Source organism: Rhyacophila brunnea, unplaced genomic scaffold (assembly GCF_057557595.1).
Source record: "Rhyacophila brunnea isolate RB1 unplaced genomic scaffold, BYU_Rbru_1.0 scaffold_6, whole genome shotgun sequence".
Lineage (NCBI taxonomy): Eukaryota > Metazoa > Arthropoda > Insecta > Trichoptera > Rhyacophilidae > Rhyacophila > Rhyacophila brunnea.
Window position 1 is genome coordinate 32,300,860 of NW_028233276.1, and position 121,937 is coordinate 32,422,796.

A 121,937-nucleotide genomic window follows, 5' to 3' on the forward strand; every position below is an offset into this window, starting at 1 on the left:
AACTTCTATACCTAATAAAGGACGTAATACGATTTTTTTTAAATTATCCTTATTATTAATATTATTATATAACTCGAAATTGGTGGTATATATCTTAATAAGTAGACTGTTTCTATACAGATCTTTGCCAAGGAGAAGTGTTAGAACTGCAAAGCACCCGAGCGGTGGATTTTAGGGACGACAAAAAGACTAAAAATTATAACAATTTGTATGTAAGTATGTATGTATACATGTGTGTACCTTTGAATAAATATATATATACTTATATTAAAAAAATAATATTATAAAAAGTAGGTATCATATAAGAATATTATTGAATATAAATTGTTTAACTAATAACTTTTTAAAGACTGATATCATAGATATATCTCATTAGTTACTCCATTAAATTCCCAATGCGTTTCCATTGTTCCCATAATAGACAAGTTTACACCTCTTGAGTATAGTATTTTTATTGTTAGTTTATAATTACTAATGATCTATTATTAGGTTTTAACTATATATACGTTTATCGAATGTATTATTAGTAAGTACTTATAACACTTAAAATATTGATAATTTATTTGTTATAATTTTTGTAGTGATCCTATACAGGGCTCGAAATGGACGGGAACGCACCGGAGCGCCGTTCCGGTTCATAAAATCTCCAAAATTATCGCTCCGTCTCGTGGAAATATTAATTTGAACGCCTGAGCTAGATATGTCATATAAAAAAAAAATCTAACAGACTTATTTTTATAAAATACATATACAATTAGATAACAACGTTAATATTTTCATAATATTATCGAGCGCTCCGGTTCGTAAAATTTTCCATTTCGAGGGCTGATCCTATATAAAGTTTTTACTTACTGTTTTGTATTAATTTGTTATATAAGTGTTAGAGTTAACTGTATTCGTTATCAGTGTGTATTTGCCTTTTAGTCAGTGCACATAGTGCCAGAAGATGCCGGAAGGCGAAACTCATGTCGCAAAAATGACTCAAATGAAATAGTAAAAAACTTAAATCGACTTCGGTCGATAGTATTGATATAATAACAATTTCATTGAAAATAAAACTATATCATATTTAAATAAATAAACAGAATCGTATGTTAAATAATATATAAAGAATCTGCGTATATCGCTACCAAAATGAGGCGCCAAATGAATGATTTACTACAAAATGTACTTGCAATTAAAAATATTAGTATAATATATTCTTACTATGGACCAGTTGTATGCATACTCGTTTTAAGAGCACGCCGCCTGCATATTATATGGTTTTCCTAAATATCTTTGGTATACACGTATAATCTTTGTTGTGATTTTAATACTAAAGGCATAGCAAGTATGGCAAAAACAGCGTTCACCTAAAACGAGCTAAATATCAATGAAACATCTGGTGAGACGATCGACCCAATGGATGATGTAAATTATTGCAACGGTCGCTGATAAATGAGATGAGAATATTTGATGAATTAGGTATAATGTCTTCAAAGAGAATGACTGCGAAATTGATTTAGTCACGTGTAATTTGTACGAAGGAAAATTGACCGAAACCATCAAGTCGATTCACAAATGGCAGAAAAGCATTAAAGCTAAAGTACGTAAGGTACCGAAGTGATACTTTGTATGTTTTTTAACCAATAAGTAACCTGGACACACTTTGATTCAGTCGTTAAGATGATACATCAGTGAAACGGCAAATAATTTTCAACTATAGGCGCGACAAAATGTTGGACTCGCTGGTATTCGGAGAGAGAACGTCGAGCTGGGAACAAGTCAATTTGTTTCGTGATGGCGTCGGGGGTATTAATTCTTAAATCGTGTAAAGATGACTAAAAACGTTACCCATTTACTTGAAAAATAAAACATGTCAATGAATATATTATTATTTTTACTAATAGAACAGAATAGTGCACACCACCACCCGTCATATATGCGCAACCGTGGATATGCACGGCCGCTTTCTATGACGCTTTAAACGTGTCTGAAAGAAGTGATTTTAAGTGCTCATTCCGTCCCGAGACGGAGCCGCACGGTACTGATGCTGCAACCATGCACCGTAGTGCTTAAAGAAGAAAGTTAAGAAAGAAAATGTTTGTTTTTGGACTGGCTCTACTGTCCGCTGACGTTAAGCGCTTTGTGTACCCGCATACTGAGTGTCACGAATTGAAATTGATGAGTCTACAGAAGAGTCGGGACTATCCCGCTCCCCATATGACGCTGAAAATTTCTCAAATGCCGCAAAGTTGGCCTCGGTTGCTACCAGATCTCCATGACCAATTGGGCCCGTGTGAGGACGGACCCTGTCAAACAGCTCCGCTCGTTCGAATTCCATAAGCGGGCAATCCCAGAGGATGTGTTCAACATCTTGGTGGTCATGCCCGCAGGTACAACCCGGCCCATTTACTATCAAGCCAAACTCGTGGAGTCTGGTGGCGAAGTTGCCATGGTCGGCGAGGAACTGGCTAATCCAGTGCGAAGGTTGGAGTCTTCTAGTTTGGTACCTGCAGAATACGTCTGGAAAAAAACGGTAAGTGTGCCGCCCCTTGGGGGAGGCGGTCCACCTCGCCTGCCATGCCGCAAATGCGGTCTTGTACACAATGTCACTTACAGTCTTCCTGTAAGGAACGTCCTAGGATCTCTGCGGTGGTGTCAGATGGACACCGGCGAGTATTGTGCTGATCCCCCTCAAGAGGAGGGTGATCGATCCTCTGACTTGGACGTGCAGATCGAGGGGTAGCACCCCCGCGAGTACGGCAAGCACGTCAGTAGAAGTTGTGCGGTAGGCTTTGGTAAGCGAGATCAGCGCAAGTCGCTGCCCGCTTAGTAGTGCGCGTCTCACGAGAGTTAAGGAGTTTACTCGGGAATGCCAAATGCTGGAGGCGTAACCGGCAATTCCTATGAAAATTGCGCCGTATGCAACCTTAAGGGCTCTAGGTTTAAGTCCCCAATTGCTGCCCGCCATTCGGGCCATTCTCTGATAGGCCGAATTGGCCTTAGAGACGGCCGTCTTGGCGTGGTGAACGAAAAACAGCTTGTCATCAAGAATTACTCCCAGATACGTAACCCTTTCGGAGAAACGCACTGAGGTCTGGCCAAAACAAACCGTGGGCGGCCGTCGAGTTATGTTGACCCGAGAACTACCCCTGAGGAGGACAGCTTCCATCTTGCTCGGGGCAAAGGTCAGCTTGTTCAGCAATAAACTAATAGAACATGGTGTGTAAAATTCCCACCTCCGCTCCCGCTATGTATATGCAGCCACGTCATACGCGGCCGGCTAACATAACCCTTACGTGTGCCAGATCAATGAATTTAAGCCCTCATTTTGTCCCGAGCAGAGCCGCACGGGACTGGTGATGCAACCTTGCACCGAAGTGCGAATGCATGATGTTAATTTATATGGCAACTATCAGAGTGACTTTAGTTTGAAGAGTCGCAAGGGGAGTCGGGAGTGTCCCGCCCCCCATACGCTCTGGCGAATTTAGTAAAGGCCGCAAAATTGGCCTCGGTTGCCACCATGTCCGCGTGTCCTATTGGGCCCGAACGGGGTCGGACCCGGGCAAACAACTTTGCTCGTTCGGGGCACATAAGTGGACAGTCCCACAGGACGTGCTCTGCGTCCTGCTGGTCATGTCCACATGAGCAACCCGACCCATGTCCTGCCAAACCAAACCCCTGCAGTTTGGCCGCAAAGTTTCCATGGCCAGTCATGAATTGACTAGTCCAGTCGATCGGCACCAGTCTCCTCGTCATGTGTCTCACCGAGACATCTGGAAAGTATAGAAAAGTCTGGCGGCCCTTAGAGGAGGCCACCCATCTCGCCTGCCATGCCGCATATGCGGTCTTGTAGACCAGCTCAGATACAGTCTTTCTGTGGCTCACGCCCTCCACTCTCAATGGCGGTGTCAGAGGGACACCGGCGAGAGTTGTATTGATCCTCCTCATAAGGAGAGTGATTGATCCTCTAATTTGAACGTGCAAGTCGAGGGGAAAGACCCCCGCAAGGACCGCCAGGGCATCCGAAGATGTGGTCCTATAGGCCTTAGTAAAGCCAATCAGAGCAACCCTCTGTCCGCTAAGCAGAGCCTTCTTCACAATTGTCAGCGAGGCTTTGGTGTGCCACACGCTGGAGGCATAGCCAGCGATGCCCATGAATATAGCCTCGTAGGCGATTCTCAGGGCCCGAGGCTTTAGGCCCCAATTGTTGCCCGCCAGGCGAGCAACCTTCTGATAGGCTGAGTTGGCCTTAGTCACAATTACTTTAGCATGCTTCAAAAAGGTCTGCTTCTCGTCCAGAACGACCCCCAAGTAGGTCACCTCTCGAGAAAACCTTATAGCAGAGTCGCCGAAGCGCACTGCGGGTGATCGCTTATTTATGTTTATCCTTGAGCTGCCCTTTAGGAGGATAACTTCCGTTTTGCCAGGTGCAAATTCAAGCTTATTAAGCTTACCCCAGTTAAGGATTCTCGATAATGCGTCCTTAGCTACGCGCTCGAGTGTCGGACGGCTCGACGAGCCAACTAGAAAAAGAAGGTCATCAGCGTACGCGACGAGCGCGCAGCCCGGTGGCAGAGGTAACGTCAAAACATCGTCAAAAAGTATATTCCATAGCAAGGGGCCAAGCACGGAACCCTGCGACCACCCCATGGTGGTCTCCCTGTAAATCAATTCAGTGCTAGAGTCGTATATAACTTCCCTTTTATTAAAATAGCTTTGCACTAGGGCAAAGAGGTCCCCCGGGATCTATCGGAGCCGAAGCTTAGATAGAATTAATGGCCACCATGCGGTGTCGAAGGCACCGGCTATGTCCAAAAAGAAGCCTGCCACAATAACTCCTTCTGAGTCCTCAAAAAATTTCTGTGCAAATCTGATAGCGTCCTCAGTAGACTTGCCGGGTCTGAAACCAAATTGCCTCTCCGAGATAGGGTAGATTCTCTCAAGGTGGTCCTCCAGTCTTCTGCTGATTAACCGCTCCAATATCTTACCCAGCACTGGCAGAAGAGTGATTGGTCGGTACGCTTTTGGGTCATGCGGTGGTCGTGTGCTCATCTTAGGTATAATCCTAAGGAGACCCTTCTTCCAACAGTCCGGGAAGATGCCCCTGCTCATGCAGTCAGCATACAGCCCGACTATCTCATGAGGTGCTCGAAGCTACGCCCTTCTGGCAATCACATTGCTGATCCCATCAGGTCCGGGGGCTTTGCCCGCCCTGAGGCCATCAAAAATTAATCCCACCTCCGACAAAAACTAATAGAACAATAAACAGAACATTAAATAGACGCATGTTGGATTTATATGACAAAAGATATTTCGTTTGGCATGCGTCATTTGCACCCGTGACCCGCAATCCGCGCATCGCCTAGCCACGATCTTTTTAGACCGTGCCTCAACTGATGTATAGCCTTATAATATGTACCGTTATTGCTATACAGGCTATACAGACAGTGGCGGCTCTAGCAATTTTCAGATGGTGGGGTCAGATATTACTTACCAGTATTCCATAGGTACCACCAATAAATCCCTTTACTTAGCTTTCAGACTGGATGTACGTATATCATTGTACACAATAGATTCAAACATTTATGCCTCAGAATTGTATGAATAAGTGATGACTGGCAAAATCACCGCCGCTATCCGTCGATTGTATCATTAGGGCGCAAGTCGTATTTTATCAGTGTCAATAGAGATGAGACAATCCATGTAACATCCATAAATCAGTCATTCACGTAATTTAACTATGAATTGCTTTTCCCTCCATCACGTGCCATATCTCCACACCCGTTATTTGAGCGTATATCGTAGCACAACCAACGTTATGTCACAGACTTTCCAAGACAACATTCGTATGAAAAAAGACCCTTGCCCATAAACGTGTCAAAATGATAGTACCACACTTATTTGCCCCGAAACGAAGCTACACAGGACTGATGTATCAGTTACGCACATTTGTGCATAATAAATAAAGAGTTTATAAAATTTTTAAAAATCTCGGCTTGCTATGCCGTCATTTATCTTTAATGACATGAAGTATTCTATGCACTTGTGTACTGAAACTTTGTCAAAACAGAGTAGTCAGGAGTTGAAAGTGATTAATCTAAGGAGGGATCGAAATTATTCTGCCTTCCTCATTATGACGCAGTAAACTTTTCAAATGCCTTAAAGTTTAGTTGATATCAAGTTGGTGTGGTGGATGGACCCCGGCAAACAGATTCCCATCAGCGGGCATCTTGATGATCGTGCCTGAATGTGCATTCTCACCCATGTCCTATCAAATGACAACCGTGCAGCTTTACCCATGTTGATGTTGATACCACGTGTTACTGTTTTTTTCTCATTGCGCAAATAAAATGTCAATGTTTATTCCAGCTAACTGCTGCCCTAAATCGGATCGAGTGTAGTAAGTCCAAACACTGTTTGAAAACTTACATCCAAGCAACTACGGCCAACAAACCCAGAACTACACGAATAATACATTTTTAATACAGTATAAATAATATAGCAAACCATTAACATCGCGAGGCACCTTGGGCTCTCATGATGCGGATATAGAGGGCAGGAATGCGCGTCTTCCTGTCAGGTTTCACTTTCCACTCGCGGCCAGTTTCATGCCAGTGGAGGCTGATACGGGCCGACACTTTGTTATGTATGCCAATAATCGTTATTTATTAACAGTGCGACATGCAGGTATTACTACTTGATCGATGTTGTATCATTTTCTATATGAATTGCAGCATTTTATTGGAACGCAGAATGGATAAACTTCGAAATTGTAATACACCGGTGAGAAACATGTGACTAGGAAGCCAAATTTTGCGTCTCTTATTATTTTTATCAAAAAATAATAGTAAATGAATTAATAATCCTCCCTTATTTGACGGGAATCCGTATAGGTATAGCGGGATCTACATTCACCCAACTCGCGTGGAGGTCAAGGCTGTATTTTTTTAGGACAAAAGGACTTCCTAATAATGTTTAATTAACTATTTCTTTTTTCAAAAAGATTTTTTCTATTGGTTATAATATATTTTCTCAGAATTATTTTTCAAAATTATGTATGTTCAATAATTAGAATGGTACAATCTTAAATCTTGTGAATTATTCGCTGAATAAAAGAAATAGTTAATTAAAAATTATTAGCAAGTTCGAGTAAGTTACATCATAAAATATTGGAGAAATCCGTGTCGTCGGTTAGTAATTGAAGTAGTAGGTACCTACTTTGATTTAATAAACAAAAACCGATTGCCAATATTAGCTTGATTTGGAAGAGCGCTGATGAGCAGGTATTAAAAGGCCAATAGGTAAAATTTGTCGTAATTAGTATGTCACCTCGTAGCATAGTGGATAGTAAACCCAAGAGATGCAGGTTCGATTCCTGCCGGGTGTCTTACTTTTTTCAAAAAGATTTTTTCTATTGGTTATAATATATTTTATCAGAAGTGTTTTTCAAAATTATGTACACAAATATTAAATTAGTATTCGATGTATGACGTATTCTTGACACGTGTTTAAATTTATCTCGTATTCTTCCTTACTCCAAATCGGTTACCTGCTTCCAGTGGCGCACCCAGGGGGGGATCCAAGGGGCCCTGGCACCCCCCAAACATGAAAATTATCAGAATGATTTTAAACATTGACATTGAAAGCCAATAAACTATACCTTAGGCTTAGACAAATAACACGGCAAAAAAATTATTTGTAATTCTCCAGCACCTTTTTAGAAAAATTTCATAGATTTTAATTTCTAACACAAAAATTTCGAAACACTAATGTCAGGTTTTTTTAGAAACCAAATCCCTAATGGAACTGTCAAAAAATTCTCGGTGTCCACCCGAATTCCGGAGTGGTGTAGGTCATGGCTGGGGAGGGCTGACAGGGCTCTAGCCTGGGGGCCCGGGCTGTGGGGGGCCCGGCGTATCGGGTTGACCAGATAAGTGAGATAAACACACATCATAAACTAGCTTTAATAGTAAAAAAAACTAAGCGCTATTATGCTTCATGACCATGAACATTTTTAATTATATAATTGTGCAATATATTTTGTTAATTATTATGTGTCGATACTCGACAGCTCCATTATTAAAGTAGATGTAATAAAAATCGCCAATAATTCACTGTATAAGTACCTTAATTTGAACTAAAACACAATTTGAAAAAAGTTAATGTAGTGTTTCACACTTCCTTTAATCTTAGTGGTAGGTAGGGGGGCCGCCAAATATCCTAGCCTGAAGGCCCGTTTCAGGATGTGGGGACCATGGTGTAGGTACACCGAGCGCAATAGACAAAAGACCGATAAACGAGAAATTAGGCTCTGAAGAAGAAAAGGAGCCAACGGGACTAATTTACATTCTCCTCCTTGGGCCCCCCCCCAATATTAAATCCTGGGTGCGCCACTGCCTGCTTCTCCTTACCCGTTAGGTATTTCAGTTCCCTGGTTTGCTCTCTCAACGTTTGCTGAGCTTTGCAACGAACTCGGCATATTGAGGAATAACACACACAGTGACAATCCAAAAATCTATCTACGACTGTGAAAGTCTAAAATTATTTTTTTTGTTATTTTATTATTGCTTTTACTAATCTGCTTTTATTTAGTTAAGTAATAAAGTCAAACGTTTGAATATCGATTGAAGTGCGTAGGTTCATTATATTTAGAAGGTTTTTTTAACATTCTTTTATTTAGTGAATATGTCTTAGAATAAATACGAAGCACTTTCAATAAAATATGTTCATACGTACCCACTTACATTGTATCGAAAGTGATGATAGAAGAATTTTCACATGTCAGTGTTAAAAAAAATAATTAACAGCATGCGAAATACTATATTTGAACCGAGGCATTGTGTAATAACACTTCCTTACTTTTATAAATCTCTATCAGTTAAAATACAAGCAGGTATTTAACTGTGCCTCCACATTTTAATTGGATTTTTGTTTAGTACTTTCATTCTTAATAATGTATAGGTAGATAATATAAAATAAAATATTATCATTATTTATTGGTTTGAATAGTTTCATTAAATATTTTATCGACAAATTTAAATCAGCATGGAGTAAAATAAATGACTACACTCGTGTATCTTCTTTATTCAATCGTGTCACCTTGACCAAATTTTACACAACACTAACTTTCTTTTTAAATTATATTTTGTTGTCCTATATGCACTAGAAAATAATATAAATGCGTTAACAGATAGTGTTTTTTTTTATTAGCGACAAGCTTCTTTGACGCAAATAACGCAACAGATTCGTCAGAAAATTTAAAAGAGTTCAAAGTCATAAAATTATTAAACTGTATGAAAATCTAAATGACTTCTTTTTTTAAATAATATCGATTTAGATTTCAAAGAACACACCTTGAATATTATTAAACAATGTTTAAATCAGTGACGTCCCGGGAAAGTAAATAGGTCACACGTTTGTCTAGAAGAATATATATATTATAGTTTGAATTTATTTGAAAAGTTTAATTCCATTTTTATTTTATTTAACTTGTGGGGGTCAGTGCGTTGGGCTTTTACATTGCTAAATACCGCACTGGTGTGTATATTGGTGACTGAACAAGATAATTTTATAGATAGATATTTGCTTTCCTGTATCAATAACTTTCAGAATAACGAACATAGACGGAAGAATTAAACTGTTAATATCATCAGAAAAGTTCCTGTCATCTATCTGTGACTGTGACCCTATGACTCTCGTCAAGGAGAAAACACGACTGAAGGAAAACCTTAAAAACTTACTTCCTTACCAATGGTAGAAAGGATTCCGTAAATAAATTATAAAAGAATCTGTGAGTATATTATATACACTAGACGGCTATCGACGGTAGTTTATCATATCTATGTATCGAGGCGGTTAATTGTTATAATCAGTTAACCGTCTAAACTACCAAAAATACTATGCTTTAACAGCACCTCCATTGGCTGTGTTAACTTTTAGAGAGATATAGACAGTTTTGACAGTATAGAGAAGACTAACTTATTATAACAATCATGATACCCAATACATAAATATGATAAACTACCATCGATAGTCACCGATAGCCTTCCTGTATATAGAATAGACCCACCGATTACTATAATATGATAATAAACAATATTCATTCATTTATACAATGATTTTTAAAGAAATATTTATTTCATTTTCATGTCAGTGTATTAAACAAGTAGGTACCTTACGTGTCCGGAAACTTGTACGTTTGCAGTTCGCCGAATTACACTTCACCGTAAAATGTTGTATCGGAAATATATGGCCGAATATTAAAGACCGTCCAACCTCTTTGGGTCGTATAGTACTGACATACATGTCTAAATAAAACACGGTTCTTGTCGGCTTACACTTTACTTACAGGAAGCCAGCAGCAAAAAAATTTTGAAAATAGCCGATATATTGGATTATTTGTTAGGTTAGGTTAGCTTAGGTTTTCATTCATAAATTCATGAAATTTTTCCAAAATCAGCTATGAAAATTGAATTAATGTTCATATTGAATCTAATAAAATTGGAGACCGTCTAGTATGCGGTCATCTCTTTTTGATAGAAAGCTCATGGCGACTTGTGCCACAATGAAATGTTTTACGTACAATTTACATGTAACCGGTACCATATACGTAATTTAACGAACACTTTTGAATAATTTTACGTGAGATAGGTATTTTTATGTGAAATTTAAGTAAAATGTCATTGATAAATAAACAATATTAATTTTAATAGAATTTTTAGTACACGTAGCTTTATTCCACAAAGCGGCACTGCGTATATTATGTAAGATAGTTGAGAAAACGTGGTACATCTTGAAAGGGATACAAGCTATTGATTTTGGTTGGCAAGCAAACACGAGGTATTATTGGAATTGTGCATGCATGACATGTTCCTGTTCTCATATTACAGTTTCACAATAAACTTCAGATACTGGACCGACCGCAAATTTTGTGCGTATGAATAAACTCCGTTACTTACTAAATTACTCTATACAAAATGAATGTTATGTAAACAGATTGAACACGCATAATATGTACCTATGTTTATACTAAATAGGTTAGTCGGCAATTCACTGAACACTTAGTAATGTAATATATTTGGTAATTAGATATGCATGTGCATTCAATCAATCACGTAAGTAAGGGCTAAACGCAAAAATGTCGACGCTATGTAAAACAAAATATTATGAACCATATGCATCAGTGGCAAAGGGTGGATGTAGGCTGTGGAGATTCGGCATAAATAAAGTACACTACATTTTGTCTGTTTCATTGAATAGGATTAAACCCTGTCTAAAGGAAATCATAATAGATTATAGATAATATCTAAATAATGATGCCATCAAATCATACATAACTAAAGACATTTAATAAATAAAAGAATATTTTTTTATCTATTATGGTTTGGTTTAGGTAGGATTAACCAAATTTAAAAAACCATATGCAATTTGTAATCTTAGTTCAATGAAAACAATTAATATGTATGAATTTAAAAGTTTTTATTATTTTTGTCGAACTTCCACATCTTACCTCTACTATTATGGTTTGGTCTAGGCAGGGTTTAATTGAATTTTAAAAACTAACTAATTTTATCTGCAATTTGTATTTTTAGTCCAATGAAAAAAATATCTTTGATTGATAAAGTGTGGCGTGCTCTATTTATGTCGAATTTCCACAGCCTACCTCCACCCTTAATCACTGAGTGCATGGTGTACCATGTGAGAAATTCTTAGCTAATAAAAAATGTTAATGCCCGATTAAAGAAGGATCTGGTGCGGGGTGGATGTGATTTGATGATGGCATTAACTTTAATATCCAGACAAACTTACATCAATGACACAAACTCATATATTTATCCCAGAAAACACAGAATTGAAATACCGGTATAGAGTAACAGGCAACCGATTTCGAGTGTAGAAGAATATGGGATAAACTTAAACACGTGTCGAGAATACGTCATTCTAAGCTTATCATACGTTCTGACAACTGCTCTCAGTTTACGCACTGACAATTATTCAATATTGGTGTATTTGAAGGTTGCAAAAAACAGTATTGCACGTCTATAATGTGTCTTTAATTTTCATAGGACACTCACACATTCAAAACCCTGCTTCTAAATGTAATACATTGGGGTATAGCCTACCGGAATTATACGTATCAATCTGTAAAATAGGCATTAAGGGCGGACTTGCTCAGCGTGGGTCAAAATGGAGCTTTTTTTCTATTTTCAAAGCATGATCCTGGACATACCTTAAACGTTGTAGATAATCTATTTATATAATTTTGAAGCCTTATTATCCTTTATATTTATTTTAAATATTTGATGACTGCATAAAGTATTTTTATTACATAAAATAGTATTCTTTTAAACCTCTCGCTCTAATGTTTTAGAATATAGTCATATTTCAGTACATAAATGTGCAGTGGTGTTAAGATTTTTTACGTTTATTAATTTTTAAACGCATTTATAAAACCATCAGTAGTGAAATATTTACGATAAAAATTATATTGATAATCTCTGTGATCCCAAATTTGACAAGAATTGGGCATTTTATTATTCAAAAAATGGACAAGATTAACACATTTGAAGATAATTCTAAAGATACTCATTATAACTTATGTTTTTGACCATTCAACTGGGATAAACATCCTACGAATAATGATTGCTTTATAATAATTATTGACCTAAGAATAAGGTAGTGTTTTTTTGAAATACGCCATTTCTTTTGGCATTCCCCAGTGTTTAAGCTAAAACATACGGCCGTAGCCATAAATTGACAAACTATAATTAAAGTAGGGAGTAAAATGATGTTAACGCGCGTGTTTGAACATGTACCGATTAAAAAAAAATCGGTTAGGTACATGTCCCCCCTTAAGAACGAAAAATTTTGCCTGCGATGTAATATATCATTTAGAATATTTAAATCAATACCTACATAAAAGAATATATTATTTAAATATTACGACGTTCCAAATTCAAACATTGATGGGTCGTCTTAATTTATCAGTGTTATTCATATTTTTGTATCTAAATTTATCCCATCTACAACGGTATTAAAGATTTCGTTTTTCAAGCTAAGTTATTCTATAGACTTGCAACATAATTTAATTGAAATCATATTAATAAAAACCACGAGCACTATAGACCGGACATCCGCTTTATTATTATCTTCACTGTTCGATTCATGACTTTTGCTAGTTTAACAAACAAGCCAACAAATTACTTAAGCCGCGTTGACACGGTCCAAGTACGATCCAAGTACACTTGGACCGAGTGCCATCCAAGCGCATTCCTATGAGATATCTTTATACTAATTATTCCTATCCAAGCTAGCTTGGATGAGTAGGACGCGGTCCAAGTAGCTTGGATAGGAGTAATTTGTATGAAGATTTTCCGTACGAGTGCGCTTGGATGGCGCTCGGTCCAAGTGTACTTGGATCGTGGCAACGCGGCTTTAACAAAGTTAAATAGTGGTTTTACTTTGGTACTAATAATCTTACCTACGTAATTTATATATTTCATAATTTAATATAAATTTATTAAAAGTAATAAACACGTTACTGACGATTTTTTCTAATGATATTTCAAGGTTAACGGACACTGAAGTTGAATAAACCTTTATTGTTTTAGAATTTTCAATTTTTTAATACAATCAAAACTGAATGATTGAAAATGATTTTTTTTTACCATGTCCGATCCTAAAAAGATCATATGGGCTTATACAGTGTGGAAATTTGTATTAACAGATTTTTCTTTTTACGAGAAATGGATCATAGCCACTTTCTCAACATATTAAGTCCATACTCTGAGCCCAAACACAAATTGAAAAATAATATGTGTAAGTATTTGTCAGACCCAAGATTCGAACCTGGGAACTACGACATTATCAGCCGACGCGTAAGCCATTGTGGATGTGATTCTGTAGGTAAGTACACAATATTTACTTCAATCATTTTCGGTAAAATTTGACTGTAAATTAGGTAACAATATTGTGTTATCGGGTCTAGGACGATTCGGCGCCGGGACAACTGGGCGCCACGCAATCGAATGAAATTTGAAAATAAATAGACGTTCGTGAATTATAGGTACTTTTAAAATATACATTTAATATTATTATCAATATTTAAATTATTATATTATTATTAAATACTTGATGGGAATTTAAATATGCACACGTAAATAATGATTTAATTGTTCAAGTTCCAGCGGGAAGAGGGTTCTTTTATTTTTTATTATTTATTTTATTCTCAATCCGCAATAAAAAAACATTATGTTAAGAGCAAAATGAATTAAAACTACTAAGTAGTACATATAAACTGAATAAAATACCAATCGTAACGAACGTCTGTTTATTTCATTCGACAGTACGGCGCCCAATTATCCTGGCGCCCAGTTGTCAAAATTCCCGTGTTATCTTGCAAAACCGAGCATTTACTTGCGTGAATTATAATATTAACAGTACAAATTAAATTTTATTCTATTGCCAGTTTGAAGCAACGATAATTATTGTCCGTTTCCGACATATTGTGTACGTCTGTTTCATCAGCACTCTCCCCTACTTACATATTACCTATTTAGTTTCGTGTCCGGAAACTTGTACGTATGCAGTTCGCCGTATCACACTTCACCGTGAAATGAAAATGTAAAATATATGGCCGTATATTAAAGCCGTCTGACTGTAAAACTGACATAAAAATCATGTCTAAATAAAACACGGTTCTTGTCGGTTTACACTTTACAGGAAGCCAGCAGCAAAAAAGAATTTGAAAATAGCCGACATACTGGATTATTTTTTAGGTTAGATTAGGTTTGTATTTTTGATTTAATGAATTTTGCCAAAATCAGCTATGAAAATTAAATTAATGTTCATATTGAATCAAATAAAATTGGAGACCGTATAGAATACGGTCATCTCTTTCCGATAAGGAAGCTCATGGCGAACTGTGCCACGATAAAATGTTTTACGTACAATTTACATGTAACCATTCAGTTTCGCTATAGTTATTTAGTACGATTGTAAAATGATGCAACCTTGCTGTATGTAAAATCCAAATGTAACCATCAATCGAACTTCGCTGCCGTGTCCTAAATCCACCAAGGTGTACAACATTACATTCGTGTGGTCTTAGAAAAATGTTCATTCTCATTACACGATACACATAGACGATTCTGTATTTTTTATCACTTCCTACTTATCGTATTTAATGCTCTTGATAATTGGTTTCATAAAGTATTTCGTCAAACTACCTTGATATGTGTTGAATTGTGGATCTCAAGATACATATTATTTAAACGTGATTAAGTGTTATTTTTTATTCACGGATATTTATTACTTGGTGTTAAGACATGTTATTAGAAATAACGAATAGTTAACATAATTAATTATTTATTATTTTCTATTATATTATATTAGGTTGATATTAATAATATATTTTACAGTGTAGGATCATCATAGAAAAATTTGATTCTTGTGTAATGTCCTACGTCATATTATAAATAGTTGACCACTCCCAGAAATAAAATAATCATCAGTTATTAAATCGTTCCATAAAATAAACGTGTACTAAATAATTGAAATGTGTTTCCAAGAAACATTTTCTTATATATGTTGTGATGACTGTTTAACTGAAGTTAACGTTTAATTTTTATATTGCTATAATTATTGATTATACCTACTACAAACCAGCGTTTTCCAAGGAGGAGGAGATCGCCACCTTGATTATTTGGACTTGAATAGTCTATGAACGGGTTGGCCTCAATCCTCTCGGAATTCTACCTATGGCCATTGAAGAACCCGTGACACTCATAAGTGCAACCATCCGGGGCATCCAATGTTTGCTTTAATATTCTGATCCGGCATGTCTAAACTACAAGACAGTACGGAAGACATCATAATAATAATAACCGGTCATAATTATTATGACCGTTATACCACGCGCAGTCAAGAACCACTTGTGGATGCGACAGGTCCCAATAACTCGTATGTGAACATCCTCAGTTTTAGATATTATACTTCAGCATTATTATTTAGTTGAAAAATCCCGTAAAATTTGTGTAAACCATTTTTAACTGCACTCGAGTAAGTAATCACAATGGAAATAAAAAATGGCCGTCATTGCTTGAATAAGAAAATTATTAACTCGAAAACCTAACCAAGCATTATGCCCTTAATTCTTTAGACTGAACCAGTATTTCCTAAAGTGAAGGAGGGCGGTAGTAGCCTCAGAGGTAATTGGAAGATATTAGAAGATTTCCAACCAGGTTCCGTGGAACCCTAGGGCTCCGCAAGTAGTGTAAGTTATTCCGCGAAAGTTTGTGGAAACAAAGGTTTTACGTTTCCCATTTTTAAACAATTATTTTTTTTTTTAAATGTTGCTAGATTCGCATCAAATGTATTATTATTTAGGAGCAGCACATTATAAGGTAAATTGAGTAAGGAATGCGAACGATAACTTTTGAGAGTAGATTCATTTGGAGATTTTAATTTTTTTTCTACCATATCCGATCCTAATGGGATCATATGGGTATCCACAGAGTAGAGGTTTGTATTAACAGATTTGGTTTTTTACGAGAAATGGATGTCCATACCCTGACTCCTATCATATCCACACCCTGACTCACACACAAATTGAAAACAATATGTGAACTTGCCAGACCCAGGATTCGAACCTGGACCCACGGCATTATAGTCCAACACTTAAGCCCATCGGCCACCGTGGCTGATACCAGTGATGGGATACCACCGGCGCTAAATTTCCTTAACTATTTGTAGTATTATCACGGTGGCCGCGCGGCTTAAGCGTTGGACTATCACGCCGTGGGTCTCAGGTTCGAATCCTGGGTCTGGCAAGTACACATATTGTTTTTCAATTTGTGTGTGAGTCAGGGTATGGACCTAATAGGTTGAGCAAGTGGCTGACATCCATTTCTCGTAAAAAACAAAATCTGTTAATACAAACCTTTACTCTGTGGAGGCCCATATGATCCTATTAGGATCGGACATGGTCGAGATTTGTGTATATCAGATTTTTAAGATAACTATCTAGAAATAATAAAATTTACTGTAGAGGGTATTAAAATTACTTTAAAATTGAGGCTGCAGGTAGTAAGGTACGACAATTTGAATCTTTATGGTCGGCACTTTACTTAGGTATAATATATTATCACTTATTACTGATTCAATTACTAATTAATTTTTATTATGTTAATTTATTAGGTAAATAAACATACGTCAATTTTTCAATGCTTCTTTTTGTTTGTTTGATCGTTTAAAGAATGAAGATTTCCAGGGGGACGTTGACAAGTTTTTTTTTCTGAAAAGGGGGCGGTTGACAAAATAAGTTTGGGAGTAAACCTACAAAACCAACGCAGAATCACTCCAGATTTTTGGCAACGCCTGTAATTTCAGTAGGTAATCACTGTCATCGGTAATGAGACAAAGGATACGAATAGAATCGTATGTATAGATTGATCATTAGACCCCAAATGTAAAAAACGATATTGGTAGTTAGTTATATTTTTTTTTGTTTAATAAATTTAAACAGATTACAAGACCTTAATTCAATTTAATATGTGAAAGTTTTCTTATGGTTACATGAAATATATTTCACTGTATCTTGCCAATACACTTCGTAATAAACCGAAAGCCGTTTAAAAATGCTGAGTAGACAACCTTGAATTAGGAGTTTGTAGTATATCACATTTGCCACGGCAGACAATATCGTTGCTGCAACCATAGAAATCTGTTATTGCAGATTTGCTGAAAAATCTATAAACCAATCATTTTAATTGGATGCGATTAATTTTTAGTCGCGATTTGCGACACTGTAGTAAACGGAACCAAAGCTTTGAGAAATAACCAATAAATATAACTTTTCCCTATCTCGACTATTTTATCAAATGTATTGTAAGATTTGAATCTATACTAATGATAAAATTTAAGTACTTAGCTGTCTTTGAATTTAGAACTATTTACCTTTTGACGACGTTTCGAAACAGCGTAAAGTTGTTTTTAAATTATAAATGCTTAGCTTTAGTTTTAATAGTACTTATTATATAATTATTATTATATTATATTGCACAAAAACCGACTATCTTCAGGCACATATTTTGAAGCTGCGCTGCGGACCTGGCAGGAACAATGCACCGCACCCACACACAAATTTAATGTATTATTATTAGTTCATTCTTAACATCAAGTGTTGCATGAAAATACTGATTTAATTTAAACCTTTAAATTTCTCGGTTCTAAATTAGGCTGCACTGTGTGGAAGAGTAGAGGTAGGCTGTTAATATCCGACCTAGATAATGCACACTAACTTTGTTAGTAAAACGTATTTGTTTTCATTCAACTAAGACTACAAACGGAATACAGCGGCAAACACATTTTGAAAATACCCGATATATTGGATTATTTGTTAGTTTGGGTTGGGTTAGGTTAGGGTTGGTTAGGTTAACCTAACAAATAATCCAGTAGGTATATCGTGTATTTTCAAAATATGTTTGCCGCTGTATTCCGTATAACCGAACTGTACCAAATATGGTTTGGTCTAGGCAGGGCTTCATGAATTTTAAAAATACTCTATATATATAATTAATAATATTTAATATATAATTCATAATTCAACGAAAACAAACGTTTCACTGACAAAGTTTAGTGTGCACTATTTATGTCGAATCTTCACAACTTATATCCACCCCTCGCAAAGAATTCAGGAATAAGTATTATTAAATGATAATTTTCCAAGTCATTTCTAAAAACATGCCGTTCTATCAAGAATAACAGCGAATAAAAATATAATAGTTTTTCTTTACTGTTCAAGTTATTTAGTTCTAGCGCGGCTTAAACGTCAGCCTATAGCTTCGTGGGTCCCAGGTTCGAATCCTGGATCTGGCAAGTACACATGTTGTTTTTCAATTTGTGCATGAGTCAAAGTATGGACCTAATATGTTGAGCAAGTGGCTGACATCCATTTCTCGTAAAAACAAAATATGCTGACACAAACCTCAATGGATCTCCATATGATCTTATTAGGATCGGGATATGGTCGGAAAATATATCTGCCTTATTTTTATTTCCGTACTATTGAAGCAGACAAATTCGCAGGTTTTCGCTAGTTATCTAAAATAATCAGTCGTGGGCACACTCAATTATAATTTGCCAATAGTATAAGGTGAATAAAAAAATTCGATAAAGGTCAATCACAGGAAATCAAAAATTATAATTATTCTAAACTTTATTCATTTTACCGCTGGTTATCGAAAAGAGGTCGAATAAGACAGCTAATTTTGCACGCAAATTTCAGATAATCTTTGCACTTAGCTAACTTTCCATAGTGAATTACGATATCGGTTGTAAAATAAAGTGCAATACAGTGCATCGTTCTAATTAAACAGGTAGATAGGTAAATTAATTGTATTAGATTCACGCCACGCCCACGATGACTGAGCAGTCATGCATCAAGCTTATTATGTCGTGGGTCCCAAGTTCGAATGCAGGGTCTGGAAAATGTATATGTTATTTTTAAATGTGTGTTTCGACCCAGTATATCGGCCTAATAAATTGAGCAAGTGGATGACATCCATTTATAGTAAAATCAAAAATCTATCAATACAACCTCAATTCTGTGGAGTCACATGTGATCTTCTTAGGAAGGAACATGGTTTAAAAAATATATTCACGTGCATTCCATACTATCAAAAGCATTATATTTTGTAAAAGTAATACATATCTGAGAAATATATCGAAATTTTAAACACGTCACGTCATAACATATCATGATTTTATAATCTTAAAAAAGCATACTGTGCTAGGGTATACATACTTACTTTACACTATTATGCTCCAGAATCGGAGTACCTATAGAACAAGCAGAAAAATCTATGGCTAGTGCTATGCTTGGCGTACAATACGCAAATTAGTAGTATGGTATTGTTAATGAATAAGTAAGGGACGGTTGAATACAACGACGGAATCCGTACGTTTGTGCCACAGTGACGGAGTATAGCACCTTCGGATGGCATCCACTATATTCGTGAAACATCTCGTCGTCTGTACGAACTAAATTTTAAAAAAAAGTTATTTTAATAATATTTTTATAACTCGTCAACATCATAATCATTTATCGCACTACAACCCATGGTGGGTCTTGGCATCCTTCAAAAACTTACTCCATCTTGGACGATTCAGCGCCGACACTCTCCAATTGTTTTGATCGAGCATTTTTATAACTAAAAATTTTAAATTAAGTTAAGTTACTTTCAATTGTGGCACTCAGTGATATAATAATTACATATAGCGTCAATCCGATGTGAAAGATCTTGGCATTTTATTTGACTCAACATTATCATTCACTTGTACCTCATAACTTATATACCTCGAATAATTTTCTTGGGCTCACCACGTGACAATCTAATCCACTTAAGAATCCAAATGTTTTGTGCAGACTACGTTTCATTAATTCGTTTTAGATATAGCACATATTCCCTCGCTGTCTGCGCATTGAATACATTAAACATTAAACGTATCGTCAAGAACATGACACCGCAACTTAGTATTTTTCTAGTTATTGAATATGTGTCAATTACCTAGAGTCATTATGAAGTTTCCTACAAACTGATTTTAGAGCGCGTTTAGAAAAATATTCTTTCTTCTAATTTTAACTTCTAATTACATTTTATAGGTAGGTACATAACTATTAATTTTTCTTGCGATAATTCGTCAAACGAGCATTTTTAGACTATTTTTATTCAGAACATGCTCGCTTTTCACATCCTTAAAGCTAATCTATCGCTTCTGCTATTAGATCTTGTTTATTAGAAATTGTTTTGTGAATATCAAAAAAATCACATCGACATTTATTCAACGTATTGCGTCGATATTAGTGTAGATGTGCGACCCGGCTTACAGTCCATTTTGACAAAAAATGCGGCTTGTGTATTTCAACAGTTAATTATGGTTAAAATGCAAGATTATATTATTGCGCTTCTGATGCATTTATTAATATAATAATATGTGACACGCACATGTATGGCAAAACGGTTTTTAGCAGATTACATAAGTAGTTTTAACCTTCCTTAGTTAGGCCTGTATCTCAAAAATATTTATCTTTGAGGTCATATTAAGTACTATTATGCTTATTGACAAGTCACATGTCAATTTTTCTGATATTGGCAATACTTAATCATTGTTATTGCAAAATCTTAAGTTTTAATTGCACGTACATGTCAAGCAGTCATTTTAATGATGAAATATTCAAAGAATAACTTGTTAAAGGTACCTATTACAAGTCTAGACAAAAACAAAATCTTACAATATAACCTTACTTTCAAACTAACCATCGATGGATCATATGCAAGACAATGATAGCGCACTTTTTAATAACATATATAATTAAATGAAACCACTCATATCAACTTTAACATTAAAGTACCTAAACCACATCGTATATGTTGCAAACAATGTTGTATCGTATAATTAATATAAATATTGGTAAATCAATCTTTACGGGTATCGCTATTTCTATAATGTAAACGTCGAGAAACACTCTTATCCGGCTCTCACATCAAAACTTACCTTGTCTACCACACAGCCATAAATGAAACCTTCCAAGAACATGGATCTGGTGTTGCATATGGAGACCACGAAGATCTACCTAGCGAAAGTCGCACGTAACCTTCGAAATGTATAGATATTTGGATGCGGCGATCGTCGAGCCGGTAAAGGAATAACCGATTCGTATGTATCTATATTCATACTGGCGTCCTCGACTCGTAGCCTGAGAAGCTTGCAACTTGTCGATTGCAACAGCAGATGTTTTTTTTTCAAACTAAACAGTCACATTCGACCTATCTGCGGAGCTCCATTTGGAAACGTTTGTTTTGTGAATAACGATGACGTCACATCCACGTATTACACAAGACATAGTCGAAGCGATGTCAATCGGCTTGGTGTAAGTGCAGTCAAGAATAACAACCGTAACAATAATTACCTACGCCCTGCTTAATTTCTGCGTACTAAAAGATATCGCATCTGCGTATATCCAAGGTTAAATAATTGTTCCATTAGAGTAGTACTGGCATGTGCTAGTTAATAAATTTTGCTTCAGTTTAATGAAGGTGTTATTATTTCAATGCATTGAACTGACATTTGAAATGCATCTTATTTGAAACACTAATAACACCAGTTGCTATGTATGGCTAGAATACCTTTTGCATGACCAACACATGGAAAAGTGTAGACTTATTTGAGAGAAGCATCTTGCACGGTGTCTTCAGATTCATTACATACAACGAGCCCAGAGATTGAGAACCAATAATTAACTGTATGTATTTTACAGGCCCTCCAACATCTTATATGGCCGGCCCATGTAGAGAGGATGGATAAGTCACGCATGACAAAGAAATTTATACGCATTAAGCAGAATGGCAAAGGAAGACCTGTTACAAGATTTAGTGATAGTGTCGAGATAGATTTAAATACTTGATCGTCTAAAGCTAAATAGTAGCTGCTTTTGAGAAACCTGAGTGGAAACAGATACTATGGTAATAGTGCCAAAAAGAATAATAAATAGCATTACAGCAGTGGTGTAATCATAGCAATAAAACAGTCACAAATCACCAATTTTAAATGACTTTATATTCACCACAAGTCATATGTGGTGAATAAAAATATTTCTAATATTATGAGTATAAATGGTCATAAATGGCCACCATTTCAACGTCGACTTCGTTGAAAATACGAGTATTTTTGATTTGTACATGCATTGGTATGTACATTACGAGTATAATACAAAATAATTACAAGATAAAAAGAACTTTTTATATACTTACCACGTTTTTAAATATTCTGTTGAATCATATAAATTTGACAATTATATGTAAGTATTAATAAAAACTTTTTATTGTACTTGATAGAAATACTGAATACATATAGAATACTGAAATGTCATTTTGACATTTCATATTTATTTCCATAGTAACGCACGTATATATTAATAATTTAGTTACTAGGACCCTCCTAGCAAGCAATAAGAGTGTTTTACTTTTTCGAATTTTTTCCGAAATAACTTTCCATACAAAACAGAATTAACTGAAAATGCTTAAATATGGTTAAAAGTATTAAAAGAATGCACTGTCGTCGTGTTCTGATATATTCTAAAAGTTTCAAATGTCTTGTCGGGAAGTTAGTTAAAAATCTTCAATCGTCCAATACAAACCTTGGACAAACAAGAAAAAATTTGTACTGGATAAACAAGAATACGAGCTAATAAAAACGTGGTAAAATACAAAACGGGTATACAGATAACTAACCAAACTATGGAACAAAAATAAAATTTCTGGCGTGTAATTCAAAATCATGATCATGATCAACAGATGATACCGATTGTTGTTTTTATTTAAAAAAACGCAATTTTTTGTAGTACTTATTCCACTTTTATATAATAAGTACTACAAAAAAAATGCGTTTTATTAAATAAAAACAACAATACAATGCAGTTTCACCATGAATTGACAGTTAACAAAATAAAAGATGATACCGAAATCGGCAACCTATTTTGAATGAGAAAAACCTATATTATTCTTATTATAATGCCTTGGCGGAAGTTATAGGAAACATGCTACGTTTTTTTTTATAAAAAAAGTGTTTTTCTTTTCTACTTACGGTTCAAAGTAACCTTCTGCAATACGCACCTGAACTCAATATTGGTAAATTATTCGATGCCCATGATATATGGGTGGTTAATGTGTCAGCCTATAATGTCGTGGGTCCAAGTTTCGAATCCCGGGTCTGGCAACAAAAAAGTCAGATGTTGTTTTTAAATGTGTGTTTCGATCAGAGTATGAACCTGCTAGGTTGAGCAAGTGGCTGACATCCATTTCGGACATTGGACAAGGTTGGTTGTTTGAGCCCAAAAATGGACGTTATCTTTTCACGTTTTCATGTTGAATAATACATAATGAAATATAATGGGAGATATTTTCGCCAATGCATGAAAATATAATTCAGTAGTACAAGTTTGACTGCAAATCTAAAATTTGGGACATTTTATCGTTTTTATCAAGTTGACTATTACAATTTGTCATTACATATATTATTATCAATCCGATTCACCCTACCGAGATTTTGATGTACCACATCCAAAAAAGTTTTGTTTCAACAATACATAGGTACTATATTATATTGGTGTCAATAAACTTTGATCGTACTTTTTCTATACATTTTCTGTTTTTAATTTAATGACTATAATACATTCAATTCGTTGTGCAAGTATAAGGCTGAAAGATCAAGTTATTGATCATCTGAAGTTATTGCAAAAGCGTGGATCAAAAAATATTATTGTCAACTTGTTGGTTATTATGACATACCAAACATAATATTATTATAATATTGACTAACATAACTTTTCAAATAAATAAGTACAACTACCTACTAAAAGTATTTATCAATGACTATTTTAAAAGTTAATTAACTGTAATAGATAGGTACTCAATTATTGCATCTTTATTATATTAGAAAACTTTACTGGATTAACATGTCACTGCACATTAGTTTAATTTTTCCCAGTGGCGGCTCGTGGATAAGATATCTGGGGGTGCTGCGGTTGATTAAAAATCAAAAAATGTTTATTTGGATTATATTTTACTAGTAACATCAAAATTAAATATAAATTATTAATTATATTACTAATTAATTAAAATAAAGAACTTTACATAAATTGCTTGCAGAAATAAAGTTTAACAATGTTAATAAATCATTAAAGGTATATTTTTTTCTTCAGCTGTCGCGCGCGTGCTCACGTATCAATGCAGAAACGGCGATACACTGTCGGGCTTGCAGTACCGATCAAGCTCCCAGCTGCGTGCCCCACTCCCCGCACCCCTCCTGCGTCCATTCGAGCATATTCGTTTGAAAACGTTACTGCAGTGTATGATATATATTGGATATATTGGTGCGCGGGCGAGCTTAATTCACACTTAAATAATATTGATATTTTCATATAATATACATAAATTTATGTATATTATAATATTCCATTTTTCTCAATTTGCTTGGGAGTGCTGCAGTTCCGCAGTGCATATGGACGAGCCGCCACTAATTCGGTTAGGTACATGTTCAAACACGCGCGTCAATATCATTTTACTCCCTACTTCAATTATAGTTTGTCAATTTATGGCTACGGCCGTATGTTGTAGCTTAACCACTGGGGAATGCCAAAAAAAATGGCGTATTTCAAAAAAACACTACCTTATTCTTAGGTCAATAATTATTATAAAGCAATCATTATTCATAAGATGTTTATCACACTTGAATGGTCAAGGACATAGCTTATAATAAATATCTTTAAAATCATCTTCAAATGTGTTAATCTTGCCGATTTTTTGAATAATAAAATGCCTAATTCTTGTCAAATTTGGGATCACAGAGATTATCAATATAATTTTTTATCGTGAATATTTTACAAAAATTATCTCGTAATAAATTATACTAATGGTTTTATAAATGCGTTTAAAAATTAATAAATGTAAAAAATCTTAACACCACTGCACAGATATGTACCGAAATATGACTATATTCTAAAACATTAGAGCGAGAGGTTTAAAAGAATACTATTTTATGTAACAAAAATACTTTATGCAGTCATCAAATGTTTAAAATAACTATAAAGGATAATAAGGCTTCAAAATTATATAAATAGATTATCTACAACGTTTAAGGAGTGTCCAGGATAATGGTTTGAAAATACAATAAAAACTCAATTTTGACCTTCGACGAGCATGTCCCCCCTTAATAGTATCTACTGACAGTATTAATTTGTATCCAATACAATGACTCTATTTCAGGGATTAGGCCGGAACCGACTCTTGATTATTTATATTTATTAGGAGTTTGCTTATATTGTATATCTTCTTTGAAGACGATGGCTTAATAACATAATTATTATTGCGCATGCCGGGACTATTTTGTTATAAAATATTACTTCGCAAGACGTCTAACCAATCATGTGTCAGATAACGTTGTTTTATTTTGCAGAAATTTTCACTTGCCATATAATAATTTGAAACACAGCATTACTTAATTATGATTTAAAAACTGGTTGTACGGTGAAATGCGAAGTATTGAATACCTATTATTTTCATGCAAGACATTCCCACTAAAATGCGATTTCAATGGTATCCAACTAATTGAGGAAAATGGTGTTACTTTTTTTTACTTCTGGAGTAATACCTTATATCTATTGATTGCTCAACACAGCGAAGAAGACGATGGAGAAAAATTAAATATATGGTAGAGACGTGTAGCATAAAATTGTATTAACAATGGTATAATAATAACAATTACATTATTACTATTCTAGTGAAATAGACAATAACTTATATAACATTATTACTCGTATATGACATCGACAAGCAATCTAGGAACATTATGCATTGTAAAGAAATTAATACAATATAGTATGTACATAAATCTACTTGGAAATATGCGCGTATTTTTCACACCAAAATTGAGAGCTATAATACAATAATCAAATTTTTATTTTTATTGCACACACTTTTTGGTATCTTCTGACCAGATGACTCCAGTCATAATTTCAATAATCTTAATGGAATGAATCACACGATATACGACATAAATATGTAATTTCAATTCAATAGTTTAAAAACCGAAAGCAGGATCTACGATATTATATGACTGAACATTATGTATTGTTAATCACCCTGAATTGATAAACTTAGTAATAATTATAACGTATTATGTGTGTACAAGATTATGAGGATTAAAAAATATTTTAATAACATTGCAGTTATATAAAATGCGTATCATGTAAATAAGTATCTAAAATGTAAGTATGTAAGAAACTCAAAAGATCAATCATATTATGTAAATATGACTACAAAATAATTACAGTAAATTACGTAATATTAATAAGATACTTTATCGTTTATTTATAACGTTTCAATAGTTTATTATTTTTAATCAATACTGTATAATAAATAATCAATATTTAAGAATGCAGCATTCTTTCTTAAAAAGCTATAACTGACTGCAAATTTTACATAAAACATCATATCAACAAACTTTTCAAGTGTTAAAAAGTTTTATCTGCCTTAACCCATTGGAGACAGGTTGAATTTTCAGGATCACTTAAAAATGCAAACTGATTACTAAAATTAATGTAACTCATTTATTATTCATTCAATTCAAATAAATCCTTTAAATATGTATAGGTAAATAAATTATTCTATCATTAATCCATATTTTAAGTTAATTTTGTCAATTAGTGGAATCAAAAAAAAAATATCTCAAATTTAGTTTTTTGTTTTTTTTTTTAACCCTTTTTATACAAAATTTTACAGATAAAAAGTTCACGATAGAAGTAAATGATAAAAGAAATATATTATACTAAAACTGGAGGTAAATATAAAATTCTCTAAGATATTTAGAAGATGGAGGGTCATTATTTGTGCCTTTTACTGTCTCAAACACCTCATACCTACCAAGCTGATAATCATTTTGACAAATTTAAATAAAAATAGATTTTATAAATCAAATAATTTTGAAAAAATATATCGCACTCTATATATTATCTAACATCATAAAATGATAGCTATATATTATATTATTAAAAAATTAAATAAAAAAATCAAAATATGGTCAAAATGGTTAGATAACAAATTGGCGCCGATTGGGTCCAATAGAATTTGGGGATTTCTTTTAATCTCTATGAATAGTCCGCATCCTTCTTACATTTTATGTAGTTTTCTTGCTTTTGTGTGACAGATAGGCGTAAAACCCACTTAACGCAGCGAGTGGGGCTCTCGCGCAAAATTTCACAAGTGGCGCGTAAATCATCGAAAATACAACATAATCAAATACGCCAGCGCACACTGGATTTGATGACGCATTGTGCCCGCCTGCCCTATGATTCATCGTTTTTTGACTTCTCAGCGATACGAATTAACGAAAATACAACGTAGTCCATTCATTCAAGAACACGGCAAGAATCACGCTCCTGGAAGCGTCGTCGATAGATGGGCGAGAAGGCATTATTTAATAACAGTGAAGTCATTGTTTAGTTATTGCGTGTCCGATATTTCACTGGTAGAATGATGTCATCGTGAATATTAATTACAAGCCCCGAGAAATTTAATAATATTTTTATTGCTTTGTTATGAGAGACGCTGATAATAATAATTATTTTGTGCTTCTTGAGCCCCTTATTACATAGGTGAAGGGTAATGCGCGGGTGGGAGGGGGCCTACTTCGTAGAGAGCGCACCGATTGCCGCTTTGGTGGGCTTTATGCCTTAGTGTTATTCTAAAGTGTTTGTTTTTTTTGGCGTATGTTGAGTAAATGGATACAGATGTAACTATTGAAAATAACATATTTATTTAACACGTCTGTTCCCATTTTTTCTACACTCGAGATCCGTGACCTGTTTTACCTCACCCAGTAGGGTAAGGAAGTTTCCATTTATTTTAAGTTCCTTGTTTTATCTAGAAGTCACGTTTCGCATCCTTAATTTATTTTATTGGTAGAAAAATGGTTGCCTGTGTAGGGTTAAGTGTCTTTATTATATGGCAAAGCGTGAAATTGTATACAATAAATTATTAAACGTATACGTAACATTACATAGAATGTAATAAGTCTCAATACTAAACTACAATCAAGTGTGTCATCTCGACGCACATTGTACCTTTCCGTAATAGTTGTACATGTTTAGGAATCGTGTCGTTAAAAAGATAATAAATTGTATTCGTCACAGCATGTCTGTAATAATAAAATTAATTATTAAATTAAAACAATGTATGACTATGAAGTAATCCATTTTTAATTATTGTCACCTTATGAGAAATGTGAAAGTAAGTTTACGTGTGATACGCTTTTTTTTCTTCTTTTTAATAATTATCTTTTCTTATACAATAAATCATTAGGGATATACATTGCCAGTTGCGTTCTTACATCTTACTCTTGTTTGTTTTACAATAATTAGCCTAAGTGTAATAATAATTATTATTATACTTTCTACGGCCAAGTGATTCCCAACCTTTATCGCATCATGACACACTTTTCAAACTTTACAATTTTCGCAGCTCACTTATCACTAAAACTTTTTTTCAAATTCCTAAATCAAATGAAGTCATGACAATTTAATTTTTTTATTGAAAACTGAATACACACAATATTTAAGAATGTTACATTCTTAAAATCTAGAAAAAAAATTGAACCGAATGGAAACGGAACCGTCCTTTATGTGCGTGCCTGAGTGTGGGTGAATTGGTAGTCATGGAAAATACATTATCCTGTAAATTGGCCTATATTTATGGCTCAAATAGACTCTATGACAATCGGTCATATAAATGCCGAAAAACCCGTTTCTTATGTTGGCGTCCTGTGTCACAGGGTGTCACAGAGTGTAAATACGATGTCATAGCTGTCATACAATATGTATGTATAAATGTCGGAATGGCATAGATTTGATCATAGACACTAAAACGCTCTTAGCATATATGTGCCCGATCGTCATATAGTCTATTTGAACCATTAATAACTTATTTTAAGTTGTATATTATAATGTAGAGTATACGCTTCATAAGTTTGTACTTTTTACTAGACTGATACGCCTTTTTGCCCGATCACCTCGCATAAAATTAAACCAAATTCACTTGTATTATTACTATATGTACCTAGTAATAAATAAATAGAAAATATATGTAAAGAAATATTTTATAATATAATATGTTATCATTGTCACCCTAGAACCGAAGTGCAAAGCTATGAAACGTATATTCTACGTATGACAAACTGTTGTATGCAATTTTTTTTTTAATTATTTAATTAACATCGTAAAATGTAGCGTACATTCGGTCAATCACAAGACAGCCAGTAGGCATTAATCAAATAAAATTAATAGACAACTATTCCTCAAAAACAGTCATTTTTCAAGATAAAAAATTATTAACACCATCCAAAACTTGATAAAAATAATACTTTAAAACTTAAAAAAATATGCATTGTTATAATATAAATATTAACCAACACCAAATAAAATTATATTATAATATACTTTTATTTACTTTACATGGATACGAGAAAAGGACAACTTTTGAGAAAAGTGTAATAAAATATTACTTTTATCATAATTTAGATTATTAATAAAATAAGTTGATTAAAATCCTGCAGCACACCGGTTGGGAAACTGTGTTCTACGTAACTAAAATTAATACACATGTTACGCTTGTGATACAAGCGTGGCAATTGAGTTCGTGAAAAACTTTAATAATAACGTAATATTTTTATTACTTTTAATTATTTTAATGATAACTGCAACATTTAAGATTGATTATTATTATAAAAAACGGAAAATATATTAATATAATGTAAATCAGTTACAAAGTCCATTAAATCCAATAACTGCTAGGACAGTCATATTTAGAATATTAATTTTGTTTCATCTCACTGATACAATATACATACAATTTTTTTTTCGACCATGTTCGATCCTAATAAGATTAACAGATTTTGTTTTTACGAGCAATGGACGTCAGCCACTTGCTCAACCTATCAGGTCTATACTCTGACTCATACACAAATTAAAAAACAATATGTGTATTTGCCAGACCTATAATTTGAACCTAGGACCCACAACATTATAGGCCGACGCTTCAGCCGCACAGCCACCATGGGGTACTTAACATAAAATATTATGTATAATATATATTTTATTATAAAGACAATATACACTTTTCTTTGACTAGCTACCAACTTCGCTTGTAAAAGTACGTGAGATAAATATATTAAAACCAGCCAGACACAAATTCACAAATAATATAGTAGATAGACCCAATATCAAAAAGATAAAACCGCTATGGTAGATTAATATTATTATATCATTTTTTTAAAACGTATTTTTTTATTTTTCCGATATACCGTAAGCTTTTCAAACAACGCCTAGTTCATCTATATAATTTTGAACATTATGTTTGACGTCATCGACTTGTTTGTGTAGATTTTTTATGCGTATAGTAGGCTGCAATAATCGTCAGGTTTTTATAATTCGGAGAAATTAAATTGAACACAGAAATATGTATTATTTCTTGTCCACTAACTACGTTTTAATGGTTGATAAATTCTTACAATTCAATGATTTCTTTACAGGTCACAGTAAACAATATTATATATTTTAAATAATCAATTTTTTTAGTGTTAGTCATTGGTATTTTTAAAGTAAGTGCTAAATAACCGCTTATTAAGGAATTTTAACTACAAAAAATAATTATGGTAGCTTTTGATTTAATTACAAACTATACAGTATCTATCATGAGCTAAATATCGTAAAATTAATAAAATTAATATTCCTACTCCGCTGGGCTACTAATATGATGAGAATAGATAATAAATTGTCATAATAAATAACTAACATTATTGTTATGCCTCAAAGACCACAATTCAAATGGTTTAAATGAATATAAAGATTCCCTTAGATAGATTCTCGATGTAGCCAACTGAACTAATTTAGTCTGCAGTACCAGTAATGAGGTCAAATCATTAAAACATTCAAATCAAACTCAGCTTTAGTGGTCAAATTTAATTTTAAAGTCCATTACGTCTAACAGTCGCATGTGATGTCTTATTATTCAATAACAAAATAAGGTGTTAAATAAATTAGAATGTATTTAAAACCATTATAAGTGGCTAATTGCATTATTAGTTGTTTAATAGTTTTATTAAATCAAAAATGTTTTATTCTCAGTACTTTGTATGACATGTGATTTATTTTAATTGGCTCTATAAACCAGCGTGAAAATGGTAACATGTAAATTGTACGTATTATTAAATTTCACCGTAGCACAATTCACCATGGACAACTTTATAAATTCAATAAGATAATGATTCAATAAGAACAATAATTTGATACTGATTGGATACGTCATTATTATCGAATATTTGATGAGTAGGTACGATTTGATAGTTACGAGTACCTACGAGAATAAATTTATTTAAATTATATATGAATGTATTTCTAATTTACATATCTAGGTACCTATTTTCTTTTGTCTTTTCCGTGTATTCCATGGTTTTTATTACGTACCATTTTAAGTGTTTTATTGATACATGAATTTGATCGCAATACTATACGGCCATCTATTACCGGTACAACAACTCACAGTGAACTGTAATACGGCTAACTCAATATTATGTACTTACAATTTTTTAGACATTCGTGAAATTTGCTCGTCTGTTTCTTATCAGGTCTATTCACAATAAATGCATGTTAATCACTTGCTTAGCTCTGGGTTAAAGCATGAGTACAAACCCATGACTACCATAGTATTATAATAACGACATCAAATTATGTTCACAATTTTCTCTAAATAAAAAGAATTTATTTTGGTATCAACTTTACCACGCCCAAGTTGATGGCATTCAAAAAAATACTTCAGTGAAAAAAGACAATCCTTTCGCTAAAATGTACTCACTGGACCATGAAATGTTTATAACTCTTTTTGTGTATAATTTTATTGAAAATTTTACAATACATATCAATTTACTTAATTTCTAGATAAAAGAGTTTAATGTCACCAAATTATTTCTGCCGTAGCTACATATTTTTTGCAACATTATAATTTAAGTAGTGGCTTGTGGGACAATAGCCACAATCTAGGGGTACTATCTTAATCTTATTCGCTCGATTTGAGTTTTATTTTATTTTTTATCACTCATCTTAGAAACCCAGGCTTTTCTTTCAAAAAAGATGGAAATAATTTCAATGGTTCGGTACAATACGGAATTATATAATTGAAAAAAAAATGGCTTTTTTTTAATAATCAATGAAAACATATTACAATCATTATTAGCTAGGCGTTAAGGGTCTAGGACGATTTGGCACCGCGAACTGGCCTCCGCCGATTGGCCTCCGGTAATTGGCCGCCGGTAAAATCGGACGCCGGCCCAATTGGACGCCGACCCAATTCGACGCCGACCCAATTGGCCTCCGGGAGGATTGGACGCCGCACAGTTGAATAAAATGCGCAAAGGAATAGACGTACGTTACGATTTGTTGGAGTAAATAAGCAAGTCAGTTTAATATGCTTCTATCTTCTCAGTAGTTGTACCTTATACATTTCGCGCTTGACACATTTTTAATATAGATTGAGAATAATTATTATGCCTTATGATGTTTATTAAAAGAAAATAATTCTTCCCTCGATAAAACTTAAAGATGTGCATAATCAATTAATTTATTGTCTATAAATGGGTAGTTATTTATATTTACAACAAATATTAAAAATAGTGTTAAATGTTAGAATGAAAATTACATTATATTTCAGCGTTTTATCGAATTAATATTATAATAAAGCTTAAACATGTATATTATTATGCATAAATGCGTATTTTAAGATAGTATAAAATTACAAACAAAATATTAAGTAAGTTATCTGCTAAGTATAAATGTTTCAGTAGTTTGATTGATAAACTACTTAGGTACTGGGTGCCGGACGAAATCCCGAAGGCCAAAATCCCGAAAAATAAAAAAAATACAAACATCAATAATTGCGCAATTTTTGCAAGAGACACAAAAACCCATTTTTTGTGGAAATATAAAAAAATATAAAATACATCCGGCACCCAGTACCTAAGTAGTTATATTATCTTAAAATACGCATTTATGCATAATAATATACATGTTTAAGCTTTATTATAATATTAAGTCGATAAAACGCTGAAATATAATGTTATTTTCATTCTAACATCTAATATTATTTTTAATATTTGTTGTAAATATAAATAACTACCCATGTATAGACTATAAATTAATTGATTATGCACATCATTAAGTTTTAGCGAGTGAAGAATTATTTTCTTTTAATAAACATCACAAGGCATAATAATTATTCTCAATCTATATTAAAAATGTGTCAAGCGCGAAATGTATAAGGTACAACTACTGAGAAGATAGAAGCATATTAAACTGACTTGCTTATTTACTCCAACAAATCGTAACGTACGTCTATTCCTTTGCGCATTTCTTTCAACTGTGTGGCGTCCAATCCTCCCGGAGGCCAATTGGGTCGGCGTCGAATTGGGTCGGCGTCCAATTGGGCCGGCGTCCGATTGTACTGGCGGCCAATTACCGGAGGCCAATCGGCGGAGGCCAGTTCGCGGTGCCAAATCGTCCCATTCCCAGGCGTTAAAATGCGTTATAATGAAAAACATATGGTTATATAATATGTTTATATTATAAACTGTAAGTAAAACATTTCACCATGGCACAGTTTGCCGTGAGCCTTCTTAAAGGAAAGAGATGACCGTATACTATACGATTTCCAATTTTATTAGATTCAATATGAACATTAATTCAAATTTCGTAGTTGATTTTGGCAAAATAATTCATGAATTCAAGAATGAAAACCTAACCTAACCTAACAAATAATCCAGTATATCGGCTTTTTACAAAATTTTCTTGCTGGTGGCTTCCTTTAAAGTGTAAACTGACAAAAACTGTGTTTTATTTAGATATAAATGTTATGTCAGTACTATACGACCCAAAGAGGTTATACCGTCTTTAATATACGGCCATATATTTCCGATACAACATTTCGCGGTGAAGTGTGATACGGCTAACTGCGTATGTACAAGTTTCTGGACACGAAAAAATATATTCGATCAGCATTGTCTTTACAAGATTCTTGTCTTGTTCTTCTAACATGTATAAAGCTATTTATAAATGTTTATTGTATGTGTAATCTTAGTATTATACCATGGACTTTAATTTAAACCAAACACTTATAATTATTTTTAAAAAAAACTGATAATCTTCAAACAGGTAGCATTCTGTTAATTTATCTTTGCGTGTACCTACTTGAAATTTTTATCATAGGTTTGCTCATCAGTTTACTTAATACTTATGTGTAAATAATTATATATAACCAATTATATTTTTTATCACCAGTAGGTATATTGATTGAATGATTTCCAATACTGAAGAAAAAATAAATTTGCATTTTTGCCCACATGCTCTGAGTCCAAACTACATTTAATTTGACTGCAAGATGAAATGTGGACGTCTGTTGCTTTTAAACGAATGATTTTACACTAACATTCCTATAATTTTGTGCACGTACAAATGTATCTTGGCCTTGACTAAGTATAACAAGTTTAATAATAATACCTAACGTATGAATTCGTACAGTGAAAAATATTCTAGTTTATTTTTAAGTGAAACAGACTTCAAAGCCACAAACCATTTCTACATGAAAAACGCAAGTAATTGATCACTTTCTTGTTACTTATCACTTTTGTTGTCATTGATAGCGTTGTTTTTTAAACGTGCGTAAAAAAACTGACTTTAATAATATTTCAAGAGAAATACTTTCCATTTCAATGATCATTTAATAAAGATTTTTTATACTACCAGTAATAAAAATAATGTGTTTATTATTTTACTATTTCGTGTAAAAAATCTTTTTACGTACCTATTATATTTCATAATTATTTGCATACACATTTCAATAATTCAAATTAATTCAAACACAAATGTTTCACGATTTACCGGCTATTCAAAATATTTCCACGGTTGTTACATCAACGGATAACAATCAAATGAAATCTATTTACCACAAATCATAAACTTAAATTTTTGAAATTGTTCAGATAAAATTGAAATAGGTGAGATATTTTATAAATAATATGGGTACGTCTATTATTTTGTAAACACAAAACAATAGAACATCCTTAATAAAAATTAATGAAATACTGTTTATGTGTATAGATAACAGAATAGAATCTCGAAAAATTTACATAAAATTATATGGTATTAAAATATTTCAACGTGAACTAATGTGATAATCATTATAATGAATGAGCTCTCCTGGTATATCTTTGATTATTCAGCTATTACAAATTATTTATTACGCATATCTGAAGAGAAACAAATTGAAGATAGATTACGTTCTAAATAATGTTGTTTTTTCTGTATAAGCAGTGCATATAATATGATGTAGTTTAATACATATAAAACTAAACTAAATACAACAACATCTGCATTAAATTCCCATAATATTTTGTAAAATGGAATCTGTAAAAGCACCTTAAGGACCCATGTGCCGTATAACGTTCGGAAATTCCTAGTTTGAAGGATCTTTTAGAGTACATAGACTTTGAAGAAAGGATATTTAATATTTCATTATAAATCCTTGTTTTAATCTAGTTTTATAAAGTTAATCATGATTTAAACATATACACATTTTTATTTAACTATTTTTTTTATTCAACAAATAATTCACAAGATTTAAGAATGTATCATTCTAATTATTGAACATACATAATTTTTAAAAACACTTCTGAGAAAATATATTATAACCAATAGAAAAAATCTTTTTGAAAAAAGTAAGACACCCAGCAGGAATCGAACCTGCATCTCCTGGGTTTACGCCCCAATCCATGCATTGTACACTATGCTACGAGGTGACATACTAATGACGACAAACTTTAACTATACCTGCTCATTATCGTTCTTCCAAATCTAGCTACTATTGGCGATTCGGTTAGTAATTGAAGTAGTAAGTACCCACTTCGATTTAATAAACAAAAACCTCGTCAGTAAAACGGTATCATGACACAAACCATAAATCACTTCTTAAGAAAATCATGGACGAACAAACAAACTTTATCGAACGGGCAATTAAAAATAAAATTATTCAATCAACAAACCTAATAAAATCTATCGGTAGTCATTAAAATATAACAGTTGTTTGTTATTTTTCCTCAAACATTATTTCCAAAAATGGAAAACCATTCAGTAATAGGGAATATGTGAAAGGAGCGTGGTTAAAATGCTCCCACGGTCTCATGAAAATTTTGAAAAAAAATATTTGTAAATTGTAATTTTTAAACTTTTTTTTCATTTTGTTCCCTATGAAAACTGCTTAGCACGTCAGACAGTCGAAAAATAATATTTGGGAAATTTTAGCATGCGCACGTAAAAATGTTTGCCAACCCTGCTCTTGATGGAAGTAGATTATTGAAAATGCTTGTAATTTTAGTGATCACTATTTTAAGTAAAAAGCAAATGAGGTGAATAGATCTAAAAAATGCTGTCAAATGGGTTCACAAAAACTCATTTACAACAATGACATGAATATATTTTTATTCGAGCAACGTTGGTATGTCAATCATAGAAATTGATGTTATAATTTTCTTCTTTTTGCAATATATATATTATATACATATTATATTATAATTATTTTCAACAGCATTAAATATATAAAAGGAAGATAATATTATTATAGTATACCGCCTGATTATTTCATCAAACATTTTTTGCAGAATTAAAATTTTCAGTAGTTACATAAATAATATTTTAAAGGCATATATTTCTCTCACACTAATGTGAACCATACTAATGACATTATTTAAGCTTAAGAGTTCAACAACTTTATATAACATCTGAACTAATGAGAAATTTGCTTTAAAAGTTTTACACCGTCAATTTTTAATATTTGTCCGCATATTATATTTACATTATCTTACTTTTTTTTAAAAACTAGTTTTTGTCATATTTTTATTTCAAATGAGATCATTGCCACTTTTAAAATTTTAAATTCCCTAAACCTAAGAGTATGAATGTCATAACAATTTCAACTGAATATTTTTTATAACAAACGAGTTCACATTAAGATCGTTGATCTTAGTGTATTCAGTATAATTGTTATAAAGAAACATTTAGCAAATTTAATATTGCCATTTATTAAAAAAAAAAAAAAAAAAAAACATTGTCGTTCAAGACTAATATAATTTTGTTCTTTCTTCGTATTCTATTATGTCAGTATTTCTTAATCATGCTCTCAATTTACCTGTATTCATTTCAAATTTTATCGTAAAATTATTGATTATTAATTAATAATAACTCTATTCAACCCGGTTTAATCAAATTTCTTCGGATATTTATATTTCCACATTCATGGGAATGAGTAAAGATAGATGGATGTTATTTTATAAATTCTTAAAATAGGGTCTACTTAGCTCATTTGGCTTACTTTCATATACCTATTATATATTTTGGTAGTTACTCTTTATACTGTTTTTATAACACTGCTTCTATTTTTTTGTTTTTTATTATCGTTTTAATACTTTTTTCTTTGTTTTTTCATGCTATGTAGTAAATCCCTTGAAATTTTAGATTGCAAAGTTTTATATATGTACTAGCTGACCCGGCAAACGTTGTTCTGCCATATAAATTATTTATAGTGAACATTTTGGTTGTTAAATAAAAAATAACGAATGTATCGTAAGTGTGTGGGGATGGGATATATGACAGAAAGAGGAATAGAGCACTGTAGACGATGACCGCCGATAAAAACAAAAAAACATCAACCATTCATTTTCTCAATTCAAAATGAGTAATGATGTTCATAATGAATGAATTACCTGTGACAGGATCTCGTTGTTTAATGTTTATGCAATATCCGTCTTGTCCCTTCCAGAAAATTAGCGGATATTCGAGAGCGTCGTATGAACGGTGTGTATCAGCGATGAACTCCAGATTATTGTTTCTTCTTCGAATCACAATTTCTCGCGTCGATGTGCGGTCGCCAACCATGATTCCAGCAATGTCGTCAACAACAGGCGCATTGAATCGAAGCACGTGCTCTCCAGCTGGTGTTTTATCAGGATTGATGACAATAGCGTGATTGTCACTTTGCAATTCGTGCATGTGTGCTTTGAAGAATTTCAATTATTCATTGTGCTCATTCAACAGGGTGTCCAGTTCGCCGACGATGCGGCTGGCATTATGCGAATTGAGGCTATTGTAGCCACAACGTGCATCCACATGATTGATGTCCTCACCGCCCATAAAGTAGATTTGTAAAAATTTATGTGGTTCGTTTGGCATTGGCAGCAATGAGCCTACTTTGTGGTATACTTGGCCTTTGATTTTGAACGTAGAATGGAATTGTTGACCATTTTTCGCAGTATTGTGAACTATTTCTGTTGCTCCGAACGAAGTCTTTTGGAAGCATGAATTGAATGTGCGAAAGGACTTCAGGAACAGGTTTGAATCTGGAACCGTGCCGATGAGCAAGCCGTTCAATGGTTCTGGTGGTATCTCAATTTCTGGTAGTTGCACTTTTCCTGATGCGCAACACATCCCGGCTGACTCATGTTTGAATTTGAGCGCATGACAATGGGGACATTCTCTGTCCATAGCACCAATCAGCACTTTCGGATGAGCGGAATATTCAATATCTGGCTCGTACTCGAATGCGAGACGAAGGAACGAAGCGGAAGTAAATGTTCGATGTACTTGTTGGCGTTGTCGGTCATTTGCTCTGCGTGTGTTAACTACGAACCGGCGCGCTTGGCTCCGTTCCAATCGTCGTTGTTGACTTCGTTCAGCTCGTGCCTCTTGTGATTGGGATGCACGCAATTGCGACATGCTTACACGCACGTTTTTGCTATCTTGTTGGATTTGTTCGTTTGTTCTTTCTGATCTACTATTTCGCATGTTTGTTGCTTTATTCGTTCGATGGCCCAAATGGCCCCCCTTGCGTCTTGATGGCATTGTGCACTGTAATACACGCACATAAAAATAGATAAATTAAAATAAATCGCACAAAATTTTGCACGCACTGCGTTGTGATATGCCGAATGAAATGTCAAAATGACGCGGCGTTTCTCTTGAATTCTTCTCGGACGTAGCGCCATCTGTCATTCAACAACATAAATAATTTCGTTCTGTTTGAAATACGAACCACGGTTAAATTTGTTCATACAAAAATAATAAAATCGCGATTAAAAAAAATGGGAGGGTGGGGGTAGGAGGGTGGGGTTAGGAGAGTGAAAATTTGGGGTTATAGGTATTTTTTGATGCAAAATAATAAAAAAATACAAAAAGAAATTTTCAAAAAAATAAAAGAAAAAAAATTCTGGATAGAGATACCCTAATCACCTAGCGGTATGAAATATATTTGTTGACCTATTCTCATACCTAAAAAATATACATAAAAAAATTCATAAAAATCGGTCGAGCCATTTCGGAGGAGTTCGACCACAAACATCGTGACACGAGATTTTTATATATATAGAGATATAAGTAAATTTTAATTTCAATTAAATACATATAATGTGCACACAAAATCATAAGACGCTCACAGTTGAAATCTGGGTCTCAAATCATAACACAGAATTATTTTTTTGCTTAGATAATTTTTAATTTAAAATCATTTTTCATCAAGTCAAACTCGATCAATATTTTGAAAACGTAAAAGTATTCTTCTGTACCTGAGAGCCAGACTGTTCTATCTTCAAACAGAATAGTTTAGGAAAAACGCAATTTAAGATTGTTTTATTCCATTATTTCTAATATGTAGGTACTGGCAGTTTTATTATTTTAATAATTTCAGTTTTCTCTTATAAATTGTCTAAAATATAATTTAGCTGAAAAAAACTTTATTATCTTTTGCGAAAAAGTGCAATTGTTATAACAATTTAATTGTAAATTCTTAAAAACCAATCTGATTTAATTCTAACTTAATATTTTTGTAATTTGTAAACTAACTATGTATAAAACTGGCTATGATCTTTGTTGATAGAGTACCTTGTAAAAACTATAGTTCAATCTTAGACTAATTTTAAAGTACAAGTTATGCTTTTAATTATATTAGAAGCATTAGACATAATATGAAATATATGAAAGATGTTTCAATGTTTTTAAACTAAGTAATATAATAATATCGGGCTATTTTTTAACAACGTTTGCTTACTACCACGAAATATTTGTATAGAATCATTGCCAAGAGTGTTACAAATTATAATTAGTGCATTAGGTATTTAGTGAACGGCCGGTGAATCAATCGATAAAAATGCAATACAATAAAAAAAACCATATTACAAGTAATCGAATACGTCACACAGGTATTTCATATAGCGACTTGCAAAGGCAGTTTTATTAATATCAAAGTCTGAATCTGGATTTCCTAAGGGTGGGGGCTTTAATATTTTTGACCGGCTGCTAGTTTTCCCAGGGTGGGGGGCGAAGGCTCGTAAGCAAGCCCGCGGCCTAAGAGTAGCATTCACAGTTCTCATCTTGTGACGATAACACGCGTCTGTAGACCGCTTGGAAATATAACCCGCTCTTCTTCGATGTAAGTTCTACAAAACAATGTTTTGAGACTGATTGTTTATTAAATTATCACACACAAACCGACAAAACCTGCGTGCGTTTACGAACAAACCATCGCATAACAAACGCGCGAATGAACGCATTTTCAAAAAGCTTTTGAATTATTCTTTACGTTTGAATAATTTGGCGGGAACGCGGGTTAATTTTATTGGTTTATTGTGGCCATGTAAAAAAATCAATTTATTTTAATATGCAATGACGTCTGAAGGTCGTTTTTTTTATAAAAATGTGTCTTAATGTTTTTTACGTAGGTGTGTTTGAATTTTAAAAAAGGTATCTGATCCAAACGGCGAGCGACTTATTTCCAAAATGTTTAACAAAAAACGTGAATTAATAAACAATTTTAAGAAGTGTTTAATTAGTGTTTGAAATATTATAAATGACATAAAGTGAGTGTTCGCGGAGTGATTAACATTACCGGTTTGATATAGTTGCCCGTTTTTGGATCAAATGCGCGGTGTTGGTGTTCAACAGTTGTCATCTCAAAATTTCCATCCCTAAAAAATGAGTGTCTTATCAACATCTAGGTATTGTGTCATAACAATATTATAACTATTTTGTTTATATCTCACCATTAACTGTAAATTTTAATTAAGTAAAAAGTATTTTTAATTGAATAATAATTGGTTGTTCAAATAAATTTGATTTTACTTCATTATTATTAATTGGTGTTTTTTTACTGTGAGAACTTTGACATGACACAATTTGGAGCACCAATATCTTGTATAATCTTTATTATTATTTAAATTTTAATAAGATATTATTTCGTAAAAACAGTAAAGACTTGTTTTCAAAACAGATGACTGGTTAATTAGGTTTTTGGGGCCAGTCGTATTTGCATGTTACATGATTGATTTTGAAAACCGACGCCTCACATTGCGCTGGCAACACCCGTCATCGCCCAAGTTGAAAGTTGTCGCCGTCTCGCTGGACCGTGGCGCGACCAACACTTTTACTTTCATGTTTTATATTATACGTATTTCAATACGCTTTTATTATTGAGATTTCTCGCTATCGCCGTACATCGCAACCAACTATTAACGTGGCTTTCTTGACAACAAAATCACATATCGACAATAATAATTAACACAACAACGAAAATTCTGTCCTTTTTATTTTATTTTATGGCTATCAAATATAAATCATTTTGTTGATAATATAATTATTCACACATAGACAATAATAATTAATAATCGAATTAAGTACGAAGATTCCAAATTTGAAATATTTTACTTATTTATATGGCTAATGAATGAAACATTATTATGCAGGTCACAATATTAATCAATTAATTTAAAAAAAAAAAGTGAATTTTAAAAATAGTTACACTATAATACATTAAAATAACGTGATACTTCTTTTAGAAGGCAACTGAATACGGTCAACTTTTGGTAAGTGGAGTTACTTTTTAAGCAAACCGGCTGGATATGCCTGACTTGCATAAGTAAATCAGTCACTTTCTTCTCGGTTATGCTGTGTTGTTTTTTTCGTTTGACGTTTTTCCGTTCGCTTGTGTCGAATAATCGACATCGAATCGACCGTTCGACTATTATTTGTTAACACTCAGCCAGTTTACTCAGGGCTCCGGAGTTGTGCAAACAGTTTCAAAATTTTTTGGAGCTCTGATATCTCGGTATGAAACGAAAGAGGTATTTTGTCACAGCAGTTTCATAATTAGCAGTAATATGCAATGATTCAGTTTTTTATTATTGACGAAATTAAGGTGATTAATTAAAAATAATCATAGCATTATTATTTCTAGCAGGGTAACCCGAGTTTGTAGACCTTATAAGTTTAATTCTCAAGGTCTCGCCATAGATAAGATTCGCCCTTGACAGTTAAACTCATACCCTCATGTCATTAGTACTTATGACAAAGATAATATTATTCATTAAATTTTAGTGTTGGGTAAAACTATATTTCTTTTCATGCGTTCAAATCCCTCGTTTGAGTGAAATTTACATGTTGTTTTTCAATCAATGTGTCTGAATAGATTCAGGTCATGACCCCAATAAGTTGGACAAATGGGTGTTAACTAATTCTCATAAAATGCCTTTAACCAAAAAAGGACCGTGTTGATATATTATAATATTATGCTCCGTCTTAAGAAATGACAATGGAAAAAAATGCTTTATGGGTATAGTTAAGTTAAACTCTCATAGATGCCTTAAAACTGTCCCTTTATTGTTTGCACTACAATACCTATATTTAGTTTAAACTTTCTATAATTTATTTCAATAAAGTTACCAAAATCCATAACCTTCCGACAACATGTTTTGCATTTTTCTAGAATTATTAACGTAGATTTGTGATACATATAATTAGCACCCACACACAATTTACTATTAATTGATTCCATTAAATAATTATATATAATATATGTATAATTTACAGCGACTGCAGACTATTTATCTTACTGTCTATGCATATACAATGATATTTAAAAAAAAAAATAAAGAAAAAAAACGTATGAGACAGGTTTGATAATGGTATCTTCGAGCTTGCCCATGCATTGATGTCTTTTTCGTAGTGTTTATAATGAGATACCTACAATTATTATTACAAACGAGTGTTTTATCTAGTATCTGCATATTTATTACGTTACAATACCATGTCGATATTGACAACACCCAGATTATAAATTATTTACTTATTTAAAATTATAAAAAATAAAATTAATAGGCGTTCCATCTGAGAGCGTGACACAAAACATTGTATTCGTTCAATCTAATTGGATAAACAACAACTTATTAATTTATAATATAATTGATTGTTTCATTTCAATCAATATTTTTGATATATTTTGATTTGAATATTTCAATTATTAGCTTCACTTATAACTAACAAAGTTATTTTGTATCGGCACAGAATCATATACCTATGCTCAATTCATTGTCAAATGAAGATGTACCTGATATTCTTCTAATTCTTCAATCTTTAACAAGCTAATCAAATAAAAATAGCTTTGCATATACACGTCAGTTTATATTAGTATCATTAAATATACATAGAACTTAAATCATCATTAAAGAAAATCGTAAATAAATTTAGACCTCAATCAATAGTCAACAGTAGCTGGTGTAAATATATAGGTAAATTTATTCTTTACTGGTCAGAATGGCTTAATTGCAAAACTCTTCCAGTTTAACCTATATAGATCGGATAGCATAAGTGTAAATGTAGTTATGCGTAAGAATATACTAACTCTGGGACCGAGCTGTTCAAATCTGTTCAACCAGCTATTGGGATCATCAGGTCGTCCGACCTGGTTTCTACTAAGGTCAACTTTACTGCATTAAAAAAGAAACTGATCTTTTAGTTTAGATTGGTTTTCTATCGCTCTTTTCTGTCATTTTCTATTACATGTATTCTTTTCTTTCATGAGCCGCTATTTTTAAATTAACACATTGATCATTTTTATCTGCATAGCAACCTACATCACGGGACTTCTAATACAATCTAAATAATTACAATTTTCCTAATTAATATCATGTCCTAAATAGGTATTTTCTGTTTGTATAAACATATGCCACTATTTTCTTAATATTCTCAAATCATGTTAATTGGCATTCAATTTATTAATACATAAATAAACATATATTAATATTACCAATAATTTTGTATTGTTTATAGTTAAGTCATGTAGAGTTATTATGTAGCATATAATTTATGTATTTAGTTGCGTATCAAAAACGATCACGTAAAATCCATTAAAATCAAAGATCTTCGCATCTATGAAGTAATGTTACACTACAAAAACTTTCAAAAACCTTGTATCGTACCTAAATTAAAACTAAACAAGAAAATAATTGGAATAAATTATTCTTTATACTATATCATTTTATGTATGTATGTCTGGAAAAGTATTTCACAGATGCGTATATTATTATTATGAATTTTTAATAGGCACATCACAAATTACACAGCATTTATAGTACTTATTTATGACCCATAAATCATTAAAGAAATTGAGGCAGTTATTTACATTTTATTATTACGGCAATACGTTTTATCTTCGAAACTCTTAAATGGTCCAAGAAACCATATTAAAATACTAACCAATTAATTTTAATTAGGTGTACTATCTGATGTGGATCTTTGCCACGTCTGTAGGTGTGGGAATGGGATGATTTGGCACCGCGAACTGGCCTCCGCCGATTGGCTTCCGGTAATTGGCCGCCGGTACAATCGGACGCCGGCCCAATTGGACGCCGACCCAATTCGACGCCGACCCAATTGGCCTCCGGGAGGATTGGACGCCGCACAGTTGAATTAAATGCGCAAAGGAATAGACGTACGTTACGATGTTTTGGAGTAAATAAGCAAGTCAGTTTAATATGCTTCTATCTTCTCAGTAGTTGTACCTTACACATTTCGCGTTTGACACATTTTTAATATAGATTGAGAAAAATTATTATGCCTTATGATGTTTATTAAAAGAAAATAATTCTTCCCTCGCTAAAACTTAAAGATGTGCATAATCAATTAATTTATTGTCTATACATGGGTACTTATTTATATTTACAACAAATATTAAAAATAATGTTAGATGTTAGAATGAAAATTACATTATATTTCAGCGTTTTATCGACTTAATATTATAATAAAGCTTAAATATGTATATTATTATGCATAAATGCGTATTTTAAGATAGTATGAAATTACAAACAAAATATTAAGTAAGTTATCTGCTAAGTATAAATGTTTCAGTAGTTTGATTGATAAACTACTTAGGTACTGGGTGCCGGACGAAATCCCGAAGGCCAAAATCCCGAAAAATAAAAAAAATACAAACATCAATAATTGCGCAATTTTTGCAAGAGAGACAAAACCCATTTTTTGTGGAAATATAAAAAATGTAAAATACAAACATCAATAATTGCGCAATCGTGAGCGCAATTTTTGTAAGAGAGACAAATACCATTTTTGCGGAAAATGGGTTTTTCCGATTGCGCAATTTTTTTCACGAGAGATTATTTTGTAGAACGAATGGATTTTGTGCATCTTACAAAAATTGCGCAATTTACGATTGCGCAATTACTGATGTTTGTATTTTACATTTTTTTTATATTTCCACAAAAAATGGGTTTTGTATCTCTTGCAAAAATTGCGCAATTATTGATGTTTGTATTTTTTTATTTTTCGGGATTTCGGCCATTCGGGATTTCAGCATTCGGGATTTCGGCCTTTGGGATTTCGTCCGGCACCCAGTACCTAAGTAGTTTATCAATCAAACTACTGAAACATTTATACTTAGCAGATAACTTACTTAATATTTTGTTTGTAATTTCATACTATCTTAAAATACGCATTTATGCATAATAATATACATATTTAAGCTTTATTATAATATTGAGTCGATAAAAAGCTGAAATATAATGTAATTTTTATTCTAACATCTAACATTATTTTTAATATTTGTTGTAAATATAAATAAGTACCCATGTATAGACAATGAATTAATTGATTATGCACATCTTTAAGTTTTAGCGAGGGAAGAATTATTTTCTTTTAATAAACATCATAAGGCATAATAATTTTTCTCAATCTATATTAAAAATGTGTCAAGCGCGAAATGTATAAGGTACAACTACTGAGAAGATAGAAGCATATTAAACTGACTTGCTTATTTACTCCAACAAATCGTAACGTACGTCTATTCCTTTGCGCATTTAATTCAACTGTGCGGCGTCCAATTTTCCCGGAGGCCAATTTGGTCGGTGTCGAATTGGGTCGGCGTCCAATTAGGCTGGCGTCCGATTGTACCGGCGGCCAATTACCGGAGGCCAATCGGCGGAGGCCAGTTCGCGGTGCCAAATCGTGCTAGACCCTGTAGGTGTTTATAGTCAACAGACTTATTAATGAGGAATCATTGTTATCCATTTTTTCAAGACGTTCGGTCCATGCTCTGGATTCAGATACGCATTATATTAATTTAATTCGGTTAAGATTTATTATTTATTAAAACCTTAAATAGAGACATCGTTTCTTAAAAGTATTCATTTATAATGAATAAAAGATAACAGCGATATAATTATTTTATAAACAGGGACAATATACGCATTTCTTATTTTGTTATTGATATTTTTATTTTCTACAATCATTAATGAAAATGCAATTCATTATCTTACAAAAATATATATTATGCATGTAAGATATGTGCTTATACAAATAACCGATTTCATTTATAGACAATGACACATTGCACATTCCTTATTACTAATTCAGCACTAAATAATATGCACTAATTTCACTAATTAGACTTATTTCGTTTTATAATCAAGTTTGCACAAACTACAGATATGTACCAAAATTATTGTATCTTCCAGAGTCAGTTGAACTTTTGAATCCATTCATAATAGAAACCTTCTTTCATTTTTTATATATGGTTTTTATAAACAATAAAAATGCACATAGTGTTATAATACACAGCTTCTATCATGACGTGAGATAATAAATTCATCAACGACACAGTATAAATTTATGAATTTCCGTATTCTAAAGAGTAAAGGTTATATTAAAATATATTTTAACAAGGAATACTTATTAGCCATCCACCTAACTTATTAATCTTTTGCTTTGGAATAAATACACATTGAATTAATATAACTAAATTTTATCTGAAAAAATAACATATCTATTATGATTTGGAATGCGTGATTAGAATTCTACCCACGCCTTTAGATATGGATATTATAGCACTACTTCACCGTGGTTTCGTTCTTTATAATAATTGAGCAGTATTATAAAATAAGCAAATTGCATACATCATCAGTTACCACATTTCACCGCATCGTCAACGCAGCTCACAACGGCGCCAACTCTACTTTCATAATAAGAAAATGAAAGTGACAAAAAAAAGTAATAATTGATTATGACCAATACAATCATAAATGAGATGAATAATCTCTGACAGTCTATAACGGAACAGCTCGGCACCATAACACATGCTTGCCGTTACGAAAGACTTTTTTAGAACGTGTCTACAACGTCATTTTACATAATAAGGCTTACTTTAGATGTGTTCGCATAAATTTACATTTATTTTTATGGCCATTCTACAGAAACTAATGGTAGATATTTTCATTCACATAATACCACAAAACCCTGATTGCCTTGTGATAGTCAGTGCTTAAATATATTCAATTTATTTTAAAGTATAACTCGAAAAATCATTTTATAAATTCATTGGGCGGTTGATTCAAATACCGATCGATTCAAATTCAGCTATAACTCATAAACCACAAGAGTAATATCAATGAAGCTTACTCAGCTTATTCCTTATATTGATGATACAAACTTAGGAGACTTTTAGTAGGCTTTTTTTTGATTGTCAATATTTAAACATAAACTTCTCAAATATAATTCACTTGCAACAATATGTAAGTCCGTGTCCGGAAATTTGTACATAAGCAGTTGGCCGTAATACAGTTAATCGTGATATGTTGTATTGTAAATAAATAGCTGTAGAATATTGAAATCAATTCCTTGCCAAAATAAACTACCTACTTAAAATATGGAATGAAAAGCAACAAAAGAAACACAGAAGAAAATAGGTAGGTAAGTAAATTAGAAATACAGTGTAATTTATATAAAATTAATTCTGATATGTATCAATAAATAGCACATTATTGTTCTTTAATTATTTAATCTAATAACATTGTAACAGTACTGTTTGCAATCCTCCACGAAAAACGCTTATTTTTTTAAATCTCAATGCTATACATACGGGAATCTCTTTCCGGTAAGACAGCTCACGGTAAACTGTGCTACGGTGAAATATAATACGTACAATTTACATGTAACCATGTGAGTCATGGGTAGAGAAGTGCGCGCCTATAAATCGAACAATTAAATACGAATTAGTTTGCTTTTATTTTGTATATATGACTACTTTATATTTTCTTTTCTAAGGTCATGGACTATCGGTAGTAAAATAATATAATTATAAATCAGATAGGTAGCTATATTTTTTTTATTATACACAATACTGTGTGCATATTTTTATCTATTTGGTATTATATACATACCCACAGTGGCCTGGTTGGTACAGTAGTCGTCTCTCAAGCCATGGGTCGCGCGTTCCATCCCGTGACTGGCATAAAATACGTTATTTTTCAATATGTTTTTTTATCCATTGAAATAACTCAATGGTTTGAGTGAATATCTAAAACCTATTCTTCCTAATACGAAGTCTATTAATGTAACCTTCACTAATTGCAAAGACCAATGTGACACGAAATAGGAACGAAATTATTTTGCTTTTTTCAACTGCAAATTGGTATATAGACGATAATTATTTTAAGAAAATGTTGATTTTATGTTAATTCTGGAATGCCATAGTAAGAATGTTGATTATAATATTTAATCAAATCTTGCATTATATATTAAATATACACCTGTATCAAACCGGTTACCATAAACATACAAAATATATAAGTATATTATACATTTACGTATATTAATTTATAGCTATATAAACTATTAAAAGTTTCTATAATATAATTTAGATACTTTCGAACTCTCTTAAAATTATTTAATAAAATGCATTTGCATATTTCTGTTACCGTTATGAATAAATAAATATTTCATTTCGTGTTGATGAAACACAAATAGATTGTAAAATCTATTTTTTTACAATTTTTAATGTTATATTTATTTATATTTGTAATGTTGTAATATGTATCTAAATCCAGCGACTGTCAGTAATTGATTGAATTACTAGTAACATAGTAAACAAACGTTTTGAGCCACTTGCACTTTTTTACAACGTTTTTATTAGCTCGTATTCTTGTTTGTCCGGTGGTTGTTTGTCCAGTACAAATCTTGCAATCGATTTTTAACTAACTTCCCGACTAGCTAGACATTTGAAACTTTTAGAATATATCAGAACACGATGCCAATGCATTCTTTTAATACTTTTAGCCATCTTTAAGCATAATTGAATTCATTTTCAGTTAATTCTGTTTTGTATGGAAAGTTATTTCAGAAAAATCCGTAAAAAGTAAAAGACTATTATTGGTTGCTAAGGGGGTGGTCCTAGCAACTAAATTATTAATATATACGTGCGTTACTATGAAAATCAGAATGAAATGTCAAAATGACATTTCAGTATTCTATATTTGTTTGTTTTTTATTTAATATCAAGTACAAGTTTGAGCATATTGAGTATAATAATTCAACAGAAAATTTAAAAACGTTGTAAGTATATAAAAAGTTCTTTTTATCTTGTAATTATTATTAGTTGATCTCACATACTATGTTAACAATGTTTTACAAGGCATTCATTATGTATATATATTTACACTCCTGTTTACTTATGTATCTAGTATTCTACCTCTTCTTTTCTATTTCTAAATATATGTCATTTATTTTCAGCTGAATTTATCATTTATCAGTATGCTTTTTTTAAATTCACTTAACGACTTTCGAAATCAAAATACAGACCCAGATAATAATCATTATTTTTTTAAGTATCTATCTATTATCCCTTATAGCAAAATTTAAATGTAAAGCTACTTATAAATGCACTACTGTGCAGGCTTCATGTAGCGATTTCTTAGAATATCCTCAGCTGTGCCTAAGCGACGATGGCGTCATGTCACGTAATCGAGATGTTGTTTAATTCAACATTGCACAGGCGCTATCTCCGAGGACTTTCCCCGACATTGTATTGTGTCACGATACCATTTCACTCTTCATTATTAATTAATATGACCGACGTACAAGGACGCTATTTTTGACAATAGAAAACAGTTATAATATACTGTGACTTGAATTTAGTCGATATGGAAGCATGTTTAGTTTAACAATTTATTAATTCATCATTTTTAGTCATCATCAGACAGAATATATTTATTTATTTATAAATGTAACTATCTTTGTTGATCAAATATTTACCTTGAAAATCCTCACTATTATAATTTTCTTGAAATATTCTCGGGTAGAGTATGATTTGAATACTCGTATATTGCTTGCCGGACGAGTGCTTAAACCAATTAATTAGATTACTGACTCACTACAAAGATTCTAGTTATCAGTTTCATTGGTTAAAACATTCACTCATCAAACGAAAAAAATGTATTCAAAATCCATTAGATTCAGGATTTTTATAATATGTAGTCTGTCATCTAATGTGTTTATTATCAACTAATTATCAAAAAAACTATTTGTACGACATATCAAAGCCGCTAAAAGATTAGTCAATCAAAATACATTTGGTTTTAACCATTGAACATTGAAACATGTGGCAAATAGACATGTACATTATATTCCTCGAAAGATTGTGCGAATATATAATATATATAAAACTTTTCCGTAATCCGAGTATGTTATTTATTATTTAACGGTATCCAAGAGATACTAAAACTCAAACATGATAAAATCCAGCTGGTTTGATGCATTGCATATTATAATTTGGCGGAAACGCGCTATAAAGAACTGGGAACGGTCAAGAGTAATGGCTTGTAGGAGATTTCAATATTATGTTTGCAGCCGTTATTGGTTTTCATATTATAAATACAAGGAAATTGTGACTGGTCATACATTTTTTTATAATGTATCAGCTATAAGGATATATTTACAATACAGTTGTCATAAAAACTAGATCGCTTTTGAATAAGTAACAAAAACGATTTCGATGGAATCTGGTCGATATTAAATACGGAAGTCGTTGTGAGTTATCATGTTATTATTATTCATATTATTACATTTTATGTTTGATTAATGACAGTTACGCAATCGCCGTTCTTGCATTTTATTCAACTTTCCATTTCTAAAATTATCTTTAGCAACAACGCTATAATTTCTAGAATTCTGTGTTAATACATATATAATAATATAATATAATATGCGATAAAAAATAATTTAATATGATGACGAATACTTTTCATACAATTATAATCTTGCTTGTCATTTAAGTACTGGTTTTTAAATAGAGACCTTTTCTGAAATATAATCTGAGTAAAATTATAATACATCTACTTCACAGATATATTTCATTTTCTTTCTATAGAAAAATCGTTGACGTAGTCTGTCATTAATCATATTACTGCTATCAAATCAATTATTTGTATTTTTAAAACTCTTCTACTATTTTCAATATTCTTTCTTTCGACCATGTTCAATCCTAATAGGATCATATGGGCCTCCACAGAGTAGAGGTTCGTATTAACAGATTTTGTTTTTACGAGAAATGGATGTCAGCCACTTTCTCAACCTATTAGGTTCACACCCTGACTCACACACAAATTGAAAAACAATATGTGTACTTGCCAGACCCAGGATTCAAACCTGGGACCCACGGAATTATATTCCAATGCTTAAGCCGCGCGGTCACCGTGGATGTTTCAATATATTATGTACCTTCACAGGATATTGAATTTTTGCCAAATTTTAAATAATGTCATAATTGACAATTTATTAATTTTTTTACCGTATCCGATCCTAATAAAATCATATGGGCAACCGCAGATAGTAGGTTCGTATTAATAGATATTTTTGTTTTTACGAGAAATGGATGATAGCCACTTGCTCAACCTATTAGGTTCATACTATGACTCAAATACAAATTGAAAAATAATATGTGTACTTGCCAAACCCAGGATTCAAACCTGGTACCTAAGCCGCTCGGATTAAAGAGATGAAAATTTTCTTAGAAAGTTTTGAGTTTTCTTATGTCATATTTTCTACATCTTGTAGGAATGTAATATATTATTAAACATCTATATTATAATAAACAAGTAGTAGTGACAGTTTTATATTTAGCGTAGAAGGCGTTCGCACCGTCAATAGTTCTAAAAACAGATACTTATTTACCACCAGCTAACTGCCAAATGCATAGTCATACTTAAGTGACCTTAATTAGTAAGGCTAAACTTTATGCCACCAAAATCAGCGACGGTGGAAGTAAGAAAAAAAATCTAGCGACAACTATTACATATGCATATGTATATTAATACTTTGTTCTTTCCTATTACGTACATGAATAATTATGAGTTAATCTATCCAACGGGTTTTAGGTTGTCATTGTGGTCGTTCAATGCCACTTCGGCACTACTATTTGACGAAATTTATCTAGCAGTTGTCCAATCCATTGCCATTTTATCTGCTTAGCGACTGCTATCTTCTCGCTTACTCTTTTCTGCATCTTTATCCATTGGTTAATTTTGTGGTCTCTCCGCGTTCTGGCCAACATGCATCTTCCCATATCACGTTGCGCTACTCGTACTTTTTTAATTTCTCTTACATTAAGAATCCATGTTACATGCATACGTAAGAAGTAGTAGCACACATTGGTTGAATACTTCTACGCATAATGGTAGGTGACTTTTAAAGATAATATTCAGGCGTCCAAATGCTCTTGGTTTTGTGAGAAAGAACAGTAGAAGGAGCTATGGGAGGCTTTCTCATCCAGCAGTGGATCGACCCCGTCTGATGATTATGATTTTAATTCTATGTAGCGGTTTGCTTCACATTAAAATTTGTGCAATGGTAGCGTAAAATAAACCCGAGCCTGAAACCTCTTCCTATAATCTTCACTGAGAAGTAGTTAGTATAAATAAAAATAAAATGCATTTCTATAAAATAAACTTTTTTATTTTAACAATAATTTTATCAATTTAAATTCACATCATGATCTTAAAAGTGAAGTCAGCAATCACAAGTCACTCCTATAATATACGTATATTGTAAATGACATTGGACTTGCAGTGAATTATAATTTAAACATTAAGAAAAATGACCTTATGTTATACTTATTATTAGTGAAGTTTAGGCGAGCTATCAAGAACAGGCGGCATTGTAAAATATATTAAAAGTCAAACGTAAGTATAGTTATTTGACTGTGATTAATTAATAAACTTATAATTTCTCGATCTGTATAAGTGGATATACTATACATAGTTTTCACCATATCGTATGATTAGTCAATACTTTATAATATTTGTTTTACTTTTAATCAGGTCAAATTTACATTTAAACCATGGCGCAGCAAAATCGAAGATAAAATATAATTGAATACTTTATTACTAAACTTGCATACTGCATACTTAATACTGCGAGTGTTCAACTGTTTCATAAGTTTAAGTAATACTCTCTTGTAAAGTCGTTGGCATAATTATTTAATCTTGATAATTCTATGCTTAAACAAGTTGAACTCGGATAAAGATCAAAACTATACCTACAGCTTATCATTATTATCTATGTCATTTATATTTCATATAGAAATTAAAATTTACCTAATTCACTATACGTTATTTAAATAGATGCAGTATTAATGTTCCGCTATAGATAACGACGCAGTGGCAAAGGGTGGAGGTAAGCTGTTAAGATCCTACATAAATAGTGCACACTAAACTTTATCAGTCATAAGTATTTGTTTTTATTGAACTGATACCATAATTTACAGATGGTGTTGGTTAGTTTTTAAAATTCAATTAAGCCTTGCGAAAACCAAGCCATAATAGAATATAATAATCAAAAATACTCGTCTATCTCTAAAATATCAAAATTTATGCCATTAAATCATACATTATTTTTGATAATTTATAGATAGAATAAAATATTGCATTTATTATAGTTTGGTTTAGGCAGGGCTTACTTAATTTAAAAAAAAACAACCAACAACATGTGTAATATGTATTTTTAATTCAACGAAACGATTTTTTTGTTACTATTAATTTATGTCGGATCTCAACAGCCTACGTCCACCCTTCACCACTGTGCCGATGATTAAATTTCATTTCGAGGTTGTTACATGTATCTATATGCTCATTTTGCTTAAGGTTTTAAAACAAATGAACATTCCATTTACTGTCATTTACATTACATACCTACTGGCGTAGAATGGGGAAGCTAAATTTTGATTATTACACATTTTTTTAAATGGTAATTCAACAAAATCGATAATTTTTTTGGTTTAAATAATTGTTTGTTTTCTAAAAAAATATTTGTGTTACATTCTATTGTATATCTTTAGATCTTTTATAAACGTCACGCATAAGTAGTTGCGAATGACAAAAAAACAAAAATTAAAAATAATTTCGATTGCTTTCAAGACATGTTGCTAATTTTCATTGCGGATACTACAAAAACAGATTTGATCGCTCGTGGCAACGATCTAGTACCTATTTAATTGGGTACTTTCGTACCCACTTAATATGCATAATACAATTTACGAGAGTAGCTTGATAGCTTAAAATAGTTCTGCCAGCTAGGCAGGCTTACGCGTGCGTATATGATGAATTGAACGAAAGTACTCACATCATTTGAAGAGTATCCCCATATATCGGTCGGACACAAAGATCTACTATAACTTAAGTCGGTCAGTTTTTTATAAGTAAGAATAACTTAGCATTTAGTATATTATATAAGGCATATACGACGAAATAACAGGTTCTTCTCAAACTAGGAATCCTGCCTGTTCTTGGTGAGTTTTCTATGACACTCCCACCACAGAGTATGGAAACACAACAAGTTATAGACAGATAGCGTAATACGTGACTTTAAGAGTGTTATATTAATATTAATTCGACTGTGTTTAGGAAAAAGGGCGTAACCCTCGATTTTTCGAAAAGTGCTTTTATTAGATATTAACAATGTATACAACTAAATACACGTTCTGTAAAAAGGAAGTAAGCCGCAAATGCCAATTTATTATCTAAATTCAGGTTTTAATTGGGCTTTATTTAAGTTTTAATTTAAGGAAAAAAGCATTTACTTCTGTAATAACTTCTTTAATTATTAGTGGATCGAAAAGATATTACACCAAATCATCAATCATTATGCACCCAATGTCTGTGCCTATTGTTTTATTAATATTAAACCAAAATCATTCAAAAAAGTTTTTTGCCTCTCCCGTAAAATTGGTTCTGTGTGGGTTACGCCCTTTTTCCTAAACACGGTCGAATTTTGAGTTAAGTATGTATGTAAATTAAATACATATCTATATCTAATCTATATAATATTAGATGAACCAAAAAGTTACTTAAAACTTCTGAATGACATGTTTTGGCAAAAATAATATAATTACACAGATATTATACTTAATATTATATTTTGTATCGTGACATGTTATTTAGATTATATCAATTATATAAAGACCATGTCCGATCCTAATAAGATGATATGGGCCTCCACAGAGTGGAGGTTTGTATTAACAAATTTTGTTTTTACAAGAAATGGATGTCAGCCACTTGCTCAGCCTATTAGGTCCATACTCTGATCCATACACAAATTGAAAAACAATATGTGTACTTGCCAGACCCAGGATTCGAACCTGGGACCCACACGCTATAGTCCGACTCCTAAACCGCGCGGCCATCGTGGGTGTAGTAGTATAGTATTGCTTATTATGTTTAGTTTGTGGTAGGGCGAAGTCTCGTCCCGCCATAGTAAAAGAAGGTGCCCGAGTGAAGATAGGTGACATATGTAATTATTTCCCTAGCATAGATAATATGATGACAAAGCGGCTTGGTACAATCGTTAGCTATAAATAAAATGTATCTTATGATACAAGGAAATACCTAGATAACTAAAACTGATATGGTGAAATTTATAAAAACTTGAAATGTTTCGTCATACCTACTAATTAATATATAGAAAATATTCCGCGTACGGTGGTACATATTTTAAGAAGTTCCGTTTTTAAAATATACTTCCCTAATTGAACCAATTAATATATGTGTTGAGAAGAGATAAATAAGTCAAAACACAATCGATCAAATATGGTGGATTGCTCTGCACTATGACAGGTATCGTGATTTTTGTTTATCGCGACGGCTGTTGCTTTAGCTGTAATATTATTATAAAACGAATATGTGGAGCAATACGCCCTGGCGGGGATTTGACCAGAATACCAGTCAGTCCGCCGGACGGTGGCCTTGCGTAATCTTGACGAATTAGTATTATTATTGGTATTATCGATTTTATAGCAGACAGCGCCACAGTGGCCAATTTGATAAGCGTTATAGTTTTGAGGTACAATGTTGCCAACTGAACAAAAATTTAATTGCTTTGCTCGTCTAACGTCATTTATTTGAATTTAAAACCTGTAGGCATAAGCTGCCATATTGAATACATTATAATATTATTATTGAATATAATTACCAATTAATAGATACAAAGTCTACGTTTTTATATTTAACATATTAAAGTGTTCGTTAGTCTTGTTTCGGATCCATATAGTATAATCTATTGTCGTAAGATTCCGTTTCTTTTTCACTTTAATGGGTTAGATCACTTGTGGTCTAGATTATTTGAATGCTGTATGAAGCCCTTCAAGCTAATTCCATTATCTCCAAGCTTATGTTCATCTTGTTACTAGGTACTTACTTCCACAGATTTAGGTATCTCGTCGAATGAACGACCTCAAGGCTTACTTTTCGATTGCTTTGGTACGTTAATTATGTTATGACATGTCTATGGATTTAAATTACAATTATTATGGAAAAAAGTATATCAAAACAAAACAAAACAAAATATGTTATATCCACAAAGTGTAATAATGGTCAAGACTAGTTTCAGCCGCTTACAGGGGCATTATCAACTGTTCATATATTTATTAATTGAGTAAGCATTTACTTGAGAGGTAGAATTTAATTGTATAAATTGAATGATTACTTATATTAAATTCTACAGGATATTTTAAGTTGATAGTGATTTTGCTAGCAACACCATTATCAAAACTATCAAGTCTTATCAAAACAATAATGGTGTTCAGACGAAATAGTTATCGACTAAAAAAAACATCTTGTAAACTTTTATATACGTAATAATATATTATTATCATTTTATCAGGTATTTTCAACTAAATTCATTGATAATTTTCCTCTAAGCATATAAAACTCTTCCGAACAATCATGCAATTCTGTATATTATGTACTACAGTATATATAATTTTATTCTAATTTCATTTTCATTTTTATGTAATTGACAATTCCACCAACAAAATAGTAAAACTTATCTATCCAAATAATACTCAATATGTCTTAATTCCACATTAATAATTATTAATCTTATAATGACAAAATTCTTAGATACAGCAATATTATTTTGATTGATTTTAAAAATTGCCTCAGTTATCAGACGTTTATTGCCAAAGAGTCTTCATTTAAAAATATTCATACATTAAAAAAAAGAAATCAAATAATCGCTTACAGTAAAGTTTACATGAATGTAGATTTTGTCTAATATATTTTCATTCATTTTTGACACTTTATTGTAATTACAAAAAGTCCTGACCCAAAAGTTTCGTTATCTGTCTGTAATACTAATATAAATACTAGAATAACAAGTAAACAACCTTCCGCTGCTTAGCTCCATATCTCGTTTCTTGTCGTAAGTATTTTCAATATGTCTAAAATAATTGCAATACAAAAACCAGTTTAATTTTTTCCTTTTTTAACCCACTTGCAAATATGCAATAAAGCTCACGTACACGCAAATCCTTTACATAATTTGAATGAAATGAATTTACTGTTTTCTTAACAGCAACGATACATAATATTATTATTCTCTATTGTTTATTTTTTTGTTTGAAATGAACACTTGTCTTATTTTTTATAATATAATTAATACAAAATACTGAAAGCCTGTTAATACTTTTCTTTTAGTTTCATCTTGAATCAATACTTAATTATTTATTGTTCAATATTACCCTCTTACTTTTTAAGCATGATTTTATTATTAGATAAATATTTTTGTTTTTTGTATTGAAATATTCTACAATGTTTTTCAAACTCCATTTATATTGTAAAAGAAATACAATTCATCTAAATACTAATTTATTAAATTTGACATCAATTAATCTCTCAATTTCGGTAACACATTTTAAAAAATACATAAATCCCAAAATAAAATTACAAATAGTTTACCATAAACATTACAAAAAAACTTCGAATGTTATGAAATGTATTGTAATACGACAAGGAAAATCGATAACGAAAAAAAAACATGATAAAAAATTGATCCTACGAAAAAATATTTTTTTTTTTTAAATCATAGGTCACATTTTTTAATTTTTACAACATTAAACAATAAACTTCTATATAAATTGAAGTTCTATCACTGGATTACAACATGACTGTCTAACGATTGCACATAAGCGGTTGCTTAATACACTTTTTTTAGGCATAGATTTGTGTCAATGGTGTTACTTATTAAAACAATTTAAGCATTTTCAGACGTTTAGCACACATTCTCCGTACATACTTAGGTATATATTACAGCTATATTATAATGCACCAAAACACGCATTTTTTTCATTGTCATTGTATTTTTTTTACTTGCATGTAACGACATGCAATAGATCAATAAGAATCATATATTTTTTTAGTAAATTGATTTTAAAATGAAGATATCTTAAGTGTGCCTCTGCCGTGATGAAATTTGACGTAAGTAGTTATAATAAGATTTATTCTTTCTCAATAATTTATTTCGTTATCATCTTTTAATGATCTATCATTGACGAAAAAACATTTATTTCATTGAAACTTTGGGTATACTTTCGTACCATTGTCTGTATGTCAATAATTCAATGCATTACAAATATGTTATTTTATAAAATCTCGCCGTTGTAAAATTTAACAAGTTATTACTTAAAGTTAAATAATATGAATTTAAATTCAAGTCATACTAGTGTTGTGGCAGCTGAGTTTATTTAACAGTATTTATACTACACTTATCCGGAAACATTGTATTGATCAACTTATCACTATAACAAAAAACAAAACCAGTTACCGTAAGAAAAAAAAACAATTAAAAAATTTGATTTACTATTTTTTCAACATTTTGCCAATAAAACCAAACAATCCTTCGTTTACCGAACAAGTTTAACCTAATATAAATATTTATTTTAATAATATCTATGACTTGTTATTTATTATACTACGTCCCGTATTTTGCGGTTGTAACTGTCGATCTTATACAAGGCTGCTGCGGTTGAACAAACACCTATGTCATATTATTATTAATACAGTTTGTTTCCAATACTCGTAATGGCCGCAAAATTTAGTCTGTGTGTAGTTATCTTACGTTTTACTAAAAAATATTTTTTCTTTATTTTATACACTGATATAAACGGAATTGGACGTTATAATCCTATATAAAAAAAATACAAACATCTAATAATTACCCTATTTGATTGACTAATAGTCTAGCTCAATCGGAGACCCTACTCTCATAGGGTGAGTACGGGCCTTCTCTTTTAAATACATATTATACTCCGCGGGGGAGTATATTCCCATGATCAAACTGGTCACAGAGGTTCACAGCATTATCCACCTACTACAATATTATAAACATGGGCGCCACAGCATCCAATATACTTCTGAAAGATACACATTTAATGGAAACAACCAAAAGTAACGGAATACTGAGAATTTTTGAATCCCACTGTATTTATTAAATTTCTTTCTTTTTTGTTAATTTCCTTGTGCCTTTTCTCTCCCCGGCACTTTGCATTAGAGTAAAATCAGTAAACTCTGTCCAAAGCTCACTTGAGAGCGTGGCAACCTCAGTCTCGGGTTTGGTTTGGAGGGCGTGTTTGTGTATTTACAATGAAAGAATCCCAGTGAGCATGATAACTGATAAAATAGTCTCAAGTAATTAAAGTCTGATGAATGTCACATCATGACAACACCAAAACCAATACATAATAGTAATATAAGTGATAAAATAATAATATTAAATTTCGTATAGAAACTGACCTCAGTAACGATGTTAAAAATAGATACTTATTTCCACAGTAGAATGGCAGAGAACTTTCAAAGACATAACTTTTTTATAAACAAGTTATTAATCTTTTTCTGTTATATTTTGCAGGATTTTTTTTTGCTAAAATGTTGTGTCAGTATTTATAAGAATACTCGTTTCATAATTGAAGTGTAACAAATGGAGTGAAGTTGAGCCACTGACGAAGTGACCACCTTGACTGAAAGGCGACCAACTGGGTTGGACATGCTGCCTGTCAAGTGGTTTGTATCGAATATGCTAGTAAATGTTATTAAATATAAAATAAATTCCTTTGCACTTTACACCGATCATATTTTAAAATGCTCTGCAAAAATTATCAATACAAATATCGAATTTACAGAATGATTGAAATATGCAAATATCAAGTCTCATAATGGAACTATTTAATTAATATTTACTATTTTTTTAACTGCATCTATCACCTACCACTATAATTCTTAAGTAATCGCCCTGTCTGGCTACAGATATTTACAAACAAAAAACAGAAAAATAATCCAACCAAAGTCTATAGGTTTCAGCTACAGCGGACTAAATTAGTGACAATTAGAATGAGAAATTAACATCTAATTATAATAACTACTTTTATACGTTTCTAGAGCATGTTTTTCTATGTTACTTATTATACTGCAGCGTTTACCAATTATTGAGATCCCGCGAGATAAAATTAATGGTTTAAAATAATTTAACTATTCCCGAATTTATAGAGATAATGTAATAGTAAACAATGATAAGCACCCAGTTCTATCTAATCTTCTTTTCAAACTATGAAATTAAAATGTAATGACAGCTATTTGTCACTTGAACTCACGAGCGTTGGAAATGAACATTGTTATTATAAATCACAATGGCTACTTTGCAATAAAATATTGCTAAACAGTTTATTTAACACCTGCTAAATTACATAAACAGCTTTCATTTTTTATAGAATATGAAAGAAGTCAAAACACAAGGTTGTCTTCTTCCTGAAAGTATATAACTTTCAAATTGTAGCTATCTGCATCATTTTTTTTTAAATATAATAATCTAAAAGTATTTTTAATGGTTACGTTATATTGGACAAAATATAAAAACTTTCCGGGAATAATAATAATTAGTTAATGCATTATCTCATTAGATAAATTATCATGTTTTGGTTAACGATTCTGACGCAAACTAATTTTGAGATTATGCATTAAACATGGCTAAGCAGTAGAAATGTATCAGATTGGTATCACTGTTACAATGAAAAATTTCGTCTATATATTATATACACGCTTTCTTTTGTTTTATATTATGGTATCTAATCAAATTCAAATAGTTTCCATCTTACTCTAATGCGTATTCGAACGTTTTCTCACTCACGCTTATGGTTAGATTTTTCTCTGCTCTCTAGTCACATATAATATGTTCATGGTATCATTTTTTTTAAGATGGCGTCTTTTAGTAGATGTGCGAGAAACCGTCACTATTAGATGTCAATTTAATAATATTATGTCAACTATTTGCAAATATTCTTTTCACATCTGGGTCCCAATAACATAGCAACTAATACCATTATGCAATTCTTTTGTCATTAGAGATTTGTTTTATTTGATAATAACAAGTTTTTATATCTTGCACAAACTTTTTGTTAGTAGTTTTTATTTGAAAAATAAAAACTCTTTGTAGATATGTACTTTATTTAAACATGCAAAAACCGAAATACAAACAAAAAAATATTTTAATCTCAATCGTCTGATAAAAATATAAATATAGACCAATTTATGAATTATTATTGTATTTATCTTAAGATAGTACATCGTAGCTATTAATCAATATTCCATAATATATCGAGTGTATGTTTATTTAGCGACCATTTAACCTGTCCTTTACGATACTAAAAAAATCCGTCCGTTCCGGTGTGGCCACCTTCAAAGCATCAAAACTGAATTATAATCATGTGAGTATTTCCAATTTGATTTAAAAAATAATAATGTTTTAATTAGATGTACTCGTAATATTGATGTTTCTATGAATAGCTTAAAATATTAAGATGAATAAGTGCATATTAACTGAAATATTTGCATTCAAAGACCCTACGTCATCTTATAATACAGCAACTGCTGGGTTATATTGTTAAATTTTCCATAATATATTAATAATAATTGAAAAATATCCCACTATTTCCTCATCTAATACTGAATAAACACAAGGTAAAACCTCAGAAACATTACTATTATTTACAAAATATAAGAATGTCAATAATAAAATTTGGCTCGCGTCGGACGTCTGTTATAATTTAGTTATAAATGTCATTTATTTTAATTGTTCATAAAGTAGATTGCTTCCGTTTAGGCGACATTTGAAGTGCCTCAGTTAAAACGTAGTTATTAGAAATAATTCTCATAAATCATAAAAAGATCGATTGCTTAAAAGCGAGAGCGCTCACAGTGAACGATCTGAGTTCGAGTCCCACTTGGTTCAACGGTATATATTTGAGGCTTTTCAAAATTATATTCTTTTAAGAAATATACAATTGTGAGGAAGTATTCTATTATCCTTATATACGCGCCATTTTTCAAAAGACAGTTGGCTTCCATTGTTTTAATATCCGTCTTATTTATTCCGGCTCTGAAGAGTAACGAGTGTGTTTTGGCGTAACCACTGACACAAATTTTCTTCAATGCATCTTTTCTCATTGTCTTCTTTTGCCCTCCATTTTCTCCAGTATGATTAACTAAATCACTGCATATCTGTCTCTTCGCATTACGTGGCCAAGACATTGTGGTTTTTAATAAATCATAATATGAATCATATTAAATTTCATTTTTTTACTTGGCGGCTATATCTATGTTAGCCATTATTGATAGTAGTGATACAACCAAATTGGTTATCGACTAAAAAAAGTGTCGTTATGTTATAGTAAAAAAAACAACTTAAAAAAAGAAGTCTCGGTACCTGTACAGTGTACATATTTGGTTTTAATTTGTATTGACTAACTTGTCGGTCTCGAAGCGTTTCGGGTAAAACCTCAATAAATGTATCAGTTACCATGCCCACCTACAAGCCATAAACTGGTGTGTAATGCAGTAACATATAATATCTTGTACGAACCTTAATGGATTATAGGTTTCGGGTCACTCTTTTAATGGCCTTAAATTCAAGTGTGTGCGGGATTTAATCTCACGCTTAACACTCTATAAGGTCACCACCGCCGTCTTTGTAGTGCGACAAAATTAGAAGATTTATCAGAGAAAAAAAATAAGATGTACACCACCATTTATTACTACACAAAAATTACATTAAGATAATAAATAAAAACATTACGGTTACTTTAGATTTGATATAAAACGAAAGTAATATGCAGTTCTTTTAACCTAATACAATTAATTGGCTTTAACAAAGTTATCATAGTATAATCATAATAATACACTCTATTACCTTATAATTCCGAGTCCCCTTTTGCACCTTGGTGCAAGATCGGTGAGCTGTTCACATCTTTACTTTATTATATATTTTTATTACCCACCATTGTTAAATTTAATTCTAACAAGTTAACAATATCTCAATTAATATTATTTTGAAGATTGTAAAGATTTTCTCATGATTAGTTTAATTTCATCTTTATAAATATTGTATGGGCGGATTCAATTACTCTTACTTCATAATGAGAAGTCAATATAAATAACAAGATATATTTTTTTTATATCTCACAATTTTCAAACTTCTATTTCCGATCATTAAGACAACCCCCTTAAAATTGTCCTTCTTTCTGTCTGTTGCAAGCCTTCTTCACCGCCTTAACCTCAGATATACTGCTTTTCTTTTCACACAATCCAACAACCACTGAGGCTTATGTTTTCATATCCTCCTTTTCCCGTTTTGTTCTGTTGATGAGGAGCTTCTTTGGTGGCTGGATGTCTTTCATCCTAAATACATGACCTGCTTAATGTAGTTACTGAAATTTCATAATATACTATAGAAGGTATAATAATACTCTCTTTTATTCTAGACAGTGCCAATTTTTTTATAAAATTCTTTACGTAAATATCAATGTTTTTGGAAAATGACCTTTAATTTAGTATGGCATTCTCAACAATAGTCTATATATCAGGTACCTTTCAAAACTGCTTCGTGGATTAATTTCATGAGCACATAATCGTTACCTTGGCCACACCGGTTCGATTTGCCGAATTCAATTGACTCCATGTCGTCAAAATTACCGCCTACAGTATAATGATACATATTTAACTTGTTTAATAGTATAACAATACAGTGACGTATAAAAAATTATTTATTATAATTCATATTATATATTAAAACATCACAAACACATCATGGAATATAAATGGCATATAATTGATAAATGTGTATTTTAAAACTCTTCCTACTTATTAATATTGTGCTGTTTACGCGGTAAACACCATTATATTTGACTACTAACTGAATCGTTCCTGTATTACTTAGTATAATTTTAACGCATGAATCTTATATAAAAGATCTTCAGTTGTAAAATTTCATAATATCAAAGATACTCAGAAAGTGTCTTCAATTTAATTTTTAAAACGATTATTATCAAATCATTTAATTTGATACAATTTATTCTGCCTATATATATTTTATTTTGCATAAAATTTTAGCGATAACGAGTGATATTTCGGTTATTGGTAAGTATACGGGCATGGTTAAATATTGCGTCAGTGTAAATAATGACTCTACAACTATTAACCTATAAAAAACACTGTTTCTTTATGTTACGTTAGCTTTATATTAAGTACCTCTATAATAAAAATAGTGGTAAAATGTCCCCATTTAAAGACGTAATTTGTTGAGGAAGCAGATTGTCATAGATTCATAGCATAAAGGATGTAAATTGAGTAAATTAATGACAATAATTTGTCGTAAATAAATATTGAAACTAAACCATTAAAATCCCGTTATTAGTTAGATATTGCTATATAGTTAATAACAGACTGAAATTATGCTAATTAACAATTATTTTAATGATAGATGTGTTGTATATTTCACAATTATTTAGTTACATATACACATGAGAGTGTACGCCTTTGAGGTGAGTGCGGATCAAGTCAATTGAGAAAGTGTCCGCCTTTGGCTTCCAAGCGTTCACCTCAAGGAAGGTCAACGGGTCGACTACAGTATTCATTACAATATAATAATATTAACGTAATGAATTAGTCACGAGCGGAAGAAATAAAATCTGAATGCAATAATTATAAAGAAACCAAAAGCTTTTAAAATTGCAAGGCAAGTGATATAATAATATGATATATTCTATCCATCATTGGAGGTCTTCGCTAAGTATAAAATTTACAAAAAAAAATGAGCTAGCGGTGATATTGATCGGCCAATAGTGAGTGCATAATAATTATAGAGTACAATTACTCATTTATAAATTAATAGGTCGCAAAATCTCATTTTAATTTTTGATACGTTATAATACGTTTGAAAGTATTAAAAGTTAAAAGTATGTAAGTACGTTTTTCTTTTATTTTTTTAACTGTGAATTCATAGTGGAACTGCATTATATTGTTGTTTGATTTAATAAATAGTAAAAAAAAAAAAAAGTACCTACCTATTTACGAACCTAACCTAACCTAACTAAAATATTTTATAGTGTTTTACATTGTTTTAACGCGCTCAATTTAGTTCATTTATATATTTTGGAGATCTGATTGACTGAAATAAAATAAAAAATGCATATATGTATATATATTGAATTTCAGCGTTTATTCTACCGCTTTTGTTTACTTTATATATTATGCTACGTTATAAAGAAAAAGAAAAATCTGTCAACGTCACTGTTTTAATTAAGTATATGCATGTAGTATTCGATGTTCAAAATTAGACTTTCCTATTCGTATTATTCAAAAAAACACCTTATTATTTATTTTGAATGAAAGTGGTTTATTAATTATTCATATTGTTTATTACAGCAGTCAATTATTGGGTACAAGATACGATATTATGTAGGTTCATAATATATCAGATGCATTTTTAAACGCTTAATATTACATTGTACCAAATTTTAACAGTGTATATAAAATGTGTTATCTTGATCTTTCGTAATTTATCGTTTTTCCGGCTGTCCTGAAATACCAGTATTACTTCAATTTTAATTAACGATTAAAATAACAAGTCCCTTTTTAAGCAAACCAGACTTTCAGTATTTTATCCCTGAGATATCAGGTCCCATTACCGGACCCACGATGTATGGTTTCAATAATGACAACATAATTATGAAACGCCCAAACTCTTTGTCTTGTTAACCCGACGTCCTTCCTCAAAGTGCTTTTGACTTGCGTTTACTTTTAGCGCTTTCAATTCAGTGTCATTATATTATTTTTAAACATGTTTCTTGTTTCCAATTTAAATGGCTTCACACGTCAGAAAAAGCAACTACTGGTTACTATTACCAATACAAAAAAACATGTTTAATTAAGTGAGTAGATAAAATAAAATAACACACTTTTCTTTTCGATCATATAATTTTACTTATCAAAGCATTTTTTAAATATTACATTTCTCAAACATGCACACTTACCTCACTTGTAATGTTTTTAAACAGTTATATAACTCTATTCTAATGCATATTATTCAGATTATGTATGACTATTATGATTGTGTTAGGAAAGTATTATTAAAATCACATGAGCGACATTCCTACATTCATCTTAATGCCCACTAGAGTCAAGCCGTGACATGAAACTGTAAATTTCATTGGTAGTGCTAGTTATTGATCTTAATTCAAATGGAATATGGTAAAATATTTATATAAAACTATGGTTGTTGAATATTAAAATAACTGGTTATAATTCTAACAAAATATGCAATGGTAAAACCAAGGCAAAGTAAAACTGGAAATTAAATGTACCAAACATAACGTATAACATAAAATATAGTAGGACTGCAGAAACTAGTCACAAATAACGGGAAAAATGTAGATTCCACTGTACTTAAAAATCTTATAAAGTTTGATCCCAAAACTTATCCATGGATTTTGAGATCAAACGATCGAGTGTGATCCCAAAATTACATATTTCTTCTTTCGACCATATCCGATTGTAATAGGATCATATGGGCTTCCACAGAGTGGAGGTTTGTATTGTCAGATTTTTATTTTTACGAGAAATGAATGTCAGCCACCTGCTCAACCTATTAGGTCTATACTCTGACACATACACAAGTTGAAAAACAATATGTGTACTTGCCAGATCCAGCATTCGAACCTGGGACCCTTGAGACGAGAGGCCGGCGCTTAAGCCACGCGGCCATCATGGGTGTTAAATAACATATAATTTATATTAAATGTTATCGCATTGCACTCTAAGATAATCAATAAGTAGCACTACTATAATAATTCGCAATTCAGTGGCACGGCCTGAATGTTATTAACGTGAAGACCGTTCATTAAATATGTGAAAAGGGGTTGCATTTTTTTTAAAAATCAATTAAATATGGCTATACATACATATTAAATAACTCATGAATGCATCAAAATCATCTATATTTGAAAAACTTTAGTTATTTGAATACACCTCGTACTTACGCTTTGACTATAACAATTTCTTAATTATCAAAAAATTGCATATAAAATTATATATAATTGCTACGCGCGGTGGCACCGAAATATGTGAGGTTTTATGATAGTTAAACGGTTCACATATAATCGTGCAGATAATTGACCGCAGTCAATATATTTTATTTCCAGGACATTTTCCATTATTTCTTTGTGTGTTGCCATTATACAGGAATCGACAAATCAAAAAGTTTAGTTGTGTAACTTATTTATTCAACCATAAAGTCAAATTATTCACAATTATAAAGACACTCCAATGCATAGTCATACGTTATCATTTGTACTATAACCAAATAAATAGTAAATTCACAGTTGCTAATTTCTTATCTCCTAGTAATTATTAATTTTCTGATTACATTTTTTGTCATATTACATTAAGTAGACAATAGGCTGTTCAATAAACATGTTTATCTTCCAGGCATATATTTTCCGGGTACTTGTGAAAAGTGGTCCAAAGTTTAGGATAGAATACACATGTATCTTAAATTAGGGCTGGGCAAACGTTTATACTTAATACTCGTTTTTAGAAATGCCATTAATCCGTCCCTACATTATATCATAATATAGTTTACATATGTACTGATTGTGGAAAATAAATTTTAACATAATTATCATTATTGTATAAACATCTCAGTTTTAAGTAAGTATCCATATATTTGAGCTTTTTATTTGTAATGCATATTAAAATACCCGTTTCCAATATCTTTACTATAAATGCATATTCTAGAAAGTATTTTTCTTCAATGCTAAAACCATTTAATTCCATGAATAGATTATTAGAGTTGATTAGTATTTTCGCAAAATTATACAGGCCGTAACCCACGCGTTGTTACTCCTACACAACAATTAACAGTTAACATTCTGGACACTGTTTAGTAATAAAATTTATGAGGCGCTCAATTTGCGAAATTAGTTGAAATTCCATATATCTCCATATATGCATCACTTTGATTCTAGATAAGTATATTTTTTTTATTTATAAATTCCGTTTTTGTCACCTAACGTGAATCAGGATTACCTCGCTTTCACAACCAAAATCTGTTAGATTATTAATTTGGGAGTATATACTCAGTTAATTGATTGAACTGCTAACAACAACCAACACTCACAGAAAAATCTTAGGCAATACACAAAGGATATGCAGTTTGTATACCGCGCCCTAACAAAGGGTATGTCAAATTTGTTCCAAAAGAGTCTCGAGAGCAACTTCACAAAATCCTTAGCTATGCCTTAGCGAAAAGAGCATTTCTTTCTTACCACAAGTCCCCATAATCTTTGTGGAAACTGATGCAATGACAAAGCGAGGACACGTAGTAAATGCAATTACTTTAACGCATGGTTCTATTCGAAACCCAAAATTAAAATTCACTCACGTTTTAATTCAGTAGTAAAAAAAATAATATCCTCAATACTCAAATAACTGATTTTTTTCAAACAAAAAATACAGGAAAACTGTTATCTAAGGGTATATTAATATAATAACGTACATAAATAAGCAAATTTCTCCATATTAAAAAACTGTCTAAAACACGAAGGCTTCAGATTAGATCGTTATTTTCGAATAATTTTTTCCGTTTCATAGTTTCCGTCTTCGTTATTTTACATAACAACTAAATTTAGTTGAATTCTAAACCTAGGTTGCAAATAATGATATAAATAATGTTATAATGAGGTTAGTAGTGTTCAAATGAAATGATGATTAGATTAGATTAATTATATAAAAGATGTTGTAACTTCATAATATTATTTCTACTATTATGTTATTGATAGCTATGTTATGCTATGAACCCCATCTTTATAATAATTAAACTAAAACTAAATCTTAACATATAGACACATTAAATATACACCATAGCCATCCAATACTAAAAATACTATGTCAGTATTTCTTTTATTTATTATTTATTTCTCATTTTTTTGCGTTTATTATTAAATCAGTTACGCATTATGTAGCACTTGATGGACTGTGCACGTAACCTCTAAATTATTTATTATAATTCTTACTATAATCCATTTCATAACTTAGAAGGAAAAAAACGTAAACAATCCGCAATTATTGTATGGATGGCGCGACCGTGCTATTACGATGCTCGACTATCTCATTCCACATCCGATGTAGAGACTCTTTCGAGTGTCAGTTCAAATAATGAAAGTGAAATTGCGTTTATATGAATGCTTAGGGGCACAATAACATTACGTATGTAGGTAGACAACATCTACAGTCGACACGTTCGTGACGTCTACAACTCGATATAAGTCACGCGTAGCACATTAATTTAAAAACGTTCCGTATATTATACTCAGTTGGATTCACTCTTCCTTTTCCACGATGCTATTTTATCAATGTAGAACGCTTTAAACCAGGGATTCACAAACTTTTTGTCAAGTGGACAATTTTGAAATCCAAAATATTTGGCGGGCCTTTGTAAATATTTTCTGTTTTTAAAAAACATAAGACAAAAACAAATTTCATTGTGTAAACTTATATTTTTAACTAAATATACATTACTATTACTTTTATTAATATACTAAAAAATAATATTCGATTTTTGCAATTGTTTGTTTGAAACTAAATCCTCCAATCTAGGCTCAAATTTTGTGGCGTGGATACGTAAAACAGATGCGATATGGTTGTCTATTAATTTTGATCTTAAGTTTGCTTTATTAATGCTCATTGTAGAAAATGATTTTTTACAAATGTACGTACTTCTAAATAAAGTAGCCATTTGATGAGCATGTTTAACTATATTCTGATATACCTCAAGTGAAAGTCCTTTGTAGAATTCAATTAAATTCTTCATCACATCGTCACCATTCATTGTTGCCAGAGGATATTTAATTTTAAATGTAATTTTTAATATTCGATATGAAAAGTAAAAAATAATACAGATTTAAGATAAATCTGGCGGGACACATCAAAAAGTCACGCGGAACATAATTGGCCCACGGGAAACACTTTGTGAACCCCTGCTTTAAACGTATGAATAGCGTAATAATAAATGGGGTTTTTCCTCGCTATATCTCAAACGTTTTTGCAATTAACGGCTATCAATGTAATCATCTGTGGATTCAGTATAAGCTTTATTAAATATGAAAGTTGTTTTGAGACTATATAAGTATCTATAAATTTAATAATATCTGAGTTAGATTAAGCTATAATAATTAATCAAATTGGTGTATATATATACGATAATAGAAAATTAATATGATATATGATCACTTGTTACCCATAGTGTTGACTATCTATTCGTGGTGTAAAAATCGTGAGTACAAGAATTTCTTAAAATATAATAAATTATGTTTCGTGGTTAGTTATGTAATTAATTCAAATGCCAGTAAAAGTAAGTGCTAATCTATAGTTATTTTTTGTTTATTACGGTTATTTACCAGCATCCAAAAGGCAATTCTGGCCACTGGTGTCATATGACCAGCGTTACCAATTTAGTGTTATTCGAGCTATATCTTGCACTGTTTAGTAGGCGTTAAGCTTGTCAAATACGTTTTGGCGTTAAATCGAGTAATTTTTAACAATAGAAATAATTCAAAAATATATATAACAAATTAAAATATTACATCATTTTATCATTTACTTGTAAATCAACTTGTTAGGCATCTGTACTCAACAAAATAATAAAACATTGTTTTGAAAAAACCCAGAAACGTACATTTACAAAATTATGTTTTTTTCTGTAATGAATTTAATATTCTTAAGCCGTATGTACATTCAGTATTAATTTTTAAAAAAATCTAACATACGATATTAAAATTATCACCAATTTTCGTATTTACATATTTCTTTTGTTGTATGGCTTGTTTATTTAAAAAAATATATTCAATTTCAATTTATTTATTTTTAACATATTGTGGACATTACAAATTATATGTTTAAGACGTTCACAACATGACATTTAGAAACAAAGAAATATAAAACAGTATTACATAAAAAAGAGATAGATCAGAATATACATATTATATAGTAAGTTATTACAAAGTAGAAATGTCTACATACAAAAAATATTAATTAGATATGTTCAAGGAAGTACACCGGATGAGTTAAGCAGACCCTTTTTTAAGAATTTATAAAACAACGTCTACCTATACTCATCCTCACGTAGGTGGAATATATCAAGACCCGAAGCAATTTCGTTGAACATAGTTATCGCCCTCCCAATTGGCATTACCAGTGGCAGGTTGGTTCTGCACCTTGGGAGAATAAACAACTGATGCTCTGTATTTCTAAGATAGTTATCAGGGACACACAGGTCAACACTGCCCAGAATGGTCCAGAATATCCATATATAAAACTGGCATTTATTTTTGCTTAACTACTAAACTATTTTTTACCATATCTGTGATATTTCTGTCAACGACAATTGGTAACACTGCATGTGACTAGTGAAAATTTTAAATGGAATGCTGTGATTTCTAATTCAAACTTTTTTATGTTAGATTTAATACTGTTACTTTTATATAATTATGAAATTATTACTATAATAATCCGATTCAATTAATTCATTTTAACAAGCCAGGTTTATGTGTAAATCCACTTAACGTGCTAAACTCAATAAATATCAACGGTAATAAATTTTTGAATAACTTTTACGTTAAAAATCGAATTTGTTAATATGACTTTCTCCAATCGAATACAAATGATATGCAACGCTAAGTTATGGCGCAAATGCTACCTGTTTGCGAGTACGTGCGAAAAAAACCCGTTCCGATTTGTGAAATATTAAAATACCATAAAATCACTATTACTTTAATGCACTATACAAATATCTGATTTAACTTAACTTTTCATTTATCGAATTTGTTCTATATGCACCGTTTCATAGTAAGTACTCACTTCAATACAGATCAGTAACGACGATTTGATAGTAAGCAATCATTTTACGTTTACATTGACTAATAAAAATAATGCTGTAAATATAGGTACCACATTATTATGACGTTCGATAGTATTGACGAAAAACAAGACAAGTGAGACTAGATTTAAGTGCAGTCGAAAATACCAAACATTTGCTGCGCAATTGAAGAAATCGCATCTGCGCATCTTTACGGTTGAATTGTTTTTATGGTACAAGAATTTACTTAAGACATACTTACAATACGATCAGCACGTATAATACGTATTCAATTATAATGACATTCACATGTAATGAAATGCAATGTTATATAATAGCGACACCTATAAATATTATGAATTTATTGTGTATGTAGTCTTAACTAATATTTCATCGACATCTGTGATTGCTTTATAAAAATAATATTTATTATAACAGGTTGATCACTGTTATGTATGTATTGTTATAGTCATTCGTTTATCGCCGTCCTACAACTAGTATTCACCAAAGATATAGATAGTTACTTTTCACTATAGTTCGTAGTATTTCAAACAGGCAAAGAATCTGTTCCACTGTGTGTATTAGGTACATATGAAATTATGTAGTTTATGAAATACATTCGTAAAATATTAATTAAATTCATGTTACATGATGCATAATATAAGAGTAGTATCTATACATGTAATCATGATTTAAATGATGTAATTTTAAAATATGTGTAATAATGAATTTCTAAATAAAAAGAAATACTTATTTGAATTTCACTCCCAATAGTTATTAATATGCTTCTTTTTTCTCGGCGCCACATCACGGTAAGAGTTTTGGCCTCATAATTATCATTAACTGTCTTATCCATTCTTTCCTAGTCTTCAAGCATTTCCAACATTTGTCAGTCTTCATCCATAGAGTCAATCTATCTCATTCGGTACCATGTCATCTGGCATTGCTTCAATAATATGCAACTTAACAAATCTACTAATGATTTGCGGTTCGACGATGCTATCTAACCCGTGGTACCTATGCATAAGTCTCATAGCCTAGTAGTACTAGTATATGTTTAGTATTTTTCTAGTGATATTTTAACGTAGAATATGTTTATTGACAGTCGTAACGCAGAGCTATCATACGAAAGTGTTTCATTTTTGTCAACATCTATTCTACAAACGTAAAGCAACTTCGACCATCAGCGTAATTGGATATCACAAAAAATGAGTATTTATACTAACGCGGATACATACCAAGATATATGTTTAAATAATTATAAGATAAAAAGAACTTTTTATATACAACGTTTTTAAATTTTCTGTTGAATCATATAAACTTGACTTGACTAGCATAAGCTATCAAAAAAATTTGCACTTGATAGAAATACTGAATAATGAAATGTCATTTCATATTGATTTCCATAGTATATATTATTTAATAATTTAGTTGCTAGGACCCCCTAGCAACCAATAATGGTATCGAAATAACTATTCATACAAAACAGAATTAACTGAAAATGAATTCAATTCTACTTAAAGATGGCTAATAAAAAAATGCATTGGCATCGTGTTCTGATATATTCTAAAAGTTTAAAATGTCTAGCTAATTGGCAAGTTTATTAAAAATAGATTGCAAGATTTGTACCGGACAAACAACCACCGGACAAATAAGAATACGACCTAAGAAAAACGTTGTAAAAAAAAATATTGTAAAAATGAAACTTAACATGAATTCTATATATAATTTGAAAATACATCATAGAAATATATCTATTATAAATAGTATCTACTTAGTTATATTATTATTCTGAAGTGTTTTCAAATTATATGTATTTAATAAACAATATTACATTCTCAACTCCTGTGAAATATTCTTTTAATAACAAAAATAGTTTACAAATTTTTCACAATATTATTTTTTCGTAAAAACTATACCATTTTTTTCTACGTTATTTTTTAAATAACATCAATTTAAATTGTCATTAATATTAATGATTTGTCAGAAACTAAAATTGCTCTATATTATTCTAGAAGATTAGGTACATCGCCACATAATATTGTTGTTAATATGCTAATTTTATTATTGTTTAAACTATCACATATTTCATTGTTAATTCTGTATAATTTACTGTAAATTAATTATCTGTAAATTAAATGTATTTAATCTTAGATCATGGCGTAAAATGATTACTCAATCTTACGTTGTAAAAAAATGTTAATTACAATTTTTCAGCTAAGTGAAAAATCGACATCGAGTGTAATTGTTTTAGTGGTGTAACTATTTGGTAAGTAACCAATAGTCATATCGCATGTAATGTATTATTGGAAACGCAATCGGTCAGTCTAGTCTAGATAGCAAATGCACTTTCGGGAAAATCTATTAGACCGTAACGCATACCTAAATCGAATTGCTACAGTTCTAACAATAGTATCATATCACAATAATACTTACAATTTTGTTATATCGATTGTTGTAATTACGTTTTGTGTATTAAATAATTAACCACTAAAAAAATATTACAAATATGTGTCATAATCCCCTCTTGCTATATCAGTAAATGAATGGTAGTTTAATGAATCCGAATTGATTAAATACTGTTTTGTTTGTGTTTCCAGTGCAATAAGTGCTTGTATTGCGGGGATGAATAAAAACACTTTTGACTTGTGTAAGTATCTTAATATATACTGTATCTAAACGAGGAATTGAAAATACTACTCCTACGGGAGATATTTGATGAGCCCTCACCAGTGTTTTCAACTGTCACCAACAAAAATATACAAGGTGAAAAAAAATTTATAAATTTGTTATAATACATAAGCACAGAATAAAAAATCGGCAATAATTGTAGGTTAGTAAAATAAAATCAGCGAATTTAACATTTTATTGATAATCAAAAATAATTTTCAATTTGAGAGTGAATTGTGATTTGTAGGACGATAGCAAAAATAATAGGAATGATATTTTAAATTGTTATTTTTAACCTAAATCGCACAGCATATATTCAGTTATTAAATTAAATTTTAATTTTGTCATAGAATAAACAAAATCAAAAACTTACACACATACTACGTCAAAAGTCTAGATTGAGAAGATCTGGCTTCTACGAAATTTCGTAATTTAAAATACTCGCATATTCATTTTAATACAATTGTATTGATAAGCGATTTTATTTATTTTATAAATTATTTTGACATAAATTCATTATAAAATGTAAGTATAGGTAATTTAATTGTTTAGTTATATATTTTATATTAAATCATAATAATATGAGTCCGTGTGAAAATGATCTTAATTCTTGAAAACAGTCATTGCCAAAGAATGTACGCATCCAAGGTTGCATACAAATTTAGAGGGATATTTCGTTACGGTGTGTTAATAATTATTTATTTATTATACCTACGGTTCGCACACACATAGGCCTTGAGATATTAATTATATTAAATCGGACACTTGCAATAAATATTAACGCATTTACGGTAACTACATTTTAATTTATAATTTGTTTGGGAACGTAAACATTATCACAATTAAGCCGTTTTTACTCTTGCTATTGTTATAAGTTATAACTAATAACATATTGCGTGTGCCGAATAAAAATATTTCACCTTTTGAACTTGAAATTGCTACCTAACAATTAATATTACGTAGTATCCAATCACAATGGTGCGAGTATATCTCGTCTTCACACCAGTGAAGATCGTGGCCTTTCTTGATCGTTAAATAATTTGTAAATGATATTCATTTATTCCTTTTAATATGCTTCCAGTGCAGGGTGAAGGCTTTTTATCAGAAGTCCTTCACATATTATTAATTCAAGATATCTCTTTTTTTACTATATCATGCATTGTATATTTTTTTAATTGAATACTCATATGAACGTATTTGCCAAGTTAATCAAGATGATAGAAAAAAAAGTTGCCATTTTAATTATAATATTACATAACTAGGAAATACCTCAAAAACAAATTTCTAGATATTCATTTAGATCGAATTACATATTTTGATTATTTTAGCTACCGAACCATCTACACAATTATTTGCCATATTTGATTATTATAATTATTACGTTTAAAAGTAATATATAGTAATATACGGAGCATTGCAATGATATTAATAATGAAAAACAATAATTGAGTAAATATTTGAGCAACATGAAAACTCAGTTAATAAAAATAATTATAAACATAACCTATTTAATGCATCTATAAAAGGTTTTAAAAAATATATATTACTTTTCGTATTGTACCACGTGGATCTTTCATAATATTGTATAATAAGCAAATTTTCTCAAACTTACAACACTATATCAACAATTCATAGACAACTTTAAATACATTTAGTTTTGTTTTTTTATTCTTTATTCAAACTATTTTTAAGCAAACATCATTTTTAAAGTAATATGTAAACGTCATGTAAGTGCGGATTGCTTAATAAGAAAAGGAAGTGTTGTATTGACACAAATAAGAACAAAACCATAAATTGACAATTTTATTTCAAACATTGATTAGGAATATTGAAATGCGCACCTAATACTTTAAAAATGATTTCTTATTTATTTGTATTTTTAAATGAATGTTTTAATTGCTCTAAGTATGTACGTAAATAGTATTGCTAAACTTTGTTATTAAATATAAATCAACCATTGCGTGACCGGTAATAATATTAACTGAAAATATATAACCAGTATTAATATAACTGGCTTACATTTAGCGGTTCACTAGAAATGAGTACTTACAGTATGAATAATAAAACTTTAAAATATTGATATTGTCTTTAAATTCGCCTAATACTATTTTAACAAAAACTGTTGTCACAATATTTGTGTATAAAAAAATCATCATACTGTGGCCCACTCTGGGTCTTGGACATGATATCACTCTACTCTATTGGACGCAAACATAATTATTATCGTCACTACAACATTTGCCCAAAACTCTTGAAATGTCTTAGTAGCTCACTTTACTTATTTACAATCACAGTTCAAATACCCTCTTTCATTCCTGAGATCTAGTTGATCCGAAGTGTGACATGTCATCAACGACTGCTCAATATTATAAAACGAGCAATGGAGAGGATCTTGGAGTATTATGCATATACACTCCATACTCCAAACACCTCAAGAAATACTACAAAAAAATAATACGAGAACACTACACAAAATATTTTGGACATTAAAAAAAATTAAGGAAATAAATGGAGGAACATAACTCACTACAGACTTTACCTAAAACTGTGATCGAGTAAATTTTAATATCTTTACCACAAAAATTCGAATATATAATCATCTCTTTCAACTAACTTCATAGTTCGTAATAAATTAATAAAAAAAAATGAAATTGCCTCACTTTCACGTGTGATAAAAATAATAAAATATAATTATAACCTTATTTTTAAATTTATGCTGTATCGTGCTTTTAAATGTTATGCAAAATATCAGTAATATAAGCTGATAATATCGTATTTAAAGATGTTTTTGAAACACCTGTTATGCTCACTTTAATTGTCACTATTTAATTTGACTCTTAATAAACTTTTTAAAACATGTAGTAATAAAATTAATATAAAAACGTTTGTCTAATTCTTTTACAACTCTAATTTTCTACTGTGCTATCAGTATTAAAATTTATTACTCCACTCACTTCAAGCTGAATAGCTGTTACGTTAATAAAGCAACTTAGCAACAAGTAGTTTGTTGACGAAACTCGATTGACTTCAACTTTTCAACATTATTTGTACGTGTTAAAATTATCTTGTATATTCACAATAAAATAAATTAATGTTCCTCATTCATATGCCCAATAGGGACGGGCAGATTGCTAACATAATAGATTATGTTTCAACCGTGAATTAAATAGTCACAAAAGTGTTGTCGTATAGCTAACAATGTACAAACAAAGTTGTTTTGTTTAATACAGTACCTAATTCAATAAAAATATTTTTCAATAAACATTTTTTTAAAGTTTCATTAGTCAATAGTAAAGCTTAATTTATAATATATATTAGTAAGTGCAAGTACGTCAAAAGAAAAAAATTGGTGAGATCCTGACATCGTTTATGAATAAAATTTAGTAGGTACCTACCTATTATTAATACCTTCATTCAACAATAATAAAATACAAATGATAGTCGTCAATATTAACTAAAATTGACATAACACAGCAGATGTAATTAATCATTGCATCAATAACTTTATTGGTTAAAGCACATCGTCTTAATTGCCGTAATAGGTTTGCTTTTAACGTATTCTACTTATATTATCAAATACTATTTTTTGTTTAATTTTGTGTACTGAAAAGTGTATGTTTAATAAATGTAAACCGTTGAAATCATTCAATATATTATTATAGTTTACCCACGCTATTTTATAAACAACAAAACATAACGCTGTTGAAATAACGTGCATATATTAAGAAAACAAGTTTATAAAATTATTCATTTTATAGATATAAATTTTACAAACTATTAGTATTAGTAGAGTATCAATCATTCATTAAAAATATTTATGGTAATCAAATACTTTTCTGTATTATATAACGTGCGTCATCAATAAAACTACTTTTATTATAACACATAATAATATTATCCTTATTGCTATTAAAACACCTGTATATTTAAGCTAAAAAATATATTATTAATAATTAATCTAATCATAATATAGTTATATATTCAATAATATGCCATAATATCAAACTAAATCTACTTATGCATAACAACAAACTGACAAGAAGAAAAGGTTTATTTATACGACGATATACAGTTGTAACAATTAATTTGTCTTAAACATACCGTAAATAAAGCTTGCAAAATTATAGATAGATTGCTCATGTCTAATTTGTGACTATCATGACGTGTTTATTTACCAACGGTAAAAAGCTTTTGTGTAGTATATTAAATATATTTTACTATTTTATATGTAGTTAAATATTATTAATACAATAATCTCGTAATAAAATTATTATATTATTCTTACGTCTTATATTTCATACGACTTATACGAACATATCGTTCTTTGTAATAATTTTAATACTTTTTAAGGTTAAAATGATCCATATATCTTGTTATTTTAATCACAGCCAATACGTATGTATATATATATCAAAATTTACTAAGGTACTTACTTTTACTTTGAAATAATTAATCCTTCTGGCAGAAGATTTTCGAATAACCTATTTCAAAGTTTCTCACACCATCCATATTGTATTTATATAATATAACTTTTCTCGTTTAGTTAGCACCCATATAATTTTATAATAGAAATACGTCAATTCATTCGTAATCTATTATATAAGTTTTTGGTTGATAAGCTGCGTTCGTATTTATTTAAACACTCGAATATTTTTTAATACTGTTACAATATTTCTAAGCACAATTAATTATTTACAAATTTAATGATCCCGTTCCTCATCTCAACATGATTAGGCACTATATTAAATGTGATGAGTAATTTCTTGATACATTTTCCTTTCTCTTTGCTTCGTAGTTGTGAAATATAAATAGTACCTAATTGATTTTACAACATAAGTATTTTTTATTTACTGTTTCGTAAAAATACATTTTACATTCATGCTGTTTTATTGGATCAGTGCTACCAATTATTGACCAACACATGTTACATGTTTATTATCACCATCTTCATAGCCACACTTGATTAACTGTTTGATTAAACGTCATCTTTTTTAAAGTTGTACTTCTTTTGGCGCGTTTGGGAAATCAGATCAGAGTGTATTTTTGGCATGTGGCATGAAACACATAATTTATTTTTTCACACCAAAAAAAACGCACTCGATTGGATTAGAACCACCGATTGATCGGTTATCAGCCGAACGCACTACATTTACGCCACATTATGATACTGCAATCGTGACGATTATACAGTATAATATTATAGTTTAGAATTGTTCCGTTGCCTAGGCAGCGAATGTATTATTGTCGGCCATTTGCAATTCCTTAAACAATCTATTAAGCGTCAGAGGTATATAGAAATAAACCAACGCCGTTCCAATATGCGGTCCTTTTTCTTGAGTGTGTAATTTAACAAGATAATTAAGAGCTAGTCAAAGAATCTAGTTTATCACAAGTTTTGTTACGCCAAAGAAGTATAACTTCTAACGCGCGTACATAAGTACACACACCGATTTTTTTTTTTGTTCATTTTTCGATATATTATGTATATATCAGTAGCATGCGGTCACTTTTACTTGTATGGATGCTGTTGAAAAGCTTACATATATACCTACTCTTTGCTACGTATTATCTATTTAGGGTTTGGCAACTAATTTAATTTTTACTATGTAGACTATGTCTATTTTCTAAGTTGGAGTTTTCACCAACTTGTAGCGCCTGTATACGTGCATGGATTTACTGGCGGCAATAGTGCGTATTTTAAACTATCGTGACAATAACTGTTTATACGTAAAAATGCTGACTGTCTCTCCAATGTCATTCTTTAATAGTGAGCGAGACGCGATGTTGTCATTTTATGGTGTTATTTCGTACTCGTAGACTAATATACTTACTATTCGTACTATTTGAGAGGTAGCGAAAATCGGTCAACCTGAAAATTCATTCGTAGTTCGTTTTTTTGCCGGCAGATTCGCCACTATCGTTTTACTGCGCAGACGCAGATCGAAATAATTCTACTGTCGCATGAAAATTCAGAAGCTTCCAAACTTTTTTGATTCATGCATGCAAGCTTGCCAACTGCAGGATAATACATGTTTACCCATACATTTTCTTAGTGTCAACAGTAAATCCATGCTTGTGTAAAGGGGGTATTACGCTAATCTTAATTATATCATCGATCAAGCTGCCTATTGATCCCTCTTGAAGCCTGTTAGTATATTATTTTGCGCACCCCTGGAAAGTGCAGTTGTTCCAACGTTGATACCTATCCAGCTGTCCTTCCAACGATATGGCCTAGCCATTTTCACTTCCCGGTCTTAACGCATGATTATATTGTTGATCTTTGTAATAAATTAATAATGTGTTTTTATTAATAAAATTAACCTTTGATTTCTAAAGTGTAATTAAAATGGCTCAGAGTAGATTAATTCACTTGTAATTTTATAAGAGGTTCAATAATACATTTTTCGTATCTTTATTTGATAGTGAGTATATCAGAATATTATAATGTGTTTTATCAGTAGTCTCAATAAAAAAACTCTTTTTGCTGTCATTTCAGAATTACGTTGAAAGTAAAGCATGTATCACGATATAATAAATACTTTTTTTAACTGGTACACTAACAGTTTTCAATTAGTTTTGTAATAATTGTGCCAAATGGTATCTAAGACATCTATTTTTTCAACTCTTTTCGTAAAAAAACTGTTATTGAATGGTTACTTAATATTGAATGATATATAAATTTCACATTAGAATTATGTATACTATATATGTATGTAATATCATGGACCGATCTATTCAAAATCATTTTTAATTAATAACTTTTGCGATAATCAAAATGACATTTGTTACGAAACATAATCTTGATCTGTGTCATCAATACATTATTTAGATACAGTACGTAAAAGATATGTTTCTCATTTGTTAAAAATATTATTAAAGTATTTTCGTAGCGTATAATGAGAAAGCTTCCAGTTGGTTAGAGCATCGTTTCGACTTTATATTGATCTTAAGTTATTTCAGTGATTTCCCATGGGTCTATAAATTTCATGCATGTCTTTGGGATAGCATATTTTAAGAAGTAGCTGATTAAATAAAAATATGAATAGTATAGACTTTTGAGTATAGATTCCGCGATATTCTCTCCAGTTGTAAGTTGATGTGTATACAGTGATGTCCCTAGATAAAATGCCACCCCTAGGCAGCACCAAAAAGCCGCCTCATTTTTATACAGAATATTTATCGTCCTTTCATGAGTCCAATATCTAAGAAATGTGTTGTATGGATAGATTACTAATAAAATATCAGACTAATTATTCTAAAATCTGCACGTGTCGTTTCTGGTGACCAAGTACGTCAAATGGCAACGGAAGTAAACTAGATATCGCGAACCCGATAAAACCAGTGAGCTATTTTTTTAATGGAAAGATATTTTCGTTATTACTAAGTTTAGGTAGCTATTTTTATATATTACAAATAATTCTCCTCGATTTGCCGCCCTTCAAGTAACTGCCGGCCCCAAGCGACGCTCAATCTGCCTACCCGCACGGGACGTCACTGTGTGTATATCATAACTTTGTTGTATTTATTAATTTAAGATAACCACCTATAAATAATTAAATATACTATATAGTAAATCTACATACAATTTCGACAAAAAATTACAGGGGTGGCGTTTTGAGTTTGCAAAAAAATTGTTTATTTCAATTGAGAATAATATGAACGTGTTCGTAATTACTAATTTAGTAATAATAAAATCATTGTTGAAATCATCTCTATAATATTATTACGTTTATTCAAAACTTCAAATGTTTCCTTCTAATTATGCATATGAGACATATTATATATAATAACATAAAAACCGATGAGTCCACATATTGGTCAAAATCCAACAAAAGAAATACGTCAATTTTCTATATGCAATTTCATACAATTTGCAATGATCTGTTACCATTTAAATAATATAAATAGATGTTAACACGTCTAATTTTATTTTTCGTGAATATAATAGTACAAATAGGGGTTAATCGGTTAATATAAATGTGTAGTGTTCTACTTTAAAAATAAAAACGTAAGATAAAATAACTAATGTTGAGACCGGTAATATTAAAATGGAAGTTTTTGTTATTAGACGCCTGATATTATGTTAAAAGAAATAAGTTATGCAAAAGCGATTTGCCATAATGAATAGTATTATGCTCGCCGCATCATAATATAATATTCATCACACGATAAAATGTCAATAAACTTTTCTCTTTCCATGATAGTCAGTTGCCATTTAGCCTATCGGTTTGAATAGCTAATTAATATCAAAATATTCATATGACAAACAAACGGTTTTCACCGTCGGGCGAACCGTACGTTATAAAAGGATTAGTGAAACAATGCGATTGTGATTCGCATCAGTTTTAATTGCAATACAGAGAAAGTATTAAGGTATCATCAGATCTACTTTACAAGGCTTAAAGATATACAAGTACAACTGAATAACACAATAAAATCTTTAAAAAAAAAGTCTAAATGATAATATACAACTTTGACATTACACGCCAGATCGCATTAACAATTGATTTTTTAAGACACGCCACATATGAATTACTTACGTCTTCTAAAAAGAGCTTAATCGTGAATAATGACCATGTTTAATTGAGTAATTTAATTTTTAACACAAAACTATTGTTATTTAACTAATGTAATAAATTGTATGCAATATTCGGAGCAACGGCGTATTAGAATAATAATTAGAATTAAAAACGTTGTGTTTGAGAAACAGTGATTTAAAAGTAAACTACAGTCATGTTTTAATATCATTCCAGGAATTAGTTTTGAAGACCCGACACAATACGATAGTTTTACTATATATTAAATTATCCAATTATGCTATGAGCCTCCTATCTAATTACGACAATAATTTTAACTAGTTAAATGCACAGTTGGCGCGATACCAGTGGTTATACGGGATCAAATCCCGCCGAGCATTTTTTTCAAAATATGATTTTTTCTAGTGGGTATATAATCTGAGATGTTTTAAAGTTATGTATGTTCAATATATGGAATGTTACATTCTCAAAATCTTGTGAATTATTCGTTCAATAATAGAAATGGTTTATTAGTTAACAAATAATTGCGATCGACAGAGTGCCCATTTCAAGCTCTGATATGTTATATATTTTTTAATGCATCCGGATTATATTTCAAGCAGACATTCATGATTTAAATAATAATTGTTAACATACATAAACATCCTCAAGTGCATCAGAGCGATATATTTTGTGTACATTACCTCTTGCACACTCGCGTATCTCTTCCTTCCGTCTTTAACTCTACTGAATTCAGACAGTTTGCTTGTACTTTGGCAGGATTTATGCATACATTTTTATTGTTACTTCCTCAATTAAGCACACATTTCTATGCAACTTTAGAAACTGAATTCCATCGCTTGAGCTACTTGAGCGTTGTTCTGTTATAGTTCCATGACTACGATTAATTTTAAAACGCACACGCCGGAAAATGGATTGAATTCTGTCAGACAAACTTACATATTTAAATGTAGGTAACCTTTTTCTTTATAGCATTTTAATTATTCTTATAAGTGTGCCAGATAACAATACTATGTAAATATAACAACGTATATGCCTACATACATAGTGTTAGAAGATTGGGTATGTTCAAATAAGTGTAGGTAATAATAATATGTAGGTAGTAGGTAAAATACACAATAATTTTGATTTAATTTTACGTGGCCTGCAAGGCCTAGCAGAACAGCTGACAATCGTCACTTATTCTTCCTTGATAATCGTTATTAGCCAATATTTAATAATAAATTAATGTGAAGAAAAATTCATCTCATTTTAAAACTGAAAGTTATTCATTTTACAATAATGTTGGGTATTATCAAAATAGTCATCATGGATTTTTTTGATAATTCTGCAGTTTTGTATTGAAGATTATTGCAGGCGTTTGGGATTATTAAACCATTGTCAAAACGGCTATTCATCACTGACATAGATACGACAAAAAATATTTTGGTAAAATATTTCAACAACGATTATATTTTCTTTCGAATTACCAGTATTTGTAATTAACCTATATTTTTAAAAATACTTATTTACGTGAATTAAATATCTGCATGATAGTCTCTAGAAATTTTTATCGCTTTTAAATTTAAACAATCACCGAATTTCCAGCTTCAAATCGTACCTACACCTAAAATTTGAGTTCATATCACTTTTTAGTAGGATTATTTAAAATGACCCCATATTGACCAATCTTAAATAGCGGAATCGAATATTACATACAACACTAATTTTAATATTTACACGGAATAATGCGATGCATTTATTTAAATTACATTGCTAATTTATGCAAAATCAGAAAACAACTTAGTGGGAAGAAGCTAAATAAAACATGTAATAAATAACATTACACGATTGTGCTTTGTGAGGAATTCAATTAACATAATTCCAATCTCATATCACTTGCATTTGATTGTGAATATTTTATTAATTTTATTGGCAAAAAGTCGATGCCCCATAAGTGATCAGCGATACAGAGAAACTTGTTGTTTTTACTGATTTATGATTAATTAAAAATAGTGCCATGACCTATTGAACATGCATCTTAGTAGTGACGATATTTTTTATATTGTTATTAAAAAATATTCACTTACTTTATAGCACATTGTATTGATGACGTAAAAACTCACTACATTCTGTCACTAATAACTCTATATTATGCGAAAAGAAAAAGAATATAAGTTTTACATTTAGATAATATGCCAAACGATGAGTCGAATCAATAATAGGGTAATAATAATTATTTATTTTATAAGTTCAACAACTCAACTTCGTTTTGATTTTCCTAAAAAGTATTGATTTCACAATCAATATTCCTTGTAGTACCTACTATCAAATATTTTTTCTCAATTTTAAATATTTAGAAACATCGATATTATAACTGGATGAACACTTTGAAAACAAAAAGATCGCGCGTAAACTATTAATAATTGTGCTCATGTGTTCCAAGACTCACTCATACAAATTTCTTCGTATCCAGATAAATACTGTTTTTTTTAATAATAAATTTACAAACTGTGCTAATTTTTATTCTTGTAACATCGTTTTTTTAAATGCATAAAATATGTAATTAAAATTAACTCTATCTACATCTTAATGAGGATGTTTTTGCAAATTTTTGGCAAATATTTTTTACATATTCTGCAAATTGTCTGATTGTAAATCGACAATTTTAATTCAACTATGTATCCTTATACACTGCTTAATACTTAATTTATAATACTTAAGGCTATACTTCAGTTGAGGCATGGTCTAAAAAGATCGTGACTAGGCGATGCGCAGATTGTGCAAATGACGCGAGCCGAACGAAATATAATTTGTCATAAAAATTCAACACGTTTCCATTTAATGTTATGTTATTGCTGTATTAGTAATAATAATAGTACTTATATTCATTGACATGTTTTCTTTTTCAAGTAAATGGGTAACGTTTTTTAGTCATCTTTACTCGATTTAAGAATATATTCCTCCGACGCCATCACAAAACAAATTGACGTGCTTACACCTCGACTGTCGGTCTCCTAATGGCGACGAGTGAAAAATTTCGTCCCACCTACTGCTGAAAATTATTTGCCGTTTCACTTATGTATGCTCTTAAGAATATGTATAGCATTTGTTATTGAACATAGATTATGTACGAAATGCGTACGCTATGTATCCGAGGTTCCGTTAATATTTGCGATCATCTTTTGTGATTTTAAGATAAACATCTGTCGCATAGTTGGTAAAATTTGTCGTCATTAGTATGGTACAGATTGCTTAATTATTTAATTAACCACATTGACATTGGCATGTAACGGATCCAGGTTCGATCGCTTTCGGTACCCATAATATTAAAAAAAATATTCTTTATAATATGTATATTTCTGAGGTGTTCCAAATTATGTATGCAAATCAATATAAGGAAGCCGTAAAAACGTTAAAATGTCATCAAAACATTAAATTTGCGTTTTATGCTCAAGAAATTCATGAGGTTATAATCGATTATAAAAGTTCATTAAACTTTTGTACTTATTTAATATTTGTTATTTTAAAAACTTTCATTTTTTTTTAATCTACGTATCTACCCACTCTTTTTCTAATATGTTATATAAGAAAGTGTTATAAAAATAAATGGTTTGCGGTATATACCTCGCCACCAAACTAATTTATAATACGATAACAAAAATAATATTTTTTGTTATTGTAATCTTATGTTTCTAACCTTAGTAGAATCACGCAAATTTTATCATTGTAAAGTTTATAAACAATGAACACACATTTTCATTCAATATAAATACATCTATCTGTCTATATTAGTCACGAAGGTTGGTTTCTGGAGGGAGGGTATAAATAAACGAATAGTATAACACTAAATACACTTTGACAGGTATCAAATATACTATTAAATAATATGATATATATTATATATTGTATCGCCAACTATCATGCTCAATTTGTTTTAGTAAATTCACCTTATACCGAATATTTGGGAATAAGGCCTTGTCCAGATGGTGCGATTTGACTTCCGCGATTTCCAGGTACATGTGACCTCATTGAGTTGTCCACTCGCGATGTATCGCGGCAAGACACGCGTCATCTGGACAAGCTCTAAACAGTCTAAACTATACTAAAATTACTCGGCTATGGTTCATACATGCTTGATAATGCTCATCATGTAAGAGAAATACGTAACCCGGACCACATTGTTTTTAATAATTAGGGAATGGTGATAAACTCATTTATAAACGATGATGTTACGTTTGTTTAGAAATGTTTCTTACTTCTCTAAAATGCGACGCCATCATACAAATATTATCTACGTTGACATACTAAGAATACTATTTACAGATGTCACTAGTTTTTAGCGTTGTTATAAAAATGAGTAATTTATAAAAAATAAATCAATGTTAACTCTCCATAGCAATTGCGCTATGTAGATACCTACCTAACAATTTAACAAATTTTCGTATTTAAATTAACCATTGATCTGTATTCGCTTTAATAGTAGATTATTTATTAAATATATTAATACGATTGTTATGTTGTCTTCTTCAGATTAAAATATAAAAAATGGCGCGATTGAGAATGACGCTGAGGTTGGCGGTAGTGATCGCGATGGTCTTCCAAGTATCTGCAGCACCCGCCCCATCACCAGACCCCGCACCACTCGACGACGACAGACCGGAAATCATCGAAATCATCGCACCTGCGGAAGTCGCACAGGTAACTATAATACTCACACATCTGCATGTTTTCATAATACCGCGCCCCCACCAAGCATCTAAGCCTAGCGGTTGTACTAATTATGTAACCTGTACGAAAAAACAGCAACAATTTTTTTTCTAATTCATACAAAATGCTGATAGATGGTAATTTCACTTGTATGAATATTTTTTTCTGCTTAGTGATGAATCGTTCTAATAGTTGATCGTGCGTATATAAGTGTTTTCATATAAATTACTAGGCAAGTGATTTATCATCTAATTTCGTAGACAGCCACTTCTATCAGCTTCTGATAAATAGTTTCTAACGGTTCATAATATGCTATTAATATAATATGTATGTAGGTAGATATTATATTATTATAACAAAGAAAATGAAAAAAAAAACTGAAATATTTTCTTCTCACACTGAAATTGATATACTTATCCACATAAAGATGATATTAAAATATATCAATCAAAGATTAATCTAAATACAGGTAATAAATTATGCTGAAATCAGCCGTGATAATTTATTTTCACGCATACAGCTATCTCGTTATCTGATTGTTAAAGAGAAAACTTTCTCACGTAATCTACTATTTACATGTGATATAATTAGTCTGGAACAATATAATATAATCCTATACATTGTTGGCTTATTTTAAGATTGCATTTTCTCAAAATTTCCACATGGAAGTAAACAATATGCTAAAACTCGATGATAGAATAAATATAATGTTTGCAGGTTATTATAAATTATTATCTACCAAACAACTACAATGGCCGAGCGGCACACGTGTCGGCTTATCCCAGGTTCGAATCCGGAGTTTGTCAAACACACAGTTTGTTTTTCAATTTGTGTTTGGAGTCACAGTATGAACATAAAAGGTTACAATTGGTTAAAAAGCTTGTATCGTAAAAAAACAAAATTCTGTTAATATACACCTTCACTCCGTGAAGGCATTGTGGGGATATTATGATCTTATTAGGATCGAACATGGTAAAAAAATAGGCGATCCCACAAAAATAGTGCATACTTTTTTAGTCATATTTATTTGTTTTCATTGAATTAAGAATATATAATACATATCGCACCCGGGGAATAATAGTGGCACAAGTCCAAATTGTCATTTTTTAGTTAGGTATGCAGAAATGTTCCAAGATATCATTTCTATCCACACAAATAGCGGCATAATTCTTAAAAATATAATGGTGGCCTTAAAAGCATTTTTGTCATTATCATATTATAATATTTAACTTGAATTCAAACAGAAATAGTGGCACAATGATCATTGTGCCATTTTTATTGCGGATAACATTAAAAATGAGTCAAGTGTGCCAACTTAACGCTATTATATAGTAAATTTAAAAAAAACTGATTTAACACACCAAAATAAAATATTCAAACTGCTCTCATGCAAAAACATGTTTTTCGAATTGTGCCACTATTATTCCCCGGGTGCGATATGATGGTATTGGTTAGTTTTTTTTAAATTCAGTAAGTCCTCCTTAAACCTGTAATATTAATCGGGAATAATAGTAGTAATCGTACACCTATGCTGGCTTATTTTTATATATTTCCCAAAACTTCCACGTCATGGAAGAAAAAAATGTGCTAACACTCGATAATAGAATAAAATACAATGTATGTAGGTTATGCTAAATTATTAACTACCAACTAATATATTCATTTAGATTTTGTTATTAAAAAGAAAACCTACTTGATTACATTTAGCTTAATATTAATAACAATATAACCATACAACTTTACATGTTTATTACCAGAATTTGAACAATTGTGCTTTGTATTTTTATGGTCAAGCAACGTTATGGCCTGATATTATACTTAGGTAGCTGATTTATAAATATTTTTTGACTTCACCGTTATGCGATTCGTTAGTGAAAAATACAATAATGTTTTGTACGTATTTTGTAATCGGTGCAAAAGCGCTTAATTCGAATCTGCCTCAAACTAAAACGGATGTATATTTTTATTTGTTCTATTTTTAAAATGATTGAATTCAAATGTTTATCTAGTAATTTTCATTCATAAATCTTGTGCTGTATTGTATATGTATAACACATTTCGTTTACATTTCACTGTCAATTATGGCTATTATAACAATTAAATTATTATAAAATCACCGTGTGTATCTATTGCGTGATGACCATGCCGTTTCCAGATTTCTCTTCGAATACTATTAATGTAAATAGGATGTAGTCAAAAGTTATGTAAGACATCGGTATAAAATACTAGTTTCATGCTACTAAGCGTAGTCATTGCGTGATAATTGATTTAATAACTTTACTTACTTTTATAATATAATGGTGAACATTATTAAAATTTTAATTGCTTAACCACCATTACTTGTGGCACAAGGTCACTATTTTGCAAAATGATCGGTTAGACTTTCCAGAGAAATCTGAAATAGTCAACCGATTAATTTTATTAACGATAAATAATGAAATATAATGAATGCCCTCACGACAATTTGACCATAGATAATAATTTGATCATTCAACTATATTTGTTCTTGAAATAAAAAAAAACTTTCGCATTTAAAATAAAATGTCTTGCATAAATGTCTTTGCAATTTATAGAATTGAGTTTGTAACGATTAATAACCAATAAAATTAATATAACAATAATTGCTTAATAACTGTCTAGGTCAGTGATTCCCAACTAGGTTCCGTGATAATTTGCAAAAGTTTGCAAAAAGTTAGGTGACATATTAAAACAATTAATCATTTTAAAAATTGAGCTTGGATATAATATATTATTATTCAACATTTTGTAATTCTTCTTCTTGGAGCTACAACCATATGTGAATATTGACTTCTTCTAGCATCCGTACCCACCAATTTCTCTCCAAACCAATTCCTTGTCGTTTTTTATGTCCAGCATATTTTTCATATTTTATCTAATCTAAATATGTATAACCAGTAATTCAGATATGAAATTAAAAGTTCATGTCATGTTTGAACGTCTTAATCTTGTAATTTGTAATGTCCACAATATGCTAAAAAATAAATTAATTTAAATTGAAATTGAAGTTAGTTAAAACTATTGGCGTACCTAACGATACGATCGACCGAAGGGTTTCTCTAAAATTTATATCATTATTTAATAATTCCCCCACACACAAAATATTGGTAATCACTGTCCAGCAATATATATATGTAGATATAATTGCTAGCTATTAAATCGATTATAAATATTACTCGTTTTGTTTCTATGTCAAATGGGTAAATTAGGTCTGTGGTTACATAATACGTCACATTTGTGGTTAGCATCCGATGACCTAAAGATGTTTATTATGATGGCTATTTGATACCAACTTCTTAGGTAAAATGCAATGAATCATTATTTGAGGACAAAGCACCACATATTATGAGATACTTCCCCACTTACTGAATAAATACCATAGAATCTCATATCACATTTTATACCATATATTCTTGGAAATAATGAGTATTCTTTTAATAAATAAACTAATGAACTATTTTTTCTTCTTTCAGGAAACATTAGACTCATTAAATTTAGGAGAACCCAATTCAGAACAAGGTGAAAGAAACAAACGAACAATCGGTATACTGCGAGAGATGTTCCCATCTCTCTCTAAGGTAAGACTTAATTAGCTTTGAAAGAATATTCCAAATTCAAATATATATAAAGATTTTCTATACATTCCAAGTTTATCAAAGAATATATTTTTTCGAATGATCTAAATTTAAAAATAACTTGACAGAAAATTTAGAATGACTGATTATGAAAATGTTCACAACTAATTTATTACTCTATAGAATTTAGATACACCATATATTTTAAAAACAACCATTTGTAAGATGTCATACTAAATCTTTTGTCGGCATAGATTTTGTACAATAATTCAATATTTTCTTCAGATATTAAAACATTAAATGTAAGTATATTACCTGTGCATTAAAATCGAGTTAACGTTTGAAAAATGGCGTAAGTTACGATCCAAATTTTTCAGTTTGATAAAAATGTTAGTGATACTTTCTTCCTGTATGAAATAAAACAGAGAGTATTAAAATTAATTTTCTTTCTCGATAAATTATACACTCTGAAGTCTGTGTACATGTGGATTTACTTATTAGAAAAATATTTTAACCTTCTCAAACAAAATTCATTCTTTCATATACAGATAAATGCGGTTGAAAAATTAAATTAATCTATACCTACGTATTTTCCAGTCGTTTTCTCGATATTTTTACCACGTAAAAATATATTTTTTTAAAACAAAATATATGTTTTTTTTTCAGATATAATTATTATAAATATTTCATAATATATTTTAATAAATGGTTCACATACACACAGAAGTTTTTTAGGGTCTAGGACGATTCGGCGCCGGGACAACTGGTCACCACGCAATCGAATAAAATTCGAAGAAATAGACATTCGTGGATTATTATGTACATATATATATACACGTAAATAATGATTTAATTATATATTTAAATTAAAACGAGAAGAGTGTTTTTTTTTATTTTTATATAAGTAAAGCTTCAGGCATGATAATTCTCAATCCGCAATAAAAAAAACATTCTATTAAGAGCAAAATGAATGAAAACTTAACTAAGTAGTAGATAGAAACTGATTAAAATTCCTCGTCTACTTTATGTATAAAATCGTAACGAACGTCTATTTATTTCATACAATAGTGTGGCGCCCAATTGTCCTGGCACCCAGTTATCCCATTCCCATTTTTTTACATTGCTAAATTACAATATTAAATCAGAGTACCTAAATAGCATTTTACATTATATCACATTCACTACTATTATATAATAATAGACAGTTGATTATATTTCTTTGTTAAATTTTATTGACAGTCATTCTTCTTATAATAAATTATTAAGTTTCTTACTGATTTGATAATAATAAGTATGTATTAATATTATATTTTCTTAACCTAATTATTTTTATGATTGATAATATAATATTATTTATTGTTTTTGTGTTATTTATAGAAAAAAAAAACAAATTTATGTGATATAATTATTAATTGATGTTGTAACATTGGATTATTTAAATACGTTTCTACTTTTAATCACAGCATTTTTTAATAATATATGACGTGTATTTATTTCTGTTGTTAAAATTGTTAGTATTAATATTAATTCTGAATTTATGTCAGTAGTGCGTGTGTAAATAATTATAATGAAGCAGGTGCATTAAATTTGTTGACTTGTGAATATGAGAATAATCCACTTTAACATTTAGGCCAATTTAATTATGTTTATCTAATCGCATGTACGAGTATCACGTAAATCTGATACTGCATTATAATATGTTTTATAATGAACGCATGCAATCAAGTATGTTTCTCATCTCATGCTAATACACCTTCAATAATAATAACAACACGTTTTAAAGGCTTTTTTATTCCACGATTCTCACGATGTGCATGCATGTCAATCATAACTGCAGTATTGCTACTTGGAAATTTTAGGAGCATTCACAATATTATGTGTATCAGGTACCCTACTGTTTATAATATTACGATTAAAAAGTAAAATCTGTACATCAAAAGTAAAAGGTCAAAACGATAATATTCTGTCAGTTACAATAAAAACAGAATGACACAAATAAAAAAAAACATAAATTTAACGACTCAGTATGTTCCATTATTTTACACTGTACTCTCTCCTGAACAATTTCTTGTATGTGATACCCAACCTTTTGCCTATGACTTACAGATTAAAAACTTTGTGTTGTTCTACAGCATATATTATTTTATCTGCACTATAATATATAAAATATAATTTCAAAAACGTTTCTTATTATGAATATAATTAGATTTATTATCAAACTTACTCTTGAATTCGTCTACTTACAGATCGTGATTTACCTACAGAGATTTCAGGACATATTTATAAATAATACAGAAAATATATTTCATTGTGGTATATAATTTTAATTATATGTGTATTTTACTGGATTATATATTTACATCAGTGGTGCACAACCCGTAGCCCGCATCTATGGCATTTATTGCGGCCAATCGCGGCGAAAAATACTTGCATATCATAATAAACACCTATACAAGTTTTAGTGAAACGTTGTAAAATATTTTCACCTATTAATTATCATCATCATCACCCGGGATCTATCCACTGCCAGATTAAGGCCTCCCTTGTCTATCTCCACTATTCTCAATCTCTAGTTTTCCCTAGTTTTTTGCTACTACTTACATCCAGCGAACTTTATAAGTTCGCCGATCCAGCGGGCTTAACAGCGTCCCTGTGCGGCACATCATATTAGTATGAAAATGTCGAATTGTAAAAATAAATACTTAATATTTTTTGCTTCTGATATTCCGTAAATTAAAGGTTTCATTTTTAGATGTGTACATAATGCAGTTACCGGAATATCCTGACATGTAAAAATTTAATTATCTAATAATCGGGATAGAATATGATCTGCCGCAAACACGACCATCAGTAATAAAAAGGTTGTGCATCACTGATTTACATAAGTCTTTATCACAGAGTTACTATTTAAAGTGTAATTTACATTTTCACACGATGAACATTATTATTAAATTTGTCTTCGGTTGAAACTTATTGAATAGAAGCTGAAGACACGATTATGCAACATTGCTTCTTATGTTCCCATAATGACTGTATGCAAATATTCTTATTCAGTTATAATTATTATGCTCGTAAAAAAGAAAGTTTTGCCTAATAACTTGTATAATAAAACGATGTCAATGATTAGTGATTAGAATATTCTAAATAAAAAAAAACATTAGAGATCATTTGCATTGTTTCATATTATTATTTTTAATCGATTTTTTAAAATATCCAAAGAAACTTTCTTTTACTCTGACATTTGAATATATTATAATAATAATTTCAACATGAATACATTATGAAGTGTTAAAAATATTATGTTAACACTCATAATAAAATTAATTACCCACTCGTTCATAATATTATTACTATTAGCATGTTTTCAGGAGCTATAACTATAATTTCAGATTTCCAAAATAATGGCGGTGTCTGCGTTTTATGAAAACATTTTGATATGTAACTTTGACTCAAAAATATCAAAGACATTATTATAATAATAAATTATTGATTAAACACTTTGTTCTCTTTACACAGATACGTAATTTAAATGGCATATTATCATTGTTCTTGTCAACTTTATGAGAAGACGTACATTGTATAATCATTAATTAGTTATTTGATTTTCTAACATTATTATTATTGATACTATTGACTGTAGATACTTCATGGAATCTGAATGTAAATTCTAATTGATTTGAAGTATTTTACTAAGTATTATATTTCAATCGTTTTTAAACCCGGGTTTCTAATACCGATTCAAATGGAATTGTACAATACTAAAATCAATAATCAGAATATAACCATTATTGTTGATCAATAGTATTTACAATTTAATGTAAAATACTCTATTCTCTGTGGTCACTTCAATTTATCTGCAGTCTCAATAAATAATAATAATCATTCAGTTACGCGTATTTCACTTTCTAACTTCCGAATGTTTATTAATAATTGACATTTATAATCTCGTACTTTTAATATGTTTTAGCCCAGTTGCCTATGGCTTTATACTCATCGATAACAATCAAGAGAGTTAGTGTGTCACACTATCTGATTAATTATATTGTTTTGTTTGTGATTATTTGTACAGAATAATATAAATAATATTATAAATAGACCAACAGTTTATTGGAATACATTGCTATGCAATTTTCGTAATGATTGTCATGCTTCGTCGACTAAATTAATCACAGTATCCCCAGTAAATCGAACGAGCCAGCTGATTGCAAATTGCATAACAAGAAGAAAAAAAACAGAAGACGAGATGGAACAGCTGATAATATCTCACCAATTAAAATGAAAATGGATAGTCGATGTAACAGGATTTTAAATAAAAAAATATCTATGAAATTTTTGGCTATTATAAGTATTTTTTTAAATGATAATTTTTTCCAAATTTTGAACGCATTGACTGGAGCCACTGTGAACATGTGTCCCATTGTGTTCTAGATAATAGATCGAAAAATTCAGCAGATTGTGAGCTTCCTGTTCCGAACGGTAGGGCGGTCGCTCCTTTCCGGCGCAATAGGAGGCCGAGGCTCGTCCACCTCCTCCACATCTTCGACGTCCGGCTCCGGCCAGGGAGGCAGCAAGATCTCCATATCCCTGCCGACTTACGGGCCGGACGGCGACGATGACGACGATAGCGACGAAGACGACGATTCCAAGACGGATCAGTCTAGTCCGTCGCTGAGAAACCGCTTCGCCGGCGACGACGACGATAGCACCACCACCGAATCGACGGCAGATAACGAGGTGCAAGCAAGTAATCTTGAAGCTTCCGAACGATCATCCTCCGGCGCCGTCAACGCCACCACTCCTTCATCTCAATCTTCCGACTCTGACACCTCGGAATCAGACCCATCCGAAACATCTAACTCCGAGTCTATCTCGACTGAGGCCGCATCTTCGTCGGCTCCGACGCCAGACTCTGAACTGTCTTCTTCCACAGAATCTTTCCCTTCGACCGAGACTTCTAGCTCTGAACTAGCGGATTTAACCGATCCCCCTACCACTCTTTCTTCTACATCTTCCTCGAGCGCATCTACCGAAAGTGACGCAACCGTGACTTCGGGCGGTGCTCCCGAGGCCGACCTCACGGACTCTTCCCTTAGCACCGCGACTACGGTAATTTCAATGCCGTTTTTCTTCCCGACCCATTCCTTGCCGCCTTCGCCAGAGACGATCGTAAAACCGCACAGCCGGTCGCTCGACATCTTCGGCAAATATGACAGCCGAAGACTCCAAAACGCATCTTTCGTAAAACGATTCGACTACTAATATCTCTAATTTTCGTTTCTTGCAGCATTTTGCCGACTAACAGAAGCCGACATTAATCCTCAGAGCTCATTCGTTCATTCATTATATTTCTTGAAGTTATCATCTTTCCACCATTAACAGGGCAGATCGAATGTACATAATGACGTACGAGGATCTGCATCGGTCACCGCCTCTTGACATCGAGCGAAAATCCAACGGACTGGAACGCCGGTCTCACGCCGTTCACGCACTACTAATCAAATATTACGGCGTCTTTATGACATAACTAAACGGTGACGCGTAGAATTTCAGAAATGGGTGGTTTTCAGGCTACTTCGGGTGTGAACGCTGAGGAGAATCTCTTGTCCGAGGCCGAGTCCCAGCAATCGGAGGTCCGCGTGCAGTTCGCTGAGCCGGAGGGAGAAAAGACGGTGGAGAACAAAGACGATGTGGCATCTGACCAAGAGAGTGCTGCTTCTGGAGTAAACGGAGCCGCCATCGATGACCTTTCTCTGGACGATGCCGATGCTGACGCTAGCGATGAAAACAGAAATAAGAGGTCAGACACAACACGATTTCCCATATTATTTTAACCAACAGAACGTCTTACTATACTTCTGCAGATTTACTTAGACATCTAGTGACAATACTAATTAAATTGATGTGTATCTAAAAAGATTTGCTTTTCAAAATTAGTTGTTTTATGTTATTATTAATGGATATTCTAACTAATAAAAAGATCTTTGTGAAAAGAGTGATGCTCGATTCAATATAAATAAAAATGATTTCAAGTTATTCAGATTTTATGTTTCAAACGAAACGATGTTTTTTTTAATTTAATATGCATTCAAACTATAAATTATTCATGAAAAATTATATGATCTTCGAAACTCTACATTTTAATGATAAAAATGAGCTCCTTGTCCAATATTACATTCAATTTGCTTATTCGTAAGCTTGGTGAGACTGATCAGTTTATTTGGTCAAATGGTTTGGTAATTTGGTTATGTCAAATCGTGCCATAGAGCCTTTTCATCAAACTATTAAAAGAATGATGGTTCATTACTCATGTAAATAATTTTATCTCAGTGCAGCCCTGCCAAATAAATCTCAAAATTGTAAAAATTTATCTGAAATTTGAAATGACTAGAAACTAATTTAATTATTAGTCTTAGTAACCATTTTGCTATACTTATATTTAGGATCTGTCTCTAACTCTATACAGAAAGACTTCCTTCAATATCTTTGATTCAAAGTGTTCATAATTAGATACAATTTTCTGTTGAAATACTCTTGCAGATTCCTGAACTTTGGTTTCGGTGACAGCAGCAGTTCCGGAAGTGGTTCAGGAGGTGGTTCAGGAAATTTCTTGTTTGACATCATCAGGGTAAGAATTTTATTTAAATAAGTAAATAATTAATTGAATAAATAGTACCTATCGTGTCTTGATTTCAGATTTACTACCTCATAGTATAATTAAATAATAACATTTAGTTCATATTCTGACAATGGTGTAGAAGGAACCATTTTGGGTCGATGATATTTGGAATAATAATTCTATCCAATCACAACTAAAAAGAAGCCATTCGATCTACTTATACAATAAAAAACTGTAAATTTATTATATTAATATAATATTTACGTACAATTGATATATGTACCTATTGCAATGATCTAGTCACAATTGTGATTTAATAATTTAAGGTTTGTCAGAATATGTATTCAATACAATATTTTTATTTAAGTTTTATTATCCGAATATTCGATTGTATGTAGTATACCTTCCTGTTATATAAAAATCTATATTAAACAAGTTTGGCTATATGACCTACATAAATGTCCTGTTGTCCTGGATTGATTATAAAATAATTTTTGATAATGTGAAGCACCTATAGCATTTTATGCATATTGTATTTATTTTTATAATTAATTTCCCACTCACTGTAACAATGCAGTGACATCTCTGGTTGAAATTATATAATATTATGTAATATCACTATAAAAGTGTTAAATTTGCATCTGGCACATGAATATCACACTGTCTTGCTAGTGAAAAACAAATGTTTTATGACCAGACCTTATAAAGGAATTGAACGTTTCACATTTGGCAAAGTTTAATGAGCAATAAACACTTGTAAGGTCGGAATGATGTAGAGATTATTCTGCTTTAATGTTTCTCGCAACCTAGCATTGACAATGGTATTTCTGTAAATAACAGAATTCAAATTTTGTTAAAACAGTACCGTCCGAAACTTTATGAGATGGCGTCTTCAATAAAAGAATTATGTTTCTAAAACCCTTGCCAAATATAGATGTACTAATCCATGCTATATCATAAATATAATAAAGTTCATTACCGATATGAAGACTGAAGAAAAATACAAAATATTTAGATATTTGACTATTGGTACGACGTTACTGTCACAAAAACAAATACATTTAACATTAACAAAACTGAATATATGACCATCCGAGTCCCGCCCCGAGACTTATCTGTACCTTTCCGTGGTGAATTAGCCACGCTATTGCCAAGCCGAAAGACACAAATGTCATCGGCGAGGCGAGGCAGGTAAGTGGGGGCGGGTCGGGGGGTAAGTAATAAGGGGGACTGTGTGGGTTGTTCATCAGCGGCCAGCGGAGAGCATGGCGCGAGCGGCGGGGCAGGCGTTCCGCATCCTCACGGGCACTGACTCCATCGGTCTGGGCATCACGGCCACCCACACCGCCGTGCGCGACCTACCCAACCTTAACAACGCCACTAAGGTGGTAAAAACTCTCTGACAAGACCTCTCCGTAACATTTTCACTTTCTCTCAATCTATCGCACTACAGCAAACAACGCACCCTTTCAACTCCCTCGCCCGCCAAAATCTATCCTACCGCATAAATTCTTCCCCGATCCGAAATACCTGATTTTTAAAATCTATAACGATTCCAGTAAATCTGGATAACTATTTACTTCTCGATAGTTATGGTACTTATCAGTGGTGTTATCGACAATAAATCTGAAATATTTCCATTGCTAAATAATATGTTAAACTTTTAGTAAACATAAAATTCTAGGTAGGTACTTGACATTGTATAGAAAACCAAGTATCTACAATTGTACATTTTAATCTATCTCAATACCAATACTAAAGGATTATTTAATGACCTAATTAGTATTACTTTGACTATGTTTTACCATATAATTTTAAATCTCAAATCATAAACATGCATATTATTGAATCACACAAAACTGTCCATTTCGATGGCTTCACAATATTATTTAACTGTGGTGATGATTCAATTCCATGTTTACCTTCACTCACTGTCTTGTAAAAAGTGCGAGAATTTTGTATATAGGTATATAAATTAACGCATAATATAAAATTATTGGTTTGTAATTCTAACCAAAATTTGAATGAAAATAACCAGTACCTCATTCAGAAATAAGAAAGATTCAAAAGTATATAAATATTATACTCAAATAAACTGAATATACATTTTTTTTTGTAGCGTATTATTTGATGTTACTATTTACTGTACATAATTATAATAGTACAACAAATTGATAAATTGATCTCTGTCTACGTGTGTATTGTTATTCGTTTCAATTATTATAATCATTCACCCGCATAAATGTGTATATTCATCAAATCTATTAACGCTGATAATTAGTTATTTTAGAGTAGATATTATAAAAGTACTATTATTCGTTCAAACAGTAGAAAAAATATGGTATATTATGGCAGACTATAATATACAATATAGTATTTTATCATTTTTTGCTAAGAAATATCCAAATAAAACAATCAGATTATGTATATAGCCAATGTAACTACGGTAACCTGACCCTGTATAATATTTTTTTAATATATCATTCGAATTAAGTTGTCAACCGATGTCCTTGAGTTGTCAGTCATTTGTTACCGAGTTGCCACCGAGCCTTTTTTTGATAAAGTCAAGTCAGCAACTTGTACAAAAACTAAAATCATTTAAAATCAAATACGTTCGAAAATATCAAGCATTGCTTTATTGTAAATAAAAAAACTCAGCTACTCACAAATCATTAAAAAAAATGAGTGAGTGTACAGGACATGCACCGTAGTAATTGTTAAACTTCTTTGCTTTAAATGCTGGGATGGCAAACGGTTCTAAGGATTTTTTCTATACTTAACACAAAAAACATAAATATAAAACATGCCAAATTACATTTTATACTCCATTGATTCATTAAATTTCAATTTACATTTTCTGTAAAAATAAAGATATATTTCAAATAATACTTTTGACCCTGGCAAAGCCAGATATTATATAACATCTGCTAGATTGAAATATGGAATACTTATTCGAAATAAAATAAATTACAAATTAAACATGACAGTTGGATCACTACTGTGATAATTGGTATAAATAAGTTTATCTTCAAAAATCATTTAAACTGTCTACTGAAAAATTAATGTTAATTCACATTAATTCAAAATATGAAACTATAAAAAGTATCCAAAACTGTCCTAGCCTGTACCGGGTGCAATCCATTATACACTTCCCCCCATTTGAATTAATTTCCCCCGTCCTATCATGTCCAATAGTGACTCACTTAACAGCTAACACTTTGACTTGACCTTCACAAAAAAACGCCCCCAACTCTCTCCGTCCGTATTTAATTTCTCTATCTAATTTCTTTTACTTTTGGCACTGTAATAATTGGTTAGTCTAACATTTTCTGCAGTTGATATCAATATCTCTCCATTATCTTTTTTATTTCTTTTAACTTATTACTGTTATTATAACTTTTTCAAAATTTCTCATAATTATTTAATGGTAATCTGCAAATAAATATTTTGTGCTCAATTTGAATACGTATGTATTTAATATTCGATGAAAAATTGAAAAACAGAATATCATCGTTGAGCTATTAAAACCTCAGATGTGACAATTTTGAGAAAATGATTTTTTTTATGTATCCTGTTTTTATATTAGTCAGCACAGTTTTCTAAATACTTAATGTTATAATAATAGTACCAAAATTTAAATAGAGACCTCTGACTTAATATACTCATTTTAATAAGACCTCCAACGGAGTTACATCGGAATTACACATTACAAACACTTGATTTCAAACCCTCCCTCCTCCTCGCTATCTGCTATTTAGATAAATCAAGTTAATCATTTTTGTGATTATTGTGCAGATTTGTGTGAAATTTCAATTTTGTCACATCTAAGGTTTTAACAACTCAACGACGATAATATAATGTTTTTCTGTTCAATAGATTAAATCTGAAAATACCAATTAAATTCAAATCAATTTTTACTGTTATTTAACTCGTATTCATTAGATTAGAAAAAAAATGATTTATCGCACTTCCTTCACTCTGCATGCTACCTTTAGAAAACCATTTTCACCGCCAGCCGCTTCATTTCAATAAAAAAAAATTCTTCAAACTCTTAATTCTCATACTTACCGAATCATCTTTAATTGTTACCATTGACAATATGAATAACATTGACAATACTGACTAGCGATATTTGACTTTGTATTGACTGCAGATCTGTATTATGGCACGGGTAACGTATATAATTATCTTTCAAGTCGACTTTGATTGTGTTTTCCGAATGCGATAATCAAGACGGCCGTGTTACAGTTGGTCGCCGGATCGGGCGGTACCGAGCAGACGGACGAAGCTTCGGGCGCGCCCGCCGACGGAGACGTAAAGAGTGACACTTACACGGAAGGAATTCCCGGACCGGTGACGCGTCTCTTCATCATCGCCAACCGAGGCATCTCCAACCTCATCCAGGATCTTATCCTCCGACTGGCCCAGACCTCCGAGAGAATAGTCAACTTCAAGGCCCGTCTCATCACATCCATCATCTAAATTATTTAAGTCACACCAATGGAGGAGGGGGGGGATCATAAAATGTCAGGCAAGGTTTAAAAGTGACCTCTCATGAGAACATCGAAACATCGCAGTTTGGGATAATAATAGTGTTTCATCGCGGGGGAATTAAATAATTAATTACATAAAAAAAGGTCACGTGTTTCAGTAAATTTTGTAAATATTTCAAATTATATTTAAAAAATCTCGACCTGACATTTTCAAAAAAAAACATTCACGATCGTAAAACTCATACGAAAATATTTTTCACGGTTGCACTTGTTACACTGAAAGTGCAATTTGCAATAATAATTTATTCATCTTGCCGCATTATAGAGTATCGTTCGTTTTATATAAAGAACTGTAGAAAATTTGATAATGTGTATCCATCAAAGTATAATAATGTTCATTTGATCAATTGCTCAACCTTTTCTAGATATAAGCTAGAATAGTAGGGAAGTTTAAAATTATGCGCTAATGATTTATAAGTAATTTCTGATCTGTCTTATTCTAAATAAATCTTGAATCTATCACTTCAAACGCATGTACTGTATATTTTGCACTTTGATCTGGGGAACTCGGGCGAAATACACCGCCAGTAAAATTTCTATTCACATCTTCGCATAGATATTTCAACAGGCCAACTTTCGATGTCAAAACAATCCATGAAAATAAGACATTAATTATTATTATGTTTTGTAATGTTAAGATACAAAAAAAATTGTTTCTACTGTGGCATAAAACAATCCTATTAAATCTTGTTATTTATTATTTCAATTTGATTTTCTTTTAATAAAATTTTATACCAACTACAGAAAAAAAAATATTTGTTATAGATAAATTATGTAAATATGTAATTAATTTTTTTTTCTAAATAAAAAATTATAAAACAAAAATTCCTCTTTTCTGCTTTGTAAAAAAATAAATGTCATCAATGTATTTATTAAGACAGCTTTTCATATTTTATCTCCCGCCCTACACCTTATTCCACATTATTCTTACAAGAACACACAGCCATCGGAAATACCGATTTGGAAGTTATGGAAGTTACCATCATAAATCGTGCGGTGTTCGAATTCAGAACTAAGCTCATCATAGTATAAAAAGTATTGAATGCTATGTCGAATGTTAGCCTGTGGCGCCCTTTACCATTTTACAACTTTCTACAAATATATTGCATTCGAAGAATAAGCAACAATTAGCACTACAATCGAAATTTGCAGGTTTGTGGCCCGGCCTAAACAAATCTTGTGAAAGTCAGTAATGATTCCAGCTATACAATACTGTTGCATAATTTATTATAATGTCATATTTTACCGTGGGTTTTCTGACAATACAGCCTACCTGCAAAATTACCACCTACTTATACAGGAATCAAAAAACTAATTTAATTATTTACTAGCTGCCCGGTACTGCTCCCTACGTGAGCATATTGTGTGATGTTGGATAATGAATCTAATATTACATAATACTGGAATATTATAATCATAATATTATTATATCACTAATAATTAATTTGTAAATTAGTTGTACATTTAGCTTGCCCACTCTATAAGTAAACAATTACAGCAAATGAAACATACATTCATTTTGAAAATCTTATCATCAAATAATCAGTAAAAATAATGTAGGTACAGTAGGCGCTCAGTAATCCGGCGTCCCACCCACGTAGCACCCACGGTGGCCGCGCGGCATAAGCGTTGGACTATAAAGCCGTAGGTCCCAGGTTCGAATCCTGGGTCTGGCAAGTACACATATTGTTTTTCAATTTGTGTGTGAGTCAGGGTATGGACCTAATAGGTTGAGCAAGTGGCTGACATCCATTTCTCGTAAAAAACAAAATCTGTTAATACAAACCTCTACTCTGTGGAGGCCCATATGATCCTATTAGGATCGGACATGGTCGAAAAAAAAAAAAATCCAGCGTCCACCAATCCAGCACGTCCAATAGCCCGGCATTTTACAACCCATGATGTCTCCTGCTCTATAATCCGGCAGGTTTCACATTAAACTGCCGGATTACAGAGCTTTTACATTACGAGATTACATAAACTAATAAAGATTTATTTCCTATAAAAATTCAATAATCCGCCATTTCCGACAATCTGGCATAGGTGAAAAAATATGGATGCCGGATTACCGAGCGCCTACTGTATTTCAAAATTTAAATATTCAGCATTACAAAAAATAATAATCTAAAAATACCTCATGTTTTAATATAATTATAATGATTTAATAATCTGCATTAAATGTATGTAGTTTAAGATTTTTTTTATCAATTATTATTATTTTAAATGAAGATTGAAAACTGATATGTCAGGAAAAATTTTGAAGTTAATATTAATTCTAAGTTTTTCTCTACATATTTTGACCTCCAATAGATGTGTGATATTAATTGGCAAATTATACATGCTCAATATCAATTTTGTTAAAAAAAATACCAGATAGGATAATATATTGTCAGAATGCCATCGATATGTAATATTAAACTCATAGTAAAGTAAATATTACTTTGTAAGTTGCAATTGAGGTACAGAAAGGCTAAATACATACCCGCTCGAAGAAGTGTTTATAAACAGGTGTCATACAATGGTATCGACGAGGTATAAAACATCATAAAGGCCAATGGATTGATAAAATAGTTAATATTTGCTGAATTACGTGGCCGGGAGAAGTGGAATCAACATGGAGAGGCCTTTACCCAGCTGATAGGGTTGTGGTGAACGAAATAAATAGACAGCTGTCACATAATTATATAAATATATTATTTTTCTCAACATTAAATAAATAAAAATGAAGAACTGCAGAGATAAACAACTTAACAAGCCACACATACAATATGAAAACTATTGCTTACAAGCTAGTAGAAATTTGAAAAAATAGAAAAACATTTCCTTAACACAGTCCATTTTCTTAGAAAATAATTGCACATTTTCATTTGATGAAATTAAATAATAACGAGAAAACCATGCATCACACGCTATACAGTCACCGCCATAAGAGAATACAATTAGAGTTCACTCTAATAAGATAACCACATGTCAGAATATGTCCATACCTTGACAGAAGACACTTTAACACACACTACAGTTACAAAAATACAAGTGCTATTAAATTGTGCTAAAGTTTTAATTGTTAATTGCTAAAAGTCTTGAAATAGTTTACACTTTTCCTATATAATTTAACTTTCAAGTTCCAAAACAAAACAAAAGATATACAACCATTTACCAGTGGCAAACGGTGGAGAGGCTGTGGAGATCCGACATAAATAGTGCACACTAAAATTTGCCAGTCATAAGTATTTGTTTTCATTAAACTAAGAATACAAATTGCAGAGGGTATTGGTTAGTTTTAAAAATTCAATTAAACGCTGCCTAAAGCAAACCATAATAGTATTAGATAAAAAATATCCATTTATCTATAATTATCCCATTTAATCATACTTAATTTTAGATATTTTATAAATGGAAGAATATTTTTTATCAATTATGGTTTGGTTTAGGCAGTATTTAATCGAATTTTAAAAACCATCTGCAATTTATGTTCCTAGTTCAATGAAAACGAATAAATATGACAGACAAAGTTTAGTGTGTACTATTTATGTCTAATCTCCACGGCTTACCGCCACCCTTCGCCACCGCCATTTACGGTTACGTTAAACAGAGATTTCAAGAAATAGTTTTTAGCCAAAATATATAGGATTCGAACACATGGCTTTGGAGATAGGGCTAAAATTCAAAAATATATTTTTTAAATGTAGCCTTATTGTAAGAATAAAGACACAATGAAAAAATTTACATGGTTTAAATTAATAAAATTCCAATAACAAGAAATTGGCAAGAATATTGATAAAAATACAAAGTGGTTTGAACATAGTTTCTGTCACGGCGGTGACAGTAAGTGATTCATAGTTTTTATTAAAAGTGTGCATTATAATATATTATTTAAGTCTGCCAAAAATAAAAACTACCAATATTACATATTTGAAAACCATTCTTACATCAGATCCGGTTTTGCTTAAATCTTAAACATATTTTTTGCATAAATTTCAGTTATTCGTCAGTCTAATTTACATTGCAAGAAATATATTAATTTAATATTCTTTATAAAAAATTTTGATATGTGCCAAACTTAATATTGCAAAAAAGGAAATAGTACAAATGCAATCGCTATATTATAAACTATTCATAAAACTTAATAAATATTCCACTCAAAGCGATAAATGAAAACATCACTTAGCTCTCTTTAATCCATTTACAATTATTTGTATTTTAATTCATTGTATTTAAGAAATTTAAATAACTCAATTTGCCCTAATGCTTAAAAGATAACATAAATAATTATAAACACAATAAATGGAAGAATAATATTAATGATATACTCCCAAGCCGATATATAAATATTTTCAATATGTTGGGCTAATATTCTTTTAATTATAATAAAATTGATGCAAAATAATAACAATGTATTTTAACTCTATGATAATATCATCTTTACAAAAGTATTTGGAGGAAATCAAGAGTTGCAGTGACACAAACGATGATAATGATATAGAGCTATTGGTTTCAATTCAGTTACTTCCATTTTTTTATATTTGATATTTTTCTTGATCTGATTTTCTAAATACTGTTCCATCGTGTATAACATAATCATAAACTATCAAAACCAGCTCCGTCTATTAGTAAAGTAATATTAAACCGGAGGATGATTGCAAAGTCAATTAATCATAATAACTTTAAACATGACTTTTTAATCATTTTAATGACTTTTAGGTTATGTAATTTCGCTATACGCTTTTTACAATTATTTACTATGTTTGGAAAAAGAAAATATTCTATTTACAGTGTTAAATTTGTAATTATCTCAAAATGGCGGTTTACAGAGGTAACTAATTGACTTTAAAACCAATAGCCTCATATTGCTGTAGTAACAACATTATTTTACCCATTGAAGACAGACGGTAAGGGAGATTAAAGTCGAGCAACAGCCAAATTAATCGTTTTAGTAAATTTGACAAGAAAAATTTTAATGAAGAGTTTTAATAAACCTGATTTTATTAAAACAACTTATATAACAACTTTTTTATTGTATGTTTAATTCCAATATTCTTTCAAAACTTGTGTAGGTATTGCAACATTTCAATTCATAATTTTCTTTTTAAATAAACAGATAAATTTGTAGGGTTTTAAGAAATATCTAAAAATAAAACATTTTTACTAGTCGACACCGATTGTTCAGAATATCTTGGTCAACAATAGCATCAAATTGACACTGATTGTCTCCAATGGGTTAAAAATTGCATGACTGCTAGGACCACTGTACTAAAAAATCTACCATGTATTCTACAACCAACAAGGCTGCAATTGCATAGTACCATATTGTGGGTATTCTACGAATAAGCATTAAGTCAAAAATACTAGTTTTGAGATAATCGAGTTTGAAAGTTTTGACGGTCTTAACTTTTTTTATATATATAAAAGGTAAATTCCTTTCTGCGATATTGCTTTGAGTATGACTTAGTGCAGTTACGCACACAGAATTTTGTGAATATAGCCTGAGAATGAGAGAAGCAAATGCACTAAGTCCATTTAGTGCTTTTTCTCTGAATAGATGTATGTCTTTTTGACGTATAACATAAATTATCTTCGCCAGTTTTATAGATATGACTGTGTGTATTTTTGTAGACTATAGAGCGTACTCTTAATAAGATTACCTCATCATTACGTCAAAACAGCAAAATTTTGACTTAGTGCTTTTTCGCAGAATACCCACGATATTATGTAGTGTAAAGGATGGAAGCGTGGATCGGGGTATACAAGACATCTGCAGCCAGGGCATAATTATAATTTACAGGGTTAAATTGCATTGTTATCATTTTTTAATGACTTCTGTATACAATAATTATTTTATTGATACAGAGATCCATAAAATTTACGAGAAAATTATTCCAAATCAAAGATATTCATAATACACCCACCCGATCCTCTTTTGCACGGGGTATACGTTCCAAAGACTACCGTGCAAAACAAAACCGTGTAAAAAAAGATAAGGTGCCCATACAAAAATGGTAGATAGGTTCCATTACTTAAAATCAACTCAAAATACGAAATTCTTAAACTCAAAAATAAATCGAATTTATTTATTATTTATACGTAAAAATATTTATACATAAAAATACATAGTTTTTGATTTAAATTGAATTGCCCGTTTACTGCTGTTTTTCGCTGGCGAAAAATCACTCATCGCTGGAAATATTTAATGATGCTGACGCCAAAGCACGCGGCGTGTCTCTCGTATCGAACCCGAAGTGACTGTAGTGGCATCATGTATGTACGTATGTATGGCATGGGCGGCATCCGGTGACAACATATGTATTCACCAGTGGCGTGCGGTCCATTGCAACGTAATTTTTTGATAAATATGTACATACATACGTAATTTTTTGATAAATATGTACATACATACGTATTTTTATTCTTTTTAGTTTTTTTTAAGCCGTGTTAAAGCAAAAAAATCAGTGTAAATAAAAAATAATCGCTACTTTTTTAAACCGTTTTAAACAGTGCAAAAAAAAGCCGTGCAAAAAGAGAATCGGATGTATATAAATCGAATCATGCAACTAGGAACAAATAATGTTCTATTTTAAAATGACTGCCGATGGATAATACCGATAATAATTTTTTAACCGGTTCTATGCCTTCAGTGACTTATCCGCACATACAAATTTCGCAATTTATCTCGTCCGACTTTAAGCTCAAATTACTAGCCACTGTCGATTGATTTGCATAATCTAAAAAATTAAGCACACTGACATCTTTTTGAATAATTATGAAATACTAAGCCACAAATTATTGGTATTACAGCGATTGTAGTAAGAGCTTCGCTCTACATTCAACATGTGCCTTTTAAAATCTGCGGCTTGTCAGATACTGCCATAGTAATATCGTGAGGCATAGAAAAAGAAAACACTAAGGAAAAATTAAATTACATACATTCCTTCAACCCACATCTTCTCCAGTAGTCATACATCTGATATTTCAATATCACTGAAGTTATGTATATTTATGAAAGAAAGGCCTTTATGATTACATACATACATATTATCAATGGATTATTTCAAAGGGTACTTTCAATACTGCAATGCATGTACTCAACAAAAAGGCAATGTGAAAGTAATTGGTCATTTAAAGTAGGCAATCCATATAGGTACTTTAATGATATTTACAATACATATTCGTATTTAAGATTTTCTTCATACAAACGTACAAATTTTGAGCACCCGTTTTTTCTTTATCATTGATATATTATGTAACATCGAATTATATCAGAGATCACATAGTAAAATTAGTAGCTGCGAAAAAAAGAGCATTAAATTTGTCATATTATCAGAGTGACATTTTGGTAACAGTGTACATAGGAAAGTATGAAAAATGCAAAGCATTACTTCTTAATTTGACTGAAAATTTACAGCACAAAGTGTCACATCTCGGAAGCACAATAAATCTGCATAAACATCGCGAAATACAGAGATTCAAAGCACGAAGGAAATCAATTGAAAATTTTGATGAGGAGCACATTTATGATGAGGGAGTGGTTAGTGGCTAAAACACCTTTTATGTTTATATTGAGGCATTGAAATTTGAAACAGGGCGTAACTGTTACAAAATACTACTTCATCAAATCAATAGTCAATATACAATGAGTATGTAAGTGTCCACGATGACTGAGCGGCTTACACATCATCTTATGATGACGTGGGTCCCAGGTTAATATCCTGGGTCTGGCAAATTCACATGTTATTTTTCAATTTGTGATTGGTGTCAGAGTATGGACCTAATAGGTTGAGCAAGTGGCTAACATCCATTTCACGTAAAAAAAAAATTAATACAATCCTCCACTCTGTGGGAAGCTCTTATGAATGGATATGGCGAAAAGAAAGAAGAAAGAAAGAAGTGGTTAGTGGTTGTAATTGAGTACCCACTGACCAATGAGATTTTCGAGAATTCGAGATTGGTTTTTTGATTTCTCGAGAAATCGACATTAATTGCTGAATTGGCTGAATTTTACAATATTATTATTTTGGAAGTTTAATTAATCAAATTTAAATTCTTGGGTTTTTGTCTAAACAAATTGCGCAATTGATTCAGATTTTTGAAATCACAGAAAGTTACTAACTAATATCAAACAAAATTGCACTAATGCCATTTAGTGGAATTTAAAAAATGTGTCCGATTGATCAATGCACATTGTGCAATTATTAGTGAACTTTTATAATCGTGGGGTCGCTGCCAAAAGTTGGTAAGTCGATAATTTAGGTATTTACAACAGATTGAGTCAAAATATAAATATGTATGTTAGAAAAAAAAAAACATTCAGGGTCATCCGATATATAGAACGTGCACGTAAAGCACAAAGAAATTAGCACTATGCCTGATTTTAGAGGGCATATCAAACTTCAAGTTGCAATTACTCAATAACATGATTTCGAGACTTACCAACTTTTGGCAGAACCTTTATTACAGTGACTATTGCGCTCCGAGGGTGAAGCATAGAATTATTGGTTGATTCATTTCAGTAAAACTTAATATTAGCTTAAAATTAATTAAAATTCGGTAGTTTCCTAGTACAAGGCTGTATTAATAGTTACATAAATATTACTATTATATAATATTATATAGGTATAAAGTTTCAGTATAAAATATGTTTGTCTAACTACTTGAATATTCAAATCTATTGCATTCACCGAATTGGTAATCGTGTATCTTTTTATAGTCTATAAAATTGAAAATATTATGCAATAGAAAAAAGAAACACTAATTTGCTTCGAAAGCATGCAAAACCAAATCCGTCCATTGTATACAAGATAATATTTGAATTGGGTAATTTAAAAATATTCATGTATATATTATAAACTGTGATGTACGTGCGATTTTCATATTATCGTATAATATATAACTATGTATAAATCTTATAATGCTCTGATATATATATGTACTTATAATATAACATAACGATTACAATTATTAGTAAGTTATATTATGACGTTCCAATAACATTTAAATAAGTCATATATATTTCGTACTTAGGTATAGTGATTTACAATATCTATTATTTAATCAATATTGTGATATACATACTTAATTGTATTGTTAAAATAAAATGTGCTATAGTGAGAATAATAATATTAAGTGATATTTGTAGATTCTATAAATAATATTAATATAGTTGATATTCTTAAAATATAAACAATGCATTAATTTTTAATATAAAAGAACCCGAATAGCCTCCACAATAAAGATGAAAGAAAATTGCAAGTGTTTTTATATTATTATTTTTTTGTGATCAGAGACACATTAAAAATAATGTTCTATTTAAATTTATAATCATATTATGATGATAATCGATGATGATCTGAAAACACTACAATAAATATTGATATACTATCCATTCAATGACCAAGATATATTTATTAGGTACATTATTACTATTAATTCAAAAATGAGGCAGTTAGTTTTCAAGTCAGTAACCTCAATATTTCGCCATTTTGAAATAATTTAGGACTGCAAATAGAATATTTTCTTTATGAAAACTATTAGAAAAGGCGAATAGGACAATAAAATGTATTTAACGTCATTATTATTAACAAAAATCATGTATAAAGTCAATCATAAACTATATAAAATTGTGACTAATGAATATGAACCACTTTGCAATCGACGTCCTTTTAATTCTCAAAGAAAGCTGGGTTTTATATTTTTATAAACACATATATACAATGGAACGGTACCTACTTACAGAATCAGATTAAATGTTAAAATGGAGGTTACCGATAGTTAACTAAATAATTTACATGCTGTTAAATAAAAAAGATACAATGGTAAATTCATTTCGAGAAAAAAAAATATTATTATTTAATTAATGATTGTATAAAAAAAAAACAATTTTTCTAGTACTCTATGGTAATAGTTTTAACAAATGCTTTGACAAGTGGTGTTTTAAGAGAGTATAGATAGTTCATATCAATGAATCCCTGAACGCTTAGACTGAAATAAGTCCATTAAGAAAATATGTCAAAGCGTGTGGATCGATTCCTGCCACAGGGCATCCCTAGACAAGACGAAATGGAATAAGTCCATATTACATTCCACGTGGCTGGTGCCCTGATTTGTCGAGTCGAACAGAAATGAGTTCAAACAGATATTGAGACCAAGATCAGGCCACAGGCAAGATTTGATGTCCTTAAGGGGAGAAACGATTTGCAGCTCTGTGATAAATATGGAGTTCAAGAAAGCATTGCAAACATAATGGTACAATGCCCTAAATTTGAACGACACAGAATAAAATTGCAACTTGCAGATTGAGTATATGCTTCATTACTTTGCACTCCGGCTCTAGAATGAAAATGATGTAATATGTTCTAAAAATATTTTTTTTATATAAGTATTATAATATTATCTATTTATTTTCTTATTACTACATATTATATTAATACAAGTGAATATCATTTGATTTAATTTTATACGAGGTAATCAGGCAAAGAGGCGTATCAGTGTAGTAAAAAGTGCAAAGTTATAAAATGTATACTCTACCCTTGAGAATGTCGAGGAGCTCAAACATGCCCTGGCATTGGGGAAGATGAAAGAACTCAGAAGGATTGTAATTTTTTTTTAAGAAAATTGAAAAGAGGGCTTGACAATGGATCCTCACTCAAAGAAAAAGACACAACGTCTCAGTAATTATAAAAATAAAAACACGAGGCGCGAATTATAACATTGGTTTTTTAACTTCAGACATTCTTGATGAAATCACTGCTGATATGAGAGGGGTCTAATTACAAACACCGATAAGTCCACAATTGTAAGCTGTAGCTGACATCTTTGTGTGTCAAGTACTGATTGTTTTTGATAATAGTTATTTTTTTCATTATATTCTTTTTTTTTAAATTATATAGATATCCCCATTCCTATTAGCTGATAAATCCCAAATAAAATTAACAGTGATATACATCACTTTCAATAATTGGTTTGTGTAAATTTTGGTGCATTTTAGAAGTTATGGATTGTAATATATTATGTGTTTTGTATTAACGTTTTGTGTCAACAATCTTAAAGGTCCATATATGAAATTTTTTTATATGTTATACAGATACATGGATAAATAGATACATACATGTCATGGGGATATGACGTATACCCTTGAAAAACACTGGTTATTAAAACATTATTAAAATGTTTTTCAATTCACATACAATGGCAATAGTATGAAAACTGAATTATAAATGAAATAACTTAATAGCTGCTTTATTAGTGGTTAATTGGATAAATGTACTCACCGCGGATAAAGTATTTTGTAATTTTCCGTTATTGAAATGGCAACACATTCTCCATGTCCGTTAATATTTTTCATAAATTTCTCAATCGATTATTCCACAAAATCTACAAGTTTTGCAATCCCCTCAAATTATTCATTCCTTTTTGAATGGTGTTTACTTAGATAATTTGTACTCATTACAATCTTGATTTATCGAAACTACATGTTTACAAAATGTAGTTATCTAACAGCAGTAGTTACTTTAGTTTCAACTATATACATTAATAACCAACGCATAAACCCACTTATTTAAATAAATATTATTATGCATTAGGCCCCTATTCATATTAGGATATTATGTTGATCAATGAGTTGGAAAATAAATGTATATAATATGAATTATTAATACTCAAAAGCTAATTATACAGAACACTATGATAAAATAAAGTACCTACAAACATGAAAAATTCATACCCAAATACTGGTAAGTCAATGAAACGGCAAATAATTTTCAGCAATAGGTGGGACGTAATTTCGCATGCGATACCATTCGGAGAGCGATAGTCGACCCGTGAGCACGTCAATTTGTTTTGTGATGGCGTCGGAGGAATTAATTCTTAAATCGTGTAAAGATGACTAAAACACGTTACGTATTTACTTGAAAAACAAAACATGTCAACGAATATATTATTATTATTACTTAAATAACAATAAACATAACATTAAATGGACGCATGTTCAATTTTTATGACAAATTATGTTTTGTTCGTCACGCGTTGTTTGCACAATCTGCGCGTCGCGTAGTCACGATCGTTTTAGACCATGCCTCAGCTGAAATATTGCCTTAAAGACATGCACTCCAATAAAACTCAAAAATTATCCAGAAATGTAACAATCACACTCGCTTAAACTTATTAAGATACTTCTATGATCTATAAAATAGCAAACAACGATCCAAACATGACAGTAAATAGTCTAACTATGTTTGAATCACCCGAACAGCAATGAAATTAAAATTTGTCATATTTTAAAACTGACCTCAGACCGAACTTAACATTTAATTTGTATGTATACTTGCAATATTAAGAAATAAAAATAATTAAATGACAATAATTAATATATCTTTGCAGTTCGTTTGCATCAGAGAATTCGTTAAAAATTAATGAGTTTTGATGGCTTAAATGTGATAATAAATAATAACTGGGGTTAGTCAGAAAATGAAAGAGATTCATAAAGCCATATTGTTGAGACGGTTCAGCTCCATGTCCGCCACTTGCAGAATCTCATCCCATTTATGAGACGGCGTCAGGGGAGGTGTCGAGCTGCACGAAGCGGGGGGACTGGGATACGACGGGGAAAATGTCAGCTTTCTTTTAGAGCGAGACGAGCAAGAATAAGCGACGGGATCGGCTCGAACGATCAAAGAAACCGGAGTCAGGAGTGCGGAAGAAGGAGGCGTAGTCAGCCTGTGGTTCAAGCATCTCGGACTAGTGTAGCGGAACACCGGCTTTTTGAGATTGATGGTGCCGGGCACTTTTTCAATCAGCCCGATGGACGATAGGACATTCGATATGTCATATAATCGGCGCACTTTTGATTTGTGTTTGCGGTCCGCTTGTATTAATTGTGTGCTGTCGGTGATCGTCGTTAATCTCGGTGAATTGATTAGAACAGCAACGGCCATTTCCAAATTAATGAGGGTATTCTGAAAAACATTCATAAGTATCATTGAAAGTTATTTTGTTTCATAGTCCTAAACAAAATCGGCATTTGAGAGTGCAGAAGTGACAAAGATATAAGTTAGAGCGAGATGGAATAAAATGGAACGTAAGCGTAAATTTCAATTCCGTGCATTACAATATCATAGAATTAACCAAAACTTTATATCAAAATCATTAAAATGGAGTTCCAGAATGGGTAGGGACATAATATTACATGTTAATTTCAACCGTGCGGTATAATAATTTATACTTGCAGGCTACATTCTCTCAGAAACATTTAAATCCACAAAAACGTTTTGATGTTAGGCTGAGTTATAAGCATTTCAAGATTAAGTGGTAATTGATAATTTTTACTTCTTTGCCTTTGACTATTATAAAGCGGACATTGCCAAACAACGTGATTTATATCTTCATTGTCACTTCCGTATTGACATTTAGGATCATTCCTACACCTAAACCAGCTAGGGATTCTGCAAGATTGTAATGATCAGCTCTGCAGCGATGAATTCTTACAATTGTTTACAAACATTAAAAGTTACATAGTTAACTCAAATCTGCATTTTTTCGAGATACTTCAGTGCGGTTCCATGGCGGCGATTTATTTTCTGTTGCATATTTTTTTTTATGTTAGGCCGAAAATGTGCAATAATTAATAATTGTGGAGTTCAGAGTGGTATAATATCATTCAAACAAAATATAAATGTTGTACCAATATTGTGCGGCGCAGTCAGGAAGCTAGATAAACAAAACATAATTGAAACATGCGTCAAACATCAAAGCGGTTACTTACGGGTGGTTCCACAAGGAACATCATCAGAAACCTCTGCGCCAGAGTTCCCAGCGACCTATGCTGCGGAGACGTCACCACACTTCCGTTTCCATGGAGAGCATGCTTGATTCCGAGAGCTTCGCCCTGAGCTTTCAACGTCGCCAAAAAGGGACCCAGTTTTGATGCTCCATGCCAGGCATAAGTGTTTTTTCTGCGATGAGTGGCGCATTGAAGAGCCTCTAGTATGTTTATTATGTCATAAATTCTGCGTTTACCCACCCCAAGACTGTGTGCAGTTTTATCAAGGTGGATTTCTGCATGTCCACTGCAGTTGTGCAAGGGATATAATTTCAAAAATCTGAAAATGCAAAAATAAAAATACTTTTGTGAAAAATTTACCAATGGATAAAAGATTTTGGTAAAAGTCTGTTTACTGGAAGTTAGGCAGGAGCAGCGGCAATTTTTCATAGCCGATTTCGTCAAAATTCATAAATTCAAGAATGATAACCTAACCTAATAAATAATCCAGTAAATCAGCTATTTTCAAAATTTGTTTGCCGCTGGCTTCCACTAAATGGACAATAACCAAGATTTATTAAGACAATAAATGGGTATGAACCCATCATGATTTTGTTGGTTTAATAAATGAATACTTCAATAAACATTGACTTTTAGCTCAAATCAATCTGAAGTATGAGAACAAAATAATTTGACTATGACAAGGGAGAAACTTATGAAATTGTTGTATTAAAATCTAGCACATATTTTGTGTGGTTAATTTGGTTGCCGAATTAAAATTCAAACAAATTAACTTCTTTCTAGCAACTAACATGTCTTTTTGACCATAATTTGTAGGGTTACTGCCAAATATTTGTTGTGTCATATAATTATGGTTATCAAAATAGATTTTGTGGGTTGTCATCGTGTGTTCTTCCTTTTTCCTTTCATTCTTCATTCTCAAGCGATAATGTAGGTATCGAAGTGTACTGTAAGGCGTATGAATACAAATGCCGCTCTAAATGTACGGTAAATGAATCTGTTTAGGTGAGAGCATACATTGCTCTGTGTAAAACAGAGGTGATAGTGAACTGTTTCTGTTGTGATGAGGTACCAGATTGGATATTGGATTTTGCAGGAAACGCCGGAAGCCATGACATTTTTAATCGTAGCCCATCGTCCCTATTAAAATTATCAGGGATTCTATGAATTTCGATAGCCTTTTTTACTAAACATGAAAAATATTCTTTATTCCAGTCCAATATTTTTGGACACAAAGTTTTGTCACAAAGTCAAACAAGTCACAAAGTCAAATTTGTGGCCAAATTTAATATTCTATTAATTAATTATCTTGAAAATTTCTGCACATGTTCTACCGAATACGTGAACTCCATTTAAGAATCCATTTTACATGATCATGACGTCATGACAGTATGTGTCGCATTGTCATTGATGAATATTATGTCTATACTATTGCTATACGGATTCGGCAACTTCATGACTTGGACATAACACTCTTTAAGCCACGTTGACACGGTCCAAGTACGATCCAAGTACACTTGGATCGAGTGCCATCCAAGTGACAGCTTCATACTATTTATTCCTATCCAAGTTAACTTGGATGAGTAGGACGCAGTCCAAGTAGCTTGGATAGGAATAATTAGTATGAAAATGTCTACTTGGATGGCACTCGGTCCAAGTGTACTTGGATCGTACTTGGACCGTGTCAACGCGGCTTTAGCCAAGGAATTATGTGGTATTTAGTGATTTCCTGTCGAAGTAGGCAGGTCATGCACTGCTTACGGGCAGTAAATAAAGGAATGCAAATAGGTACTACATTACTTAAAGGTTATCAGTTATCACGGAAATAAATTTTAAAAAGTCCTGCTTCAAACATCAGCATGATGTACATATCAGGATATTTATTGTCTTGGTCTATGTCTCCTTGTACTATAGGCAAAAAGAAATAATAAAATAGGTTAGGTAATGAATTTATATATAATTAGACAACAGTAACGGATATGCCGGCTTTTCAAGTCCACAAAGGGATGGCACTTTACCTAGGGATATCACTGGTGGTATGTTATGATAATAAAGAAAAATCTCTGACCTGTCGCATAATATTTGAAGAGATTTCTCCTTACGATGATATGAATGCTGTAGAGCAACAGTTGTTAGCAATTTAAGATTAGCAGTCGGAGAAATATAGAGGGAATTAGTAACTTCCCCCAAGATGTTGCGCTTTGGAGTTTCAATAATACCTGGGGAGCCCCACATATTATAACGTGTTTTCTGGAACAAACCATACCGTATTCATTATAAATCATGAATTAATCACGTGCCTAAGAACATAGTCTACTATTATAGCAACAAACCTATCACGCAGTAAAGTTGAAAAACTATAATATTCAAAATATATCGAGGACTCACTCCACTCACATAACCTAACTAGAATTTTGCATTATATTTGACATCTTTGCAAATCCGCAAAAATAATAGATTAATCCATAGACAATCACGTTTTCCCTCTCAAATTATAATATTGATTTTAGCTTTGATTTTCCGTGATTTATCATTTTTTTGTTGTGAAATATTGTAGACAAAAAGATTTTGTGCATTATAAATTATAATATCATTACAATATTATGAAATCAAAATCGTATTCACTACAAAATTCTTTAGCGTGATGATAGGTATCTTATAAGAATCCAATTAGGTAGGTACCTTGTAGGTATGTAGATGATACTGATTAAACTTTGTTATTAAACTTATATAATTTTACTTGATCCAAAATTGCAATTTAAAAAATAATATTTTCATAAAACTCATATAAAATTATTTTACAATATGCTTTTTTCCGAAAGTGTTTGCTTGTAATAATATAAAAAACCATTCTTATGAATGAATAAGGCCCTCCTCACACGGAGCAACTGAAGTCCGACGGAACTGAAACTAAAATTCCAACCAGTATCTAGCAGTGCTAGTTAATGTAAGTAGGTATTTCAATGGCGGTTCGCTGACGGCGAGATTGGAATCTCTCAGTTTCAAAACTGTCCCGAAGAGACGCGACATGCCAGTCGCGCGTTCTCTCAAGTCTGCAGTAACCGTAACACAGTGGTAAACATCATTAGATCATATTATCATATTATATCATAATATCATATCATATATCATAAAATCATAGTTTCTTACCAAAATTGGTAGCACTGCGTAACACAAGTAACTTAACTCGCTCGAAGACATTATTTACAGCGCTCGAAATGGAAAAGTTTACGAACCGGAGCGTTTGACAAATTTTCTGAAGATATTTACATAATCATCAAATCGTATGTGTATTTTACGAAAATAAGTGTGTCCGATTTTCTATTCTATGGCCTATCTAGCTCAGACGGTCAACATATTTTTTTCCACGAGACGGAGAGATAATTTTATACATTTCACGAGCCGGAACGGCGCTCCGGTGCTTTTCGTTCCATTTCGAGCCCTGATTATTTATTAAATATTAATCGGAAAATTGAAATGACCTAATTGTATTCGAGTAAACGCACCAGCATGCGTGTTGTTAGTTTTTGTACAGAACAGCTGATGGTCCAGTTTGACAGTTAGAGGTTATGTGATTATTATTTCAAGTGAGTTTCAGTAGCGCCGTGTGCGAAGCATCAGATTGGCCAGTTTATGAGTTCCTTCACAAACCAGTTCCATCAGATTTCAGTTGCACCGTGGGAGGAGGGCCTAATAGGTCCATTTACCTGGATCACCCAATCTTAAAACTCCAACTTTTTTGGGTGCGTTTGTTTGTGCAAATTATTGAACGTTTGTGCACGATTTTTTTTGTTTGTGGCACCTATAATAACCGAAAAATTCCATTATCAAATTGAGTGTTCCACCTAAACGTTGGGCTACCCAATGTTGAAATTTCGACTTTTTTTGAGTGCGTTTGTTTGTGCAACGCTACCTACTGCATGATTGTGCACGCGTTTTTTTTGTTGTTTGTGCACGCCCATTAAGGGGATGATTCGAATTTCAATTGGATGACCCAGTTAAATGCTGGATACTTGTGTCACTAAAATTGGATTTTTTGAAAAAAAAAATTTACACACTTGTGCGTCGGTAGTGAACGTTGGTGCACGATTTTGTTTTGCTTTTTCATCTATATTCAGCGCGCTATTTGATTTTAAAGTAAAGTTGGAGTTTCAACATTGGGATCCAGGTAAATGGACCTCTGGATCGCATTCTGTGTAGAACCTAAA

At 31.4% G+C, this 121,937-nt stretch overlaps 2 protein-coding genes across 5 annotated transcripts; one reads left to right on the plus strand and one right to left on the minus strand.

Annotated features, from left to right (window-relative positions):
• The first annotated feature begins 41,040 nt into the window (after positions 1-41,040).
• On the plus strand, positions 41,041-104,705 carry LOC147065569 (uncharacterized). 4 transcript variants are annotated; one of them, XM_085956597.1, is made up of 8 exons: positions 41,071-41,114; positions 42,424-42,543; positions 89,023-89,190; positions 92,691-92,795; positions 97,221-97,526; positions 98,360-98,589; positions 99,330-99,417; positions 103,657-104,705. In XM_085956597.1, exons 3-8 carry the CDS (start codon positions 89,038-89,040, stop codon positions 103,888-103,890), a joined length of 1,116 nt encoding a protein of 371 aa, XP_085812723.1. In that variant the 5' UTR covers positions 41,071-41,114; positions 42,424-42,543; positions 89,023-89,037; the 3' UTR covers positions 103,891-104,705. The 4 variants fall into 4 exon arrangements, with proteins under 4 accessions (XP_085812722.1, XP_085812723.1, XP_085812726.1 ...); XM_085956596.1 differs by lacking the exon at positions 42,424-42,543 and having other exon boundaries at positions 41,041-41,114; XM_085956600.1 differs by lacking the exons at positions 41,071-41,114; positions 42,424-42,543 and adding an exon at positions 41,548-41,679.
• A 10,125-nt stretch (positions 104,706-114,830) lies between these two features.
• On the minus strand, positions 114,831-120,166 carry LOC147065570 (transcription factor E2F8-like). The gene is made up of 4 exons (XM_085956525.1): positions 120,063-120,166; positions 119,798-119,979; positions 117,712-118,048; positions 114,831-116,905 (listed from the first exon to the last, which is right to left on the minus strand). The coding sequence occupies exons 2-4, from the start codon at positions 119,962-119,964 to the stop codon at positions 116,429-116,431; spliced, it is 981 nt and encodes a 326-aa protein (XP_085812651.1). The 5' UTR covers positions 119,965-119,979; positions 120,063-120,166; the 3' UTR covers positions 114,831-116,428.
• Positions 120,167-121,937: the final 1,771 nt, after the last annotated feature.

Excerpts from the sequence above, each read along its gene's own strand:
- LOC147065569 (XM_085956596.1), top strand. The coding sequence starts at position 89,038 with ATGGCGCGATTGAGAATGACGCTGAGGTTGGCGGTAGTGATCGCGATG. Across the intron at positions 97,527-98,359 it reads AATCGACGGCAGATAACGAG|GCTACTTCGGGTGTGAACGC; the intron begins GTGCAAGCAAGT and ends GGTGGTTTTCAG. Across the intron at positions 98,590-99,329 it reads GATGAAAACAGAAATAAGAG|ATTCCTGAACTTTGGTTTCG; the intron begins GTCAGACACAAC and ends ATACTCTTGCAG.
- LOC147065570 (XM_085956525.1), bottom strand. The coding sequence starts at position 119,964 with ATGTGGGGCTCCCCAGGTATTATTGAAACTCCAAAGCGCAACATCTTG. Across the intron at positions 118,049-119,797 it reads CTTCAAATATTATGCGACAG|ATTTTTGAAATTATATCCCT; the intron begins GTCAGAGATTTT and ends TTGCATTTTCAG. Across the intron at positions 116,906-117,711 it reads TGTTCCTTGTGGAACCACCC|AATACCCTCATTAATTTGGA; the intron begins GTAAGTAACCGC and ends AATGTTTTTCAG.